Source organism: Akebia trifoliata, chromosome 10 (genome assembly GCF_017979445.1).
Source record: "Akebia trifoliata isolate Shusen 1 chromosome 10, ASM1797944v1, whole genome shotgun sequence".
NCBI lineage: Eukaryota > Viridiplantae > Streptophyta > Magnoliopsida > Ranunculales > Lardizabalaceae > Akebia > Akebia trifoliata.
In genome coordinates, this window is record NC_141384.1 from 27,823,384 (window position 1) to 27,946,651 (window position 123,268).

Genomic DNA, 123,268 nt, shown 5'->3' on the forward strand with positions numbered 1-123,268 from the left:
AGATTAGATTTAGTGGATACAAGTTATCAAAAGATTATGATTTTCGGTACCTAGGTTCACCAAGGGATGGACTACATATCCATATGATCAATAAGTCCCCAACAATGTCATGTGGTATAAAATGTGGTGCTACCTAAACTTGGTTAGGAATCTTCCTCATCTCTATGCTCCCATGTGCACCGCCTCTCGAAAGGCATTAGAGTGAGTTAGCAGCCCGGACTTCCTTTCCTCTCTCGGCCACTGAAATTACATAAATAAAGAAAAGAGAGAGAGGGTCAATCTTTACTCATTTAAAAAAAAGGAAGTTGTGTGTTTCTCACTTTTTTGTCTTAATATTTATACTTGCAAAATTATAGTTGCTATATTTTTGCATGATATAAAAAGAGTGGGACCTACCATTATGTTTTATTATATAAATTATAGGGATTGAAATAGTAAAAGAAGAAAGATAATAAAGTTATAAGGGTATTATTGAAAAAAATGAGTAGAAGAGAAAATATGGTAAAGTTAGAGTATGGTTTTAAAATTCATTTTGACGTCTCGTCTCGTCCATGAATGAGTTCATGTCATCTCGAACAAATTTTCCGATTTATTCTCGTCAATTCATTCAACAATGACACAATGGACTGCTTTTGAGAATGATATCATGTTTGAGACGACTTGTCAATCTGTCTCGTTGGTGAACGATATCATGACAAATCAGATTAGTCGTCTCGTCCCAAATGAGATTTAAAATCATGAATTAGATGGATATTCTTGAAAGAAAAGAGAGAGAGAGAGAGAGAAGAAGAAATAAAATAAAATCTAAGGAAATGAAGAAGAAAGACAATAAAGTGAGATAATGTAGACTAGGGGTGCAACTTGGTTTGATTTAAAGGAAAATTAAAATCGAATCGATCAAGGTTGGTTCCACTATATGAGAACTAGAACCGAACCGATTTGGCCTAGAATCAAACAACCCAAACCGACCTTAATTCGATTTGGTTCGGTTCAATCTCATGGGTTGCCAAAAAAAAAAAGTTTTTTCACACAAATTTATCAATAAAATTATGGAAACACATGAGTTATGGCAAATTAAAAACCCATATCAAATAAAGATTATATTAATTAAAAAAAAATTGGATTTTCAGAAATCATCCAAAAAATTAATTTTTTTCCAAAACTACAAAACCCATCCCAAAACAAAATGGGTTTCCATTAATCTCTTTTACAACCAAATAAGTTTATAAAAATGAATCTAATTTGGGATATTCGAGAGATTGGGTTCACTTACAGGGGAGATTGGAAGTTTGTATGATCGGTTGGTTTCATTTTGGTCCTTAACAAAATCGCTAGAGTTGAGAGGCAGCCCGCAGTCGTGCCTCAGTTGCAAGAAAGTGAGAGAGAGAGAGATTGAATAATAAGAACATCTTCGTTACAAAATGCCCCAACCCACGATGCAATCGACAAATCCTAATCGTTGATTTCTTTGGAACTCAAATCATTACCACTATCACCTCCACTTCCATCCGTCAACAGAAGATGGATCAACACCACCATGTAGATAAACCGCTCTCCCAACCACCACCTCGTTGTCAGTGTCAGCGTCCAACGACGTTCAACCAGAACTAGTGATCCTGTCGACTTTGCAACTTTGCGTTGACCGCACGCCTTGCAAGTTGAGAGAGAGAGAGAGAGAGAGAGAAAGAGAGAGAGAGACCCTGACCGTCAGAGTTGAGAGGCAACCGTAACTCGCAGCTCGCACCCGCAACTTAGCTGCAAGAGACGACAGAGAGGGAATAGACGGAAAGATAAAGAACGAAAAACAATTTTAGGATTTTAAAAATGAAACATAAAATTATATTTTATTTAAAAATCTTTGTTGGTTTCATTTTTGATTTGGTTTGATTTTCTATCAAGTCTGAACTGAGAATCGAACCGAATTTATCGGTTCTTTATTTTTTAAAGCTGAAATCGAACCAAATCGATCCAAAATACATGGTTTGGTTTGGTTCTCGGTTTGAACTGAATTAACTTGCACCTCTAATGTAGACCCCACTCAACTGTAGTTTGAGTGTCATGTTTATACCCCCACGGCCTATGATTTAAAGTGGGACTCACCGTTATATAAAAGTGTTACACGTGGAAAGAAAAAAAAAATCTGCCTTAACAGGTAACAGGTTTTGCAGCGACGGCCCAGAAAACTCTTTTTTTTCACTTGATGAGTCCTACAGAAATTCAGGTTTTAGCTTGCACCCCGCCTTTCGAATTCTAATTTCGTTCTTCTCTGCAAAATCGGTTATCCGCATGTTTTCTCATCCTTCAACATTTTCGATTTCTAGGGTTGTTGAGATCTGAAATTCTTCAATGGGAGTCGTGATCGAGAGCGTAATTTGGGAACCCAATTCCCAATTATACCTCTTCATCTTCTTCTCATGTTTCTTCTCAATTTTCTTTCTCCCTTATTTCTCAAAGAACTCTAACAGAACCTCAGCTGTCTTCGATCTCGGCACGATCTCGACATCGAATCAAACTTCATTTCTTCGATTCCAGAGGAGTTTTCTACTAATCTACTCTCTGGCTTCAGGTCAGATTTTCTGCATTTTATTTGATCTTCTTTGAAATCTTTGGTTTGAGTTTTAGATGATTCTTTATAATCCTTTTTGTTTGTTGTTCATCAATATCAATTTGCCATTTTAATTGATTTTATGTACTTCTTCGTATTTGAGAATGGTTGGATTTAGAGTTTGGATCACTTTTTGATCTTCACATTTTCGTTTTTTTATTATTGATTATTCATGTTTTTACAGTAATTGAAGGTCTTGAATCGGTGTTCGGGGAGTTCGGAGATGCTTATTATGGTTTTACTAGGGATCAAATGTTGTTGTCTCTCTGTGTTGGATCTGCAGCTTCTCTTCTCATCGGTACTTTCTTGGGCATACTTTCTGATCTGATGTAAGTTTTATTTTTTTTATTTTTTTTTTATTTTAATATTCACTTCTAGCATACTGTTTTTGAGTGGCAATCAAAGAATTGAGTGAGTGTTTCTAGAAGAAAAACTTTATATGATATTTGGTATATTTAGATGCTTGTGCAGTTTTTTTAATCATAGTGACAAAATTCTCTGATTTTTTTTTTTTTTTTTTTTTGAAGTTTTGACTAATTCAAGATTCTTTCAATGGGTGATTTAATCCCAACTTATTCACAAAGCTTTGAAAAACTTATTTTTTATAGTATATTTTATACGAAGTTTTGTAATTAAAAAAAATAAAAATGAAATATACGTTTTTATATTATACATAAGTAATCTTATATATATATGTAGGGTCGGGTTCAACAGCCCAATTCCTAGCCGAAGTCCTAGACAAAGTTTTGTCTATTATGTGCTAAAAGTTTTGGAATGAGCTAAACTTCTAACCCTACGAAAAATGGTTACAAACTAATGGTTAAATATTGACGGTTCACGATTCTTCAACTTGTAAATTAGGGCTAGAAATTTGAGAATGGGCTGATTTTTTGTGAGGATGGTCTCCTCACCATATGTATCATCCTCACAAAAAATCAGCCAATTCCGAAACTTTTAGCTCATATAGGACAAAACACTTTAGCTAGGACTTTGGCAAAAGAATGCTACCCATATGTTCAGTTGCCAAAGTCCTGGCCAAAGTTTTGTCCTATATGGGCTAAAAGTTTCGGAATTGGCTGATTTTTTGTGAGGATGATACATATGGTGAGGAGATCATTGTCACGAAAAAAAAATCAGCCCATTCCGAACTTCTAACCCCATCAAAAGTGGTTTCAAATTAACCGTAAAAATTGACGGTCCACTATTCTTCAACTTATAAACTGGGGTTAGAAGTTTCTGAATGGGCTAATTTTTCCCCATCGAATTTTTCCGAATTTTCCCAAATTCTGACTTGTCACAATGCTTTTAATTAATGTTTCTTAAATCACCTCTAAAAATTATGTGAGTTCCTGCTACCAAGAATTCTTGTAATGGAATAAGAGTTTTTTGCAAGAGTTGTGATTTTTTAACGCCCTCAGACACGGCCCCTGACGTGGCATGGGCTAGAACCATAGATTTTTTCCTCGGAATACACAACTGTACATCCCTATAAATATGTGCAATTGTGTATTCCGAGGAAAATAATCTATGGTTCTAACACGTGCCACGTCAGGGGGTGTGTGTCAGATGGGGGGCATCAGAAAATCATTATTCTTTCTGCAATTCACTTTGTAAATGAAAAAAGATACCAAGTTTTGGGTGGCAACAATTATGTACCATAACTAAATTTTGCTAAATAACCATTATCAAAACTAATTTTGATGGAGAAACATTTTGTTTTATGGTCTTGAGTAAGCATTAAATTCAATTTCATACTTCTCAATGGTTGGCTAATTGCAGAGGTCAAAAGAAAGTTTGTGTGCTATTCTGCATCCTCCACCTTTTTGTTGGTATCTTGAAGACATTGACCATGCATTCAAGTGTTTGGATAACAAATATCTGTCTGGCTCTTGCATCTTCTGTATTCTCGTTCAGTTTCGAGACATGGATGGTAAAAGAACATGAGAAGGTTTGTGTTTATGTTAATAAGCATTGTTGTTTAGCTTTGCATAGTATAGACAGAAAATGTTCAGTGCTGGAACCTGCATTGTGTCAGTCTTGAGGTAAACTCTAGTTAGTAAAAAATAACTGATAATTAATTTGTGGAAGTTTATGAATGTTAATTGAATTATTGCAAAAAGTTCATAAATTGCAAAGATGTTAATTACTACAGCATTTTAGAAGGCATGAACTGATATTTCTGACATGATAAGTTAATCACTATGAAACAGTCATCATAATTCATCATATCACAAGAATTTGCCGTTTTTGAAATGCATGATCAATAACATCCTGTACATATTGACTCAGGGATTAAAAGACCAAGATTTTGAAATCCAGGAATACACCATTAATTACTCAAATTATGGCTCTTAGCAAATGCATGTGACAAAAGTTTCCTATGCCCTAAGAGGTAGTAGAATTCTATTTATTTATTTAAATATTTAATTAATATTTTAGAACATAATTTTTGTTAATTTAATTTCATAAAATATCACTTAATTATTAATAAGAATTGAACATATTGCATTAGTTTGTTGCTACCAAGATTAATATTTTTATCAATCAACAAATTAAAAAATTAAAAATAAAAAAAATCGAACTAATATTTAGATCAGGTGTAGCTACACAATTCATTGTTAAATTACAAAAACATAGATGTTGCATAAAAAAAAGGAGGCTTTTTTCCTTTCCTTTATTTTATTTTACTCAAAAAATTTAGCATAAAAAGCTTGTGTAAATGCATCTTATGTCCACAAATCTGATGCATTTACAGGCATGGGACCTAAATCTATAAAAATTGAAATGGAGAAAAATCAGATTTACTGAAATTTGGTGTAGAGAAGGCACTGAAGAGCTTCAAATTTCATTCATGGATGGTCCTACCGTTTTGAATGAGAAACTTGAAATGGACAGGTCAGTTCTTTAAAAATCTCCTGAACAGGTACTCAAGCACAAAGAACAAGCAAGAGTGATTTCTAAGTTCTAAAATGAGTGATTCGTTTGTTCTCTTTATGTTTGAAGCTCTCTTACTTTGTAATCCTACCTTATTTGTATATGACAAAGTTAGGGAGCTTGTTGTCCTAAATGCCAGTGTTTTTGCACTATGCAGGGATCTGTAGCTACTTTCATTTTTTTTAGTGTGTCTGGACAATGCGGGGATCCACACCACATTATTTGCATAAAATAACTGATCATGCTAATGTTGTTATGCCTATATTCTTTCTTTGCAGCAAGGCCATAGGCAGGATTTATTGAGCGAAACTTTTTGGTTAATGGGTTTCTTTGAGTCTGCATCTTTTATTGGAAGCCAAGTGCTCGCAAATTTTCTACTCGGTAGGAATGCCGAGAAAAGAATTGGTTTTCCTTCCACTGTAGTTGCATTCTTGTCATTGATGAGCATACTTTATATCACTAGAGAATGGAAAGAAAGTACACCAGCAACAGGAATCACAGACTATAAGATGTCCTTCTCCATATGCATTCTTGGTGGTAAGAATCTCATATATTTTTTTAATGTGCAAGTGATCAATGGTTGGTGATTTGTAGATGAAGGTAGCATAATCATCATTGCCTATCCCAAATATTGGAGTCAGCAACATGAATCCTATTTTACCATTCTAGTCTATTTCTCCATTCAACATGAATGCTATTTCACCATTCAACACATGGGATTGTGGTAGTGAGAGCAGATATGAACACCCTTGAATTAACAAGAGGCATGACTTTAGAATGGAATGGAGGAATAATTTTTTTCGGCCATCCCCAGATTTTTATGATAAGGTTTTGATGAATGCCGATGATCATATATTATAAGTTAGAGATATAAATTTTTTAATCAACCGCACCACCTGAAGATGTTAGAATTGAGATAGAAATTGTTCAGAAAAAAAAGAGAGGGGGGAATGTTAATTTTTTGTTGAAGATGCTAGTTATGTTATAGATAGGTTAGGAATGTTAATTTTTAGTATTTTAGTAGGATTACAAGTTGTTATGATGGAGTTATCTATATAAAGAGCTCCAAATCCGAAATTTCAAACAATCAATCAAAAATAAATTTAATTATCTTTTCTCTTTTAATTATGTTTTTAATCTTTATGCTTTATTTTCTTTCAAGCTATTGCTTGTTTATCAATGAATCTATTGATTCAAATAGATTTAGAGTGTTCCATTGAACACAACCTATCGAATCTATTGATTCACACACTTCTACTACGTCACTTAGTTAGTTTTCAAAATGTGAATGAAATATCCTAGAGATGAATTTAAGCAAGAACTAGTGAATTTGAGCCTTATTCCTGCTTATGCCTATCTTCAAAATCTAGGCTAAGGATGTGATGCATCTTTTACCTTACCGTTACGTGTTTCATGCACACTATTTAGGTGAATGGTGTTCATGATGATATAGTTGCCAGATTGGAAAGACAACATGACTTCTTTTTGTTGGCCCATTATGCGTCCATTTACTTGCCTCCTTCCAACCCAGAATGCTTGGGGTTCCATGCATTGGGAAAGCACTCTTATGTTTAAAACAAATAAATCCAAGGTACCTGTCTGGTAGATCGTATGGGTTGTCTACAAAAGACAGTTGTATTCATGTCATGCATGCAAGGGAGTGAGGTTCTACTTGGGAAATCTCTTATGTTGTTAAATTTCTCTTTCGGAGTTCATGATTATCATTTTATTTTTTGAGCAGTTTTTTAATTCTTGGCAGATAAAAGGATATGGCTTTTAGCTTGTGCTCAAGCATGCCTTCAGTTTTCCATTATAATCTTCTGGATTCTATGGGCACCAACTATGGTGGTATGTCTTTACTTGCAATTAGAAATCAATAGAATCCATAATAGCCTGTTATCTTTCATTTTTATGCATATCATGCCTTCTGTGTGAATGATTCCTTTATTCTTTGTCATATGGAAGTCACCAACTATGGTGGTATGTCTTTACTTGCAATTAGAAATCAATAAAATCCATAATATCCTGTTCTCTTTCACTTTTATGCATATCATACCTTCTCTGTAAATGATTCCTTTGTTCTATGTCATATGGAGGCAACTTTTAGAAGTAAGGAAACTGTTTGGCATCTGTGCTGTTTTGAAGTGTAGGAAATCAAGTTAGATCTTATGCTCTGCATAATCAGATAAACTATTTTGGAGGGTGAAAGCTTAGTTCATATTGATGCATTAAAAGATGTCAATGACCAATGTCGTTTTTGGAATTCAACCTTTTTTTTTCGATGGATTTTTTGGAATTCAAATTATCCAAAGCAATGATTTAAGTCTAACTTGTCTTGTTGTCATAATTTGGGCAGGAGAAGAGAATGTTCTCTTGAGTTACTAAAAATGTCAAGAGTTTGAGTTTGGGTTCGTGTTTTTAATATCTTTGACTATCAATAAATTCAGCATTTACATGTAAAGAATATTATTGAGTTGAGGATGCTAAGATGGATGAGTGGCAAAACTAGCAAAGGAAAACTTAGAATTGAGCGGTTTTGAGGCAACCTGGGCGTATCTTAGTCAATGCTTTTAAAGGTGGTGATGGTATGCACACCTTAGGGTGAGGCAAACCCAAGATGCCCTGGAGCAAAGGTGAAAGGCATACAAACATCCTGGTGAACTCCCTAGATCGAAAGGCATATGGTTCTGATGCATAAACATTAGATATTAAATAGAAAAGAAAATACAAAGTAAATAGATACATATTTGTTATTAATTCTTTTATTTTCTTCTAATTAAGCAATGTGTATATTGAACGAAATATAAAGGGAAAATCACTTATTTTACTAGTCTAATAATAGGCAAAGACAAAAGATCTCCTTTGAAAGACATTTTTACAGAATAAGGTAGATCCTCAAAGTTTGAGAAGCGAGAAGATGTTTTAGAGTCGACACCATGATTCGCTTAAGCATCCGCAACCAAATTGGCTTGTCTCCATACGTGCTGAATAATCTGTTGGCAATAAGCGAGCAACTCTCTTATTTGACATGTCCAAGAATCAAGAGGCCAAGTCGTATTACCATTTTTTATTTGTTCTTTCTTAATTATATTGAACAAAAAAGAAGAAAAGAAGAAAAAAGCTAACTATTGTTGGGCGACCAGCTGTGACGGTCAACCCTGGCTATCAAAAGGTACCTCTCCAGCGACATGTACTGCTGTTGTTTCTGTCTGGTTCACTAGGTGATTCCCCCAATAATTGGGCAAAATGCAAACTAGCTAATTATGAGCAGCATGAAAATACTGTCTGGTTCACTAGGTGGGCCAGATTCCCAATAAGATCTTAGTGGCAATCTCGCATAGTGGTCGCTAACTGATGTTGCCTTACCCCTTCATACACCACGTCTTGGTGTATGCTGATGCTTATTTTCGCTGAGTGCCCAGATACATAGGGGTTTACTTTGACATCTGCATTCACTAGTAAAGCTCCTACATGGAAATGCAGGAAAAAACATACTTTTCTGTTGAGCACAGAGGCTATCATATGATACTGCATTTAGATCAAGTGATTCTGGTTGGTGCTTATTGAATTTGGTGTTACTATTTTCCAATTCATCAGATAATACCAAAATTGTGGCCAACCTTATGTTTCTTGGGCTGACCAGCTCGTAGAGGTGGCCTAGGTGCATTGCCAATTGTTTATTGAAAGGCTCAAACTTCAGTGCAGTGTGCCTTTATGTGGTGATTATTTGAATTGGGACTGTTCTATATTGTTAAACTGAAGCTCACTGGCGTTTCTACGTCACTGTTAAGGAGGATGCATGTTAAAAAAAATTGTATTAATGTATTTTTCTCTTGAAATTACTTTTTCTCCTCTCTTTTCCTTAAATCTGTTTTTTTTTCCTTTATTTCTTCATTGCCAGAATGCCCAAAGTGATCATATTTTTAGCATTTGCATTACAAATGATTGTGTTTGGTGCATTGTTATGAATTTCTAATATTATTTGGATTCTTCTCCATCATCCAAAAACTGTTTGAAGGATAGAGGTACATGAATTTCTTCTGATTTTATTTGCAAATTTTTTCTCTGCTGCTGTGTGCGCTTTCCCATTGCATGAAAATAAAATATGGGAAGAAAAGGATTACCTGCATAGGGTTTACATTTTTTATGTTTCGCATCTGCACCTTACAACAATCCATAAACAACTATACTATCTAACATAATATATTTTGTTGTGGTTCCAGGCTGATGGACGAGAGGTTCATCTTGGGCTGATATATCCATGCTTACTGGGTGCAAGAATGCTAGGAAACACAGCAATCCCATGGTTCCTTAGTGGGCCATCACCTATTCGAACAGAGGATTGTTTAATACTTTCATTTGTTGGTGCAGGTCTAGTCTTGTCTATCGTAGCTTCTGATTATCAGGTATGGCTGCCATGAGTTATGGACAAGAAGTAAAAAAATAATCTATCTGATCTAATACTGGAGCTGGGTGTTCTCGACTTCACTCCTTGTGATTTTGATTTGCAGGAAATTGGATTTCTACTTGCACTCTTCTGCTTGTTTCATGTCTTTGTTGGCATAATTTCACCTTCACTTGCAAGATTGAGGACCATGTAAACTAAATTAGTCCTCACTTTTCCATTCTTCTAGAATTACACAATGCACAGTTCTTACTAGGAGTGGCATATTGTTCTTTCTAACGCTATCCATCCACACAGGTATGTGCCAAATGAGTTGCGTGGGGGGATGATTAGCCTCTCTCTTGCTCCTGCAAATGCTGCAGTTCTTTTTGTTCTGATCCAGGTGTGTGTGCCTTTCATCTAATGGAATGCTCAAGGATTGGAGGCAATGAAAAATTTACGCAATCAATAATTTGATTCATTTTCAAGTAGGCCTTGCTCTAGTCTGTTTAGGTGTTGGTAGCTCAACACATGTACTCTTTACCTCCTTATGCTCTTTCCTGTGCTTTGCCTGGCACAAATGGGACCCCACCCGTCTAGTATTTCTTGTATCCAACCAAATGTGTCCCATTCTTTTAGATTGTCAGAAATAATGCAACAAATGGTCTGGAAAAATTGCATGGTTAGGACCATTGTCTCTATTATACGATCATTTGTTATCTTGCTGAATATATGGTAAGGGAGGATGGTTCCTACCTGTACTTGGGTCCTGAGTGTTGATTGGTATCATGGTTCCATGTTTCATGCCATTTTGAAATGTCTCAGCCAAAACAAGATGAAACGTTGAACGTCTTGGATTAGTCTTGGAATGTTTCTCTTTTTCCTTTCTTTTTTGATGGGTAAGCTGGACTTGAACCCATGACCTCAAAGTTGTTTTGCAATGTGTCAAACCAGCTGAGCTACAGGTCTAAGCCCGATTGTCTTGGAATGTTTTGGTCAAGATCGTTCGGTTTTTTTTCTCATGACTGAAACATTGCCTTGAAACGAGGTTTTAAACCTTGTTCTTCCTGACCATAAAATTCAATCTTTGTCCACCATTGCAGCTGAACCTTGTTTCCATTTTTCCAGAAACTATTGGATGTACTAAGCTGGTCTTCTATTATTGTCACAGGGAGGCTACAATCGGAGTCTTGGAAATGCAACGATCATGGTTTTGGCTGCTTTAGGGATGTTCATAGCAGCCGGTTGCATGCACATGTTGAAACGTTGGGGGAAGCAACCTTACCAAAACTGGCATAAATTGTAAGTTAATGCCGAATTTCAGATCAAAACCCAGCTACAGGAATTGGCAAGGAATTCTGGGTTTTTCCTATTGATGGATTTATTCATCTCGACTCATGGAAAATAAAGGATGATGGGAAGAAAAGGAAAAAAAAAAAAATGGGAGTGAAAATCTCAAGATGGTATTTGTTGTTTGGGAAAGACCATTGATTGGCTCAAGAGCATCACCACATAGAAGGTGCATGAGAATGTAAAGAGGCCTGATGTAGCAGATGTTGTTGGAATGAGAATACAGAGCAGAGATCCTGTTTTTGTTGTTGTTGTGTTGGCATCCATCCATCATCAATATCTCTTGGACAAAACGGTTGAATGGAGAATGATATTTAATTTTGTAGTATAGAGAGGAAAAATGAGTGTTTTTCTTAGAAAGCAAGCGGCTTATGGGAGTAGTAGGTAAAGCGGAAAACTCTGAGAGTAACTTAACTTGGTCGCATTTGGAGAGATGTAATACTGAAGTCTGGAATTACACAATGAGTGTTTCTTTGTGCAACTTGCATCTGTCTTTGTGACTCACTAATGCTTTGACCTGTGTGGTATAACTAGTGCATGTGGGATCACACGACACAGACCGTTGGATGGTAATTCAATATTCACAATTACAAAAATCTCCATTCAATTTTTAACGTTGTTACCTGGTTCGTTTGTTTCCAATTCTGGTTCTCTCATTTGAGAATGATATGTCCATTTGGCAATCAAAAACATGTTTTTAAAATTTGGTTGTTGTAAGTGTCAAATGGCTTAGTTGGTAAAATCTTTGGGTGTGGGTTTTTTAAATTTGGTAGTCTAATGACTGTTTATATTTTTATGACGTTAACTAAATAAATAAGAATTTTTTATTTTATTTTATAAAATCTTAATCTAAATCATGAACCCTAAAAGATTGAGATGTTATCCGAGACTATTTGGTAGTCTCCATTGCCTAAATGCGGATCTTAATCCATGTTCCATGTAAACATTTATTTTTCTCTTAACACATGTTTATTGCTTTGTGTTAAGCCTCAAAAGTATAATCATTATAAGAAGGTGAAAATGTTCATTTGGTGACGAATTCAAGACGACGAAATATCATTTGAGTTCCCTGGTTGCCTTTAAAATTGGTATAAATCATTTTAAAAGAGAACTCTTATTGGTACCTGAACTTTTACTTATTACACCCCCAATTTATCAAATTATTTCACTCCTAAACAAAAGATTAAAATATACTTTTCAAACATTACAAAGGTTACTAAAACTCTAATCTCAACATTACAAAATTTATAACACTCATTTAAACAATATCAATAGTTGTTTACATTTATGATCAGGCTCGTATAAAAATCCTAAACCCAAAAAAATATAAAATCTAAGTATAAAATGAAAGAGATACTTTTGGCAACCCAACTTTTATTTATTCTCTATCATTTTCTTATTTTCTTTATTTTTATTGGAGGTGTAATAAGTAAAAGTTGGGGTGCCATAGCAGCTTTCTTTTAAAATCATGGTTTGAAAAGGAAGGGGTATCTAAATTATTTATAAAAAACATGGAGGAGTTGACTCTAAATAATTTATAATTATTAACAAAAGAAGTTTGTGGAATTCCACGAGAGTACGGAGCGAAGGCAACTTTGGGAAATGGTTGGTGCACCTCTGGCTCTGACGCCCGTGTCTGCATCAGAAAGTGGAGGAAAGAAAAACGGCTGAACGAGTCTCAGGATCAATCAAATGAAACATCGTTACATCTACATCGTCCACTCTGTCTCTGCTTCTGTTGCCTCACTCAGTCTAACATTTTCTCTCTCTAGGCTCTTCTTTTCTCTCTCTCTCTCTCTCTCTCTCTCTTCTCATCCCCACCCACGCAGAGAAGCAAGAATGAGCCGCATTTTCAGCCAAGTACAATCATTATGGTCTATTATTTAAACTGCAAAGGCGTGTTTGTTTGCACAAAATTTTGAATGTTACTATTACCACATCAATTTTTACTAATGCCACAGCAATTCCTATATAAATCATGTAAGTAATTGTGCACAGTTGGTGTGGCGTTAGTAAAAATTGATGTGGCAATAGTAGATCTCTAAAATTTTCATGTAATTCTCATTCAAATTAGATTTTTTATAATTTTTTTTTTTTTGACTTTTGAATTTTGTACTGATGTAACTTGGATTGTTATTCTACTCCAGGTCTGTCAATCAGCGACATCACCACTCCCTTTCAAATTAAAATAAAAGCAGTGCACATCACCATGTCTAGTTGTGTATCCAAAAAAAAAAAAAATCTACAATTCTTGCATATGCCACATGAGTGAGTTTTTGAGTTATTCTTTGAAAGTTGAGTTAAAAATCATTACACAAATAAAAACTAACATATTATTAGAGATTTTTAACAACATGAAATAATCAACTTTCATCATTTCTTTGAAAATCACAAAATTCTTCTTTACGGGTTTTAGGTTTTTTTTTTTTTTTTTGATATCATAAGGTATCCCCATACTCTTTGGGATGAGACTAGTCCTTACAACCGGATGTCCCTGAAAGTCAGGAGTTCACCTGAATTCAAATAGAGGGTGTAAGGTTGCGTTGTTAGTTTTTATTGTTGAGCCAACCAGTGGAGATTACATTTTTTATGGTACTAAGCTCTATTGATGATCATAATAATTTTTGGGCACAAGGCCTTCGGAAATAAATATATTAATGGATTGGGTCTAACTTGGGTTGTGTCAATTTGGGACCGATTTGATAATTATTGAATCATGTTCTTGTTGGATTGTTTCTATTTTTTTTTAATTGATTTCCTAACAGTAAATTTAATCCAATAACTATCAACTGGATCAAATCCAATTTATAAAATATAAAATAAAAGTTCATATATTTAAATAAAATTTCTCACATTTTATGGATTTGACGGGTCTATTGATAGATTATCAAATTTGATCCTTATTAGAACTCAAATTCTTGATCCAGATTTAGAGTTATCGGATTGAAATGGATTAGGTTTCAGATCTAACATGATCCATTGACAACCTATCAAAATGTGGTCCAATCATGGTTTCAAAACTCGTCCGAGACCGAGATGTATCATCCGAGTCGTCTAAGTATGAGGTATGAACAAGACGGACGCACAAGTCAATTTTTAGAACGATATTTAATACCCCACATTCAATTTTCAAAATTTTGGACAAGACGTCTCAAATATATCAGAAAATTCATCTGAGATGACTCGGTATCTGGCATGGACTAGACGAGATGTGAAACCGAGTTTTAAAATCATGGGTTCAATGCCACTTGGAAAAATGCCATGTGGCATTAAAGCAAGACAAGGAGTTAGATAACTAATTAACTCCTTGGAGAATAATATCCACTCTTACTTCTCATGTTCTCCTTTTATTCCTGTTTCTTCTATAGTTCCACACAGTAATGGTGGTTGGTTCTGACTTCTAATTCTATTATTGTTTTGGTTTAGGGTTTAAGGTTTTGGATTATTGGATTTCTAGGGTTTTACTTGCATGAGATGGGTGACAAAGCCAGAGAAGGAGAAGGAGATGGGTTTAAGAAGCAGCCAATCACCTCTCCAAAAAATCAACTTGATGAATCAAACGGTTCTCAACAACACCATCATATCAAGAGACCCAGATATGAGATGATCAACCAAGGCAAGCTTCTTCTCCTATCACCAACATCTCCTCATTTTCACCAAAAACATCAACAATGTATGTCTGTGACCAACAGCGAATCAAGCCCATCCCAACAAGCCCCAGCCCAAACACACACCACAATCCACTCATCTTCTTCTCCAACAACTTCATCACCCTCTCCTTCTCATCTTCCTTCATTTTCACACGTGTCAAGCCTTGACACGAACAAACCCAACAGAGAGCAATCTCAGCTTCGGAAGGGGAAGCATGTGAGCCCAGTTTGGAAACCCATTGAGATGCTTTGGTTGGCTAGAGCTTGGAGGGTTCAACATCAAAGAACATCATCAGGTGATGAGTTAGAGACTACTTAACTATAATAGGATGCATTGTATTAAAATGTGTTGTGAAGCATCAAATCATCTTCTCTTAGGACTATAATCGGTCTTCGTCAAACGTACGGCTGAGATGGAAGGAAAAAATCACAATGCCTCTTAGTTATCATTGATCCTTTTTTTTTTTGGAAATCCCTAAGGATATCCTCCAATCTCAGTCATCGATTGATGGAGAACCTCAAATAGCTAGTATTTTCGTTAGTTTTAACTTTTAGTTTTTAAATCAAAACGCCTCGACTCGGATCTGCAATTCTAAAAGTGTTTGAGACAACTCACCGAGTCAGATCGGAAAACTAATGCTTCAGGTATAGAAACTAAGAGAGACGTAATTAAATTTGCTGTTTTATATTACAAAGAGTTTGATACATTTACGTGAAGATTAAGAGGCTTTTATTTTTATTTTTTTTTTCAATTTTTTTTGTTTAATTGAAAAAAAAAAAAATTAAGGGTTTTCGGCTAGAGATTGATTACTAGGGAATTATAGTCATCTTTATTATTCTTTACTAATAGAATAAGAGAGATTTTTGACTTACAAAAAAGTCAATCCAGAAATTTTAACAAATCACAAAAGATCAAGGGTAATTTTGTAAATTAAAAATATATATATAATTGATTTATCTTAAATTCTATGAAATCCTGGACTAGCTTCACTTTAAAATAATATTTATTTAAATCCCAAATTTATTCTCAAACATATATATTATAGGGTAAATTACCATTCACATGAGTTGAATATGGCAAAATTCCAATTCCAACTAACGATTCGTTTTAATCCTAAAAATGTGAATAACGATATGGTAGGTTTTTCGAAGTTATTGATATTTATTTTCAAAGTGACACTCTCATTGATTATAAAAGTGAGGACCTCGCTAAAAAGTAATGAACTTGCAAGATCATCACTTTTATAATCAACGAGATTGTCACTTTGATTTATTTATTTTTAATTAATCTAGCCACCTTAGAGGTGCGATATCGTTGTTTATATTTTGGGAATTAAAATGAATAGTGAGTTGGAATCGGATTTTCTTCAAAAGTGGATCATGTTTTGAAAATTTTCTCTATATTATATGAAGTACAAACTCTATACTAATATTATTCTCTTATTTTAAAGATGCGGGCGATGGTGTTGGTGATGATAATCTGGTGATGCCTTCGTCGCGAGCGAAAACGAGAGCTCAGAAAGATTGTGAGGTGGCGGAGTTTCTAAATAGAAATGGAGTCGAAAGAGACGCGAAGACTGCTGGAACTAAGTGGGATAACATGTTGGGTGAGTTCAGGAAAGTTTATGAGTGGGAGAGAACAATTAGTGGTGGTGGTGATCATCATGAAAGAGATCAACAACAACAACAACAACAACAAGTGGGGAAGAGTTACTTTCGTCTTTCACCTTATGAGAGAAAGATTAATAGATTACCAGCTTCGTTTGATGAGGATGTTTATAATGAACTCTCTCAATTCATGGGGATTCGTGTGAGAGCATCTCATGCTCAGAGTAATAAAGGAGGAGAAATTTCAGTTGCTTGTGGTGATGATAGCAGAACCTCTCTCACTTCTCTAAAAGTTCTACCTCCTTCCCCTCCTCTACCACCTCTCAAAGAAGACAAGCTTTGTCTCTCTTCAGGTAATAAGAGTAAAATTCTTAAGTTATGTTCTCTCAGTGCTGGATCTGATAATATAACATCTCTTTTGGCGCACACCCACTAACGTGTTTGCTCACAGACCAATGGACGTTTGACATGTGGCGTGAATGACTTCAGGAATAGAGAGAAAGTTTCTCTCTTTCTTTGCCCACTTAGTTATAGTTATTTTTTAAGATTTCAAATCTTAAAAAGGATGGTGAGCCCACATTTATTATCACATTCACAATCCAACGATACAATCTTTTAGATTTTATAAAAATATTTATATTTAAAAATAAATATTATTTTTTAAACTTGATCCAATGTGTTGAAAATGAACATATACCGAACACTCAAATTTAAAAATAAATTTCAACAATGAAAAATAATTATTTTTTAAGTATATATATTTTTTAAGTTTATATAATTTTATCCTCTATAACCCCATTTCATCGGATCATGTTTTTGAATGTAGCAAACTGATCAGATTAGAAAATTTCAATTTTTTTCACCATGACTGAGAGAGAGAAAGAGGCGTGTTATAATATCAAAATTCATGTTCTATATTTGATGGATTGTAATAAGGTGTCTATAATACCATATAGTATTATATAATATTATTAGGGTCTTGTTAACGTGCACCCTAAGGGTACACGCTAAAGTGCAATAAACATACTTTGATAAAAAATAAAATTTTAATAGGCATTTTTGTTACAAAATCCAATTTCCAAAGTGTAGTTATTGCACTTTAACGTGTGCCACATTATTATATCACTATTAAATTTGCTCTCAATAAGTACATTTGAAACTCATGAGAGTTGAATCGGCTTGATTTAATTTAGGGGTGTCTAGGCTCTTAAACTCGATGGAACCAAGTCATCAAGTCAACTTGGCAAATCATCAATTCAACTTGGTTAAGGGTACTTCCAACTTAGAATTACATTTTCTTTGTTTTTAATTGGGGTGCAATAAGTAAAAATTGGGATGCCATTAGCAATTCTCTAAAACTAAAGAAAATAGGGTGAATCTCCATTTCGGGTGCTGAATATGACGAAATTCCAAGTCTGGTACATTGTTCATTTTTAATTCCCAAAACATGCATTTGTCGTTCTTATAACCTATGAACTCGTGAGTTTGTCACTTATAATATCTATGAATTCGTAGATATACTAGCAAATTCATTGATTTTAAAAGTGATGAATTCACTAGTAATACATATATGTTTTGGGAATTAAAATGAATAGTATATTGAAATTGGAATTAGGATAAAAGTTGTGCATGTTTTGGGAAAAGTTCCTACAGAAAATAAGTAAATGATTGAGAATAAGTAAAGTTGGGATGCCGATAGAAATTTTTTTTTTCTAGATTCAATTTTTTGGATTTAGGATTTTATATGAGCCTAATCATAATTGTAAACAACTATTGAAATTATTTCAATGAGTGTTATATTAATGTTTTTTAATGTTGAGATTATAGAATAATTTCTATATCTATCACTCCAAATAATATCCCATTATTTCTTTACCTTAACTATTTTGTTTCTTGAAGTAGAGTTTGTTGATAATTGTAGGGAAAGCTAAACAAGGCATGGAGGGTGGAGGGAGTTTGTTTAGTGAATTTGAGTCTTCAGCTGTTGTTGTAGTTCCATCGTCTTCGTCGTCAAGGGAACTTCGTCGAATAGGGAGGATAAGAATGACATGGGAGGAGTCTTTAAGCTTATGGTCTGAAGGAAGAGGAGGAGAGTATCACAAAGGAAGAGTTAAGGTTCAAGGCTTAAGCTTCTTGAATGCAGATGAGCTCACTTTCTTAGATGATTGCATGTCTGCTTGCACCTTAGAAGCCTTTGAAGATGGACCACTTAAAGGTTTCTCCATTGACAGCTTTGACTCTGGTCAACAAGTCAAAGTCTTCGGTCGAAGAAAGTCTTCTTCAAATGCTTCATCTTCTTCATCTCGAGGTATTCTTTTATATCTTTAGATTAATTTCTACTAAACCAATATCTTTGTGTGTGGTTTGGTTAACAGAAAGAATAGTTTTTCTAGTGATCCGTCTTGTTGAATCCTTAAGAATATTCTTTAATCTCAGCCGTTCGTTTGATGCTTCAATTCAAACAAAGTTTGAGGCTAGAAAGGTCCTACTACACTATGATCATAGATCATAAACTTCAATCTTTCATAGATCCATTAACTTCAAGGAACCCATCAACTAAGTGATCATGATCACTAACTAAGTTGTGAAATCCCAAAGATGGTCAAAAGTCAACCCTTCCATCGAAGGTCTTGACGATTAATCGATTGGCGGTTAAAACTTAAATATGATCAAGAGTCAATTCGGTCTCCCCAATCAGTCCAACAATTGAATAATTGTACATGTAACGAAGGTAATATAAAATTATATGTGTATATTTAGGGATTAATAGGTGGAATTATAATTTAATTTCGTATCATTTTATAATGTTAAACATTTTAATTTCAGCTAGGCCTTCTTAACTTGACTTGGTGGACATTGGAGTCGATCTTTCAACTTTGAAAATTATGCTATACGTATTATGGGTTGGGATCCGTTGACTCTTAAGAATGACTCATGAAAAAAACACGAACCAATCCTTTAAACACAAATCCAAATGGTTGAGATTTATAAATATCTTGACAACACAAATCTCAAAGATACATACCCGAGGATAAATCTCAACTGTTGGATTTTGCATTTAAAGGGTTGAGATTATGTGTTTTTTCATGAGTCATTCTTAGGAGTCGAGGGATCCTGACCCATATTATATACTTCTCTTTTCTACATAAAATCATACATATATACATGTGAATTGTCTTCGTTGATGTAGCAATTTCTCCATGTGATTACCAAGATCCAAGTGATTACTATGTGGGGTGTTTAAGGGTTCCATCCACAACATTACCAACCTTGTTTGAGCTCTCATGGCATCTACAACAACCACCACCCGAAGATCTTCGCTTCCCTCTTCGTAAAGATGTTTACCGAGACCTACCTCAAGGAAAGGACCTCTTTTTCACTACTTCAGCTGCACTATTAGACTGTCGAACCATCACTTACGATATTGTAAGCCCTATCGTTCGTTCAAACCCTATCAGCAGCTCAACTTCAACCTGCCGAGACTCGTTCATCGGCCTATGGGATGATTGCATCAATCGGGTCATCTCCAAATTTTGCTCTCTCGATTTGGTTATCGTTCGAAAACCATCATCATCATCAATGATATCGGAGAATGTTACGTTGCAAGATCAATGGCCGAACGTAACAGGGTTTGTTAGAAATTTATGTTTGTGGAGAGGAGAGGAAACTGATCAAGTTAGAGAAGGTTACTTAGATCCATCTTCTTCTATAGTAGAGAAGACTCTATGGACGTTCATGGACATTCCTTACATACTTGGTTACTACGCAGTAGGATACTCGGTTACATTCTGTGCATTGAGTCGATCACAAGACCGAGTCATCCGAACTGATCTCTACTCAGTAGATCTCTCAACACCAACGGAAAGATTAAAAGCTCTGATACCATGTTGGAGAATTGCAGGTCTTTTGCCTCTATTAGTGGACCGTTGCAACAAAATTTTGCATCAAAGCGACTTCGAAAGACTTGACATAGGTGGTGGTGATAGATAATATTCAAGTATTAAGATGGGATGTTAGAACTATATATGAATTGTAATAATGTGTAAAAGATGAATTGTACAATTGTTATTGTTCATCTCATAACATATTTTTAAGATTTCTATTTGTATCAATTTGATATATTAGATTAGAAAGATTGATTATCTCTCTATGTTGGCTGACTCTTTTGATTTAATATAAGCTCAGTAGGTTTATAGGAATTCTCATACAGAACTTCAATAAAGTTCACTTTTTTCTATGGTTTTAAAACCCTGTATATCCTTTTGTCTTGCCTCCATAGATACCGGGTTGATTTTTTGGTTGGTACCAAGTTGATTTGTGTAAATCAGTTTAAAATCATTTATTAATATACATTTTAAATATTTATATACATATATATTCTTGTTTTTGGGTGGATTGGTAGATTTCATAATATTTTTTTAATATAATTAACATATATTTAAATCATTTAATTTTTTAAATTTAATGGAAGAGCAACGTTGAACTCAAATCAAAAGCTAACCTAACCAGGTCTTCGTGTGTGTAATGTGCACAATAAAATTTTCTAATGGATTACTTTAAAACACAATGAACTACAGTCTCATGATACTTTTGACCTTTGCATATGTGCGAGACGTACTCTGTTTCTCAATCACAATCGAACAAGATGAAGAGTGGAAGACTTTAAAAATTCAACTCCACTTTATTTATTTAAATTTTTTTTAATGTAGGACTAAAGTTTTTAAAAATTATTTGTAAGACACAAATGCTAAAGGTAGCTAAAAGGAGGTAAAAAATTACTTTTTAAAAGATAACTGAAAAGAGGATGAATCTACCATGAGAGAAGAAGTTTAAAACTCTCATGAATTTTTTATTTTTACTTTAAGAGTATTTATGTCGTTTAATGAGAGGGTTAATAAATCCCTTGTTTTAAATAGATAGGATCCAACACTTATCTTCCTCTCTAAGTTTCCTCCCATAAGACTTTAAAAAAAAAAAACCCCCTTGAATGGAGATGGTGTTCCTTTATTTTTATGTGAGGTGCCATAAATCATAATTTCATAAATATGTGTGTATAGCTAATAGGATGAATCTCCAAATCGGGCAAAAATTTAGATTTCTGTACATTGTTCATTTTAATTCCCAAAACATGCAAGTAGTATAGTGTTCACTTTTTACGCATTTATGAGCTCGTAAGTTCATCACCTTTAAACTTATGAGTTCATAGATACGTAAAAGTGAATAATGTACCATGTGCATAAAATGAATGATTTATCAAAATTGTAATTAAAACAAAAGTCGTCCATATTTTCTTAAATATCTCCAGATAAAAATTAAGAATTGCTAGTGACACACCAACTTTTACTAATATCACACAAATTCCTATGTAAGTCACCAAAAAATTGCATGCAGTTGGTGTGGTAATAGTAGCCCTCTAAAAATTTAGTGAAATAATCAATAAGACATGATGTAGATACAAAATCCAATGGTTGAAAATTATCCTTGAGATAAGTATATTGAAAAATAATATTATATTGACTTAAAAATATATGGTTTTGTGCACATTCCACATCAATTTAGTGAATCTAGGGTTAAGATTATGCTCATATAAAATACCAGATGTTAAAAAATAGAAATCTTGATAGAAAGAGACAAAGAGTTTCTATTGCCACGCCCAACTTTTATTTAATTTCAGTCAACAAATAAAAATTGGGGTTCCAATAGTGGCTCTCTTATTGAAATGTGTACTATTGAAATCCTTTATTTTTTGAGCCAACCTAATCCTATGAACTACAAAATTACATAAATATTGCAAGTTCTTTTTCAAGAAACTCCCGACTCCTAAGCACTCTCACTTAAAAGCGCTTCTACCAAGGTCCATCAAAGCGCATTAATGCATTCAAACACACCCTAGTGAGGATGTATTTAATCCAATAATTTACAACTAATTTTGATCACTAATATCGATCAAGAAACAACAATCAATTGATCCCATCCATCCAACCCCACTATAATTCTTTGATTGCATTGAATCCAATGGTTAAAATTCTAATCCTCAAAGTGGGACACACTAATTCTAGTCCCTCACTTAATCTCTTATTCGATTGTCACATCAACTTTTACTACTGCCACACCAATGCTCATGTTATAAATCAGCAGAGAAATTGCACCAGTTGGTGTGGCGTTAGCAAAAGTTCGTGTGTTAATAGTAAATCTCTAAAAGAAATAGATTTTAATAAGGAAATAAAGATAACGAGAGTGTAGTGTAAAATAGTAGAAGAAAGAGATATTTACGGGCTTGGTAGCGAGTGCAACTGTGGAAGTGAAGAAAAGAAATCTCAAATATCGAGAAGAATCGTTTCTGTTTGGGACTTTTGGGATTTCTGCAACAAATCTCCCAAAAATTTCCACCATGAATGGCGGAGAAGGAGAGTCATCTCCACCTTCTCCAACCTCTGGTGGAAAATTTCTTCTTCAATTACTCCAAAAACCTCCCCAAAATCAATCACCATCATCAACAACAACAAGCATCAATTCTTCAAATCTTCATCCACACCAAGATCCAGCTGTTGCAGGTCTTGGATCATCAACCTTAATCCCTTTCCCGCCATGGCAGACAAACACCCCCCATGATTCTCCTCATCTTCCCTCCAATAATCCCTTTTTCTCTAATTTCTTACTTCCTTTCTACCCTCCAAACCCTTGGGGTTTATCAACTCCAACACCTAATTCACACTTCCCTGGAAATCCTCAAATCTTTTCTGATGATCTTCAGAGATTAGGGTTTTTGGGTAGTGTTGGTGTTAATGGAGAATCCGTACATCTGAATCAGAATCAGAATCAGAAGCAGGAGAGTATGTTAATGTTTGGTTCTCTGCCATTCGATTTCCGGAAACATGAGGGTTTAATTAATGGGAATTTGTCAGAAAACCGTAGCCAAGAAGCCAATCGAGTGAATTTGGAGATGCAATTTGGTGTTCACAAGGTGGGTGAAGCAGTGGAGTTGAGTGGTGGTTCCAATGGTTCTGAAATTGGGAGTAATTCTAGTCAGAATTGGGAATTCGATCGCGGCATGAATTTGAATGGTCCCCACCAATGGAACCATGTTGTTCCTCGTGAACAAGGAGGAGTGAGAGGAGGTGAGTCGTCGACACGGCAACAAAAAGTTACTTTTCAGAGGTCTCCGATGCCAGAACCGAGGAGTGTTCCCCCCGGTTTTCTGCAGAAATCGAAGGGTGTAGATCAGTGGGGTTCTGCCAATAGAAGACAAGAATTGGGATATAATGTGGGTAAGGAAGAGAATCACCGGACTAAAGATGTGGGGATAAGAAGAGAGGAACCCAAATTTCTTCGAATTCAAGGTGATGGGTCCTCGAGATTAGAGCTCAGCAGACATATTGATCGTCCGGGTCTACCTATTGGAAGTAACCTACATTCTGCTCCAGCATTAGATATCGAAGAATCTCTAGCGAATTTGCATGGTCAGGCTGTTAATGAAGGTGGTCAGGCTGAGTTAGCTAGACAAGGGAAACGGAATAGTGATGGGGTAAGTGGTCCAACCAATAGAAGAGGTGGTCACCTAGAACACAATGATTTGGCTGAGCAATTTATTGACTCTTTGAGGGTTAGGGATGGATTCGAGAAAAAGAATGATGTAAGGCAGTATAATGGTTCTCGTGATGGGGTAAACTCTTCTCCTTGCTTTCCTTGTTTTTTGTTGGAACATAGTTGTTTGTTGTTGACTTATAATTTATTGAAGATATTGGCTTGAACTTGTCAGAAACTATAGTGGAAAAACATAGATTCTTTTGTGTTCTACACATTTATCTCCCCTTCGTGACACTTTTCCATCATCACCTGTAGGGTAATATTTCAATGTAGATGTGTCCACCACTTATGTTTTCCATTAGTATTTGTTGTACATGCCATGGCTCAACCGATTTTCCTTCATTGTATCTCCTATTGGGACTATCCATGGATTTCCTAGAACTACTAATTTCTGATTTATTCTTCTCTAGTCCTACCATGAAATCTCAAAATCCTCGTCTTTTGCTGCATTCACTCTATGGTTGTGATTTTTGATTGCCAACATTTGGCTTCATAATGCTTAGCTGGTATCATTGTTGTATTGAGAATTTTCCCTTTAGGGTATGTTTGATTGCACATGGAAAATAAGGTGGAAAATGACATTTTTCATGTGTTTGATTGCATTTTTCCATGGAAATTGATTTTCCACCCATATGTAGGTGGGAAAGTGAAATCAATCAATATTTTCCATCCCCAAAATATCATCTTCTTCTTCCCTACCACCACCACCATAGCCACTATCACACTAACCTTGTTGTTGTCACCATCGCTGTTGTCGTCATCACCATCTCCGGCCACCCTTTCTCTCTCTCTCTCTTCGTCTTATTCTTCTTCTCCTTCCCTCACCTCCGCTACCACCACTACCACGTTCTCCCCTCTTCTTTCTCACTTACCTCCGCCACCGCCACCGCCACCACCACGTCCTTCCCTTCTCCCTTTTATCATTTTTCAAGCCTCTTCTTCTCCGCCCCAAGCCTCTCCCTCTCCTCTCATCTTCTTTCTCCTCTTCCTTCTCTCCTTCTTCATCTTCCTCAAATATTTTTTTCATGATTTTATCCAAGTAAAATCAAACAATGGTATTTGATTTTCCAACCCTACCTATTTTCCACCATTATTTTTCCATGGATTTCAAATTCCATGGAAAGTCACTTTCCATGCAATCAAACACACCCTTAGTTTAATTAGTATCCATTGGTACATGATATTCTAAAAGCATGTCTCCATTTTAGCAATCCATCACTAATTCTGAGTTAATTCACCAACTCAGTCTTTAAGGGTACTTAAAACTTAAATAATGAAAGTCGTCTATGTGTGGATTTTCTTGCCTATCAATATTGGCTAGTGTCTCATAGCCTCATCCCTACAAGTGTCCTTTCTAACATTGCTTTGCACCTATATAATCTTAGTTATTTTAAAACGTTAAAAAGTGGTTCTATATATTATTGAACCCTTAGGTTCTAAGATATTTAACCAATGAGCATTGGGTGCAGTGGCCAAGGCATTCCTTCGAAAAGGGAGAGGTCTTGAGTTCAAGCCCCCTTGTTGGCCACCTATAGTGATTTTTCTCTACTTACCTGGTATGTGTGGTTTGTGAGGTATTGCATGTACCCAGGGGATTTGGGAGAGATATGGTGCTTTAAGAGGTAAGTTGCCTCGTCCCTACTAGTCGGGCCAATAGGTCCGAAACCCCCCTTATAAAAAAAAAAATTCTTAGGTATTTCTCTTTAGTTCTAGTTTTGAATTGTTTATTTAGTTTTATCCACTAAAAATTGTATCATTTACAAATATATCATATACCTAGAGTTGCCACTCCATTCATAATTGGTGTAAAAAGAACTCTGTTACCAACCCACTGTAGCTACCATCTCTATTATCTTAACATTGGTTGTTCTCAAACTAGTTACTTAATCAAAATAAATATTCTTAATAATGTCAATATGCACTCACTTGAGTTCCCCCCACCCCCTTAATACTTGCCCAATTAATTGTAACAGACTTCATTATATGTTTTTTATGTCGTCAAAAACATGTGTAGATTCTTCCTCTTTCCTTGTATCCTCCTCAATAATTCTTGAAGAGGATTGTGTTAATGGTTACTTAACCTCCTGACATGAAGCAAAATTGATTATTTGTTATTGTTGGTTCTTGTATCTCCTCCAATAAGTAATGTAATGCATGGCACACATCCATGTAGCTTGATAGGTGGTCCGTTTCACATATTCGTTAAGTGTTGTCTATGATACGTGTATGTATGGAGATAAACAAAAGTATATGTATGTCGGTTTCATTATGAACTTTAAATGTGAAATTTGGGCAATTAAATTACAACATCCAAGCGATCATTCCCGGGGTCCATTATTTGGTCTAACTCAGTTCTTTCTAAAATCTCTTTTTTGTTTGGTTGGTTTTCCTTGGGAAAATTCTTACGATGGACAATTTGATTGCTCGGGGTTGGATCACACCTAATTGTTGTCCCCTTTGTTTGAAGGATGGGGAGTCTGTTGACCATATTTTAATTCATTGCTCATTTTCTCATCATATTTGGTCAACTTTCCTTGGTCTATTCAATATTCAATGGATCTTTCCTCGTAAGTTTTCCTCATTGGTAGAAGGCTGGGCCAGTAATGCTTTCTCGTCCATAATTTTTTTTTTTTTGGGCTATTCTTCCCTTGGGCTATTGCTTGGGGGGTGTGGAGTGAGAGAAATAACAGAGTGTTCAATAGTAAGATGAGAAGCACTAACGGCGGCTTTTTGGAGATCTTGGGCTTGTTGTACCTTTGGTCGAAACAGAATATAGAGTTCAAGGGGACTATTTTTGATGACTTTGTTTTTAGATGGAACTCTCTATGTAATCATTGATGCTTTAGCTTTTCTTTGTTTTGTTGGTCTTTGAGAGGCTTCCTTGGCCTCCTTGTACTTTGTTTTCTCTCTTTTTTCAATATATTATACTTATCAAAAAAAATTACAACATCCAAAAGGAAAATAAAATGAGCTATTGTGTGTCATCCTACCCCCTATAATCATTCATGAAGTAATTACATGAAAGGTGTCGAATTTGACGATGTTGAGGTATGGAAATTGGATGAGTTGGACACCTGGACCATTTGGTTAATTCAAGCAGACGGTTGAGTTTCAAGGAGGAAGTAGTTTTAAGCTTTTTCATTACTGATGGGCTGGTTTATTGTAAGGACAGGCAGTAGAGTTGTGGTGGAGGGTAGACATTTATGGAAGGCAAGAAGCCATGTGATGGGAAAATGAAAAACTATGAATAGATCTTTTCGATGTTTGGGAACAATAGGTAGTAGTTTAATTAAAGTTGTTTGGTGACAGGGTTCCCTTAAACAAGCCGATAACAAGGAGATCACATTTTATTTAAAAAGTAGCAGTAAAAAAGATTACTTATCTATTGATTGATTTCGTAATCTATTGACTTTAGATATTCATTTGGGCTACATAGTCAGGTTAGATTTTGATTAAATTGTATTGTGGTAGATTGGGAGTTCTTCATCAAACAATAAATATTTAGCAAATCAAAGATGCAACCCAATCAAGACATATGTTGTATGGCACCATGCAGAATAAGTGCCTTGATTTAGGTGCTAAGGGTCTCAACTGTGCAAAGCACTTTTCCAAGAGAAGCTTTTACTTCAGCAATTGCTAGTCAAGCTTAGTCAATTCATACTTGAGCCAAGATGGATTCCCAAACATGTTTAAATGAAGGAGACTAATGAAACACTTGGATCAAGAAATCCTCCACAATGCAAGTGCCGACTAGCTTAACTGGTAAAATCTGTGGGAAACCTGGGTTTGATATCCTGCCAGCACCAAGTTATTAATGTCATTAAAAACAAGCTTATCGAACAAGAAAAAGAAAAAACAGAAATCCTCCACAAACTTTTTCCATTTGACCCAGATTATAATCACATCTATACAGATGTAAACCTTCTGAACATGATATAGATTTCAACTTAACCTTAACAGTCTCTCATTAACCAGAAACTAAGACCATAAGGGTGTTCCTAAGAGAGAAGACATTGTAAAAGAACCCAATAAGAAAATGTTGCAGGTTTAGTAGACATATTCAGATACTTATTGCTAATTGGGCAACAACAAAGCCTTATCCCAAAGATTTTAGGTTGGGTAAACGAATCTTATTCTTCCATTCCACTCTGTCTAGGGCCTTGTTAGCAATCTCCCACGAAAAATTCACGAATTTTTCGATTTTTCAAAGAAAGTATTATTCGTCTGGATTATTGAATTATTAAAAAAAAAATGTTATTGTAGGGTGTTGTATGTTGTAAAGTGTAAACTTGTAAGTTGTAACATGTAACACAAGTCCGACCCTTGTTAGTAATTCGGAATACAACAAACATTTGATACGTGAACAATTCTTGTTCTATTCGATTTTGGGTTGCAAAAATCCGATTAGAACATTGATAAACGAAAAACAAGCTGTATATGATTTATAAATGTATTATATGCCCAACTTCAAAATTCGAAAATCAAAATTTTTGGGTAATATGATGGTGAAGGTGTTGATATAGTGGTGATGGCAATATTGATGGTGGTGATGATGGTCATGGTAATGAGGGCGTTGAGGTTATTTTTTGTTGGTTTATAAAAGAAAACCAAAGTCAATGGGCAAATCATTAGTTTGGAAAATTAAGGTGGTATCTCAAATAAATGTAAAAAGGCATGTCATTATTTTTTAAAAGATGAAAGGGATGTGTCAATGAAAAGGTGGGATCCTCCAAAATTTTGAAGCGTGACCGCTTCAAAGTCGGACTTGTGTTACATGTTATAACTTAGAAGTTTACACCTTACAACATACAACACTTTATAATAGCGTTTTTTTCGACCGAATTTAGTAAAAATTCGTATTTTAAAATACGTTTATTTAATTTTACTAAAAATACGCAAATTATTATGAATAATTCAATAATCCAGATGAATAATACTTCATTTGAAGAAAAATGAGAAATTTCTGAATTTTTCACGAATTAAACAGGAGTTGCTAACAAGGAGTTCGACTTTGAAGCGGTCATGCTTCAAAATTTTGGAGGAACCCACCCATTTAGGTGACACGTGCCCCTTTCATCTTTAAAAAAATACTGACATGCACTTCTACATTTATTTGAGATGCCACCTTAATTTTTCAAACTAATGATTTGTTTCTTGACTTTGGTCTTCTTTTATAAACCAATGAAAAATAACCTCAATGCCCTCATTATCATGACCACCATTACCACCATCACCATCATATTATTGAATTTTTGAAGTTGGGCGTATAATACACGTATAAAGCATATACGTGTATATGCTTATTACGACATTAAGGAATTAGAAGGTATTTCGTTCTAGAAAGGGAGGGGCTCTTAGTTAGATTGTCCTTTGGGTGCTTTGTTTGGAGAGGCATTTTTCATGTTGTTTCTTAGTTTGGGAGGCGTGTCAGTTTCAAAGTGGGAAGAGGAGTTCATATTCGTTTTTGGGAGGATTGTTGTTACAGTGAGATCCCTCTTTAGGAGCTTTTTCACGGGTTGTATTTGCTTTCAACAAGGAAACGGAAGCCAATTTCTGCCTTCTTGATTTTTGGTGACACAAAGTTCTCTTGAGATTTGGGGTTTAAAAGAAGACTAAATGATTGAGAGATTCTTGAGGTAGCCTCTCTTCTCCATATGTTGTTCTCTGCGGATGGTTTGGAAGATCGCAAGATTTGGAAAGGCAAACGTGACGGTATGTTCTTTATTTGCACTTTTTATTCCCTTTTGGTTGACAACATGAGCCCCAATCTTCTTTTTATTCCCTTTTTCTTGTGGTTAGTTGCCTGAATAGACTTATTACAATTGATTTTCTTAGATTGAGGGGTCAGTACCTTGTCGACTTTTGTTGCCTTTGTAAGGTGAGAGGGGAGTCAATAGATCATATCCTCGTCCATTGTAACTCTGCCTTTGTAGTGTGGTTTCATTTCTTATCTTTGTTTAACCTTTCTTGGTGCCAACCTCTTTAGGTGTCGTCCTTGTTAAATTGTTGGTTGACCCTAACTGTTTTGGAAGAGAAAGGATTTTGCGTAAGATTACTCCCTTTGCCATTTGTTGGGGCCTTTGCAAAGAAAGGAATGGGCTTACCTTCGAAGGAAAGGATTCGATGTTTCATGAGTTGATCTTGAGCATTCATGCCTTGTTATTTTACTGGTGTAAGCAGTTTAAGGGTTTTAGGGGTTTGTTTTCAGAGGATTTTGTTTTTAGTCGGGATTTTGTTTGTTATGAGTAAGTGTTGTCGGTTTCAGTTGTATCTTTCGGAGGACTTCTTGCCCTCCTTTTAATTAAACTTTCACTTATAATAATAATAATAAAGCACATGCCACATATTTTCCGTTTATTGAATTTTTGACTGGATTTTGGCAACCCAAAATTGAATAAATCTCGAATTTTTGCCGTATTCTGAATTGCTAACAAGGGTCTAGAGCCAAGTCTTTTGGTGTTGAAAATAAGCTCACATATGCTTTCTTATCTCCATTTGAATGTTCCTCTTGCTCTTTTCAACCATCAACTTGAATATTTCTTTTAAAGGTGACCTTCATTGAACATGGCCAAACCATCTTAATTGAGTTTCTCTTCATTTATAACTAATTGGAGCTACTCCTACATTTACTCAACTGCATTTGTGTCTAATTGTATTTTTCCTAGTTTGTCCACTTGTCGATTTCAAGATCCTCATCTATGTTTCACTCAAGTTATTGGCATGTTTCTTGGCCTCTCAACATCAGCTCCATCCACAAACTTGGCTGTTCTTACTACTGTCTTATAGAATTTTCCTCTAAATTTGTTAAGTATGTGTTTGTCACATAGTACTCCAGAAGCACACCTCCAATTTAACCTTCGAACTTTGATTCTACGGGAAACATCTTCTTCAATCTCTCCATTCTTATGTATAATTTATGCTTGCACCATATGTTTTTTGGTCGTGTTTTATACTTTTGTATTATTTTGATCTTTCGTATCATTCTTATTATACTTCTCTAACTTGTTATTTCTGTTATCAGGACTTCAGATCAGATAAAGTCAGACTATGGTCACCCGGTCAACGGATGAGAAACCATAGAAGAGAGGTGATATGTCGAGGTGACATAAGTAGTCTGACTGCTCCTCTTCTTGCAATTTATGAATCTCTAGTACCAGCAGAGGAAGAGAAGGCAAAGCAGAAGCAGCTGTTGACTTTATTGGAGAAACTGGTCAACAAAGAATGGCCACACGCCCGGTTGTATCTTTATGGATCATGTGCTAATTCATTTGGAGTTTCCAATAGTGACATTGATGTTTGCCTTGCGATCGATGATGCTGACATTAACAAGTCTGAGCTTTTGTTGAAGTTGGCAGATATTTTGCAATCGGATAATCTACAGAATGTCCAGGTGATTGTTGACTATTAAATGCTTTGTATGTTTCATCGATCACTATTTTTGAAGTGCTTTTATCAATGATCTTATCTAGTGTTCCTCTCTATTGATTAATGTTTCAGATCAAACTAGTTTGATCCTTGCCACATCGATCTAAGTCGGTCGTGGAAGTAAAACTGTCCTATCTTGACAAAGATTTTAGGATTAGTTTATTTGACTTTGTGGATATTCAGTTTATGTAATGTCATCTGCTCATAGTTCTATTGTTAGAAAATGGCTAGGCCTGGCATTAACAAAACTCATGGCTTCGCTGCTGGATCTAAGGTTCATGGGCCTGGTGCAGCACGAGCAGGAGTTTTTGTTGGTTTTTTTCGATTACATAAAATTTCTTGAGTTGGTTGTTAGTCACAAGTCTTTCAGAACAGATAAATCCTCATATATTCTTGACAATTATGGTCATTAATCTATATGTCATGAACAAGAATGCTCCTTACATCATGGTCTCAAATCTCGCCTGAGACCGAGATGACGCGCCTGTGTCATCTTGGTGTCGTTCTTAAATGATACGGATATTCTATGTGAATCATCTCACATGTTGTCTCGTTTGACAACCGAGATGACTCGGATGATATTGTTGAAAATTTTGGTCTAGTTAGTTAAACTTGGCCAAGTCAACTAGAATTTTGAATTTTTATAATTTAAATATTGATTAGAAATAAATATGCGATCTTGTGATTAAGCTCTTCTAATCAATCTTAGCTTATAAAAAATTATAATTATTTTGTTGGTGATTCATCCAACATGTCCTGTAGGATTTTTACCTTCTGGAAAACCGTATCAAGCATATATACACTAATGGATTGGGGAGAAGTGGAAGTCAGGTGATATTAAAGTGAATAATATAGAGGCGATTTTTATTCTAAGTAGAATGTATATCCCAACATTATTAACATGCTCCAAGGCTAGGGATAACCCATCTCATTATGGACAAGTCCCTTTGCCCCCCCTTGGAAATAATAATAATACTTATAATTAAACAAAATGAATGAGACAATCTAAATGGTTTATCTTGTCGGAGATGAGATGACTCACTCTAGACAACTTGATCTCGTCCATGAATGAGACAAAATGTCAAGCTGGGATTTGAAACCATGTCGTACATTCTCTTCTTAACTTTTTTTTTCTTGAAAAGCTGAAGTTGTTTTAGATGCCTATTAAGTAAATGTTTCTTTTAACCAAAAACCATAACTTGACTATGGTCACACCCATGAGATTTTCACTCCTTTGCCTCGTGGGTGTTGACATCAATTTGGCCACTGTCATCCATTCTTTTTTATCTGCATATTCCATCACCTTTTCAATAGGAATTTTAGCAACCTAAATCTTGTTGACTACTTGACAGCATCATCGTGAATAACAAGATTCTAAAACTATAATTCCAGAATTTGCTAAAAATAATAAATAGGATTTTATTATAAGTAATAAGTTTGTGATTTACTATAAATAGTATCATTAGTACATCTAGTAAATGCAATTTACTACTAATAATAAAATATAATATGATGGAATTGCCTTCCTGGTACTTTTCTACTTCCCCTCTTCAGTGTTCAAACAGCACAAAAAACCTCCAAATTTTGTCTTCATGGGCTATTTAGAATTGGTAATTTTGAAATTTCCTTTCTGAATTATATAAATTTGGATTGTTTTGGATATTATCTCTAGGTCCTCATTTAAGTTTTGTTCTCAATGGCAGGCATTGACTCGTGCTAGAGTACCTATCGTGAAGCTTATGGATCCCGTAACTGGAATCTCCTGTGATATATGCGTAAACAATGTTCTGGCTGTTGTTAATACGAAGCTCCTTCGAGATTATGCACAGATAGATGTTAGACTACGACAGTTGGCTTTTATTGTGAAACATTGGGCCAAGTCCCGAGGAGTCAATGAAACATATCAAGGAACACTATCTAGTTACGCGTGAGTAACGTTTTTAGCTTCGGGCTTTATAATGGTGCACCTTTCTCTGTAAAGATCTCGATTCTGGTTAGCTAACAATTTTGTTTTCTTTTCAGGTATGTTTTAATGTGCATTCACTTCTTACAGCAGCGTAAACCCGCTATTCTCCCATGCTTACAGGTATGCAATGTTACGTTCCATTCCATCTTTTTATTGACAATGGCCAGTGTGAGAGCACTAGAGGAAGAAAACGACTTTTTCCTATATTTACGAAAGAACTTAAAAGAAGCAGAAGTGAGTAAAAATTTCACCAAGTGGGTGTCCATTACTGCTTTCCACATGGCCCAATAGGAGTCTGCGAGGAACTAGCTATATGTCCCCTGTGGGTGACCTATTATCTACTCTTTCTGTAATGGTCAAAGAACCAACAATTTTAGATTCATGAACCTAAAAAATCAATCTTCAAGGACAATGATTCGATTGAAGCAACAATATTTTAAATACGTCATCAATATACTTTTTTTTTTGATAAATCAATATACTCAAAAAAGTTGTCAATATATCTTAGACTTGTCTGTCGACCACTTGAGGGACAATATCACATTGAATGGGGGAACATGATTATATATGTATTCACACGCGTGTGTGTGTGTGCGCGCGGCGTGCGCGTGCGTGCGTGTGGGTGTGTGTGTGATACACAAGCAAGTAATAAAAACCTTCAAGATAAAAACAATTATATTTTTGCTATATGAACATCAAATAATAGTTATGGCTACTTCGTGAGAAGTGCTTTTTATGGTAAATCATAAAAGGGAAAACCTCCTTTTTTTTTGTCCTTATTTAATCATGTATTTATTTATTTATTTATGAATTCATGACATGCTTTTAAGAAAAGATTGAGGCTTACCCCCTCATACCATTTCAAGCCCTATTCTTCATCTCACAGAGACTAGGGTTTTTTTGTGTGTGTGTGTGTGTGTTGGGGGGGTGGGTTGGGGGGAGATGTTTCCAAATTTCTGGGCTTTTTAATGGTGACTGAACAGAGTGTTCATGTGTTGAACTAGGTTCATTGGCATATTAAAAAAACCTGCGTTTTTTGTTTTTTGTTTTTTTGTAATATATTTAAAGTTTCAAGTATTTCTATGCATCATTCTAAACTACAGCTTTGAAAGATTACAATCCCATTTGACACTTGGTAATTCTGTTTTTTTTTTTCACTGTTATGGATGCGGCCTTCTTTCATGGAAGTGATTGGTGTATTGCAGTGTAGTTAAGGGAGAATGGTGCAAACGCCTCCTAGCATGCCTGAGTAAAATAAGGCACAATAAAATTATAAAAATAAATGGTGAAAGGTGGGTTCGAGATATTTTAAACTTGTAACATGTATAAATATGAGTTTTTACAAACAATTTAAAGTATTTAACACTTCAAGAAGAAGAATGATCAATAGTAAAAGAAAAGGAGAATAAAAAAAGGGGAGGAAAAAAAAAGTAAAAGTAGAAATAGAAGTAAAAGTAGGCCAACAAAATGTGTTGTTGCTGCTACGGCAAAACAACAACTATGGCTATCAATGGGTGGGTTCTGGTTAGGCTTGGTTGAGCACTAACCAAACTCTAAAAAGGCGGGTTCAACCTTAGACTAGCCTGATTCCCTTACCCGGCCTAAGTCAACTAAGTCCTAATGGGCTTAGGCTGAGTAAAAATCACCAAATGTAAAATTCAATAGTTTTAATGGTAAACAATTGAACTTTTCAAATAAATTTTATTTTGTATGTAAAATGTATACAATCAAATCTGAATTAGTGTCTTAATTAAATAAATTTATTCATTTTTAGTTAGGCGCACACCTGGTGCGCTGCCTTGACTGAGGGGTAGTTGAGGCACGTTCCTTGGTGCGCCTCACTTAAACTGCCTTGCCTCACATGTATTAAGGCACCTTCGGTCCGCCCCACCTTGCCTTAAGGTGTGCCTGAGGGATGCTAAGGTGCTCTCCTTGACATTGTTACTTGCTTTGATTAGCAAAGAAAAGAAATATATTGTTACTTACCTAATTCATGCAGTTATTCTATGCCAGGGAATGGAGGCATCTTATGCTGTAACTGTAGATGATATTAAATGTGCTTACTTCGATCAAGTTGAGAAGCTTCGTGAGTTTGGAGCTCAAAACAAGGAAAGTATTGCCCAACTGGTGTGGGCATTCTTCGATTATTGGGCATATGGTCATGATTATGCAAATACGGTTATATCTGTTCGTACTGGAAGTATAATCAGGTGAGAGGTGTACAGTTTTATGTTTCTTGTGAACTGATTATACTTTGCAATCCTGCATCCTTCTGTATACAAACTTTGGCTGGATAACATCATGTTGTTCTTTAGTATCATGATGTCCTATAGCATGTTTCAGTGGTTCGGAGCTGCTGAAACTCCTATATTTTCATATTCTATACTATATGGTTGACATGATAATTGTTAATGATCATTATTAAGCTACAGGTTCCTATTTCAATGAATCTCATTGAATAATTGAAATTAAATTTTCACTTGTTAATTTACTGTCTAGAAAGAGAAGCTCTTTGATGCAGGAGCTGTATTGAGAAGCCCAACACTGAAATCCAGACCTTGTTAGGCCATTTGAACTGTTGAGTGTATATTCTCCTCCATGCTCAGGTGTGTCATACCCCAGTTAAGCCCCGTGACCCTCTTATATGCATAGTTCTCACCCTCTTCAACAGATCAGTCTTTTGGAGTAGTTGGTTGGTTAACGTGGTATTAGAGCCCTAGGTTTGTATAAGTCACAGGTTCAATTCTTTCCACCCTTATGGGTGAGGGGGAGTGTTGAGTGTATATTTCCATCCACTCTTGGGTGCGTCATACTCCAGTCAAGCATCGTGACCCTCTTATATTAATAATTCTCCCCCTCTCCAACAGATTGGTCTTTTGGAGTAGTTGGTTGGTTAACATGGACCACATGAGCAAGCACATGGTTCATATGAATCTGGGTTTTTAAGTCCATGGTCCAGTTTTTTGGAATCTTTTGCTGTGGTTCATAGTTCCTACAAAATATTGTGTTTTTTTTTGTTTTGAAAAGTAAAAAATATTGTGTTGGCTGAACACTATAAGGTGGTGTATTTTGTTTTGGTAGAAAAAGTCACCAGTGTATTGCATATTCTATGGTTTGGTAATTGTAGTCTTGTTAGTATATTCTTTTCATATGTGAGTCCTGCTAGTATGTGTTTCTATATATATATTTTTCGGGGTGGGGGGTGGTGCAGGGGGTGCGGTACTAATAATGAGTTTCTATGTTTGGTTAAGCCTATTCGACACAGTTGGGCTATCAATTTGCTCTCAAATTATCCACTAAGTTACTGTTTTTGTGTTGCTTTCTGTCCCAAGTTCGGAACTTAATATAGACTATTTTGCAGTTGACAACCGCATTTGAGTACAGTTCCAAACTGTTGTAGATCCCTTTTCCTAGTTTAGTAACCCACTTTAAACCTAGACTTAGACCTTTTACTTATTTCCAGCCCATATATCTCCAGAACCTTTGATTGACTGGAATAAAAAACTCAAAAATCCTTGAATTTGGTTACTTCAAATTGAAAACACTGTTGCAATGGATCAATTTTGGTTCTAGAGCTTCTGTTCTACATCAATTTTGGTAGTATTCCCATACCACATCTTGCTTCATGCTACTACTCTCCTTGTTCTTGATTTCTAGCAATGTTCTTTATCATTTAGGGCTATTTGGTTGTGCTTATGTCTGATATGTTATCTTATATTTCTAAAATACTACCGAAAGCAATTTAAAATCCTTTATTTCTGATAACTACTTAATAAAAATTGAAATATTTATTATTCAGACTCCCACTACTATTTCACATTACTAGAAGATTTACCGAAAATAACTCTGAATCTTTTCTTATATCTATGACTGCTAATCTCACGATGGTTCTGTTCATTCATACAGCAAGCGTGCAAAGGAATGGACAAGGCGAATCGGGAATGATCGTCATTTGATATGCATAGAGGATCCTTTTGAGACATCACACGATCTTGGTCGAGTTGTCGACAAGTACAGCATAAATATTTTGAGGGAGGAATTTGAACGAGCAGCCAATATTATGCAATTCGATCCTGATCCTTGTGTAACTCTCTTTGAGCCCTTTGTTCCCAGTTGATTCATAGCTTAGAATTTAAAGCTGTAATTATGTTTTAACCAGCTTGTAAAGTTTACTCTTTGGTTTTTTGTTCATAAAACTTGATTAATTGTGGTTGGTAGGTTTCCCTTTACGTCACTCTGTAAAGAAAGCAACAATGTTCTTGCACAATTGTTATGTTACGAGGTTTTCTTTTTATGGGGAAATTGCTATAAAGGAAGAGGTTTGTGTCATTGTATCAACGGAAATTTCTCTGTTTTATCTTTAAACCAACTGTATTGAAATGAATTGGCTGAATTATTCACTCACACAACATTTTCAATTTATTGGCTTCTCATCTTTTGATTTCTGTCTGCATTTTTTACTTTATAATATATGGAGCGTTAAGACAAGTGCTGTCAACGTAATCTCACGAGAGAGAAAATCCCGATTATTCGAGTTATTCATAAATTTCATGAATGCAATATTTATTTCTAGAATAATGCTGAAGTGACCTCAAGCTGGAACCTCACATTGCACTTCTTGACGGGAAAGTGGATGGAAACCATAGATGGTTTCCATCGAGATTGATCCGAGTGAAAAAGCATCTATGGTTCCTATCCACTTTCATGTCAAGAAGTGCGAGATGAGGTTCCAGTCTGAGGTCACTTCAGCACAACTCTTATTTCTAATGTAGAACTAGTCGACCACGATGATGATTTTTTGACGATTAGGTCAACCAAGAAAAGTAAAAAATGAGCTCAAAATCAAAATTGTATTCCTTCAAAATGTCTTCAGCAATACTCCTTTAGTCCAAAAATCACTGAAATTTTGAAGCTAGTTACCAGACCCATTACCAGTAATTCCTTCTTTTTCTTCTTCTTGGGTTGTTTTACATTGAACCCATTTGGAGAAGGTGTCTAGGGTGTTGATGTCAGCTCTACAGTGTTTCATAGTAAATTCAAGGAAAGAAGACCAAGTGAAGTCCGGGTACCGCCTCGGACGATCTACCAACTCGGGTGGAGGGATCACCAATTTATCTTTCTGTGGACTGAGGAAGAAAGCTAGAGATGTCCTCCGCGTCTCGCTGTTAACCACTGCTCTGTGATAGCAACTCTTGTATTTACCATTTGATAGAACCTGAAATCACCATCACAACAGCCAAAATAATTACTTATTCCCCGTAAATTAGTTTAAAACTAACATAGCTGACTCCAAACTTTGTCGACTTAACTTGACAGTACACCTTTACATATGGAATCAGACCAAGATGACTTGGGCAAATCCTCTTGGTATCGTTTCTAGACGAGTGGGATTTGCAATGTGAATCATTCTTCACATTGACTCATCCTATGTTTTGAAAATATTGATCGAGTCAATAAAACTTGTTGAAGTCAAATAAATTATTTTTCTCTTTTTTATATACTAAAAAAAAACTAAGTTTTTTGTAATTTAAAATTTTATTATCTAAATAAAAATAGGATGTTTTGACTAATTATATCAATCCACTTTATTTTATAAAAAAATTAGCACGAGCATCCTCTTTAGGGTTAAAGGGATAAAAGAGAACAAGATAATAGATATAGAAAGGTATTATTGAAAAGAGGGGAGGAGAGAAAAATCAATAAAGTGGGATTAGATAAATTACTTTCTTTTATCTCAATCTTTATACTCCACAAAACTATAATAAGAGTGAGTTGTATTTTATTATATAAATTATAATTATTATAAAATAGATATATTAATTAATAATTAATAATCATCTTAAATGATTTATCTCATCTTAGAAGAGATTACTCAGTGTACGGGAGACTAGAAATGATGGCTACTAATTATTAATTAACATATATATATATGGGGATGGCTCGAGGGACGTGTTAGAAACCGATTGAGAAACCCATGTTTCTCCTTTGTTGGATTTAGGAAACCGACGGTTCAGAACGCGGGAGACGTCAATCCCAACCGGCTAAGAAAGAATTCATCTATTTTTATTAAACTCCCACGTTTTTTATTTATTTTTTAAACTAAATCCAACCCAACGAAGATGTTTAAGGAAATAACTCTCCGTTTCCCTCTCACTCGACTGAAATCCAGGTCTCTTCTCCCTCGATGACTGGAAGGACTTCAATATTTCCATTCAATAAGTGAAAAACATGGATTGGAACACCGTTGATGATTATGCTTGTGTTGTGTGATTGACTTACTGAGCCGATCTGGCCGATTTAAGGAAGCTCAGAATATTATTGATAGAATGCCAACCGAGCCTGATAGGTTCATATGGGCTTCCTTGCTTGGTGGTTGCAGAATTCATGGAAATCTTAAACTGGCGAAAAGAGCTGCAATGCGGCGACCTATGTTACATTGACCAACATGTATGCTGCTGCTGGGTTGTGGAACGAAGTAGCTATGGTTAGAAAGACTATGGATGATCAAGGAGCGGAGAAAAAGCCAGGTTCAAGTTGGATTGAGGTCAAGAGACAAGTCCATGTGTTCTTGGTGGGAGATAATTCCCACCCCAAAACCAAGGAAATTCATGACTTCTTGGATAAGCTGTCAACAAGGATGAAGGAAGAGGGGTATGTTCCCAAAACAGATTTTGTGCTACATGATGTGGAGGAGAAACAGAAGGAGCAGAATCTGTCTCACCATAGTGAGAAGCTTGCAATTGCTTTTGGTATAATTGCTACTCCACCCGGAACATAGTGAGAAACTTGAACTCGTTCTTTTTATAGGGGGCCATCGATCAAGAGAGAAAGATCTCGATACAGACAGGTAGAGAGAGAGAGAGAGAGATATTCGTTCTATTCCCTGTGATTTTAGTCGATCCAGAGAGAAGAGACTTGGGTTTTCAGTCGATAGAGACAGAACAGACTTGAATTTTATTTGAGTGAGAGGGAAACAGAGAGTTGTTTCCTTTAACATCTTCGTTGGATTGGATTTATTTTAAAAAAAAAAAAAGAAAACAAAAAACGAGGGAGTTTTATAAAAATAGATAAACTCTTTATCAGCCAGTTGGAATTGACGTCTACTGCGTTCTCAGCCGTCCATTTCCCTAAATCCAACGAAGGAGAAACATGGGTTTCCCAATCAGTTTCTCACCCGTCTCTCGAATTGTCCCTCATATATATATATATAGGGGGCCCTATCCGTGGCCAACAGTTTGGCAAATTTGGACTCAAAACTGGGTTAGAGGTCTTGAATGGGCTGATTTTTGGTGAGGATGATCTCTACGGTGAGGAGATCATCCTCACCAAATCAGCTCATTCCAAACTTCTAGCCCCATTTTACAAGTTGAAAAATCGTGAACCGTCCATTTTTTGTAAACCATTTTTGATGAGGTTAGAAGTTTTGGAATGAGCTGATTTTTGGTGAGGATGATCTCCTCACCGTAGAGATCATCCTCACCAAAAATCAGCCCATTCCAAGACCTCTAACCCATGTTTTGAAAAATGTGTTTGCCAAAATGTTTGCCAAACTGTTGGCCATGGATCGCTACCCTATATATATATATAGGGGGCGGTTCGTGGGACGTCTTGCAAAACGGTTGAGAAACCGATGCAATACAACTGTTAGATCAGAAGTGGTTGATGGCTGAGATTTAATTTTTAAATCAAAATTGCTTTACAACTGTAAAAAATTTCAACATAAATTCTCAGGTTTTTACGAAGACCTCCTCCACAAAATATTTTTTTATTTCTTTAAAAAGACTTCTTTCTCTATAAAAAGTAAAAACTGATTGGACATATGAAAAGTTTATTTTATTTTTTTTATCATTCTTTTTTTCTCTCTCTCTCTTTCTCTCCCCCCATGGGTTTCTACGGAGAACCAAACCATCTCTCTCTCTCTCTCCATCGGCTTCTACAAAGAACCAGACTATTTCTCTATTGGCTTCTACATACATCAAGATCATGGATAAATATAACTGAAAAAATATATATGGATAACTTGAATTTTTTTCATTTAAGTATGTTGGCTAGCATCTGACACATGGTTACAACACAATGTTGGACTCGACAATTTGTAGAAAATGGAGTGCTCTTAATACTACTGGATCAATGGGCCCAATCTAGATCAATGGGCATGTTTACCATATGTATTATAGAAACCATTTTGTATTATAATATGATGGCATGGCTGTATTCTATGATAATTTTTCAATCATTCTTTTAAACTTCATAAGTTCCCTGCTTTTGTAGGAGTTGAAATATACTGTGCACCAATGGCGGATGCCAAAGATGTATGGCGGACGTCCATGACTCACATTACCATTGAAGGTGAATGCTTTGTTCTTTCTGCAAATCAGTTTTGCCAAAGGAAAGACTACCCATTACCACCAGAATGTGTAGCCATAGATGCAGATAAAGATCTTTCTCCGAATTCGATTGTGTGCTCCGGAGGCAGTGATGATCTGGTTTTCTGTAGAAGCCGAGAGAGAGAGAGAGATGGTCTGATTGTCCATGGAAGTCGATGGAGAAAGAAAGAAGAATGATAAAATAAAAAAATAAAAAAACTTTTCAACTGTCCAATCAGTTTTTATTTTTTATGGAAAATGAAATCTTTAAAAAAAATATTTTATTGAGGAGGTCTTCGTAAAAACCTGAGAAGTTATGTTAAAATCCTTTACAGCTATAAAGCAATTTTCGAGTTAAAAGTTAAATCTCAACCGTCAAGCACTCCAGATCTAATGGTTGAGTTGCATAGGTTTTCTAACCGTTTTCCAAGACGTCCCACGAACCGCCCCCATATATATATGTTCTCGTTCAATGACTAACTTTTTGGCAAAATATTGTTCAAAACATGAGTTAGAAGTTTTGGAATGGGCTAATTTTTGGTGACGATGATCTCTACGGTGAGTAGATCATCATCACCAAAATCAGCCCCATTCCAAAACTTCTAACCCCATCAAAATAGTTTACAAAAAATGGATGGTCCACATTTTTCAATTTGTAAACATGGGTTAGAAGTTTTGGAATAGACTGATTTTTGGTGAGGATGATCTCCTCACCGTAGAGATCATCCTCACAAAAAATCAGCCCATTCCAAACTTCTAACTCATGTTTTGAAAAATGTTTTGCCAAAAATTAGCCATTGAACACTACCCATATATATATATATATATATATATAGGGGGGCGTTCAAGGACCAACTTTTTAGCAAACTTTTTGGCAAAACATTTTTCAAAACATAGGTTAGGTTTGGAATGGGCTGATTTTTGGTGAGGATGATCTCTACGGTGAGGAGATCATCATCACCAAAATCAGCCCATTCAAAACTTCTAACCCCATCAAAACAGTTTTATACAAAATGGACGGTCCACGATTTTTCAACTTGTAAACATGGGTTAGAAGTTTTGGAATGGGCTGATTTTTTGTGAGATGATCTCCTCACCGTAGAGATCATCCTCACCAAAAATCAGCCCATTCCAAAACCTCTAACCCATGTTTGAAAAATGTTTTGCCAAAAAGTTTGCTAAAAAGTTTGCCCTTGAACACTACCCTATATATATATATATATATATATATATATATATATATATATATATATATATATATATATATATATATATATATGGGTGGCGTTCAAGGGCCAACTTTTTAGCAAATTTTTATGGCAAAACATTTTTCAAAACATGGGTTAGAGGTTTTGGAATGGGCTGATTTTTGTGAGGATGATCTCTACGGTGAGTAGATCATCCTCACCAAAAATCAGTCCATTCCAAAACTTCTAACCCATGTTTACCAGCTGAAAAATGGTGGACCGTCCATTTTTTGTAAACTGTTTTTGATGGGGTTAGAAGTTTTGGAATGGGCTGATTTTTGGTGATGATGATCTCCTCGATCAGCCCATTCCAAAACCTCTAACTCATGTTTTGAAAAATGTTTTGCCAAAAGTTTGCTAAAAGTTGGCCATTGAACGCCCCCCATAATATATATATATATAGATATATATATATATATATATATATATATATATATATATATATATATATATATTCACCAAAACCTAGAGGGATGGATCCCTAAGAATTACCCTAACAAAAAATTTACCACAAAAGTTTTGCCAATGTCAACAACAAATGTTTGAGAATTGGGGATGATGGAATGCCATTTGTTGTCCACGAAGACTTGTAGACCGACTTCGTGGTCACCATGAACTTCTTGAATGATGACTATGGTAAACTATATATATATATATATATATATACATGGGTAGCGTTCAATGGCAAACTTTTTAGCAAACTTTTTGGCAAAACATGAGTTAGAGGTTTTGGAATGGGCTGATTTTTGGTGAGGATGATCTCTACGGTGAGGAGATCATCCTCACAAAAAATCAGCTCATTCCAAAACTTCTAACCCATGTTTACAAGCTGAAAAATCGTGGACCGTCCATTTTTTGTAAACTGTTTTTGATGGGGTTAAAAGTTTTGGAATGGGCTGATTTTTGGTGATGTTGATCTCCTCACCATAGAGATCATCCTCACCAAAAATCAGCCAATTCCAAAACCTCTAACTCATGTTTTGAAAAATGTTTTGCCAAAAAGTTGGCCATTGAACGCCACCCTATGTATATATATATATATATATTCACCAAAACCTAGAGGGATGGATCCCTAAGAATTACCCTAATAAAAATTTTACCACAAAAGTTTTGCCAATGTCAACAACAAATGTTTGACAAATGGAATGCCATTTGTTGTCCATGAAGACTTGTAGACCGACTTCATGGTAACCATGAACTTCTTGAATGATGACTATGGTGTGAACTGTCCAGGAGTAAGTTTAGGAACATTCTGAGATGTAACAGTGACAACCATATTGGGAGATTGTAGGTGCATAGTGGACCGTCGAGTCTCTTCAGACATAAGTTCTATTACAGCAGCTTGTAATGTGGGAAGAGGAATGCAGTGTAAGAGAGTGGCTTGGGTGGATTCAAAATCCGCACGAAGAGCCATCATGAAATGCATAAACTTTCGACGATCCCGATACTTCGCAAATATTTCAACATCTTCAAGATATTTCAATTGAGGATTTGCGGCAGATAATTGCTCCCAAAGACTATTAATTTGAGAATAAAACAACAATAGACTGGCCTGGCTCTTGACATGTCTGATAGAGTTTAGTTTCAATCTGAAACTCTAGTGAGGCATCATAAGTGCTATTGTATCGTTTTGCCAAGAACTCCTAGGCAGCCTTTGCATTTCCAAGCTTTGGGAGCAGACTGTGAATGGAAGGAACTGAAGTGTTGATAAACCAAGAAATAATCCGATAATTTGCACTATCCCAATCATCAAATTGACTGGCAAATTTGTCGGCCGATTCACCTTCTCTTTGTGTGGGTGCAACAGTTTCTCCATTAACATAATGCCACAATCTTCTCCCTCTAAAAAACAAACTTCCATATTTTGAGACCACAACATATAATTGGAACCATCTAAAATATTGTCAATGGGACGGACAATATTATTAAGATTGGTAGACATTTTTGAGCGACAAAAACCTCTACAATTTCAGTTACATACAAAACTACCGCAACAAGGGTTTGGTGTGTTGTTGAGACAAAAAAGAACGCTTAAACGGAAAAAAAGAAAATAGTATGGACGGGAAATGGAGGCTTAAAAGAGGCACCAAGACAATGGTGGCTTTGATACCAAGAAGAAAAAGACAACAGAAAAAACTGTAAAGAAAGAATTTTGTATTTCTGATCTATGTCCAATTCTACAATATAATGGCCTATTTATAGTTGAATGAGGCCCTAAAAGAATGGAAATACAGTAATTACAAATCACATAAATCGGCATATTTACAATAATGAATATGGTATCAAATATTTCCGTAATATATTGAGAATATTACAGGAATATAATATTATGGAAATGTAATCGTCTAACAGATCTTCTATCATCCATGATAGTAGATCCAAAACTGATACTCAATTTTGGATAAATTATTAGGGTAATCGATTATTTAGGTTCCCATTGATATCATCTCAATTGATTTTCTCTTAGCTTATCATCTATCAGAGTTAATTAATAAATTTTCATGAATGCATTATTCATATCAAATGTAAAATTAGTCGACCACGATGATTTTTTTTACTGAGTAGGACAACCAAGAAAACTAAAAAAGAATTCAAATTAACTCAAACTTTTATTCCTTCAGTATGTCTTCAACAACAATAGTCCTTTATTCCGAATCACTGAAATTTTAAAGCTACTTACCAGACCCATTACAAGTAATTTGTTCTTTTTATTCTTCTTGGGTAGTTTTATATTGAACCCATTTGGAGAAGGCGTCAAGGGTGTTGGTTTCAGCTCTATAGTGTTTCATAGTAAATTCGAAAAGAGAAGACCAAGTGAAGTCACTGCCTCTGCTGATCCACCAACTCGGCTGGAGGGCTCACCAACTTATCTTTCTGTGGACTGAGGAAGAAAGCTCGAGATCTCCTCGGCATCTCGCTGTTAACCACTGCTCTGTGGCAGCAACTCTTGTATTTACCATTTGATAGAGCCTGACATCGCCATCACAACAGCCAATTAGTTACTTACTCCCATAAATTAATTTAAAACCATTGTTTCAAAACTCGCATAGATGACTTAAAATTTGGTCAAGTCAATTTTGCACTGCGCTTTTAAATATGGAATGAGACCAAGGTGAGTCATCTCGATATCGTTCTTGAATGAGTGGAATTTGCAAGGTGAATAGTCCTTCACATTGACTCATCCCATGTTTTGAAAATAATGATCGATTCAAATGAACTTGACCAAGTCAAGAGTTTTTTTTTTTGGTATAAAAATTAAAAGTATTTTTGTAATAAAAAATTTACTATCTAAATAAAAATAGGATCTTTTGACTAATTATATCAGTCTATCTTATTCTATAATAATAATAAAAAAGTAGAGCTTGCCCATGTGATAGGCATCCTCTTTGGGGTTAAGGGGATAAAAGAGAAAAATATAATAAAGATAAATGGGTATTATTGAAAAGAATAATGATGAAGTGACCTCAGGTTGGAATCTCATATCGTGCTTTTTAACGTGAAAGTGTATGGGAACCATATATGCCTTTCATTGAGATACTAGTGAAAAAGCATCTATGGTTCCTATCCACTTTTAGGTTAAGAAGTGCATTATGAGGTTCTAGTTTGAGATGACTCCAACACAACTCTACTGAAAAAGGGGAGAAGAGGAAAGATAATAAAATTGAGGAGGGGTGAAAATGAAAGACAATAAAATGAGATTGTGTGGAGCCTACTCTTTTATCTCAATCTTTATACCTCCCAAAATTATTATATGACTGGGACCTACTATTGTATTTTATTTTATAGATTATAATTATACGAAAATAAATATATTAATTAATAATTAGTAACCAACTTAAACAATTTATCTCGTACTAGACGAGATAAATTGCCGTTATGCAAGATGAAATATAGAGTATTAAAATCGTGTTTGACATACACTTCCAAGCTTTGGTGAATATTTGAAGACACGAGCATTTAAGTAATCTTTGTTACTCACTCAAACAAAAGTGAGATCAAGGGATATGTCATTAGTTTATTTTCACCAAAACCTAGAGGGATGGATCCCTTAGAATTACCCTAATAAAAAATTTACCACGAAAGTTTCGCCAATGTTGACAACAAATGCTTGAGAACTGGGAGTGATGGAATGCCATTTGTTGTTCACGAACACTTGTAGACCCTCTTCATGCTAGCCCTGAAGGATGGTTAATGAGTTGGGGTCGTAGTGAGGACCAATTCCTAGAACAAGATCAGGCTTTTGGCACGGAGGGTATTGGTTAATCCTCATAATGGAGTAGTGTCCTTGAAAGAAGTCCTTGAAATGTTCTCTCCCTACTCCCAAGCTCATTCCCAAGAGCTCCATGATCCCCAGTGATAGATTGCTCATCACCTTGCAATACTCTTGATATACCTTACTTAACACAACAAACATCTTGATTTAGAAAAAAAGAGGTTATATAGTGGTACCAACTTTTATTTATAAATGATCAATTATAAAAGAGAAACACTAGCATCCAAGGCTTTACTAGGAACTTGCTTTCTTCACAACTTTCATTTTTCAAAAATATCTTTGATTTATTGTTGATATTGTTATTTACTATACAAAATAAAGATATTTTAATATTTGGGCATTACAAAAATATATTATTATAATAAATAGCAGTTATCTAATAAAATGTAATAAATACATTTAAGAAAAATGAAAACAATAGCCTCAACCCAAGGTTGTTGAGGCTCCCAACTATCACAAGAAAATTTTGTCCTTCCATAATAGGCAAACATTAATCTAGACGAAGTTTGTGTTTTTCCTCTTATCTCAATCGTCTGTTTAATGGATAAACTAAATCATTGATTGAGATTAGAAAAAATTATCAAAAAGGATTATTGAGATTTTTCACATTTACATAAGTGTCTTTATACAAATACCAGTACAACCTCAAGATGTTTTTGAAAATGAAGGTGGTTGGAGATGGCAGAGGACTTCCCATAACACATACTGGTTCCCTCTCTCTTCACACTTCCAATGCTCAATTTTCCTTAACCAATGTTCTCTGTGTACCTAGCATGAAAAAAAATTTGATTTCAATTTCCAAACTTTGTATCTCCAACAATGTTTCAATTGAATTCTTACCGTCTTCTTTTCTTGTAAAGGATATTCGCACAGGAGTAACGCTTTTGAAGGGTAAAACTAAGGATGGTGTATATGAGTGGCCGATATCATCACCTCTACTTGCCTTTTGCAGTGTCAAAACCAGCTCATCAGAATGGCATCACAGATTGGGACACCCTGCATTTCCTATTTTAAAGCATGTCATCTCGACAAATAATCTAGATTTATCTTCTTCCAGTCTTTTAAAATTTTCTTGTAACGCATGTCATTGTAATAAGAGTCACAAACTCTCATTTTTCAATTCTACCATTACTTCTAATCGTCTTCTTCAAATAATCTATTCAAATGTATGGACTTCACCATTATTTCTTATGATGGCTTTAAGTATTATGTATATCTCATCTTACTACTCTACCTCACACACCAGAACACAATGGATTCTCTGAGCAGCGTCATCTTCACATTGTTGAAACAAGTCTCACCCTTCTCTCTCATGCTTCTATTCCTTTGACTCATTGGTCTAATGCCTTTGCCACAACCGTCTACTTGATCTATAGAATGCCAACTCCAACATTAAATCTCTTCTCTCCTTACGAAATTTCTTTTGGTACTCCTCCCAATTACTCAAAGCTCAAAGTCTTTGGTTGTCTATGCTATCCTTGGCTTCGCCCCTATACTAGCCATAAACTTAACTCTCGTTCCAAGCCATGTATCTTTCTCGGGTACTTTCTAACTCAAAGTGCCTATTTCTGTTATGATCCCTCCACATCAAATTTTTTGTTTCTAGGCATGTTAGATTTGTTGAATCAATTTTTTCCTTTTAAATCCTCTCTTACACAAGCTCCATGACCTGAATCAGCCTCTATTTCTACTTAGATACCACCGGTACTCAACATTAACACCACTACTTCAGTACTCATACCACCATCTGCAGTTCATCCTCAACAGCAACTCCAATGTGAAGCTTCTGCACCCGTTACTTCTCATCTCAACCTAGCCAACACCCAAAACCAGCCACATCAAATGACCTCGACAAATCCCTTGCCAACCACCACTCAACCGGACCACCACACCACAAACTCAAACCATTCCATGCAAACTAGAGCCAAAAACAACATTCACAAACCTATTCAAAAACTCAATCTTCACACCCAATTATCCAAACCTCTTGATCTTGAACCCACCACACCAACCCAAGCTCTTAAATATCCAAAATGGCGTAAGGCTATGTCTGAGGAATATGATGCTCTTGTTCAGAATGAGACATGGGAATTAGTGCCTTCAAATCCTAATCAAAATGTTGTGGGTTGTAAATGGATTTTTCGTACTAAACATAATTTTGATGGCTCTATTGACAGGTTCAAGGCTCATTTGGATGCAAAAGGTTTTCATCAACGCCCAGGCATTGATTATTATGATATCTTCAATCAAGTAGTTAAGTCTACCACCATTAGACTTATCCTCAGTGTTGCAGTCAGTTGTGGTTGGATACTTCGTCAGCTTGATGTTAATAACGCCTTCCTGCAAGGTACTCTCATTGAGAATGTGTATATGAATCAGCCACCAGGTTTCATTAATCAAGACTCCTCATTACATGTTTGTAAGCTACAGAAAGCTATTTATGGCCTAAAGCAAGCTCCTCGAGCATGGTATTAAGAACTCAGATCTTTTCTTCTTCAATCAGGATTCAAAAACTCCCATGCTAATACATCACACGTTGTCCTTAAATCCGGTGGACATCTTGTTTATTTATTGGTCTATGTTGACGATCTTATTATTACTAGGGATAATGAACACTTGGTGAATCGATTTATTCATCTGTTAGCCAACAGGTTCTCTCTTAAGGATCTTGGCAAACTTTCTTATTTTCTTGGAGTTGAAATTGTTCCCAATCCGCAAGGCTTCCTGTTTTCTCAACGTCAATACTTACTTGATCTTCTTGTTCGAATTCACATGTTTGAGGCTAAACCAGTTCAAACTCCTCTTCCATCAGGTACAACACTCTCGCTGCATTCAGGGGATAAATTATCTGATCTTACAGAGTTTAGAGCAGCTGTTGGAAGTTTCCAATATCTACTTCTCACAAGACTTGACATAGCATTTGCTGTCAACAAGCTATCTCAGTTTATGCACACGCCCACAACTAAGCGATGGACACTTGTCAAGTGTCTACTTCGTTATCTTTGTGGTACTCTTGATCATGGCCTTCAGCGTTACTGTGATTCTCCTCTATCCTTACATGTATTTTCTGATGCCTTGCACGCCTACTCTGATGTTGATTGGGCAGGCGACCCAGATCACTTCTCCTCCATAGGTGATTATATTGTTTATCTTGGTCGCAATCCTATATCTTAGAGCTCCAAAAAGTAGAAAACCATTGCCCGTTCATTTACAGAAGTTGAATATCGGTCTGTTGCAGATACAGCTGCTGAACTAAATTGGGTGTCCTCCTTGCTGTGTGATCTTGGTATTCAGCTACTTACTTGCCCAGTCATTTACTGTGATAATGTCGGGGCAACTCAGTTGTGTTCTAATCTTATTTTTCACTCCAGAATGAAACATATTGCTATAGACTTCTACTTCATTCGTAATCAGGTCCAGAATGGAAATCTCAGAGTTGCTCATGTATCCTCCACTGATCAACTTGCTGATCTTCTCACCAAGCCGCTTCCCAGAGCTCGATTTCTATTTCTTCGAGACAAGATTGGCCTCTCATGTTGAGCTCCATCTTGAGGGGGTATAACAATCACGTCCTCAACTGAAGACTTGTTCTATACAATTATTGTACAGTTGTCATACCAAACTCTGTATATTCTGTTTTCCAGCTTTCTATTTCCATTTATATAGGCTTGAGACTAGGCAATTATGTTATGCTCTTGGCTGTATCTATTTGATCGATTCCTTCAATAATAACATAGAAAAATATCTGAATTTCCATTCTCTTATTCTGTCAGGGAAGAGTTGGCTAGCATTCCCCTTCATCAAATTATATAATCACATAAAAAATGTCAATCAAACTGGGTCGAAACATCGGATCTGATTCGATCCATGTGACAACCCTACTCTTTATATAAAAGTTGGTAACAAAAATAGAAGAGTTGTGATAATCTCACTACTGCATGTGGAAAACTCAATTGACTACCTTGACATGACAAGTTCGAAAATCATAATTTGCTCTCCTTGGGATACACGGTTGCGTTTCCCCATTAAAAAAATGTATCTCGAGGGAACCGTGTATCCTAAGGAGCACGGATCTATGGTTCAGAACTTGTCCCACAGGTAGTCGATTGAGTATGACACTTGGGTAGTCGGATTATCACGACTCAAAATAGAATAAATGAGTAAGAGAAGTAAGCTAGTTATAAAAATTAAAATATATATATTAAAAAAATGCTTCTTACGCGTATTTTTGCAGATTTTCATCCATCTTATTAAGGAAGAAGTCTTGGACAAGGTTGAATTGTTCTTCCTCCTCAGAATATGAGAATGAAAGGGTCTCTTTCCATGGTAACTTAGAGGTGTACTTATCAACATAACTACTTGTATACCCATACTTCTCACCAAGCTTCCTCTAAGCTTTTAGCTTCTCCAGAAGCGGCTTCTCATGGAAGTCGTACACAAAGTGATAAGCTTTACTGATGAGAAGAGGATCGACGCTATGGTTAACAACAAGAAACACCCCATGCTTCTCTCAAGCTTCCTTGACAAGTCTAAAAGCTTCCATGGAAGCTTCTGGATCTCCTAAGAGGAATTTTCTTATGTCGATGAGGGGTACCGAGAGCTCGGGTACACGTAAGGAAGGCTTCTCGTGATCGGTCCAAATGAACTGGTTGGGTATGTTTGATTGGTGTTGAAGTATAGATGGATAAAAAACTAGTCATTGGTGTGTTAGAGAATTAGATGCAACATATTATGATACATGAGATACTTTGTATCGTATCAATGTATCTCATCTCAAAAGGAAGGGAATGTTGGAGAATAATATACGCAACAATATCAATTAGGATATTCTATATTAGGAGGTTTTAATAAATTAGATTATTTATGTTAGGCTAGTTGCTTATACCATGTAAAAACTGATTTATTGAGTATTCTTGGATGAATATTACATGAATCTTGATAGGATATTTATAAGGATTACATCAACTAAGATAAGGAAACTGACATAACATAAATATTCTAATTTATTAAAATTTCCTAAATTAGAATATCCTAATTGATGATGCTTCATATATTATTCTCTAACATTGCCTTCCTTTTGAGATGAGATACATTGATATGATACAAATTATCTCATGTATCATAATATGTTGCATCTGATTCTCTAACATGGTGATCATCAATAGCCATTGTTATGTCTCAGTCCCCATAGATTTTCCTCATATTTATAATTAATTTTCTAATTGTCAATATGATAATCCATGTGGGCCCCACAATCCTTTTTAAAATTTGAAATCTTAAAATTAAAATTTGTGGGTAGAACATGTGGGGGGTAGGAGAGAAAATTTTTCATTTATAGCTTATGTCATCTGCGCATTCGGGTATTGGGCTGTGAGCAAAAAAATCACTCCATATATGTATTTCCAAGAGAATTATGCTAGAGTGACCTCAATTCAAACTATGTTGATGTGGGTGTGTGTATGAAATGATCTCGATTTCAATGTTACTCGAGCACGGGTTGCTTGGAAAATGCTGCAGTAACATTGAAATTTACATCGTTTCACACGTTGTTGACGTGGATGTGTATATGGAACCACAAATGCTTTTCATCGATATACAAGTGAAAAGCATCTAAGGTTCTGTGTGCACCTCCACATCAGCAATGTGTGAAACAATGTAATTTTAAAGTCACTGCTGCACAACTCTGAATGCTTTTCAATCGATGAAAAACATCTATGATTCCATTCCATACAAATCTCAACATCAGCAAAGCGTAAATTGAGATCGGTCTTAAGGTTACTACAAGACCTCAATAGGAATTTTATTGACTACTCCAAGATCCTTTTTTATCTGCATATTCCATCACCTTTTCAATAGGAATTTTAGAAACCGAAATCTTGTAGACTACTCGACAGCATCGTGAATAACACGATTCTAAAACTATAATTCCAGAATTTGCTAAAAATAATAAATTGGATTTTATTATAAATAATAAGTTTGTGATTTACTATAAATAATTTCATTAGTATACCTAGTAAATGCAATTTACTAATAATAGTAAAAGTTAGTAACAAAAATAGAATAAATGAATAAGAGAAGTAATCTAATTTTAAAAATAAAAATAAAAATTGTTTCTTACCCATATTTTTGTAGATTTTTATCCATCATATTAAGGAAGAAGTCTTGGACAAGGTTGAATTGTTCTTCCTCCCCAGAATATGGGAATGAGATGGTCTTTTTCAATGGTAACTTAGAGGTGTACCTACCAACATAACTACTTGTATACCCATACCTCTCATCAGTCTTCCTCTCAGCTTTTAGCTTCTCCAAAAGAGGTTTCTCATAGAAGTCGTATGCAAAGTGATAAGCTTCACTAATGAGAAGAGGTTCGACACTATGGTTAACAACAAGAAACACTCCATGCTTCTCTCAAGCTTCCTTGACAAGTCTAGAAGTTTCTAGATCTCCTGAGAGGAACTTTCCTATGTTGATGAGGGGTACCAAGAGTTCGGGTACACCTAAGGAAGGATTCTCTTGATTGGTCCAAATGAATTAGTTGGGTGTGTTTGATTGGTGTTGAAGCACAGATGGATAAAAAACTAGTGATTGATAATCATCAACAACCATTGTTGTCTTTTGCTGCTGCTGCTGCTCTCTCTCTCTCTCTCTCTCTCTCTCTCTCTCTCTCTCTCTCTCTCTCTTTTTGTGCGTGTATCTCTCCAGTTCCCATAGATTTTCCTCATATTTATAATTAATTATCTAATTGTCGATATGATAATCCATGTGGGCACTACAACCCTTTTTAAAATTTGAAATCTTAAAATTAAAATTCGTGGGTAGAATATGTGAGGGTAGGAGAGGGAAAAGTTCCCTATATAGTTTACAACATCTATGTCATTCAGGTGTTGGGCATTGAGTAAAAAAATCACTCCATGTATGTATGTCCAAGAGAATTATGCTAGAGTGACCTCAATTCACACTTTATTAATGTGGAGGTGTCTATGGAACCATAGATGCTTGGAAAGGGAAATGTTGAAGTAACATTGAAATTGACATTTGTAGACACTCAATTAGCATGAAGCCATTAGAAAAATTCAAATTTTTTCAAGTTGATTTCAATTAAGAGCTAAAAGCCTTCAACAAGCTCACATTGCCACTTAGCACTTTATTTCATGGTATACATGCACATATTTATCATCTCATATGGTTTTGCATGTTCAAATCTTGTTCCTAATTTAATCTAATTTCATATCAACTTCCATAACCCAATCAAAATTTATATTCACTCTTCATTAACCAATCTATTATTCATACCATAACCTAATACCAAGTCCATTTTCAAACCTAATCCAAACCCAATACCAAGCCCATTTTCAAACCTAGTCCAAATATTCAAACTCAAGTCCATGTCAAGTCCATTATCTTAAAGATGACACATGTTGGTATCTCATAAGCCCCCAATGCCCAATGCTCTAACATAATTGGAAGGTCAATTTTCTTGAGAAATCCCAAGAATGTCCTCCTAAAAAAGTGTGGTCAAACCAAAAAAACATTTTGGTATTTGGTAAAAATTCCTAAAGTTAGGAAAACTTTCAATCCTACCATCAAAAAGTGAGAATTTTCAAGTAAATACATAGAATTCTCCCATTAGTTCATTTAAAAAATATACATGTATCCTTATTTTATGAGTTATTTACAAATAAACCAATGTCCAATTTTTACCTACCACTTCATCTTTACACATGTCACTCCCTACTCATCCTCCCAAAAGTACTTTTGTTCTCTCACATCTATTTACTAAAAAATTAAAGATTAAAAATGCTTTTAGGGTTTGTTCTCATAAATTCCATTCTTACCCTTATAAAAATGAAATATCCAAAAAAATAACCTGAATCTTATGTCTATTTTCTTTATTTTTAAGGTTTGACCACTTTATCCTAAAAAATTATTCAAAAATTCTATAAATAGTCATATTTCCTATGAGCAATTCATGCTCTCAAGTCCCCATCTCTCAACCTAAAACTCTAGCAAAATCCCTACTTCATTTCTGTAACTCTTTCAAACCAACCTTCAACTCAAAAACTCCCACCCATTTCTCAACCTTCAACCAACAACTCCCATCTTCTCTAGTCATCTACTCTCAACTAAAGCACTCAACCCTTATGTTCATCTCTTAAGACTTAAGCTCATTCAAAAACATCAAGAGACAATGTGGGTTAGATTAAGTTTTCATTTTCAAGTACTTGCATCTTCTACTTCGAACCCTCTATTTATTTTATGTTTCAGAAATCCTTTAAGATGTAATACATATATTTTTCCATCTCCAATAGATTGAAATTAGATTCGATCAAAAGAGTAAGGGTTGAAGTCTTCTTTTCCTTATTATATATCTCATGCATCATATTGTACACTATGTACTCACTCACATATGTTTGATGATGATGAAGAAATGTGTCACCCTCTTGTTAAGGTGAAACACAAAGTTTATAGTTTTGTATACATGAATTAAAGTTGTGGCATTAAGGGAATTCCATTATGGAGTTTTTCTAAAAAACCTCAAACCAACATTCATATTCATAAAAAATAATGTAGGTTACATGTGTCATCATTTTCTATACGATATCCCTAATGTCTCACATAAACATCAAATCTTTTTTTCTAAGGAAACATTTTCACATATTACACACCACTTTTAAACATGTATTTTTTATTTTCTTAACTTTTTCAAAAGATTGGCAAAATTTCAAGATAACCATTTTTGATGAAAAAGATGAGGTGCCTAACACATTTCCCAACCTCTAATTAGACTTCCCTACTTAGATCCTAGGAAGACCATGCATTTTCCAATAAACGAGAGTCACTATAATGCCATAAAAAATGATTTTTCTAAAAAATTTATTCGAGTGCCCATTCACACTCATTTCCAAAAAATAATGATAGAACTCCAACAACATAACATTGAGATTCTATAACGAACATCTCATGTCTATAACATTGTTTCACACATTGTTGATGTGAATGTTTGTACAGAACCATAAATGCTTTTCATCAAGATATGAGGGAGAAGCATCTATGGTTTTGTGTACATCAATGTGTGAAACGATGTCGATATCAATGTTACTCGAGCACAGGTCGCTTGGAAAATTTTGAAGTAACATTGAAATTTACAACGTTTCACACATTGTTATCGTGGATGTGTGTATGGAACCACAAATGTTTTTCATCGATATACGAGTGAAAAGCATCTATGATTCTATGTGCACCTCCACGCCAACAGTGTGTGAAACAATGTAATTTTAAAGTCAATCCAACACAACTCTAAATGCTTTTCACTTGATGAAATGCATCTATAATTCCATTCCATACACATCTCAACGTCAGCAAACTGTGAATTGAGGTCCATCTTGAGGTCACTCCAACACGACTTGTTTAAAAATATTAATTCCAACAATTTTGTATTTGCATTAGATCATTTATCTTATCATAATATTGAAGATTAGAAAAAGGGTTGGAATCTGTTGAGTATCCTAGTCATTTAGATACAATATCCAACAATTGAGATTTATATGAATTTTGATAATACATATATTGGGGATACTTCTTTTGAGGATAAATCTCAACTATTGGACATGGGCGGATTTACAATGAGGGTACTTGCCCCGACAATAATTTTCAACTGTGTATGAGTATTATGAGTAATTGCAACAAATAAATAATAATAATAATAACTACCGTTATTTCCTCATAAAAAAAATCCAGCATTTATTGCTCCCACAAAAAATAATTTCCAAACTTAGTCGCTCCCACGAGAGAAAAAATCCTAGCTCCAACCATGTTATTGAATATTGTATCTAAACGGTTGGGATCATGTGTTTATTCCATGAATAATTCTTCATAGGTCAAAGGATTCTGACCCAAAAAAATATTTTGTAATTTCAATAAATTAACTAATGTGATTGCAAGAATGATATGTATGTAATTTTATTAGTTTTAATATCATTTGACATGTTGGACTCAATGGATTATAGATATTCAATTCGACGTGGAAGTATGAAATAATCTATGGATGCTTATCCTAACGAGAAGAGAGAAATATCTTAAGTTGTAACATAGTGATGCATCATATTTCAAAGACGCTGATAAGTAGTTGAAAGTGAGGAGTTGTACGAAATAGACCAAAATGACCTTAATAATGAGTTAAGCTTAACTATATTATGGGGGCGTTTGGGAAAAATATTTTTAAATACTTTAAAATAAATTTTACAAGTAAAACAAATCTAATTAGATAGATACCTAGAATCAAACTGAATAATCATCGGGACCATGATAGTAGATCCAAAACTGATAATCAATTTTGGATAATTATTAGGGTAATCAATTATTTAGGTTCCCATTCATATCATCTCAATCGATGTTCTCTTAGCTTATCATCTGTTAGAGTTAATTAATATATTTTCATGAATGCATTATTCATATCAAATGTAGAACTAGTTGACCACGATGATTTTTTTTACTGAGTAGGACAACCAAGAAAACTAAAAAAGAATTCAAATTAACACAAATTTTTATTCCTTCAATATGTCTTCAACGACAATAGTCCTTTATTCTGAATAACTGAAATCTTAAAGCTACTTACCAGACCCATTACAAGTAATTTGTTCTTTTTATTCTTCTTGGGTTGTCTTATATTGAACCCATTTGGAGAAGGCGTCAAGGGTGTTGGTGTCAGCTCTATAGTGTTTCATAGTAAATTCAAAGAGAGAAGACCAAGTGAAGTCCGGGTACTGCCTCTGGCGATCCACCAACTCGGGTGGAGGGATCACCAACTTATCTTTCTGTGGATTGAGGAAGAAAGCTAGAGATGTCCTCGGCGTTTCGCTGTTAACCACTGCTCTGTGGTAGCAACTCTTGTATTTACCATTTGATAGAGCCTGAAATCACCATCACAACAGCAAATTAATTCCTTACTCCCATAAATTAATTTAAAACCATGTTTTAAAACTCAAATAGCTGACTTAAAATTTGGTCAAGTCAATTTCACACTGCACTTTCAAATATGAAATGAGACCAAGGTGAGTCACCTCGGTATCGTTCTTGAATGAATTTGCCAGGTGAATAGTCCTTCACATTGACTCATCCCATGTTTTGAAAATATTGATCGAGTCAACAAAACAAGTGTTTTTTTTTTTCGGTATAAAAATAAATAGTATTTTTGTAATTAAAATTTTATTATCTAAATAAAAATACGATCTTTTGACTAATTATATCAATCTATCTTATTCTATAATAATAATAATAACTAGAGTTTGCCCATGCAGACGGCATCCTCTTTGGGGTTAAGGGGATGAAAGATTAAAAGATAGTAAGGATAAAGGGGTATTATTCAGAAGAATAATGATGAAGTGACCTCAGGCTGGAAACTCAAATTATGCTTCTTAACGTGAAAGTGTATGGGAACCATAGATGCCTTTCATCAAGATAGAAGTGAAAAAGTATTTATGGCTCATATCCACTTTCAAGACAAGAAGTGCGTTATGAGGTTCTAGCTTGAGTTGACTCATGCATGACTCTATTGAAAAAGGGAGAGGAGAGGAAAGACGATAAAGTTGAGGAGGGGAGAAATGAAAAGTCAATAAAGTGGGGTTATGTGGATCCTACTCTTTCGTCTCAATCTTTATACCTCCCAAAATCATTATATGACTAGGACCCACCATTGTATTTTATCATAGTTATAATTATTTGAAAATAAATATATTAATTAATATTTAGTAAGCAACTTAAACAATTTATCTCATACTAGATGAGATAAATTGTTGTTATGTGAGATGAAATACCGAGTATTAAAATCATGTTTGGCATACACCTCCAACCTTTGGTGAATATTTGAAGACACGAGCATTTAGGTAATCTTTGTAAGTCTCTCAAACAAGAGTGAGGTCAAGGGATATGTCATTAGTTTATTTTCACCAAAACCTAGAGGGATGGATCCCTTAGAATTACCCTAATAAAAAATTTACCACGAAAGTTTCGCCAATGTTGACAACAAATGCTTGAGAATTAGGAGTGATGGAATGCCATTTGTTGTTCACGAAGACTTGTAGGCCCTCTTCATGATCGCCCTGAAGGATGGTTAATGAGGTGGGGTCGTAGTGAGGACCAGTTCCTAAAACGAGATCAGGCTTTTGGCATGGAGGGTATTGGTTAATCCTCATCATGGAGTTGTGTCCTTGAAAGAAGTCCTTGAAATATGCCCGCCCTACTCCCAAGCTCATCCCCAAGAGCTCCATGATTCCCAATGATAGATTGCTCATCACCTCGCAATACTCTTGATATACCTTACTAAACACAACAAACATCTTGGTTTAGAAAAAGAGAGGTTATATTTTCACACCAACTTCTATTTATAAATGATCAATTATGAAAGAGAAATACAAGCATCCAGGGCTTTACTAGGAACTTAGCTTTTTTTCACAATTTTGATTTTTCAAAAATATCTTTTATTTATAGTCAATATTGTTATTTACTATACAAAAATAAAGATATTTTAATATTTGGGCATTAAAAAAGAATTTTAAAAAAAAATACTATTATAATAAGTAGTTATCTAATAAATATTATAAATACATTTTAAAAAAAATGAAAACAATAGCCTCAACCGAGGCTCTCAACTATCACAAGAAAAATATGTACTTCCATAGAAGGCCAACATTAATCTATACAAAGTTCGTGTTTTTCCTCTTATCTCAATCGTTTGCTTAACGGAGAAACTAAATCATTGATTGAGAATAGAAAATTTTATAAAAAAGGATTATTGAGATTTTTGACATTTACAAAAGTGCTACAAATACCAGTATAAACTCAAGATGTTTTTGAAAAATGAAGGTGGGGGGAGGGGGAGGGGGGATGTTGGTTAGCATTCCCGTTCATTAGATTATATAATCACACTGAAAATGTCAATCTAACTGGGTTGAAACATCAGATCTGATCCAATCCATGTGACAACCCTACTCTTTATATATCAGCTCAATCCGAAACTTTTAGTCACATAGGACAAAACACGTTGTAGATATATGAGTACAAGGCACCTGACCACATATATATATATATTAAAAAATGTTTCTTACCAATATTTTTGCAGATTTTCATCCATCTTATTAAGGAAGAATTCTTGGACAAGGTTGGATTGTTCTTCCTCCCCAGAGTATGGAAATGTGAGGGTCTCTTTCCATGGTAACTTAGAGGTGTACCTACCAACATAACTACTTGTATACCCATACTTCTCACCAGGCTTCCTCTCAGCTTTCAGCTTCTCCAAAAGTGGCTTCTCATAGAAGTCGTACGCAAAGCGATAAGCTTCACTGATGAGAAGAGGATCGACACCATGGTTAACAATAAGAAACACTCCATGCTTCTCACAAGCTTCCTTGACAAGTCTAGAAGCTTCCATGGAAGCTTCAGGATCTCCTGAGAGGAACTTTCCTATGTCGATGACGGGTACCGAGAGCTCGGGTAAATCAAAGGAAGGCTTCTCATGATCAGGCCAAATGAACTGGTTGGGTATGTTTGATTGGTGTTGAAGCACAGATGGATCAAAAACTAATGATTGGTAATCACCAACAGCCATTTTGATACTCTCTTTCTTTCTCTCTCTATGTGCAGTCTCCATGGATTTCATTTACACTCATATTTATAACTGATTTTCAACTTGGATTCAATGAATTTGGATACTATGACTAAGCGTGCGCCCGAATGGGAGAAATTCAGATTTATTTGGAATTTTTTTTTTCAACTGCAACAACCACCTAAGAAGAATAACGATGAATGCACACCATCTGAATACGTGGCTGACGTGGCAAAGTGTAGAACCGCACATCTTTCTCCCGTGCATCCCGATGAAAACAATCTACCATTCTGTGCCCTTACCACATCAGCCACGTACAAGACCACGTGCATTCATCATGACTTAAAAATAAAATACTTGCCTTAAACATTCAGCTGTGAGTTGTTGGCGGGGCTCTAAGGATAGAGAAGTCCTAGGAGCTACCGATATATTGGATAGAGTTGCAATCTAATATCTTACTAAGTTTGTAAGGAATAATGGTAGGGTAGGTGTGGGATGTGCAAATGCAATGTATTAAAAAATATTGATATGGAAGATTTTGAATTTGCATTAAACCCTACATTATAATATGAGTCGTGATAATATGATCGACTCTCCCACGTGGCATGTGTTAGAACAGTAACTTTTATGCCTCAGGATACACATTTGCACATCCCCATAAATATGTGTAATTATGTATCCCAAGAAAGAAAGATCTATGGTTCTAGCACATGTCACATCTAGACAGTATTTTGAGTATGCCACGTGGTGGAGTCAGAAAATCATTATTCTTATAATATATATTGAATGGATAATTTTTAATATTAACTAACGTGGGTATCCATTTAAAAATGGAGCTGTGAAAATAACGTACAGATGAGGAAAGAAAAGTGTCATGATTTATATCATTTAGTGTGATGCAGTGTATTAGAAGTGATATCTTCACGTGATATCTTGAAAGATATATCTTTCTTCTTTAAGAATCTTCCCTGAATAGGATACAACTAACTAGGAAACTATTGTAATTTAGGAATCTTCTATATGTTTCTTTCTAATATTTTCTTTATTGTAAATATATACTCGATTGATACTTTTTAATTGTGTACCTTGTTAGCAATCTCCCGTTTAATTCTTGAAAAATTCATGAAATTTTCGTTGTTTTCAATGAAAGTATCATTCTCCGGATTATTGAACTATTTTGAATAATTCACGGATTTTAAGTTTGAAAAGAATAAAATGCATTTTTTTATAAATTTTTATAAAACTCGGTGAAAAAAAATGCTACCGTAACTTCTTGTATTTTGCAAAGTGTAAACTCGTAAGTTGTGACGTGTAACATAAGTCGACTTTGAAGCATGAAGCGGCCATGCTTCAAAATTTTAGAGGAATCGTCATTTTTACGTGACAAATGTGCCTTTTATCTTTAAAACACTAATGACATGGCCCTCTACATTTATTTGAGATTACACCTTAATTTTCTAAATTGATGATTTGTCCCTTGATTTTGGTCTTCTTTTATAAATCAATGAAACAAGAACCTCAATGCCTTCATTATCACCACCATCATTATTATCATCACCAACATATCATCACCTTTACCATTACTAATTTCATCATCATCACCATCACTATCATATTATTGAATTTCTTAAATATAACGGATAATACACGTATGAAGCATATGTCATATATTTTTCATTTATCGAATTTTAGATCGGATTTTTGCAATCCAAAATCGAATAGAACTCGAATTTTTTCCATATTCCGAATTGCTAACAAGGATTGTGTATATAAAGAATGGATTACTATCAATAATATTTTTACTTTTCTCTTCTATCAATTTATTATGGTATTAGAGCTACAATCTGCTCCAACACTTTTCTGTGCAAACCACTAATTTTCCTCATCAAGCAATCATTCTTTGCTATCAAAAATCTTGCTAGACATCAGTTCATCTCCAAGGTTAAGTTTTTCATTTTGTTCTTTTTCTGAAATTCAAACCTTCCTCTGATCTTCTCTGATATGGCATCTTCTTCGAATAAGAACGATGAAACCGTAAACCATTTTTACTTGCACCCATATGATAATCCTGGTACTGGTTTGGTGTCTTCACCATTGATTGGTGAAAACTACACGACTTGGAGTCAAGCAATGATTAAAGCCTTGAGTGGTAAGAATAAAGTCGATTTCGTAGATGGGACCATACCTAAATCTTCACACGCTGATCCAACTTATGATCAATGGAGATGGTACGATGATATGGTATCATCTTGGATCATGAATGCCCTATCCAAGGAGCTCGCTGGCGGTACTATTTATGCTGAAACCGCAATAGAACTTTGGGTTGATTTGAAATACCATTTTTTTTTCAAGTCAACCGACCATGTGTAGATACCCCAATTTTAACGGGCAAAACTCAAAAAGTGCTAAAAAAAAGTTTATTTTATTTCAAATAATAACCTATGGTCTCTTTGCTTGGCCTATGGGCTAAAAATGGACTACCTTCCACAATAAACCTACACCCCTCACCACTTTTCTTCTCAACCAAACACAATCTTACCCTAATCAAATTCAACCCAACCCTTTAAGCCCCATTGGACCTAGACCACCTCACCTCTCTACCGAATCCAAAATCACTACTCTATCCTAAACCCAAATCTCAACCCAAGCTCAATGATCACCATCAATCACCATAGAAATCAAAGATCATCAAAATTGGACACATGTCACCACCACAACCTAGCTCAATAATCCGTCTACCTACCCCATCACCTTTCTCTAAAATGATAACATACTCGCTTCTCAACCCACACCTATGTTATAAACTACCCACATCATTCTTTCTAAATCCCTCATCACAAGCCACCCCCACAACCATACCCATTCTCCCTAATCAATTCACCTAATACACACCCTATACCTTTGGGACACATGTTACCATCCTCTCTACTCTCCCAAAAATATCAACAGTCAACCTCTTACATCACTATTCTTCTAACTAAAACTCATTCCCCTTAACCCTACCTAACACCCAACCCAAATGGGTTGAGAGATCTAATCCATTTGGATCAAAATCTACCCATCTACATTTTTTTTCATAAATACTCTTCTTCCAACCATAAATTTCACACACCTTATTCATAAACCTCGTACCATTCTACACCTTTCCACCATCGCACCTCATTCTACCCATAAAAAGTCACCTTCAAAGTCCTATAAAACTCCTCCATTTTCAACACAATTTTCCCCCAAGACTTGAAACCTTCTATCAAGCTTCTACATTCATTACTCAATTCTTTCATCACTAAACCCTCAATTTTAAAGTACCCTCAACTCCCTCATCAGTCAACTCTCAACTCTCAACTCATCACCTCAACCCTCAAGATTTACAACTCAAGCCACTCAAGAAAAAGATAAGACATACTTCTAGAAAACTAAGAAGGAAATTTAAAGAAAAACAAGGTAGGGTCAGGACGACTAAAAAAAAAGAATAACATCCTCCTTTTCTCCCATCCATATCTTTCCCCTTTCTTTTATTTTTATTTTCATTTCTAGATCAACCCTAAGATGTAATATGTACCCTCCCATATCTCTGGTAGATTGGACTTTAGTTCGGTCGAAAGAATAGGGGTTGAAGACATTTTTCAAAATAATATTTCTAAAAAATCCATACACCTTAGCACCTATCACAAAAAAAAAATGTTTTGAGACTAAGACTTTGGGTACTTTTCTTATGAAAATGGTTCATTGACCGATAAGTCCACAATTTTCAAAATGTGGCCAAAGGCATGAATCATAATAGAGCCCCCTCCTCAATAAGGAGGCTCTCATTGGTTTGAGCCAAAATCGAAGCCCCTTTCACTTAAAGGCACAAAATTGGTTTTTCGACTTTTTATTCATTTTCCAAAAATCGATCAAATCCAAAATTACCACCAATGGTGAAGGGAATAGGGTGCTTAACACCTTTCCCATTCCCTAACATGGACCTCTTACCTAGATCTTAGGTGGACCAATAGCCTTATCCGTACGAGAGTCACTACAAACAAGACAATTTTTTCAAACTATTTTCTGAGTATCCATTCACACAATTTTTTAAAAAAGAATGGTAGCAACTCCAAACCCAAGTAATAGAGATCTTCAAACTCAAAAATCTCATGTCAAACCACATATCTACCAAATTCAAAAAGCCATTATTTCTATTACTCAAAGTCAAGATCCAGTATCAAGCTACTTCACAGAACTAAAGGCATTGTGGGATGAGTTGAATCTCTACAACCCTCTCCCCATGTGCTCTTATGGAGCTATGAAGACTTTAGAAGCATATCAACAACGAGACCGAACCATCCAATTTCTTATGGGTCTCAATGATAGTTATACTTCTATTCGAGGCCAAATCCTTCTTATGGATCCCATTCTTGTTGTTAAGAAGGCTTTCTCTCTTGTCTTACAAGAAGAAAGACAATGATCCATTGTAGCTCCACCACCATTATCCGATGTTGCAACCCTTCTAGTGAAAGGGAGAATGAACTCAAGTCAAGACAATCAATCTAAGAAAGCCTAAAATTATAAGGTGCAACCTACATGCAAGCACTGTAGATGGGTTGGACATATCAAGGAAAATGTGATAAGTTACATGGATATCCACCAGGACATCAACTTCACAAAGATAGATCAGATCAATCAAAACCTGTCATTTCCAATCAAGCCTCTTCCACTGGTCAACAATGTCAATAGCTTCTTGCATTGTTTAACCATTCTCAGCCTATGCCACATCTTGAAGGTAATTCTTCATCAAGTTTGACCCTCTCAGGTATTGTATTCAATGCAAAATCCTCCCATGATTCTATTTGATGGATCATTGACATGGGGGCTACATACCATATGGTCAGTTCCATTTCATTCTTAACTCATGTAACATCATTGGCATTTACTTAATGTTGCTCGTGCATTGCGTTTTCAAGCTTGCCTACCCATTCAATTTTGGGTGGAGTGTGTTTTAACTGCTACCTACCTCATATATCGCACTCCTACACCTTTCCTTTCAAGGAAAACACCTTATGAAATGTTGTTCCAATCCCCATCTTCATTTTCCCATTTAAGGATATTTGGTTGCTTGTCTTATGCGACCAATACCAGTGCTTCCAAATCTAAATTTGATGCAAGGGCAAGTCATGTTTTTCTTAGTTATCCTTATACTCAAAAGGGTTATAAACTCTATGATTTAGATACCAAACAACTTTTTGTTTCAAGGGATGTGCAATTATATGAGGACATATTTCGTTTCACCAAGGCTACAAGTCCTTCAGAATGTGTTGATATACCCAACCCCATTTCTGATCAACCATCTTTCGATGATCACGTGGATGTCACTCCTCTCACGGTTTTGGATGCCTCACTCACCATCACCTTCACCTTCATCTTCACCCTCGACCCAACCAGAATGTTCCATGTCAAATCGTTATTTACAACCATCTCACCTGCCATCTTATCTTACAAATAATCATTGCAAGATAGTTGTTCACACTGATCATCTTCTCCTCATGTGTCTTCTGTAAGCACTTCTCACCCTTTATGTAATTAATTGTCCTATGATAATTTGTCTGCCTCACATTGTGCTTTTCTAGTTTCTATTTCCCCTAGTTTTGAGCCAAAATCTTTCAAACATGTCGTTCTTGATCCTAATCGAGACATGCCATGACTGAGGAGATTAAAGCTTTAGAAGCTAATCATCCTCGGGACCCTTACCACCCTTCCTGCTAACAAAGAGGCGATTGGATGTAAATGGTTTACAAAGTTAAATATAAATCTAATGGAAGCATTTAACTTTATAAAGTCCAGCTAGTCGCTACAGGCTATAACCAGAAATAAGGGCTTGACTATAAGGAGACCTTTGCTCCAGTAGCCAAACTTGTCACCTTTCAATGTCTCCTAGCCGTTGCTGCAATTCAGAATTGGCATTTACATCAACTTGATGTCAATAATGCATTCTTCCATAGTGATTTAGATGAAGAAGTGTACATGCAACTTCCACCATGTTTCTCTCAACAGGGGGAGAAAAATCTTGTTTGTGGACTCTGTAAATCTTTATACAGCCTCAAGCACACTTCTCGCCAATGGTTTGCAAAGCTTTCTTCAGCTTTATTTGCTGCTAGTTATTCTCAGTCCAAGGTTGACTATACTTTGTTTACCAAAGCCACAACCCGCTCATTTACCATTGTCCTTGTCTACGTCGATGACATCATTGTAGCTGGGAATGATCTTGGTGAGATTAATGCCATAAAGGAATTTCTTCATTGCAAATTCAACATCAAAGACCTTGGTCTTCTCAAATATTTTCTTGGTATTGAAGTGGTGTGCTCAAAGAAGGGAATTTTTCTATGTCAACACAAATATGCTCTTGAGATTCTTGATGAATCCAGTCTTCTTGGATCCTGGCCTTCTCCATTTCCTATGGAACCACATTTAAAGTTGAATAAATTTGATGGTGAACTACTTTCTGACCCATCGTGTTATCGATGCTTAGTTGGACGTTTAATTATCTCACCATCACTCGTTCAGATCTGATTTATTCTGTTGTTGTGCTCAGCCAATTTCTTGATAAGCTTCGCCAGCCTCATCTCGATGCTGCTAGTCGCATTCTTCATTATCTCAAGCGAACTCCAGGAAAAAGAATTCTTTTTTTCTTCTTTAAGTGCTTTATAAGTACATGCATTTTCTGACGCTGATTGGGATAGTTGTGTTGATTCACGCCGTTCTATTATTGGCTATTGTATTCTTCTCAGTGCTTCCCCGATTTCTTAGAAGTCCAAGAAACAAACCACGGTTTCACGCTCTTTGGCTGAAGCAAAATATCGTGTCATGGCTCGTACTTGTTGTGAGATTACTTGGTCATTGTATCTACTCAAAGATCTTGGTGTTCGCCACAATCAGCCCGTTATACTTTACTGCGACAATAAGGCAGCCCTTCATATTTCCGTTAATCCCATTTTCCATGAACATACCAAACACATTGAGCTTGATTGGCATCTTGTTCGTGAAAAACTTCAAGCTGGTCTCATTCGTACTGCTTTTTTGCCTTGAAAACAGCAGTTGGCCGATGTTTTTACAAAATCGCTTGGTGCATCTCAGTTTCGCACTTTAATTTTCAAGTTGGGTGTTCCTAACATTCACACGCCAACTTGAGAGGGAGTTTTAGAAGTGATACCTTCACGTGATATCTCCAAAGATCTTTCTTCTTTAAGAATCCACACTAGATAGGAAGCCCACAACAACTAGGAAACTATTGTAATTTAGGAATCTTCTATATGTTTCTTTCTAATCTTTTCTTTATTGTAAATAGCCGATTGATGCTTTGTAATTGTGTATATAACGACTGGATTACTATCAATAATATTTTTACTTTTCTCTTCTATCAATTTATTACAGTGTGTCAATGGGTACCCATTTACCCGGAACCAAATTGGAACCGAAATCAAAAACCCCGATTCTGATTCCCTTTTTATTGGAACTGATTAAAGTCGGGTCTAATAAGGTACCGAACTGATAGGAACCAGGACTATTGGGTTCTATCTGATGGGTACCCGGAACCAGTTTATTTTGACATTATACATGATTGAAGATTTTTCTATGTTTTAAAATTAACATATATCATATAAAATTCTTCAAATTTCATATAAACTAAATATTGGAGCTTAAAATGGATAATTTCTTCCTAAATTTATTGCTTGCTAAAGTGATGAATTTTATTGAAAATAAAATTCATTAAATCATCTATTTAGTGGAATAAATTATTATTAATTTGATACTTTGCAAATAAATTGTTAAGTTTTAGAAGGAAATTTTTTTTATAATGATTTTAAAATGTTTATTTCCATTCGATTCTTGAGAATCAAAACCGACGGGTACCCGTGATTTTTGACAGTTCCGGTTCCACTTATTTTAAAACCGAAACCAACAAGAACCGGAACCAAAAAAATATAGTGGTTATGATTCTAATTTTCATAGGAACTGAATCAAAACCGCCCCATTGGCACCCCTAGATGCATTGTATTTTCAAGGCCTTGACAAATAATTGGAAATGGGTTACAATAATAACAATAATAATAACTTACTAATTAAAAGGTTTAAATATATTGTCGGAGTATTTTGAAAAGAAATTTTGGTGTCAGCAACCCCAACCCAACTGCATTCGTAATTTTTGTTCGTCAGGATATGGTTGGAAGTTTGTGGTACTTCCATATCTCCTACGTGATAACGTCGTAAATACTGAGACATCGCCATCGTGGACATCGGGATAAATAAACTCTGGTGGCTGGGAGCCTACTACTTGTGATTTTGGTGGTTGCTTCTCAGGAACAAGCTCACGATCAGTATCATCATCATCCAATGCTCTGGATAGTCCAATAAACGAACACGTACCAAGAGTAGTTGAACTAGCCATAAACTCTCCAATAGCATAGGTCCAACCATATAATACATCTTACTCTGCAACATGTTCCAATCCCGAGCTACACCAATGTGCGTCATTTTTGTTGTTCAACAAAGTTTCAAAAAGAACAAAAAAAAAAGTATAAGTCAATAGTAAGAGTGTAATCCAATTTGGTAATCTAAATCCAAACAAATTACCTCTATCTAAGTGTTCCACTACTCAATTGTCCACCAACATCTTATTGGTCAGAGCATCGTAATCTACACCACTATCTACTTTTAGTTTAATCCATCGAACCCAAACACCTTTAATTTTATCTCAATGATTCTTATATTGATTTTTATTGTAACAAAGACCAGTCTTTGCATGGAATTACTATTTTATAAATGAATACCCAGATATATTTAGTGTAGTACCAGGCCTTTTTACCTTCTTAACTAATTTCACTGCAGTATCAACCCATATCTTGTGTAGATGGGGTGCCCATTTTGCTACAACGTACATTTTTTGGCTTGGATTCTTTGTGCGGTTTACTCACCATCTGGTAAGAACAATTTCATAAGGTAACAAACACATTTATCTTGCACAAATACTAGAAAACATTCAACTCACAAACAATACTAGTAAATAATTTCATAATAACAAACAAATTCGTTCACTCAAAAATAGTCTTAAATCATGTTCATCACAATTCACCTAAAATTCCTAATACATACACCTATAATCAACACAAGAATATTCATAAACCATGATCATCTCAATTCACCTAAAATTCCTAATACATACATCTAAAATCAACAAATGAATATACCTAAACCATGATCATCTCAAATTATCGAGAAGAACAATTCTAAAATTACATAAACCTAAAATCAACCCATATTTCAATTTGCACGATTTCCATCATACTAGAAATTTAAAAAACAATTGATAGATCTTATAGTAAATCAACAACCCATATTTCAATTTAGACGGGTTCTACGGTAAAAATAGCAGATCTGATAGAAAATCAACTAAAAAAACACGACAAATCAGATATTAAGAACTAAGAATACAACATTCTTCTACATATATCTTATCAGAAATCAGAGATAATGGTTGATGATCAATATGTTTCGATATTTTGGATTTAATTTTATAAAGGTTGATGATGGATCCGTAAAAAAAAGCTTGTTTTATTCATCTGGATTTAATTTTATACCGATATTTTGACTGAAAAACAGTGTTTTTTTTTATCTGGGTGCCATGGCTGACAGCGAAAAGGGTATCTAAAAAAATAAAATTTGAAACGTCAAGGTTTGGTTGATCAAGCTCTAGATCATGATCTAACAACGTTGAGATGTACATGATCAATCTATTTTTTTTCTTCGATTTAACAAAAATTCACTTAAGAGAGAAGCAAATCTTACCTATGTTTGATGAAGAGAAGTCGCAATGCCGTAGCCCAAAGCTCTGTGAAGACGATAATGGAAGTCGTGATTATGGTTTCAAAACTCGTCCAAGACCGAGACGTATCACCCGAGTTGTCTCGGTATCAGGCATAGACAAGATGGACGAACAAGGCAAATTTTTGGACGAGATATAGAACCCCACGTTCATTTTTCATTTTTTTGAACGAGACGTCTCAAATGTATTGGAAACCTCGTCCGAGACGACTCGGTATCTAGCATGGACAAGACGAGACGGGAAACTGAGTTTTAAAACCATGGTCGTGATCCCTTCATAGTTTAAAACTCGTTCGAAACCGAGACGTATCACCCGAGTCATCTCAATATCAAGCATGGACGAGATGGACGGACAAGTCAAATTTTCGGAAGAGATATAGAACCTCGCGTTCATCTTTCATTTTTTTTTTATAACGAGACATCTCAAACGTATCGAAAAACTCGTCCGAGATGACTTGATATTTGGCATGGTCGAGACGAGACGCGAGACCAAGTTTTAAAACCATGGATGCCTTGGACCCAAGTGAAGAACATATAACTCTTTAGTTTTTCTTTTTTCAAAATCTTTTTAAGTTGCTGGAATTTCGTTTTAAAGATGGAGGGTTTTTCGGTCTATTGAAGTGGAGCCAATTTACAGTGATTTGGTTCGAGCAAAGCACCCAAATGAAGAGCCTAAAACACTGCTTCAAATTGTCGTTGGTTCGGGCCTTTTTTAAATTTAATTAAGCCGTGAAAGCCCAAACGAACGGAACTCAAGTAGCTTCTCGCACTTAAAAGCGGTAAAAGCCACGAAAGAAACCCAAACGAACAACCTCTTTAAACACTCCCTAGACATGGATTCTCTCCCACACTTAGAGAGCATCTCCAATAGCCTCTCAAATTGGGATGGCAAATTCAAATTTTGACATACCCTCTCGTGAGTGTGTTCCAATGCATGTCTCAAATGGTCTCTCAAATATAATATATGCTAAAATTGATACTATATTTAACAATAATTTTAGCATATCTCATAATTTGCTAAAGTGACTTTTAAGTTATAAATGGTGTCTTTAAAATAAAATAAAAAAAACTGACCAAATTGCCATCCAAACAAATAAAAAAAAGTTTTTTGATTTTTTTTTTTTTTTTATAACTAAATTATCATCCAAAACATACCAATGACATTTTTGGATACGAAGCATTTAAGAGGTATGTGTCAAATATGACACTTTTGCACTTTCTTATCTCAAAAAATAGAATTGTTAAAGACATTTTACAGTAGCATTACAACATCTACTCTCTCAAAAATCTCAACAAAGATTTTCTAAACAAAAACACTTTCCTACCAAACTTAATAAGGAAAAAAAAAAGTCCTACTAGTTAAGGCTCATCCGTAGGAGAAATAAATCCTCATGATTTGTTATAGATCTTAAGGTTTTGCTTTTGACGGTGGATGAGCCTTAGTAAGGTCTCTTTTTCCTTACTAAGTTAGTTAGGCTAGCTTTACTCTTTTCAAAATATTGGGTGAATCACCTTAAATCTTCGATGAGTCGATGTGATGAGTGATTTACATTGACTTCCTCACTCGAAAGCTTCGAAATCAAGAGGACTCACCCCAGCCATCCTTGTCAACCAGTTTTAAGACCTTGATTTTCTTTCATCCTTCTCTTTGACAAATCCTAGGACTCTCAATTTAGAAGAGGTCGACCGGTCATGCACTCATACACGTTTTTAAAATATTTATTTACTTTTGTCAAATATTAGAATGGGTAATTTAGTAAAATCCCTTGTAAAATAGGTGATGTTAGTGCTACCCCCAGTGAAATGCAAGATCAGGTCTACCCCCCTTGACTTTTCTTGACTCGGTCAAATCATTAATAAAAACGATTGTCAATTAACAAAGATAGTAAAATGTCCAAAATACCCTTATGTGTTGAATTACGAAAATATCCTTAGCGTAGAACAACTCAACTATGTTCAATCTAATCTTCCTAAACACAATAACAGAAAGAACCCCAATTGTTTTCAACGCAATTTCTCATCAATTTAAATGTAAATATTGTAGTTTTAAAGCTTAATTTCATCATTTTCAACTTAATTTCATATTTGTCAACCTAAAATTATTGTGTTCATCTCAATCTCATCCTAAAGACATTATTTTATCTAGTGCTTAGATTTTCCTCACGGAAAACAGTGAAAAAAAAAATAAAAATCGAGAGAAAATACGAAACAATGAAGAAAGTGAAATTAGTAAAATACCTTCTCCTGTAAATATTAATATCAGTTCTATCTCCGCCGCCTCCCACCCCTGAAAATAAAACACAAACTTTTTTTTTCTTAATTTTTTCCACATAAACTTAAGCCTTGAGATCAAATTTGTTAAGAGAGCTCATATGAGAATTTAAAACTCCACCCAATCCACGAAATATGAGATTTTTAACTTGATTAACCAAAATCTAACCCAAAATTGAAATCGGATTCAAATATGTTAATTGTAGTGTTTCAAAGTAATGGATTTCAAGAATAAGAAATGGAACCTAACACTCTCGAGAACACTTGAATAAGTGAGATAATTGTAAAACCCTAATTTCATATTCTTTCTTTTTATCCAATGGTGTAAAATATTTCAATCCAATATTTGAGATTAGATTAAATTTTTTTTATTTTTTTCAATTAAAACAATGGCAATTTAATAATTTAAATACTTATAAGGGTAATTTCGATGTTCCAAAATTGGACGATTAAATGAATTTGATAAATGTTTGGCCAGGTCAACAAAAGTCCAGGGGGTAAACCTTATCTTGCATTTCGCAAGAGAAAGCACTAATATCACCCATTTCAAGGGGGTGTTACTAAAATACCCTATTAGAATCCACTTGTTCTTAAATTCTTGGAGAGATCAAACCCTAATCTTAAAATGAACGTACCTTGTACGGCAAAGCTGATAAATTCATTTTGGGTATTTTAGGAATATCTATCCAATGATTAACTCAGTACTCACCACTTTTCCCCAGTGACGAGCTTGTCGCTATATTTGATAAATATTTTAAAACCAAGGCTGGGCCAACCATTTTGGCAAATTACATGATCTTTTTTGTACTTCTCTTTATAAATTAACTTTGTATGAGTTAGAATGTAACTACAGTTTACATAACACATAAATACATTTGAGGATTTTTTATTTCTTTTATTTATGGTTAACCATTTAAGGCACTTATAAGATGATGAAAATGATGGGTTCGATTACCTTGAATCTTGGAGTTAAATTTGGGGAGTTGGGAACCAAATGAACAATAATTATAGAAGAAAAAAAAGATGACCCACTTCAGGAAGTTTAGTTTCTTAGCATCTAGAACTCTCTTTTATTTGTACATATATGCATTTTCTTGAACATTGAGACTCAAGCGTTTTAACTCCAACTTAGGTTCAGCTCTCAACCAGTAAGGGACGGTAGAGAGGTAGAATCCCAAATGTCGCCGAGAAATGGACATTTATTGACTGGTGAGGATACCAACAAAATTGAACGAAAGAATATGTCAAAAAGTGCTAGAGAAAGGTGGGGATGCTTGAAATTTACATTAACTTATTTAAGGGCCAAAGGAGCTTTAAGTGATGACTGTTGGCTTCTCCCTTCCTGTGAACTCCTTCAGCTTTGAAACCGATAACGCCAAATCTAAACATGAACAATCAAACAATTAATGATGATCTGATATAATAATTAGTTAACGGAGAAAACAGTGAACTAACCTATCAATGGTTTCAGTGCTGTTTGGGCATCCATGTCGTGTTTAGAGACATCTGGCTCAAACTGTTCAATATAAATTCGAACAGTTGCACCAGCTGATCCGGTTCCCTGTAAATTGTGGACAAGTGAACATTTATGATCCGAAAGTACTAAGGTGCATTAAACAATCTATTGTATCGGACACTTACTGATAAACGAAATATAATCCTTGATCCATCTGTGAAAACAAACCGAATGCCTTGCTTGGATGCTACACTGCCATCTACCTGGAAAATTGAAAATGATATGAGCAACAACCGGTGCATAATTATGGCCTATAGCAGATTAAGAAGGCTTTCAGCTCTCTAAAGATAAGGTGTAGACTTACAGGATCAGTGTAGGTGAAATCATCCGCAAATTGAAGAACGTAGCTTCCTATTCAAGGGAGGAATTCTTTTAGTGAAGAAATTTTGTTAAGGGTAAAATTTTGGATGGATGTAGATAAAAGAGAAGCAAACTTACCATACTTGTCACCTGCCTTGCTCTTAGAAATCAAATCCCTAAGATATCCAATCATCTTATTGGCTCCTTCAGATTCACATTCCTGAACGATGACTTCAAAATTTAGTCCAGTTCCATCAAGATAATCGGATCATCCATTTATAATCATAACTAACCAAAAGCAAGAGTCCAGTGGCTCAGAGTAAAACAATTTGATTTATTCTAGGTATACGTATCTCAGTATTACAATAACGAAGCTGGTGAAGCACCCAAATTTTATTTTTTTGAGTAAAATACCCCCTGATAAATTGGTGATATTAGGTTTACCCCTTTGCAAAATGCAAGATTAGGTTTACCCCCTTGAACGTAAGTCAATGTTGCATTTTCTTGAAATGATGGTGAAATTTAGATTTCTTTCAAATGATCTTCAAACTTCAAATACTTAAATCATTATATCAAAATTTGGAAAAACAAAAACAAAGCAAAATTTCAATGTTAAATCATCAAGTAAAAACAACATTGACTTAGAGTCACGGGGGTAAACCTAATCTTGCATTTTGCAAGGGTAAAACCTAATATCACCAATTTAACAGGGGGTGTTACTAAAATACCTCTCGCTTTTGCTAAACAAGCAAGGTGGTTGGCAGTCAACATGAAAATGGGTTCAATAGGATTTGAACCTAGGTCATGAGATCAACACTCCACACACCTTTACCAACTTATAAGCTAAGATGGCACCTTCAAGAACCCAAATGCATGTTGAATTATAGATTAAATCATTGGATGGTAATAATTACCTCATAGTCATATCTTGAAAAGAAGTTCCTTCCATATGTTGCCCAATGCTCCTTAACAACATCGGAAACAGAAACCAGTTTCTCCCCGACTTTGTCCTTGTTGCGGTACGCAATGATTGAAAGCCAAGCCAACACAGCCCTGTGAATTGGAAAAAAAATATCTCCTCATTGTGTTATAAATCAGCTAATGATTACAAAAGACGAAGGATAGAAATATGTTATCCTGGTGATCAAGGATATTAATCATTTTTAAGCCTTTTGAATGTCTAACACAGCCAAGTCTCCAAAAGTAGTAACTTGCAACAGCCAGGTTTATCCTAACCTAATATTGGTCTTTCCCAATACTTCTTGCTTCAGTTGGCAGTCCAGAGATTTTAGATATAAAAAAAATGATTCTCTGGAGCTTGATCCCCTTTGTTGTTTATTAGGGAAAGTCGAGTTTGCCAAGGAAAGGAGTGATCCCTTCAGAAGGTCATTATTTGCATCTTGGGTCTAATCTTCTATCTGTGCAGTGTGTTGTGGACTATGAGGATTTGCTAATTAAGTCGGATTGTGTATTAAAAGAATATGTAAGCTTATTGTTTTGTTTGCTAAATTTGTTTTGGTTTTTTTTTTTGTTTCTTTGTGGCGGGTTATCTCAACCTCATTTGTTCCTCTTCAATATAATCGTATACCTTTCGAAAGAGATAAAAATATAAAAATAAAAATAAAAGGATTATGGAACCATATGCACATATTAAAAACTTCGGCCACGTTTCTGCCCAAATTGTCACTCAACTGGACCTGATAATGCTTCTTCCATTTAATGAAGAATTTTCGCATTAAAATTAATTATCAATAGTTACTACAACCAAGAAAAAGAGACGAATTTCATGTTTAGAGGTGAGTTTTTACCATATACCATCCTTCTCACGAATGTGATCAGAACCGGTTCCAAAACTTTCTTCACCACAGATAGACAACTTCTCAGCATCCATGAGATTCCCAAAGAATTTCCAACCTGTAGGGACCTAAATCCAGGAAGTCTCGAATAAGTAGTAATTTTTCCAAAGAAATTAATATTCTATAAGTATGTTTGATTCTGCAGTACAAGATATCGAATTCAGAAATCAATTGAAAAATGCATGGTGAAGTAGTCCGCCAGTTGTCAAACCTCAAAGAAAGGAAGTTTCAGTTTCTGAGCAACACGATCAAGAGCACCACTTGTTGGCATGGATCGAGCTAGACCCTAGAACAAACAAATGTAGAAATACATAAATAAATTCTCTAGGTAGCTCGAGAAAAAACTTGAGAGGAAAAGTTGTGCCTACTTATCCTACCTTGGGGCCAGACTTAAAATAAGGAATGGCCTGAGCATTAGCTGCAATAATAGCAACAGAATCTGAAGGAGTAACAAAAAATCCTCCACCAAGAATCATGTTTCGATCACCATCTCCTGGAGAACAGTAAGAGATTTTCAACATTAAAACACTGTGGTTCAACATATTTTTGTCCTAAACCACGCTTCTGACTAGCGGGCCAACCCAGAAACCCATAAGAGGAACTGAGGGAAAAGTTCCAAATAATGACAATGATTTATCACACCGATAATTATTATTATTCTTTTTTTCAAAAAAAGTCACCGATAATATAAACGATCGTGGATTTACTGATAGTGATACCGATAACAAGAAAGAACTACATGATATTGAGGGAATAGAAAGGACAAACACTTTTGTCTTTCTATATTATACAATATAAGCTACAAAAACAAAAGACGAAAATGCCAACACAAAGTATCAAGGGTCATGAATTGTATATATGCTACAGTTTGCGCATGCCGTATTGAAAAAGGGCAGTAGAGGAAAGAAAATAAAGTTGGAGGGATATACTTGGAAGTGGAGGAAGAAGAGGAAAGATAGTAGGAAGGGCATAAGGGATTATTTAGGAAAAACAATATAAGTTGGAGGGGTATTCTTGGAAAGGGAGGTAGAAGAGGAAAGACAATATAGTCGGAAGGGCATTCTTGGAAAGGTAGAGAATAGGAAAGACAATAAAGTTAAAGTTATACTCGAGATTTGTAAGGAAATTAAATCTCAATCCCTCTTTATGTGGAGGATAAAGGGAGTGAGGGGCTACCATTGTGTTTTATTATATAGATAAAAATGAGATAACAACTCCATCAATAAATCTAGACTCTAATACTTTCTTAACCCTTTATTTTTTAGGATAATACTTTCTTAATCTGGTACATTTATAAGACCATATGTTGATCTCTCCAGATAACTAACATAAACAGAAACAGAGAAAAATATTGCACACAAACGAAAAACTTGAAACACTGTCAAAAAGATTATAGGATCTTACAGAGAAATTGGAAAATTAAGAAAAACGTCATATTCAAATTTCACCTCATCTAATCATTTTACATACCATCACTTGCTGCACCAAAATTGGGTCCACTCTCTCCATACATTATGTCAACCAAATCCTTGGCGTACCTGTTCAAAATATAAACCAAAATTAACCATATTGTAATGATGATAAACCAACTTTAATGCAATAGTTTTGGCTTTCTTACGTAAGATTAGGGTCTGGATGACCATGCCCAAAATCTTCCAATGGCACTCCATTTGCAATTGAGTCCTACATGATGTACCTAACAGCTATGGTCAACTTCACCGATAGCATCAGTATAATAATTTGATAAATATCAGATGATACAAAAACATACTGGATTGGCTCCTAAGCTATCCACAAAAATAGGTTTTGCATAAGCACCAGTGACTGCATGCATAGCGTCAAATATAAACCTGAAAATTTACACCAATTATTAGATAATTCGAAAACATGAAATTCATTTACCATTAGCAGAAGAAAGTAAACAAAAAAATATTGCACTGAAGAATGGTTAAAGTTAGAAAAGATGGTACAATGATTTGAATGACAATTGAAGTGAAAATTACAACTTTGTCCTATTACTAAAACAAACCAACAATTAGCACTAAAGAGAAACTTAACTCCCTCCCTGTGTGTGTGTGTGTGTGTGAAATAGGACTTCGAATTCATGTGAATGTGAATGTAGAATGGAAAATAGCAACTGGGTCGATGGTTCCAAGTAGAAAGGGCAAGGCTACCCCCTATATGAGGCAGGGAGCGATGTGTAAGCTCATAGTTTTATTAATCAACGACTTCTCTTTGGAATGATGAGCAATTAAATTCATCTTGCAAGCAATTTGGAAGGGCATTAAAGTTACTACGCTAAGTATAATAAACAGGCTATTATTAGTTTCAGAATGTGAAACAAGGACAAAGACGAGTACAACAGCGTCTAAAATTGTATGAAGTGTCAGACAGCTGTACCCAAACACAAAAATGTTGTCTCGTCCATACAGTTTTTTATTATTTTGATAGGCAAACAGGTGAAGGCAGGGTTTTGATCCCAGGTCTGTAGTATTGCCACTCACAGACTTTTACCACCTCACCAAGGCACCAACTTCATCCATATGGTTCATTCCCTATGTTCAAAGATGTATTTTTGAAAATACCAACCCCATGTCAATTATACAATATAGAGATATTATGTGAAAGATAAGTGGTTTACAATAAATTTTGTACAAAAAAAAATATGTGAACCATACCTGGAAACAAATATTTGAATAATTTAAAAAGATTTTAGGTCAAGTGTGCATGCACCACTGACACACAAGTACGATAAAGGGTCCAACATGGAAAATTCTACGAAAGGGGAGTGTTACTTAGGCTTCAGATGAGAAGACTATGTTCTCATAATATAAGCTTGTAGTTTGCAAAGTCGTTAATCTGGCATGCCCACATCTATCATAAACAAAACAAGACATAGAAAAACATACTGACGGAAAATTTCTGAACAATCCAATATTAGCTACATCATAATTTTTTAGGATATCCATACCTGAAATCTGATCGAGAGAGAAGATTTCTAATAAGCTGGAAGTCAAATACACTCTGCAAATATAGAATTCAATGCAACCTTTAAGCACAAAAAATGAAATGGGACACCATTATAAATTCAGAAGGATATGTGACTCACAAATTACCTCCATCAGCTCCAAGTAATCAGAAACAGGGTCTATCACTTCCACACTGAAGTTCCCATATTCTGTAACTCCTATACGAGCGAGATCAACATCTGCAATGTCCGCCATCTTGATTTCAGAAATCTGCACATATGATTCTGCCATTAAATTTCAAATGTACAAAAAGCCCAGAGTAATGCCTTCTAAACCAAATAGAAGACAATCAAAGGTGAAGAGTCATATTCAGGCCGGGAACCTTTTGACCTGACTATAGAACTGTGTTGTTGGGTTACATCCCACAACATGAACATTTCGTCATGATTAGAGTCAATCACTGAATTCAAACTTTCTATGATTGAAAAACCAAAGAATAGAGAGCAAGGCCAGATGTTCTTTGATTCAATCCCAGGTGACAGGCCTTCCAAACCAAGAACCGAAGATTGAACAAGCACTTGATCAGTTTGGAAGCCAATAATCAAGGTTCAAATAAAGCCGCGACAAAGAAAATAAACATTGAAAGAGAGTACATGATAGTTACGTAAGCAGATGACTTGCTTTAACTACTAAACAAATAAAAACTAAAAATGAGAATGTCATAGTGAAAAGTATTCAAAAGATGCATAATTACAAAAATAAAAGCATACACAAGGATAGGTACATACAGAAAGAGTGTTTCCGTAGATCTTGTCAGTGATTGATTCAGGTGCAGGTTGCCCACTGTTATAGTTAAACTAAAGACACAAAATAAGGAAGAAAAAGCCAGTTTCAGTAATAAGAAGAAAAACAATACTTGAAGCAGAAAAAGACATCCTCAAAGCATTTAATGCCATATTGAGCACAACAATGCTGTGAATTGAAATCATAATATGCGTGCAACAAACATTTTGTGCTAAAAGATTAAAATGACTCCGCTTCCAAATAGGCTGCATTAAAAAATATCAGTAATAACAATGGGATTTTTTTTGCCAAAAAGATCTGTGTAAAGCAAGATATTTTGAAAATTAAGAAAAGGTAGAAATATTGGAATGGGATTTTCTTACTCAGCTTTTCTGCGATATAGGATTTTAAAAAAAAGGTAAGATTTTTATTGAATTATTATGGTCCAGAAAAGTAAATGGAGCCTTTTGGGTGTGATAGCATGAGCATTGACTAGCAGTTCACCTTGATACCCCAATCATATTCAGGCCCACCAGGATTATGGCTTGCACTCATTATAAAACCACCATTGGCCTGTCAGAAGAAACTGAGTTTAAAAATGGGAATGAGAGGCATTGATGTCAGATGCTAAAAGCATAGAGAAAATGAAAAACATATCTTGCCTTCCACTTCCGAATAACAGCAGAAACAGCTGGTGTTGACATAATACCATCCCTGCCAAAAATTACATGTTATCTTCAGTTTCCATCACAGATCTTTATCCCAGGGTCAAGAATTCTAAACCAACATGAAGATAAAAATCCAAACTGAAGGTAGAAAACAAAGTACCAGTGCAGAAGAAAAGGGAATTATGATGTTTTCTAGTGCACACATCTCTAAACCAGCTTTAATAGTTATCATAGATGATCACAAACTCCAATGATTTCATAGACTACACATGCTCTTCGACTTGGATAACCATAAAGCTTTTAAATTAGTCACAATGCCTACGAAACTAGGTATAAGGGATGTCCTAAGTGAAAAAGAATGTCCAATTGCTTATTTTATCTAAAAGTTGAAAGATGCAAAGACCGTGATAACAGACGTGGAACTTTATGCCATAGTTTAGATGTTACAGCCTTGATGTATATAGTCGGACAGCAGGTACACGAAGTTGTCATTCTTCTCTCACAGGATTTTTGGTGCATGAAATAACCAGGTTTGAATTATTAAGTGACAGTGTGAAGATGATTCCTATTCCATGACCTCACATGCATAAAATAGCTGGGTTTGAATTTATTAAGCGGCAGTGTGAAGATGAATCCTATTCCATGACCTCACATGCGAGGCAAGCATCTCATCGCCTTCGTGACCATCACAAAGCCTTGTCATGAAAATTTGGGATCGTTACATGTGACCAAACCATCTCAATTGACTTTTCACAAATGCGTTCAAATCATGTGAGGCAAGCTTGTACAGAAGGCTAATTCTATGTCCAAATTTATGGCTAATTGGGAAGTTGTTGGTGAGAGCAATGGCCAAGGGTGAACTATCCAATTCTTCAATAGGGAAGAAAGGCCCATTGATATCCCATCTCCAGTTTGTGAGATGATATTTTGATTTTCTTGGATGCTTCCGACTCCTAAACTACATGAGTTGTGCCTCAGTTGGAAGCCTTGGCGGGATCACTTGGATGTTATCCTAGTTCCCTTAGTACTTCCTTCTATCATTTCCTAGCGAATAGGAGTCCCTTTCACAAGAGCGATGGGGAATCTATATATATTCTTCTTCTTCTTCATTTTTCAACTTTCCCACAAAATTTGGGCTTTCTTTCTTTCTTTCTTTCTTTCTTTCTTTCTTTCTTTCTTTCTTTCTTTAATATTTTCTCTTGTTTCTCTCTATCCATCTCTGCTTTATGCACCAAAAAATGATTTTTTGGGTGATAATATATTATCATATATAATATGGTCTTCCTTCAAGGCTAAAAAACACTCAATTCAATATATTATCATATATAATATGGTCTTCCTTCATTTTTGGAGCAAAGTTTACAAGGTGTTTAAAGGAATCTCTTTCAAAGATTTCCTCTTTAAATGGGATTTAGTTTGCAACATTAGAGATTCCTAGCTAGTGTTGGGTTTCCTATTCCCTTAGTCTGGTTAGTGTTTCTTTGTTTTATTTTGCTTTGCACTTTCTGTCTTATTCTCCAGGTGGTCATCTCAACCCTTGTTCTTTGAGAGATTTTTTGCTCACAGAAACGTTAATCTGGGATTTCTCAAAATCCCGGATGACCAATCACATGAAGCCTAGCGAGGTACTTTTGTAATTTGGGGATGCCCAAAATACACATGGGTACTTGTGATTGGCCGTTCCGGGATCTTGTAAAATACCGAATTTACTTTTTTCCTGTTATTTTGGTAAAAACAATATTTGACTTATCAATAGTAACAATACTAATACTTAATAGAGTACTCATTTTCTGACTCGAAAATTTTCCCTCAGTCTGTAAGCGGCTGACATGGCAAAGGCACAGAACAATATATCTTTTTCTTCAAGATACACAAGGAAAAGGATCAACGATTTTGTGCCCTTGCAACGTCCGCCGAGTACAGACTGAGTGAAAATTTTCGAGTCAAAAAATCATTAGCGTAATTAATAAATAAATAAAATTTACCAAAAAAAAAAAGTAATAGCTAAAAGAAGGGGTCAAATGAATTACTTACCTGCCAACAATAATTTTTCCAACACCATTCCCCGCAGCAATTTTGATAATAATCTGAATTTGTGTATCCAAACACCCAAAGAACAAAAAAACAAAAACAAAAACAAGTAAATAAAAGAAATTGAAAAAAGTAGTTCAGAAAAGAAGATAAACAGTAGAAAACAACAAAAAAGGTTAGTTGGACCTGTGAAGCCTCTTTGTTGAAGTACCGACCATCACCTCCTAACACAAGCAATCCATTCTTGAAATCCTCCGGAGGCAGCGAATTAAACAATGCCTGCATATATTCCCCACAAAACATCATTTATTCCAAAAACACAATTTGATTATAAATAAATAAATAAAACTCAGAAATATACAAATCCGAACGTCGAAAACAACATACTTGGATCCAGTTTGCAAGGTAATTCTCTTGCATGAACACTTTAACCTAGAATATAAAAAAAAAAAAAACAAGAGAATTTCCAATTCAAAATTTCAAATTCAATCCAAGAAAATAAACCAATAAAAAAAAAAAGTAAAATCACCTTCTTGCGCAGACCGCTTGTTCCGGTTTTTTGTCCTTCAATCGGTTTTGTTGGTACTGAATTAATCTAAAACAACACGGAAACCCTAGATGTTACAAAGAGAATCAAAAATCGAAGAAATTCAGAGCTAGAGAGAGAGATAGAGACCTTGATGCCTTCAGGTTGAGCTACAGCAGTTGAAGAAGGAGGAGAAGATGAAGACGCCATGACAATAACAGAGGAAGTTCTGCTTCTGCTTCGCAGAGGAGCTTTTGATTTTGATTTTGATTTTGGGAGGAGAGGAGAAGAGAAGGGTAGGAAAGAAAGATGAGAGAGATCAGGATTTGTTAATGAAAGTCTATTAAACGAGAAGATGTTCTCTAGTTTCAGAGCTGTAGTCATGGTTTCTTAGGTGAAGATGAGGAGGGGTTGACAGTGTGAGATCCGAAATTATTTGCTGACTCTGTTGGGTTTAAGATTCATGGCTGCCACACGTCGAGGATCCGTGAAAATCTCCTTTATCTCATTTATATTTTTTATTTTTCAAGGTGAAAGCGACAGACACTGCTACAGATCTAAGAAAACGACCAGTTTGGCAGTTTGGGAGATGGGATGGACCAATGGCAGAGTGATATAGAGTTTGTGATTTGGATCAACCCGGTCCGGATTGTATGACCGGAAGGCTTCAAGTCTAACCAATTGAAATCCAAGTGAGTTAGAGTGTTTAAAAAAACCTGAAACTAGAAACGGATCTAACTCAAACTAGACTTTTAACCCAGAAATTGGAACCGATTTATTATCCGGATTGTGACCAATCCGATGATTATAGGTTTGATCTTGAGTTAGATGTCTGAAACTAGATCGAAATCGATTTGTTACCCAAACCGTGATCAACCTAATAGTTATAGGTTAAGTTAGGTGTCTGAAATCGGATCGAACGCAAAACTAGACCAATTTTTACTTGCAAATCAAGAATTAAACCTATGAACCCAATTTTTTACCCACATTACAAAAAACTACGTACAGTACATTGCTACTAGAGGTGCAACTTGGTCCGGTTCAAATCGAAAATCAATAGCTTTGTGGTGATTTGGTTCAATTTAGAATAAGCTGCGATTCAATTTCAGGTTACGAAAATGGATAACTAATCAATTTGGTTCGGTTTTCGAATCAAGTTTGTATAGAACTGAACCGTTATATATATATAGGTTTGGTTCCAATGGGATTTGATTCGGTTCTAGTTCTTATTTAGTGGAATCAACTTATGTTGATTTGGTTACAATTTGACCTCAAACCAAACCAAGTTGTACCCCTAGTTGCTACAGCTCAGTGTGTTGTTGGGTCATGACTCTCAACTGACTCAAGTATTTTTTTCAAAACATAAAAAAGGAGGCAATTTTATAACATTTCATCGAAATCAAGTCAAAACCCGAATCAATTTGAACCTAAAAAATGGGTTCAGGTGGGGTTTGATTTAAGGCTTAGGTGATCGATCCGGGTTGAACTTGGAACCAATCAAATCAATTCAAGTCTCGGTTCAACCCTAAACTGGACCAAAACTCAAATTTCTAATTTCGATTCAGATTACCTAGTTGAACACCTTTAAAGGGAGTCGATCGATAATTCGATATGGATAAATAGTAGTGTAATTGAATCCATTGATCCACTAACCCTATCTAGATCAATAAAGAAGGGTTAGTGCCTTATTTTCAACCCATTAAATCCAATATGGGCTATGACCTTACAAATGATGATGTATAATTTTCTTACAAAAGATATAACTAAAACATATCATAAATAAAGTCTTTGTTATCATCTCTTATCATTTTTCAATTAAGATAGAGATTAAGCCTTATTTTATTTTTATTTTATTTTACTTAAATAAATAAACTAATATCAAACAACTCCAAATGTCTTTAAAAAATACATAAATTTATTTTTAAAGAATAAGAAAATCAACTTGAACAACTAAGCATAACCCATTGGGGTCAAGTTCAACATCATCAATTTAGGTGTGATGGGAATATAGAACTTGTCTAAGTATATAGACGAGTTAGGATTCGACTAAGCCAACTTGCCCATTAACAATCCTAATAACAACCAAATATAACATATGAAAATGAGGAAAAATTACTAGAAGTAGCTAGGCATTTTTTATTATCTAGTATATAGTGGTTGTACAAATAATTTGATGGATCTACCTTTATATATGCCCTTGAGTTAATAATTTATTTATACCACCATAAAATATTATTTAAAAATTGTCTTACTAAATAATAAACTGTGCAAGAAAAAAAAAATCAATTTCTATGTTGACATCATGCAAGACTCTAAAATTAATTTTGGGACTGACTAGTTGCACACCAATCTTAAAAAATTCTCTATTTATCTATTTATTTATTTGTATTTTTATAACCTCTATTTTAACTTACTACTTGGACTCTGGCAAATCTTTTGGCCCTGTTTGGTCACGATAAAAATTGTTTTACATATCCTGAATTGGATTTTCTCCGACCCTGTGATGGTAAATCCTATGCCAGATTAGCTTTTATGTTGTTTATTTGAAACTAATCCTGATGTGGGTTTAGAATTCATATTGTTTGTTTGACACTGGTACGAGTCTATTTGGTGTACTAAAATTTTTAATTTCAAATTTAATATTAACTATTAACATCAAAATAAGTATCACAAAGTAAAATCTTAAAACAAAAAAATAATATTCTAACTAAAAGTAAGAAATATTTCATCATCATGCTTTTTGAAAATCACTCTACATTGCCTCTGCAATTTATCTTCAAAAACTCTCAAGATCTTGTCATTGTCTCCTTCAAAACTTTTGGACCTTGAGTTTGAGCTTGATGAGTTTCTACTTCAATTTTTTGTTGTCTTTCCAATCCTTCCATTTCAAAAAAATAAATCATTGCTCTTTTCCCTTTGTATATGATTATGTAGGATACAACAAACTATAACTATTTTCATTTGTGTTTCAAATGGGTATGATGGTATTTTTTTCAAAATAGAAAAACACCTTTTTACTATCCCAATGATACGTGCGACAGTATTTCATAATGATAAATGTCGAAGATTGAATATTTCTTTAAAATTTTCAGGAAGAAGACCACCAAATTCTTTCAAGTAATAAGAGTGCCATGATAGGGAGCAATAAATTCCGACATGTTAATATAACCTATATCTACAATATAGTATTTCCCTATATCACAAAAAATATATTACTAGTATGTATAATAAGAAAGTTTTTTATTTAAATAAGAAAAATGTGATTTACTATTTTAAATTTTTTGTCATTTAGTTATTTTTGTCTTTTAGTGTTTGAGCTTTAATGTAGAATGTGATTAAATTAGAGTGTAAAGTATATACATTACTATCCTATACCTACAAATATTATTACAAGAGTATTATTAGAATAAGTCATTTTTTGTGATATAGGTTAGATAGTTAATGCTACAAGGTGATGATGATGAAAGTAGAACGACCATGGTTCTTCTCTCTTGAGAGAATAGAAGAATCTCATCTCTTTTTATAATAAGAAAGTTTATTTATTTAAATAAGAAAAATGTGATTTACTATTTTAAATTTTTTGTTATCTAGTTATTTTTGTCTTTTAATGCTGAAACTTTAATGAAAAATGTGAAGTTACTTGTTTCTTCTAAATCTCACATTGATTAATGTGGATTTTTGGTACATGAGTTGGCCCCAAGTTTTTAAGTCCTTGGAACCTTAATTATATTTGTCTTTTACATGAGTTGGCCCCCTAGAATATGTGATTGCTTCTAACTTGTCGTCTCCTTTTAATTTCTGATTTGATTTCATTAATCTCTTTTTCTAACGATGATTCATGGGTCTTATATTTTTTTATAAGCAATCTATTTTATCTACTTTAATTAGCTTTATTAGTCCTCTATTAATCATGATTGATTTGTTTCTTCTTTATGTATTAGTGGCGATGATGACGTGTAATACATGATCATAGATGTTAAATTATTGCAAGTGGTTGATATTTTTTTATTAGTTTTTTTCTAAACATAAAAAATGAATAAAGATTTTTCTAATAGCCAAATCCCTATCAATATATCAACAATCAATGACTAACTGGACACCACCGATGAATCGATATTTTATAAATCTCATAGTAGATCAAGTGCATGATGGACAACTACTTGATGGTCAATTTAGTACAAATACTTGAAAGAAGATAGTAAAAAATTTTAACCTGAAATTTGGACTTTATTATAATAGGAAAGTTTTGAAATATTATAACAAGACTTTAAAGAAGAATTATAATGCTATAAAGAATTTACTCAATCAAAGTGGATTTGGGTGGGATGATACAAAAAAAATGGTGACAGTAGATGATAGAGTTTGGAATGATTATATCAAGATACACATCTTATTTACTCAAAGAATATAGAACTTTCATAAAAAAAATTCATATTATGTAAGTAGTTGATCTCTATTATATGGAGGTACACCCAGAAATGAGAACTAAGAGCATGACTTGCTACAATGAGTTATGCATAATATTTGGTGATGGTGGTGCTACTGAAAAATATAATAGAGCACCCCAAGATATAAACATCAACAACGATGATGCAATAGTAAATAACGGTGAGAGTTTGGGATGGAGTAATATTCAAATCTAATTCATGAAAATGAATATGCAATTGATGATATACAAAATACTATAATTTTGGATGAAGATATTGATCGATCAAATCAACGTAAAAAGTGTCGATTGACAACACCATCAAGTTCTCGTGCAACAAAGTAGCCACGAAGGAGTACTAGAGAGAGTAGGATAGATGTCATTAATGAGATGGTTATTTCTGTTACTTTACTAGTGAATAAGAAAGGCAAAAATCAAAAAAATTCAACAGAAAAAATAAGTAATTGCTACACTTGAAACTGTGCCAGATATTGATCGAGTTACATTCTTAGAAGCTTTGAACTTTTAGAAAAAATAAATAAAATAAAATAAATAAATAAAAACTAAAATTTTTAGTGAGTTGAAAGCTGAAAAGAAAATGGAATGATTAATTTGAAAACTCCATAAATCAATTGAATGAATGTGTTGCATAGAACACCTTTTGGTGGTCTATTTTAGAATAGGCTTATTACTAAATGGATTTGTATATCCATTGCATAACTTTTCTAATATTTATTTTATTTTATTTACATGTGACTACTCTTTTGAAAATAAATAAATAATGTTTAATAACTCTTTTGATGGAAAATTAATGTTTGGTTATTTAATTTGATGGGATTTTTTGTATTTAAAAATTAATATGTTATGATTTTCTATTTATTCTGATGTTTTTTTTTTTTTTTTGCATATGAAGTTGGTGAAAAAAGCCTTCAACTATCATGGCCGTATCTGATGATGAAGATGTTATAGTATTAGCTACAACTGTTACTACAACTTTAACTGTTATTTATTACCACAATTACATAGTTAAAACATCTTGTCGTGATTTAAAACTTACTGGTGCAATGTATGTAAATGAAGTGTTTAATGGTCATGATATACGTTGTCAAGAAACTTTTCGTATGAAAAAACGCGTATTTTTAAAACTATGTGATATTCTAGAAATGAAAGACTTACTTCGTCATACTAATGGAGTAAAGATAGAGGAACAACTAACAATGTTCATACTTGTAGTTGGTCATAATCAACGATGTTGAATACTTCCAGAAAAATTTCAACATTCAGGTGAAACGATAAGTTGACATGTTAATAATGTGTTGAATGCAATTGTGGTACTAGTTAGAGATTATTTTAAGATTCCAGGATCTAATACTCTCGAAGAGATTTTAGAAGATTCGAAATTCTATCAATATTTTAAGGTATGCATTTTTTTTTATCAGATTTTATTATAATTACTATTATACATTTTTACAAGTATTTGGTTACTAGATTGTGTTGGAGCAATAGATGGAATACATATTCCAACATTGATTCATATTGACGAACAAATTCCTTTTCGTAATAAAAAATCAATGATTACCCAAAATGTTTTAGTAGCATGCTCATTTGACTTACAGTTTCAATATATTATTGATGGTTGGGATAGTTCTACTACAAATTCATAATATATTATTGATGGTTGGGATAGTTCTACTACAAATTCATGTGTATTAAATTCAACACTTACAAGGCCCACCAACAAACTTCATGTACTCGAAGGTATAGTATACTTTTATTTAAACTATTAGATTCTTTATATCACTAATATGTTTTTTGTGATATAGGCAAATACTATCTTGTAGATGCAGGTTATGCTAACATGCTGGGGTTTATTGTTCCTTATCATGGCACTCGTTATCACTTGAAAAAATTTGGTGGTTTTCGTTTCGAAAATTTTAAAGAAATATTCAATCTTCGACATTTATCATTACAAAATACTGTTGAACGTATTATTTGGATATTAAAAATGTATTTTTCTATTTTGAAAATAGCACCACCATACCCATTTGAAGCACAAGTGAAAATAATTATAGCTTGTTGTATCTTACACAATCATATACGAAGAGAGAAGAGCAATGATTTATTTTTTGAAATGGAAGGATTAGAAAGATAACCAGAAATTAGCCTAGAAACTTATCAAACTCAAACTTAATGTCCAGAAGTTCTTAGTAGAAGGGGACAATGACAAGATGCTGAGAGTTTTCAAAAATCGATTGCAGAGACAATATGGAATGATTTTCAAAAAGCATGATGATGAAATATTTATTACTTTTAGTTAGAAGATTATTTTTTTTTGTTTTAAGATTTTATTTTGTAATATTTATTTTGATGTTAATAGTTAATATTAAATTTGAGTTTAAAAAATTTAGTATACCAAAATAGATTCGTACCAATGTCAAACAAACAATATGAATTCTAAATCCATATTAGGATTAGATTCAAACAAACAACATAAAAACTAATCTGGCACAAGACTTACCACCACAAGGTTAGAGAAAACCTAATTCAGGATATGTAAAATAATTTTTGTCGCGACCAAACAGGGCTTTTAGGGTTTAAGCTTTATTTTAACTTGTCCTTTTCTATTATTTGCTTGTACTCTATTTTGATCGTGTTTTGTGATTGATTTTGTTCGTGTTCTCTTTGAATCCAACTTAATTAAGACAATGATTTTCTAATCATTGTTTAGAATTTAATTTGAGCCTAAATATTTCAAGATAAACTTGATTCTAAAACAAAAAAAATATTTTCTACAAAAATTACTGAACTAGCAATAATTTCTTTAGGCATGGTTGAGAAAGAAGAGAAAAAAAAAAAAAAAAAAAGAGTGCAACTTTTTTAAAGTATTTTTAGAATGTAATAATCCAAATGGAGTGTAAAGGGGACTTTCTAAGTGATAGGGTGCAATTGGAATGGGTGATGTGCAGCTAGTCAATCCCTTAATTTAGTAATTTATTTTGAGAACTCATATTACCACACCAACTTTTACTAATGCCACACCAATTTCTAATCACCAAAGCATGGCACGCAGTTAAATGTGGCGTTAGTAAAAATTGATGCGGCAGTAGTAACTCTCTTTATTTAAAAAAAAAAAAAATGTACTTTCTGTTGCAAATCTTCCATTTTGTCCACCAAAATGAATGCTTAGTGATGCTTCCAGTATTTAATCCTATAACAGACGGTGGGGCCCATCATTAAGTATATCCCATATTCTCAATCTACGACCTGATCGAATGATCACAGCCATTCAATTTGGTCTTTTTTGAGATTGATATTTTGAAGATGGGACAGAGAACATGAGCAATAAAATTTCCCTCCACACATTATAGCTGACTTATCTTCCCATATATTTCCCTCCACAAATTAAAACCCTCTTAAACTTCACAACCTCTCAACTCAACTCAACTCAACTCAACAGCTTCTCTAACTCCTCCAAATCAACAAAAATGGTGAGCAAATTAGGGTTTCCTCTCACTTCTCCTCGATCACTCTCTGCCCCTCTAACCAGACCTTTCATCTCTGTTTCTTCTTCTCCATCTTCTTCTTTAAGAACTCACTTAAAATCCAATCCTTCTGTACGATTTATCCGTCATAAGTTATGCACTCGGCGCCAAATTGTCTTAATTTCCCCTAAAGCAACCGAACAACAAGGTTAGCTTCTGATCTCTATCGCAATCGTTAAATCTTAGAAATGTGTGTTTATCTATTTGGATTTATCTTTTGATCGAACTAATTATTGATTTATAATTCAGCAAAATCGGTCTAATTTTATGTAATGGAGATGTATTTATTGCTAACCGATTAATTGTTTAATAGTTGAATTGGTTGTTTTTGTGCATCATAAAGGCTACATATAGAATCTGTAGTGTGTTAATTGCAATTCTTGTATCATTTTTGAAGATAAATTTATCAGAATTTGATGAACAACAGAGGATATAGCTTTAGATCGAGTTGATTCATGTTGCAGAACCTAATATTTTGGATAAGGTGTAGACAATGATGTTGATGATGATGACGACTATTCTACGAACATTAGAGATTAATATGGATCGAAGATGTTGTGCAGAAGCATAACAAGAGTACAAATGACTGAAAGAAAACAAACCAAAACTAAAATAGGATTTGGAAAAATCGCCCACGTCCATGGGCATTGATGAAAGATTCTTATTGAAGTCACAAAAATATGGTTTTCCAGAGAACAGATATATTATAGCATCCTAGGGTTTCCAACGTATTTTCCAGTACCAAAAATATGCCCTCCCCCTAACCCCTGGCACTCTGTGACAAACCCGTGTCCTGCATACCTCCACAGAAGTAACCTGGGATTAGTTACATAAATAACTAAAGAAAATTGAGGGGAAAATCCGAGTTAGATGGCCCGGGTCTAACATTGAAACATAATAGTTGTTCCCACATCCTAGGTTCAAACCCCTCTTGAACCCAAGCTAACCACTAATCATTTACTTAATCAAACAAAAACAAAAAATATGAAACAATTATACATTGGAGTGGCCGATCGATCCGTTGAGACTCTATTGGAAGTGTGCGATGGAAGCTTATCATCTTCAGCTACAAGTGTCGTGGTAGAACAATCGAAAATAATTAAGTTCTTGGTACTAAATTTCATTGTCGTTTCTATATTTTGTATTAATTCAATTATTAGACTTCCAAAATTTGCTACTGCACTTTTGACCAAAACCTTTCTCATGTTCTTTGTTTTATCAGTGATGCAGATTCTAATGCAGCATTTCTTCTATTATTTTATTATTTATTCATTGTCGATCTTACCAGGACATTTAGAGGTTTTTGTGCCTCATTTTCTCTCCAAAGCATGTTAATTGATGTGTTTTATGGGAGGTATTTTGACTACAATGTTATTTTTCAGGCCAGGTTCAAGAAGATGAGGTGGTTGATGGTAAAATCTTGCCGTATTGTAACTTAAACAAAAAAGAGAAGAAGTCATTAGGGGAGCTTGAGCAAGAGTTTCTTCAAGCATTGCAAGTATTAAAGCAGATATACTCTTCACTCTTCCCATAATAGTTGGCAAAACTATATAGAAGAAAAGAAGATACAAATACTGCAGAAAATTGTTCCTGTTTATAATTTTGTTAAATTCACACCACTTTTTGCCATTGATTTTGGCTAACTCACTACTGCTCTTGAGCATTGTCACAAAATTCTCCGAATAAGAGACCATCCAATTAAATTGATGAATCAAAGATGTGTCCTCCCCCTCTTCAATGTCAAGATACTAACTTTTTCAACCCTCAAATATCAAGAACATGATAGGGTTATCGGGGAGGTTGAAGACGATGGGTTTTTGGGAAGAAACCCAAAAATATCATTTATAGTACCACAAATTTTCTAATTTTTTCATTCTGAAACTTTTCTGGATTTATCTGAATTAAACTAATTGCCGAATCCGAACTTGGTTACTATTCTCACGAGCATTTTTTGTTTGTAATACATTTGCATCTAAGGCCCTGCTTGGTATGAAGCAAATCATTTGCAAATGCAAATGATTTGTTGGAGTCTAATTTACAGATGCTTGGTTACCTTATGAATTTTTTTTGCAATACAAATCAACCTCTTAAGCCCTTCTCAAATTTCAGCAAATAGTTTGCAGTTTAAAAAGTGCTGCAAATCATTTGCATTTGCAAATGATTTGCATGATACCAAGCAGGGCCTAAAAGATCTTTGTTTGATTTCTATCTTTATGATCAATAATGGATTTATTTCGTTTTTCATTCTAGTCGTTCTACTATGAGGGGAAGGCTATCATGTCAAATGAAGAATTTGATAATCTCAAGGAAGAATTGATGTGGGAAGGAAGCAGCGTTGTCATGCTAAGTATGTACATATTATTTTATATCAAGTCCTTAAGTCACTCTCTTAGCTAAAACTATTTTATTTATTTTTGCATCATTTATCGAAAATTTCAGTAAGATGTTATTCAAATGACTTCATTAGTTTGTTTTCAAATGCAGGTTCAGATGAACAAAGGTTTTTGGAAGCTTCAATGGCTTATGTTGCTGGGAAACCTTTATTGAGCGATGAGGAATTTGACAAGTTGAAAATGAAACTAAAGGTTTGCACCCATTACATCCTTTTTCAACAGCAACAAGGGAATTTTGTTGAATTTAAAATAAAATTAACTGAAGAGGAGCAACATTAACCAAATTTCAAGAAAATACCAATCAGATAGAATTGTAAGGGAGTGTCGGCTTGTGTATTGTCAATTTCATTTCCTTAGGTATGTCATATGCAAATTGATTCTTATCTAGATGATTGTCATCAAAGATTTTCCATTGGCATAATTTACCTTCCTTGGAATTTCCTGCTTTATTTAAAAAATTGATGGTGTTGGAGCCAGTTGACTCATATTGAAGCTACCAAAGATGAATCTAAGACAATAAAAGGATATTTTATGCTACGGCTTACATTATTTTCATATTTTTCGGGTAAGGAACACTAAGGTGAAAAAAATTAGCCATCTAAATGTTGAATCTATGCTTTTTATTGTAATAAATTTCACTTGTTCAAAATGGCAAAAGTCAGACGAAGGTAAATAATTATTAGATAGAATAGAGGAGTTATAAGTTCCTAAACAACCCAAGTCCTTGCATGGGCTTGTCTATCATTGATTGCATGGTCCAAATTCAATCTAGATAACAATTTCCCAATGCAGATGTCACAGTGTCACAAATCTTTATTTCGCTCAAATTTTTCATAATTAGATATTAGATCATTCAGATCTCATTTGTCTCAAATGATATTTTTTTTTGTATTTCTTATATGCATGATCATATTCCAGACGGATGGGAGCGATATTGTAGTAGAGGGTCCACGATGCAGTCTTCGTACCAAAAAGGTATGTGCCGCTAAATCAACTCTTATTGCTTACACTTTGTTTGGCAATGGCTTTTACATGTTTATGCTTACTTTCTTCTATTTGTTACTCATCTCATCGTTGACAAGCTAATTAATTTAAATCTATTTCTAGTCCAATGATTTATAGACATGGAAATTTTAAATCTAGCTTGGAGGAGCACAAAAATTCTTGAGATAGTTGAAGCCTGCCATTTGTGCAAGCCATTAAAGGAGCACTATCCTCGAGATTCAAACAATCCTAGACCCAATCCAATTTCCCACCATGCTTGTACTACATGGTGGAGACACCGTACTAGACCACTTCGCTTAATACCTAGGGAAACACCCGTAAAGGAAACTTTAAATTACCTTGAACTAATTTCTCTATAAAACAACTTAATTTCATGCAGCTTAAAATAATGAAATAATATATATATATATATATGGGAAATGTTCGGCACCCTATATATATATAAAAGACTTGAGAAGATAAATTCTTGCCATACATTGATGATAAATTATCACTTCATTGTTCAACTATTATAGAGATAATTCACTGCCTTACTTGATTACCTGTCACTATATATGAAAAATCTAATTTATTTGTTACATTTATCATCATTTGAGTTCTCCATTCTGGTTCTACAATTATCATCTGGGTTTTCAGCTCAGGCTTCTCAGAATCATTTGAATTATAGCTCAAGATTGTAATTAGTCCCTAAAAATAATGATCACTTTATGAAATCATAATAATTACACTTTTTTAACCTTTTCAGATCTTGAACAAATTTGTAGTGCATTTGTGCTATTATACATATAACTCAGTGAAGTATATGGGTTTGTGTCATTAATGCTTTGATTTTCTTCCTATAGGTGTACAGTGACCTGTCCGTTGACTATGTGAAGATGTTCTTATTGAATGTCCCAGCTGCAGTCGTTGCACTGACATTGTGAGTAGCATTGTTATATCCGCATTAAAATAGGTGGATCTATCATAATGTTCATTTAAAGCTTAGTACATATTTTCATTTGTTTGTACATTTTCTCAAGTCATTTACACAATTTGACTCTATATAGTCACTAAGTAAATTGACAAGTTCACTGCCATCATATTAATTTCATGTTGGTCTAACTTCATATATTTTTGGTGGGTAAGCTGGACTTGAACCAAAACAACAACAAAGCCTATCTTAAAGATTTATGGTCGGTTAAATGAATCTTATTCCTCCATTCCACTTTGTCTAGAGTCAATTCTCTTGTTATTGAAACAAGTTCATATTTGCTTTTACTATCTCTATTCATGTTCTTTTAGGTCTTCGTCTCGCTCCTTTAGGACCTTCAACTTGAATATATCTTCTAACTCACTGTGGTTGTAGTCAGCCTTCGTTGAACATGCCCAAACCATAATTAGTGTATCACTTATACTCCTACATTTTCCGGAATGCTTTTGTTTCTAACTTGTATTGAAATATGTCGATCAACTGAGCTATGGCTCCAAGCCTGCCTAACTTCATAATTATTAACAACTTGCGATAACAATAAGCTTTTCTTATTCTACTTGAAAGAAGAGTTCTTTTCATCTGTTCGTAGGAAGTCAAGCCTCACTCTCAAGTGATCAGGATGTCAAAGAACTCTTCATTCATCGGCTTCCAATCCAACTCTGTGAAAAGTTAATGATCTCATTAGCATTTCTTACTTTTGATGATAACAGGTTTTTTTTCCTGGATGACATAACTGGATTTGAAATCACGTATCTCTTGGAGGTTAGTGTTGCTCTCTCTCTCTCTCTCTCACACACACACACACATTTTGACTCAATGGTTGCAATGCAGCTCCCAGAACCATTCAGTTTTATTTTCACATGGTTTGCCGCTTTGCCGCTCATATTTTGGCTTGCCCAATCAATCACAAATGCCATCGTGAAAGATTTTCTAATCCTAAAGGTAAAAGTTCAATTCTCCATCCTCAAAATGTAAAATTTGAAATTATATACAATGATGATTTGATACACATCATATTTAACAAGAATTTCAATTCTAGGGCCTCTGTCCAAACTGTGGAACAGAAAATGTTTCTTTCTTTGGGACTATACTATCAATCTCTAGTGGTGGTTCTACCAATACTATTAAATGCTCAAAGTAAGTCTTCATATACTTCGTTACTAATGCACTTTGTTGTGTTAAAAAAAATCCGGGACTTATTTCAATGTTCTTGGTATTATACAGAGAGGTGTTTTCTTCTTTATATTCATAACTATGATCCATACTTTGTTTTTCTCAGTTGCAGCACCGCATTGGTGTATGATTCAGGGACACGTTTGATTACATTGCCAGAACCAACAAAGGCTTGAGTGGAGGTATTCGTTCTATCCACTTAATAATATTTTTACCATACAAGACAAGCATCAAGAATGTCTTTCTTTATGTTCATCATCATCATCATCAAAACCTTATCTCGAAGATTTGGGGTTGGCTAAACCAATCCTTTGTTATTGAAAGAGTATTCATAACTGCTTTCACCATCTCCATTCACATTCTTTTAGGTCTTCCTCTCACTCTTTTAAAACCTTCATCGTGAATATTTCTTGTAACTGGGGCGCTGAATTGGCCTTCGTTGAACATTTTTTTTGTGTGTGCTTATCGTGAGTATCCCCTCTCTTCGGGTGCGACTAATCCCACATTTACATGCACTGCCCCCTCGGAAAGTCTTACGTGCAACTGGTTGAGTCGAGCATCAATCGGACCCTGGAGGTGCCCCAAGGAATTCATTGCTTCATGGGGTTTCAAACACTTGACCAACCCTTCCTAAGGAGCTTATCAAGGCTCAGCTTGCCACTGGACCAATCCCTTGGGGTTACCTTCGTTGAACATATCCAAACCATCTCAATTGACTCTCTTATCATCTGTTAGAGCTACTCCTACATCTTCTCAAATCTAGTTGTTTCTAATTTTATTTATCTTAGTCTTTCTACTCACCCATTTGGTTACAGAAAGAGTGGACCTTTCCTTTTCATCCTCAAAATTTTATAATATTTAATCTGGCCATATTGATGGAAGTCATGTATCTATGCAACAATCTTGATGATTTTTCGACAATTTTTAGTCCATTAAACACTAGCATTACGTGGGTTCATTGTGTAGGACGGATTCTATGTGAACAAAGAAAACTACTTAAGTTGGTTCAGGCATTGTAGCACTTAAATTCTGGGTCGTCAGTATCTCCTGTTGGGCAGAAATTGTTAATATCTAGAAAACATTGACGTGTATGTATTTGTATGTCTGTTAATATATATATTTGATACCAGATTTTCCAGTTGGAGAAGCTTTTTTTTTTCCCCGTACTTCTAGTTACTAAGTTCGGCAACTTATTGAAAAAGTTGCATTGATTTTTTTTTTATAATGATTTGAAATACTTTTTTTTTTCTTATTCAATTCTTGAGAACTAGAACCAACAAATGGAATAAAAAAAATTACAATTAAAATTAAAAATAGAGAGCTGCTATTGGCATCCCCAACTTTTACTTATTACATCTCAATTTCTTAAATTATTTTTCTCACCCCAATTAAAGGTTAAAACACTTGCAAAGATTTGGCTCAAATTATAATCTCAACATTACAAATCATCATAACACTAGTCCAAACAATTTCAATAATTGTTTAGGTTTATGATTAGGCTCATAAAATCCTACACCAAAAAATAGCAATTTTGCTTTTAAAAAAATGAGAGCTTCTATTGGCATCCCCAACTTTTATGTATTTTTAACTGTTCACTTATTTTCTTTATTTTTAATTGAGGTGTAATAGATAAAGTTGGGGTGCCAATAGCAGCTCTCCAAAAACAGAAACAAAATCTTTACTGCTTTCTTTGTACCTACAAATAATGAAGAATATTATGTTTGAGAAAAAATCTTGAGAAAATCAATTTACTTTATATAAAAAATAATAATAATAATAATAATAGAGAAGATTTTTCTGAGAAATGTTTGTCATTATAAACTACTATCTGGTGGGAATTATTGTCCATCCATAAGAAAGTTTTTCCTTTGAAATGTAGACAAATCATTTTCCATGCGGCAAATTACATTTACATTTTCTAGGGTAAAACATTTTTCCACTTACACATACAATCATAGACCCTAACCCTAAATGTACAGTTGAGATGGGAGGATATTTCTAGGTGTTTTATTGAGAATGTATCTCTACGAAACCTTTACTGATCTCTATGGACCTGGCATTTTTCCTTCCATCTCATCCATACATTTGACTGTATACACAAAACATTGTTTGAGGTTAGAAAAGTCAATAATAATAATAATATGCACTGGTTTTGCAAGCTAGAACGAAGATGATACAAAAAAAAAAGGAAAAAGAGACGGATCTTTTTCTCAAGATAGGAGTGGTGTACACTCGAGGAGAATCAATGGTTCCCTGCTCACAGTGCTACGTCTGAGTGTTATTTCGAGTCAATGTGGCAGGGCCTTTCAGAGAATATTCTTACCAATGAGACATGCTGCCAGTGCCAGCAGTTAAACTAATTTCTATGTCCACAAGCTATGCCCAAGGTGGTAATTTCACAAGGACCAATGAAATTCAGTGTTTTTCAAGCTCAATCTAAAGCACACTCATAAAGAGCCAAGCAGTCCAAAATTTCTTTAGAAAGTGAACAAAATGTAATCCCTAACAACATCCATTAACAAGTTGTAGAGTTCACACTAGAAGATTCGCAAGTCACGGATTATAACATTTAAACATACATAGAAAATGGCATTGACCAAGTAGAAAATTATAACTGATTCACATCAACCGTTGTGATAGAAGATAGTCATGACAAGCAACCTAATCGGAACATCAACATCACTTTTATACGCGAACTTCTCTATTCTATAGGATCGCGACATCCAAGTAATCTCCAATCTTCAGAAATGGAAAGAAAACAAGTTAGTAGTACCCCAGTTAAATCCAAAGCACGATACACTATTATTTATTTATTTTTATTGTTTTCAAATGTTATGGCTTTTAGGTAGAGTCGTGCAGGAGTGACCTCAAGATTGAAACTCATATCGCACATCTTGACACAAACGTGTGTAGGAACCATAGATGTTTTTTGACTCGTATCTCGAAGACAATCATCTATGGTTCCTACACACTTTCACATAAGGATGTGTGATATGAGGTACAATCTTGAGGTCCCTTCAGCATTGTTCTTTTAGGTATTAGGAGAACCCAAGTTTGGTTTATTAAACAATAACAAAAAATGCTCTTAGTAGGGTTTAAAAGATATGCAACTAATATTGCATATATATTTACCTGGAAACTCATTTCTGCCAATGCTTTGCTGTCATCCAGCCGTCTTCCGTTCCCATAAGAATGGGTCATTCCCACCTTCACCATACCATGGAAAATACCAAAAACATAGAGCAATAGTTAATAGATGTCCAAGTGTACGCAAGTGCATCTCAATTGATATATGTCAATTTGCTTATGACATTTGAGTAAATTCTATCAAAAAGATGGATTCTTCTGCTGCTTCTTTTTTGGCATGCAAGGGATCAACACTGTGTTATCATGGGTGATAATATGATTGTGAGATTTCTAACAATGTAACCTTATGGTGACATAAGCAGGATTTTAGAGATTTTAAAAGCCTTGAAAGCTTTTAGAGCATCAACCAGTCTGTTCCCTTCATGGGCACTTAGACCCCCATTTATGTAGGTTGGGAGATTACTCAGGGTATGAAGCAAAAGGACATTACTAAAATTAATCATATCAAGTGAAACACAAAAATGAATACTCGAGACGTGTCTTTTTGTATTTGCATTGACACATACAGATAAATTAGTGTTTCAACAAGGAGAAAAGGTGTGTCACTTACCGGTCTCACCACATACCGACCATTTTTATCGGGATAAACAAACGCAAATGACAGCTTTGCATCCCTTCTCCTTGCCTCAGGAGCAACCTCTTTGACCTAAGAAAGAACTATAATAAACTAATAGCACAAAGAAGAAACACTTGTTCAAGAAAAAAAGGGGGGGGGGGGGGGGGGGGGGAAATGCCAACATACCAGATCGGTCAACTCACGGAGAGTTGCATCCTTCCATGTGTAAATTTGGACCTCCTCCTTGGGCTCCTTGCCTCTTACTGCAAAGTCTTCCTTAGTATGATGACTTCCAATCTGTGGGAGAATTGATAAACGCATCACAGTTTAGAGTACACAATTTTATCAATTACAGAAAGAAAACATGCATACAACAATGGAATCAGAGGACTGCAGTATATATGGTTCCATATCAAACAAATGATGACATGCCATAACATGATTCATCAAACCAGACAACAAATTTGCACTTAGAAATGCTTTAAACTGCCAGTTTAAAGTGCTTGTTACCATGTCGGAATTACAAGAAAACCCTTTTTATAGTAAGTAATTACCATAACAACATGATACCAATGTTTTCAAGATAAACCACACACATCTTTTTTGGGATAGGTAAAGATAAATTCATTAAGAAAACAGGGGTTGAAGTGATCACCCAAAAGAGTTTGAAAGAGAGAGAGAGAAACCTATAAATAAATAAATAAAACGATAAATAACAAGGGGAGGTAGTGACAATAAATAACAATACCAGGTTCTTCGAATCTGGTAATTGGAATGAGTATAAACCGCACACATTTGAGAAGACTAAACTTCATCCTTAACCCAACAATTTCAGTTTTCACTTATAATTGTGGGACAAAAAATTGTTATTGCATCATAATACTAGATGTGTCGTTTTAAGATCGTATTCAAGTGATCTCCAGATACCCACTTGGCATGAGAGAACAAATATACTGACTCAGGTCTCACAAACTAAGGCTCTGCTTGTTTGCCCTGCAAAAAGCCGCAAACGGAAACTTTTACAATGATTTGCCGAATGCGGTTGCTTGGATGTAAACATTTTTGTGGGCCCCACCATAAATAATTGTGACATTTCACAAAAAATCATTCCAAAACACCGTAAAATTTTGTGGAGCAAAAACCTCCACAAAACTTTATGTTTTTATCTCCCTCTTTTCCACACGATCTAAGAACAATTCAAGCTCATCTCTCTCTTTCTCTCTCTATATATATATACTTCCCCAACATGATTGTTCACGTTTTGATAATTAAAAAAAAAGTGGTTGAAATCGTAAATAACTCATTTTTAGCTCATGAAATAGTAATGCACCCAATATTTTTGTTTTGCTTTGGCAGGCCGCACATATCAACCACCCTAGCACGTGTTAGCAGTTAAATATAGTCATTTTTTAAGTTGCGAGGCCTATAGAGATTCAAAGGTGTGACTTGGGAGCATACCTAATCTCGCCCTTACCATCTCAACTAACCCCTGATGGTATGATTCACCCTATATGAATAGCTTAGTTAGTTGACAATGAAGGTGCCACTTAGCTAAGTGGTAAGGCTTGAAGAGAGTTGATCCCATGACCTAAGGTTCAAATCCCCATTAACCAATAATACCTTACTTGTTAGCTGAAAAAAAAAAAACTTAGTTAGTTGACACATTACATATCAACCCACTAATATGAATTATGTTAAATATATGCTCATGTTAAAAGTCTATTTGTATTTGATTTCTACTAATGACGATGGTAGGTTTGAGATTTATTTTATTTATTAATTTAGCTTTTTGGTTGGTTCAAATTAGAAGATCTTTCAAATGTTGGTTCAAATGGGTAATCATCTTTTAAATGCTAATCCCTTATGGAAATGAATATTGGTTTGTAGTTTTTCAATTTATTTAAAAATGATGAAGCCAAATGTCAATTTCTTTAAATTTTAAATTAGGTTTTATAAGAAAAATATGATTTTTCAAAGAAAACATAAATTACATTTTTTTTTTTTTTTTTTGTGTTTCCGAAATAACCAAGCAAGCACAAAATTCTGCATTGGACACAACCAAGCACTCTCATTGCAAAATTACGTAAAATCTAGTAAATGTAAAATTCTATAACCACAAAATTTTGCACTTACAATGGTTTGCGATACAAACAAGTAGGGCCTAAGATAAATTATTCAGCCAACTTCTTAGAAACAACTACCAATACTCTTAGGACACAAGAACTAGAAGTATTGCACATATTTCTCAGACTGGCAAAGTCAATGGCTACAATCAAGGCCCTCCAGACACAAGAAGTCGGATCTCTTACCCATACTTTCTCGGCCATGATAAGTTGGATATCTAATAAAACTTGCCTATTAAGAACAAGGAAGAACGTATCACTATTCAAATTTAGACAATAAAAGGTAAATTCAATTTGGAAGACCTCTATGTAAAAGATTAATGATACCTAGAGGGAAAATTCAATCTTATTGGGAGCTTGTTTCATATTGTATATTATCAATTCACTTTAATCTTCTTGTTTATCTCTTTCTTCTTCAATCCATTTTTTCTACATCATTTTTTGGTTTATTTGTGAGAAAACAACCCATCCAAACCTTTCTTGATGCTTTTTTTTTTACTTATAAAAAAAACGAAACCTCAAATCCTTCCCAAACCATAAACACCTATACCCATTAATCTCTTCTCTAAACCTACCATATACTCTTTTACCTAATCCTAAACCAGATTCCCTAACCCCCTAAATTTCATCTTCTTCCCTCTTTTTATCTCTTTCTTCTTTAATCCATTTTTTCTACATCATTTTTTGGTTTATTTGTGAGAAAACAACCCATCCAAACCTTTCTTGATGCTTTTTTTTTTTACTAATAAAAAATAGAAACCTCAAATCCTTCCCAAACCATAAACACCTATACCCATTAATCTCTTCTCTAAACCGACCATATACTCTTTTACCCAATCCTAAACCAAATTCCCTAACCCCCTAAATTTCATCTTCTTCCCTCTTTGTACTGCATCAGTAAGTGGTCTATCAGCCTCACTTTGTATAACAGAACACTGCCTTAAGGCCTGGTTGGAAAGATGGGTTGTTCCCAAATGAATCAGAAATTGATTTTATGAACAAAGGCCAACAATAGTTTTCATGTCAAGGACACAATTCTCACACTATTGACAAGCATCAAGAGTTTAAGTGTGTACTTCATAGATATTTACTTCAGTCAACAAATGTGGTAACACTGAGAAACTGAAGTGTCTAAGATTGTGAACAAATCATGCTTCTATAAATTAGCAAAATCAAAATACTCAAACCAAATCAAGTTCTTCTGACAACAACTTCTAACCTTCTATAGGACATCACATTATACAAATTTTAAGGAAGCTAAGTTTGCCAATTTCCACAAAACTATAACTTTTCACAATGAAACTATAAGAAATTTAGCTCATTATGTATATAAAAAAAAAAGGCTTATGGAAGAGATGGATGTGTGTACCTTTGTGAAAACTCGAAGCAATAAAGGGCAAGTCTGCATTTGTATTTAAAAAAAGAAAGTGAGAATCAATGCAAATCACAGTAGAAATAGTGAAACAAAAATGTCTTTAAAAATTTCAATAAAAAACCAGAAATTGTGTGTCGTCTGCTAGTCTCTCATAAACCCTAATTATCTTTCTGTATGAAGTATAAAGGGTTTTTTTTAAGATCAAACCCTAGAGACCATGCAAATGAGAATCAATGAAAATCACAGTAGAAAGAGTGAAACAAAAATGTCTTTAAAAATTTCAATAAAAAACCAGAAATTGTGTGTTGTTTGCTAGTTTGTCATAAACCCTAACTATCTTTCTGTATGAAGTATAAAGGATTATTATTTTTAGATCAAACCCTAGAGATCATGCAAGAAGGGAGAAAAAACCCACAATGGAATACGTATTAATCTATCAAGAAAAATAAAATTAGATGAATTAAAAATCTAAGAAAAATTGAATAATCTAGGGTTTTAATCGAGATTGTAAAACGATAGAGAGACAGAGAGAGAGAGAGGTGGACCTTCTCACGATCGACAGGTTCGAAGCGAGGACGAGAGGGAGGTGGAGGACCCCTTGTTTGAGGAGGGGGTAGATGTCTTGCTGATCTGTTTTGCGCTTCTGCTACTCCCGCCATCTTTTTCTCTGCAATTTTTTTTTTTGTTGAGCTTTCTTTTGAGTTTCCAGCAGGGTTTAAGTATGGGTAATTATAAGAGCACCCCAAAAATTAATGAAGGCAACCCACACCTTAGTTATATGGGTTAAAAGTTTCGAAATCATCTGATTTTTTTTAGGATAGTTTCGCTGACGAGGAGATCACTCTCACCAAAAATCAGCCTAATCCAAAACTTTTAATCCCATCAAAACAAGTTTAAGAAACCTAAATTGTTTATTTTTTTTGTAAACGTGTAAGTTTGGGAATGAGCTTATTTTTGGTGAGGACCACAATGATCATCCTCACCTAAAATAAGATCACTCTGAAATTTTTAGCCCATATAAGACAAGAAAATTGGCTAAGGTGTGGGTTGTTCTTATTAATCCGTGGGGTGCTTCTATAATTGTCTTATCAGTATTGGGGAAATTTTATGGAAAAATTACTTAAAGGACCTTAGAGGAGGGTTTTTTTTTTCTAAATAGTCCCTACGTTTTGGGTGGTCTCTTAATAGTTCATTTAGCAAACTTTTCTTTTATTAATCGTCATAGACCTCATTTCCCACATTTCTCATTGTTGACTGTCCTAACCGTTCGAACTCGTCGTTTTCATACTTTTTTTTTTTTTTTACATCTCAATCGAGTTTTGAAGACTATTCCATTGGAAAATATTTAAAAAAGAAGAAGAAATTATTTTTAAGGATTTTTTTCAAACATTTTGAAGATGTATGTAAAAAAAAAATTAGAGTTTTTTTACTCTCTTTTTTTTCTTAGTTTTTGGATGAAAATCGACGAAGAATTGTCTTTTCGAGATTATAATGACAAATTGTAAGTTTTGTAATTTTAAAAGAAGCACAATTCTTGAAAACCAATGGTTCATTTTTCAACAAACTAAATTGATATCCATAAAAATTTTGGTCGAACTTGGTTCAGTTTTTAGAACACTAGTAGAATGTCACACTACATCACTTGGTTTGCTAGGTTTGAATTCTGATTCGTGGTTGACAGTTCGATGCTTTAAAATGAATCCTGAAAGTAAATTTGATTATTTTTGAGTTCGACAATTAATATAGTCGAGTTTGAGAGTATTAATATAAATAAAACCATTGAGATTGATAATTATAATATCAAAAAATTGTTGAGTTCGATGGTAATTAAAACAATTGTAGAACTCAACAATCATTATTAAAATATTATTGAGCTCAGAAAAGATTGTATATAAAAAATCATCAAGCTCGACATTGTAAATCAAGTTTTGCAACTTTTTGGGTTTTCGCGAAAATGTGATGCAAGCTTCTTTTTTTTTTTTTGTTGCTCCTAATGACAAATATGAACCATAAGATCTTTGTTAAATGCTAGAAAATAATAAGACCTAACTAGATTATTTAAATCCTAACAAATAAATAAAAAAGGTAAATCATCGAATAATTACGTACTTGAATACGCATTGCACTCAAAGAGGAGGAAAACTCGTGAAAATTAACGGATTTGGAGTGAATAAGTGTTTTCCCTATAATCTTGCTGGAAGAGTGCCAAAAGAGCGCAACAAGAGCTCTAAATAACAAAATGGTAGTTCACTATTGAACAATGGAGAGAAATGAGTTTGATGGATTGTTTAGAAAAAGGTATTTACTAAATGGACCATTTAGCTAACCCACAAATGTCAAAGACTAAATTGAAAGAAAAGTTACCGTTAGGGACCATTACGTAATTTTCCCTTAAATTTGAGGTTTTTTTTACTTTACTAATCTAAATCCTTGTTTAAGGTTTTCCATCAAACATGCGGTTGAGATGAATGAAAAAAAAAATTCATATTTCCTATAGATTCATTTTAATGGCACCTCTAAAAGTATCATCTTGTCTAAGTGATTTAGATCCTCAAACCCCGACATGAGGATATTATTTCCCCTTTTTTTTTTAGAATTGTTATTGGCACCCCAATTTTACTTATTACACCCTAAGGTCATAAATTATTTATCACATCCCAATTAGAGATTAAAAATCACTCTTTGAACATTACTAAGGTGTGACTCAAATTATAATCTCAACATAATAACAATTTCATTAGTTGTTTACTATTGATAACAAATTTGTGATCTACTCCTCGAGATATGAAAAATAAGATGACAAATGATTTAAGTAATTTTTTATGACAATGATGATGAGACAATTCTCAGTACACTTGTTAGATGAAGCGATCTCCTCTGAATAACAGTTGAATCTTTGAAGATGATAATATGTGATTTTCTTTTCTTTGAACTCTATATTTTACCCCTTGAGTAGGTGACTTTATCTTTGGAAAAGAGCTTTGTGTTTGATTTTATCTAAATGTTGATGTTCAAGTGTTGTAAAACTTTGCTATTTTTCTAGAGGAGGGTTTGTGAGTTTATTTTTCTCTAGAGAGGAAACTTTTCTTTTGAGAGAAAATAATCTACTTCTCTTCTTTGTGGGCAAGTGATCTAGGTTTTATTCATTAAAAAAAATGATCTAGGCATTTTCTAAATGTCTAAGCTTTAATATTTATAGAATCAGATAAGAGTAATTTTTCAATTTTGCTCTCAACTTATAAGATTTTAGTAAATTGGTCTAAAGGTAAAAATTGCATCTTTCCGATTTAGGTAGTTCTAAAGACTTCTTAATAGCTTTAGCCCATTTTTTTATACTTGAAGGGCAAAAAATCAAGCTGCTTAGTGGTTTGACTGACCCATTTGATGGGTTTTGATGGCTTGATCATAAATTAACCTAACTTATGGTTGTGTGGGCTCATGATTTAATATCTATTCCTTGGACACAATAGAGCATTTGATTTTATCACAAAAAATCCAAGTCCAAGCCAAAGAAAGTCTTTTTAGCAAATAAGTCTGAATGTAAAGGTGTAAGGCCCATTAGTAGTCATAGGGACCCTTTTATTCTTATGAAGAATAAAAGGGTTATTTGTAAATTTGAGAAAATTTAGGGATTAATGAAAAATTTGTGTTCCTTACATTTACATTATGATTAGGTTTATATAAAATCCTAAACCCGAAAATTGGAAATTTAACAAACAAAAATGATAGATCTTCAATTGACACACAAACTTTTACTTATTCTCAACCATTAATCCCAAAATGAGTACAACTTATGTCCGAATTCTAGTTTTGGTACATTATTCATTTTAATTCTCAAAACATGTTTTTTTTTTTTTTTTTTTTTTGTTCCAGTGAAATTGTCACTTTTATTGCTCATATATTTACCAATGAATTCCTATATTATAAAAGCGACGAATTGAATGTAAAAGCATATTTTGGAAATTAAAATAAGAATAATGATTTTCTGAAGCCCCCCCATATGTGCTAAAACCATCGATTTTTCCTCAAGATACACAATTGCATATGTTTACGAGGATGCACAATTGGGTATCTCGAAGAAACGATCTATGGTTCTAGCCCATGCCACATCAGAGAGCGTATGTCAAAGGGGTGTTAGAAAATCATGACTCCTGAAATAAACAGTGCCCCAAAATTGAAATTTCAACATATTCAACACACAAAATTGAGATTCCCCCGTTATTTATTGAGTTGTGATGAAGAACGCGGATGACATGGCAAAGAAACAAAACCATTGATCGTTTTCAACGGGATACACAATAAAAGATGTACGGTTCTATGCCCTTGACACATCTGCCGCATGCCATGCATGCATTATTACTTTAATTTATTTTCTTTATTTTTAATTGGAGTGTAATAAGTAAAAGTAGGGGTGCCAATATCAGCTTTTTTTTTTTTTTTTTTTTTTTTTTTTTTTTTTTTTTTACGTGTCACTATGACGAGGAAACTTGCTATATAAAAAAAAAATTCCCGGGAAAATAACGGTTTCTTAATTCTCAAAGCGGTAAAAACAGGAGAGCTTCTCTCAGTCTCTCACATCAACTCTAGGGTTTCTCTCTCTCTTTCTCTCATCTTCTTACTCCTCGATCAATCAATTTGAAGATCAAAATCCCAAATTTTCTCAGAAAAAACCCTAATTATGGACGATCCCTCAACTCCTTCGATCGAAAATCGATCAGAGACGAGAAGCCCCTCTTCTACATTTTCATCTCATTTGAATCTCCCACCAAACATGTCAAGAACCTCTCTATCGATTGAAACCTCGTCATCTTCTACTCACGTAGATCGCATGGTGTGCGCAGGTTACCATCCCTCACCTTCTAGAACAATCTACAGTGATAGATTCATCCCTAGTAGATCTGGTTCAAATTTCGCCCTCTTTGACATGTCGCCTTCGTCGAATTCTTCGCCCGAGGGACGGGACGATGGGTCTAGTGGTTACTCAAAGCGGTTGAGAACAGTTCTCTTTGGGCCGGATTCTGGGGTTGTTTCGCCGGTGACACCAGAGAAGCAATCTACATTGGATGGAAAGAGTTCTAGTAATGGAAATATCTTTAGATATAAGACGGAGACAAGGCGCTCAATGTATTCTCTTTCTCCATTTGGTTTTGATGATGCATTGGAAGGGGTTATCCCTAGCCCGTCTAAGAGACCGCGCAAGGTTCCTCAATCGCCTTACAAGGTGCATTTTTGTCCAATTAATGTTCTAGTTTTTATTTTTTGAGTTTTTTAAGTTTATTTTTAATGTGGGTGTATTCCCTATCACCTTACAAGGTGAATTTTTTGTTGAATTTAGTGTTTTAGTTTGTAATTTTTTTTTGAGTTATTCTATTTTATTTTTAATGTGGGTATGTTCCTCAATCGCCTTACAAGGTGAATTATTGGCGAATTTAGTGTTTTAGTTTGTATTTTTTTTTGGACTTTTCTACTTTATTTTTAATGTTGGTGTGTATCGGAATTGCCTTACAAGATGACTTTTTGTCTAATTTAGTGTTTTAGTTTGTATTTTTGTGTGTGTGTGTGTGGAGTTTTTCTACTTTATTTTTAACGTGGGTGTGTTCTGCAATCACCTTACAAGGTGAATTTATGTCGAATTTAGTCTTGTAGTTCGTATTTTTTGACTTTTTCTACTTTATTTTTAATGTGGGTGTGTTCCACAATCTCCTTACAAGGTGAATTTTTGTAGAATTTAGTGTTTTATTTTTTATTTTTTGAGTTTTTTTCTGATTTAATTTTAATGTGGGGGTGTTATTATAGGTGTTGGATGCACCTGCCTTGCAAGATGACTTCTATCTGAATCTTGTGGATTGGTCTTCGCATAATGTCTTGGCGGTGGGGTTGGGTAACTGTGTTTATTTATGGAATGCTTGCAACAGTAAGGTAAGCTGTTTTTTTTTTTTTTTCCCATTCCAATCTCGTGTTCGTGGTAAAAGGTTTGATTAGTTTGAGAGTTTACAAAGTCGTTCTTTCTTGGGTATAGAACACATACTCTTGGCATTTACTTCCATTGGTGGTTTGTGGAAAGAGAGAATAATTGAGTTTCCAAAGGGAAATGTCAATCACCACTGAATCGGGTTATACTATTACGGGATTTGTGTTTTTTGGTGTAAGCAGTTTGAGGCGTTCAAGGGTGTTTTCTTTGAGTATTTATTATCTTTGTGGGATTCAGTTTGTAAGCTAGAGGGCTAACTAGTTTTTATTTTATTTTATTATAATAATAATTATTATTATGATTATTATATCTTTTTATGCTTTTGTAAATTTACTATCGATTAATCTTGTAGTTTTCAAAATAAAGTTATGTTCTCAAGTTCTTTCGGCCTTGTAGCCTAATCTTATACACTTTGGCTCTCCATTTTTTTAATAATGTTTTTAGCACCATTTTTTATTTTAAATATTTCAAGATGGTTGAATTTCTTTACCTTTTCCCCTGTTTTTTTTTTCTTCCTGAATTCACATGATGATAGATTTCTGTCTTGGCATTACATGTAGGTATCAAAATTATGTGACTTAGGAATGGATGACAGTGTTTGTTCAGTGGGATGGGCGCAACGTGGCACGCAGCTGGCCGTTGGAACTAATAATGGCGAAGTTCAGGTAAAAGATCTTTGTTTAATGTGTAGAACTTTTATATCAAAACAAAAAAGGAAACACTCCAATATACAAAATCTCTAGGCAACATGTTCTAGTGAGAGGAGTCACTCAATATTTCACTAAAAGCTACACAAAATCAGCTGCTTTTGGTGTCTCCAAGAATAATGACATCCCAATTTTAAATGGAACTACCAGAAGTCGTTTCTCTAAATATACAAGGGTAGAGCTCCAATGAAATAATGTGGTCATGATCTTTCCTTAACCTGATCAAGGGAGCTGAACTTGTAAAAAAAAAAATATTTTGTTCATGTCTTCCCAAATATTCCAAATAATAGCAAAGGGGAACAGTCTGCAAAGAGTATGACCAACATCAATTGAGCCTGTAAACCATGCATAAATTAGCTCTAAGAAACTTTGAACATGACCGAGGATCACATTTTTAGAAATCTAACTTCGTAACTTTTGGGGAAAGACTTAGACTCTAGTCAAACACACTATTTATTGAAGATCATTTACTTAAAAGCTAAACAGATTTCCTAAAGTCATCCACAATTCATAAAGTCAACGTTTTTTGTCAAGCTTCTGATGTGTCCTTGCTAGAGAACAAGTACAATGCCCACCATTGGTTGTTAGAGCCTTGATAGGTTATATCTATATAGGGAGCTGTTCGGCATTAGCTGAAATAACAGACGTTTTTGCAAACGTCTTGGGGCCATTGGATAAGACGCAGATTGACGGTGCAGATCTATTTTACGTTAAGTAAAAAATTATCATACTTTTTACAGCGCCATCATTTAATTTTGATATATTTAGTGCTACCTCACTCACAACTTAAATCCCAAAAGAACAGAGAGTTCTGTTCTCTCTTCTCCTTCTCCCTGCTCGACCCTCTTACTCTCGTTTGCTAAAACGTCCCTCTTTATCTATCTCTGCGCTGCAACTCGCTCTCTCTCTTGCGCTGCAACTCCCTCTCTCTTGCTGCAACTATCTCTCTCGCACCCCCTCCCCCCTCCCCCTTCAACTATATTTTTAAGAAAAAAAAATATAAAAACTAAGATGTATATAAGATTCATGTTGAGCAGCAATTGAAAATAATGTCGTTGCTCAGTCCACCGGAAACCAAAAACTCCTTCCCAAGCCTAAAATCTGACGGCACAGATTATCATCTCTTCCTTTTCTACTTTGCCGGAATCTGACACTATTCTGACCTTTTTCTTGCATTGTTGGCTGCAGCTTTTTCCTCTCTTCTTCGATTTATAATGTACTACTCAGAGATATATACATCCATATTTCTGCAAATTTTCACAAAAAATATGCAAATATTTGTATTCTTTGTGCGTGTATCGTGCAAAGTGGAATCTATTGAGTGGAATTTATAGAGAGTGGAGAGGTGGTTGAAATACTGATATTCTGTGGGCTTCAGTCCCACTTTTTACCAAACAGGGGTAATGTTTGCTTAAAATTTACTGAAACAGCCATTGGTTTTGAAACCTTTTTTACTCGATTCTTGACTCATCTATCTGACGGTCTGAAATGGTTAAAAGTTTGGACTTTTTTTAACTCCTCCGTACGATGTTTGAAAATGAAAGCATGTTTCCATTGTCGAGCTCTTATGACTTCGTCTACTACAGTCTACAGTTGAGGGGGGAGGGGGTGCGAGAGAGATAGTTGCAGCGCGAGAGAGATAGGGAGTTGCAACGAGAGAGAGAGAGAGAGAGTCGATTTGCAGCGAGAGAGAGAGCGAGTTGCAGCGAGAGATAGAGAAAGAGAGGACGTTTTAGCAAATGAGAGAGAGAGAGTCAAGCAGGGAGAAGGAGAAGAGAGAACATAACTCTCTGTTCTTTTGGGATTTAAGTTGTGAGGGAGGTAGCACTAAATATATCAAAATTAAAGGATGGCACTGTAAAAAGTGTGATAATTTTCTTAACGTAAAATAGATCTACGTCGTCGATCTACATCTTATCCAACGGCCTCAAGACGTTTGCTAAAACGTTTGTTATTTCAGTTGATGCCGAACGGCTCCTATATATATATGGAAAATTGGGCTTAGGCTCATAGCTTAGTTGTTTGACACATTGCAAAACCACTTTGAGGTTATGGGTTCAAGTCCAGGTTACCCATAAAAAAATGGAAAATGGTTATAGAGGAAAATGATTCATTCAGCCAATCCCGACCATTTTTGGGCTAAGGCTTTGATGATGATGGAAAAAACTTATAGAGGTATTCCTTGGAGTCTAAGGTGACATCAAGACAATACATGGAGGATAACTTTGGCAGGGATATGTGTAGGGATTGGGGCATGGTCAACATTGATTGCTGGGACTTACCCCAAAGGGAATATTTATATTTTATCAGTTGATTAGCCGCTTAGCCGCAAGGAGACAGTTTTTGTGGTGTTGCGTATAGAATTAGAATTGGGTGGTTGAAGTTCAGATTTCCATCTGGAGTATTATGACTAATGTATATCAATCATTCGAAAGGTTAAAGTTCTAATAAGACAACTATAACATCGAGTCACTAACCATTCTTTAAGGACAAGAATGTTTGCAACCAAGAAGCAATGTGTATTTATATAATTGATGTTAATTTGATAAGGATTTATGACCATAAGATATTGTCTGTTTTATTTATGTTCTACAATCGAATTTATGCATGGCTAAGACTTTAGTTGAATGTATTTCATTTTTCTGATGCTAAGTTGTATTAGTTAGCTGATGGCTTTGAAATCCTTGTTTAGATTTGGGATGCATCTCTTTCTAAGAGAATAAGGACTATGAACGGTCATCGGCTACGGGTTGGGGCTCTTGCTTGGAGTTCATCCATGTTGTCTTCAGGTAGCAGGGACAAGACTATTCTTCAACATGATATTCGTGCTCAGGAAGATTTTGTTAGCAAACTCACTGGTCACAAGTCAGAGGTTGGACCTTCATCCATCTAAGAGTTTTTCAATCCTCAAATATTGTTAAACAGTTTAATTTTCAATTCTGTTTGCTTCTCTTATTTTATTTTGGTTTTTAAATTTAGTAATATGAGTGCAGTGCCTTATTTATATTTGAAGTCCAACAGTGGTCCTTACGTTTATTTTTAAAATCCGCATCGACTGCTACTTATTTAATAATCAATTGGCTCCTATTTAGGTTTGTGGACTGAAGTGGTCTTATGATAACCGTGAACTTGCATCAGGGGGAAATGATAATAGAGTAAGTTGGTTTCATTCTTTTCCTTGCTTTACGGGATGTTCATTGGCATCAATTCATGTATTACTTTGCAATTCTTGGCTCTTTATATTTACTTTTTTACTATCTAAAAATTTCTTTTCTATGCAGCTTTTTGTTTGGAATAAACATTCAACGCAACCTCTTCTTCGATACCGTGAGCATACAGCAGCTGTAAAAGCAATCGCATGGTCTCCACATTTGTATGGGCTTCTTGCATCTGGCGGTGGTTCTACAGACCGATGCATTCGTTTCTGGAATACAACCACTAATTCACATCTTAGCTGTGTGGACACTGGAAGTCAGGTGATGTATTTGTCATTTATAAGGCTTTTGAATTTTGATTTGTTACCCATTTAAGTAGAAAGAATGTGCTACTACCATCTCTAGTATTCCATTAGGGTAATGTTATTATAACCTTAGACACTAACAAGAACTAAAATATGCGCTACGCTTTACCATTCTGTCAGTCTCAGCTTGCTTTAGGCCTTAAAGAATATAGTTTCTTGGTAACTAGTTGATTTTGTCTGATGATTGACATGATAACAATCCCAGATTTTACCTTCTTTATCATGGAATGAGAATCCATTTGATATGTAATGTGAATGGTCTGGAGCTTAGAATGTTGTACAAATTCTCACTTGGATGTAGTTAAAAATCAATTTCTTCAAGGCTACTTGAGCACATAAATTTACACAGAGTTAATGGCATGGACAGTATTGTGGTGAGGGTGGAAGGACCTCCTGCAATTTGGGTCTTGAAAGGAGTATGATTAGGAGATCGATGCCATCACCATTCGCTACTCCCTCTAAGGTGACCTTTCTTTGTTTCGATGGGAATGCGTTATAAGATACTGATAGTAGACCATTTGATTAGCTGGAAAGTTTCCTATTGAGGTGGGGAGATAATGTTCCAGCTTTTGGGCACGTGTTAGACATTTCTTGGCGGACATTTGGTGTGGAGGCTGTCTGCCATTTGTTTGGAAGGATTGAATGTTGACATTAATTTGGTTGTGATGAGGACCGATGCTTTCATGTTCTATTGGTCATCCATTTCTAGAGAGTGTAGAGGCTTAATTTTGAGGATTTTGTATTCAAATGGGAGGTTAATGTAAATTGTCTTGTTATAGACTATATTAGTGGGGAGCCACCCTGGCTCCGTCATTTATCTTCCTTTTTTCCTAGCATCAGATCTTTATCTTCGTCGTTCACATATTTAGCAATCAAGCAGTGATTTACTTTTAACTTGGATCAGTTAGAGAACCAATTATGTAGAGGTCGATTGTAATGGTCTGTTGTAAGGTGAAAAGCAAAGAAATAAAAGCCATGTTCATCAAATCTGAGGAGTAGCTAATCTTTTGCATTTGGAGTAGTATGTTACAAGATATTTTGAAGACATGTACTCCATGGTTTTTCATCTATGCTTTACTTGAGTGGGAGTGTTAGTAAGATTGTATATAATAGATAGAGTTTACTGTGACATTCTCTTCTTAAATACTACTGGTCGTTTATGTGCGTTATGAGATACTAATCTCCCCTATAATGTATAATGCAGGTATGCAGTCTTGTGTGGTCTAAGAATGTCAATGAACTTGTCAGCACCCATGGCTACTCCAAAAATCAAATAGTTGTTTGGAGATATCCTACCATGTCAAAGGTACATAAGTTGGAATTTTACTGAAACCCTGTCTTCACCCTTATACCTATCAAAAAGATAAAAATAAAAAATAAAATAAAAAACATATTAAAACCTCTAATTCATTTTTATAATTTTGTTTGCTGTTGCAGTTAGCAACACTTACTGGCCATACATACAGAGTTCTTTATCTTGCCATCTCACCTAATGGACAGGTAGTTTCACGTCCTTCCATTCCATTTTCCTCCCTTTTGTGGGGTTAATAAACAAGGGTCCGTTCTATTTGCACTCACCATTTTTGCCCGGTGCACTGACTGTCCTCTATAAATCTCACCCAAAGTGCGCTTTTAGTGGATGCAATGAAGCACGAATGGTGGGTGCAAATAGCCCGGCCCATAAACAAGCTGTGAGCTTCTTTTTTCTTTCTTTCTTAAAGTTCAATTGTCTTTTCCCAGGCAATTGTCACAGGAGCAGGAGATGAAACACTTCGGTTTTGGAATGTGTTCCCTTCTCCAAAATCTCAGGTAATGCATCATCTCCTTGGCACCAGGAGCGGAGGCTGGATTTTGTCCTCATGGTGACTATAAGAGCCAAAAAAAAAGGTTTTGTCGGGAGCAACCAGGAGCATAATAATATATATATATATATATATTTTTGGGAGGGGGAGGGCAATAGCTCATAAATTCTAATAGAATTTGTAAATTCTTGTGGAGGCAAGTGCCCCCATTTCCCCCACTGTAAATCGGCCTCTGTTTGGCGCCATGGCTACAAAACGACCATAAACTTGATTTAGGCAGAGCTCAGGATTATTCTATTCTGAATCATCACGTAACCATAACATGAGCAAGACTTGTATCCTATGTCCTAAAAAAGAACCAAATGTCTCATTCTTCGGGGCTCGTAGAAAAACCATTGTTTAGCCTTATCTTGGAAAACCATTTTTTTTTTATAGTTCTCTTATTTGTTTGTCTCCACCTTTATGATTATTAGTAGAAGAGAAATATCAACTTATATGTTATGATGGATCTGTTAATGGCAGAACTCTGACAGCGACATTGGAGCGTCGTCTCTTGGGAGAAGTCAAATCCGGTGACCTAAAACTTACGCAGATTTGGGCCTCGTCTTGCTAAAGCACATCATATCTGTTTGCTTAAAATGAACCAATACCTTTTGGGAAATTCATGTAATCCAAAGGAAGATACGACGATGAATCATCAAGGGTTAAGACATCTCTTTTGAATGATTTTGAATTTTTCCTCTCTTTTTTTTTTTTTTTCACTCAATAGAGAAATAGATGTATAGTGGGAGATGTTGTCTGCTCCCTTGCATAGTTGTATAATAACAGTGGTGTCAGTCATCTTAAAGAGGCATAAACATACTGAGATATAAATGAACATCTTGATGTAACATATTTCCATGGTTTTGTAAATAAAATATCTTTTTTCTTTCATCTTCATTTTTTGTTTGTTTCTTGTAGAAACCCTAGATTCCCCCCCCCCCCCCCAAAAAAAAAAAAAAAAAAAAAAAAACAGTCTCTGTTTGTGATTTTCTATTAGGCTCTGTATGATGGCAGGGAATCTGGTTTCTAATGAATGGGCTCTCATGGGCCCACCTAGGGTGGACAATCACTTTGGGCCGAAAAAAGAATTCAAAGTTAACTGGGAAATCGTATTTACAAGAAAAATCATTTTCCCAGCTATTCTTTACCAGCATTCATACATACCCTTCAATGCAGTCTTCTTTGAGTGAATTACCGAAAATGACTGGAATGTCCTTGTTTTCAATTTCTCTCTAAAATTATCTTTGTTCAGTTTAGTTCTTTGGGGCTATTTTCCTTACATGGTCAATGATGCTTGGCGGCTATGATGTGTAAAAAAGTATTTATTTTTCCTATACAGTGGTTGAATACTGAGGTCACTTGATGCCTTTGGACCTTTAAGCCCATGAGGCCCGCTGATTGGGCCGAAGTGTTTCCGGTAGACAAGGTTGCATAGGTGAGGTTAAGAATAATTTACCCTAGAGTTTCAAGAGCTTGAAGATGATAGAAAATCTAGGGTTTTTGATTAGAGGTGAAAAAAATGAGGGTATTTGGGACATTTTTATTAGTCTTTGATTGTAGACCAAGGTCAAGGGATGTATGCCATCTAAACACTACGGTGGTATCTCAAATGTTCAGCAAAACATAGAGGAGCAAGTCTAAATAACCCTGGAAATAATTGGGTTTGACTTGGGCCCACAATGTTAGGCACATAAGGTGCCATGATGGACATGGGCTTGTATTGTAAAACCCAATACTTGAGGCAAAGGCTAGACTTTTACTTCAGCCGGGTAATACTAAGCCCATTATTAAGGCTCTATATTATGATCCAAATCCTATCCAATAACAATTGGATCACGCCTGGATCAGATCAAATTCAATTGATAAGCAAAAGAATAATGATTTTTCGACGCCCCCCTCTGACACACACTTCAATACGCCCTCTGACGTTGCATGTGCTAGAACCATATATTCTTTTACTTGGGATACACAACTGCAAATATTTATGGAGATGTACAGTTGTGTATCCCTAGGGAAAAATCCATGGTTGCCACTCTAGGGGGCTTAAGAAAATCACGACTCTTAACACAAAATATACATGCTTTCTCACATTTTATCACATTTGGACATGGTTGATCTAGAAATGATATGATAGGTTATTAAATTAGATCCTTATTGGAACCCAAATCCAGTTTGAAATTCATCCATTTAGAATGTATCAAATTTTACTTCTCATCCTATCCATAGAAAACCCTAGTAGTTATCCAATTTTTTTTGACAATAGGATTTCTTGACATTTATTTTATTAAAACTCTACTAAGAATAAAAGAGGTTGGCCTAGTGGCAAGCCGAGTTTTGATAAGCTCCTCAACAATGGTAGGTCAAGTGTTCAAAACCTCACAAAGCTATGAATTCCTTGGGGCCACTCTCGAGGGTCCGCTTGACCCTCGATTCAACCAGTTGTGCACGTAGGACTTTTTGAGGGAGATGGGGTATGTGACCGTGGGATTAGTCTCACCCGAAGCAAAAAAACAAAAACAAAAAAAATATGTAAAAGGGGAATTAGAGTATCCATTTGAGAACCACATAAAACAATAAATAGAGATATTTATCGGGTAAACCTATCTATTGCAATTTTATTACAAAAAAAACTCCCTGACTTTATCAACTTTGTTATTAACACCTTACTTTATGAATCAAACTAGCATGACTAACATAGTAATATTTGAAATATTACTAAGGGTCGTTGGGCCACATGTATTATTAAATTGGCATTTAAACATAACAGTTTTCTAGATTTCATGGAAAAACTCATATTCAAAATAAATGAAAATTCAAAAATCCTTTTTGAGCTTGATCAAAATTGTTGAAAATAGGGCTTAAAATGGTACAGGTTTTATCTAAAATTTGAATGATCTAAATCCGAATTTAGTGGGTTTGATTTCATTAAGTATATTTGAATTAAAAAATGGTTCAGATATGAGTTAGTGGGTTTGATTTCATTAAGTATATCCAAATTAAAATATGATTTGCAAGTTATATTATTATATTTTTTAAGTCATCTTTCATCAACCAACAATAGTTGAGTTTAATGATCTAAGCCCGAATCTGACCCATTTTAAGCTCTAGCTGAAAATGAATGGATACCAAACTTCCAAATTTAAAAACTAAATTCAACATGAAAATTATCTTTTTTTATTTATAAATTATTTGTTTTTCAAAGTTCTTAGAATTTTGTCCTTTACAACCCTGAGGCATCAAATCAAGTTTCGGATTCTACAAATTGATGCGATTGGGTAAATAACTTGATTGTTATGAGATGGATCACTCTAAGATTTGTTGGGTAACTAACTTGATAAATTAAGATTTGGTGGGTAACAAACTCCATAAACTAAGGCTCCCTTAGGAGTTCTACTCCAAAGAAAATTTTTTTTTTTTATACTAAAAATGCAACAGTTGGACCTGCCAGTAAGTTGTACCAAAATTCAAGTGGTGGTGGTGGGCCCACAAATAAAAGTAACCATTGATTGGGGAAGCTGAAATTCCTTTCCTTTCACATGATAAGCCAACAACCACTCTTACTTTTCTCCATTCTCTTACCACTATTACTTAACTAAGGATTAACTAAGGACTATAGGGGAATACAGGACCAAAATAGACTTACCAAACTGACCCCACCCATTTTCATAAATTACCTCGAAAGGCCATCGTACTTAACTCTCAAGACCCATTTTGGGGAAAATGACAAAATTGCCTGGATTCTTCTCAAATTGGAAAGAAAGGGATGTGAACCTAAAACTGCAATGCACATCGCTATAACCAGGCTCAGTTATTAATGCTTTTGAAAACGAATTGTTTTATTTTTTTTTCACGTACCCCTCCATGTTTTGATGAATATTAGAGATATCCCTTATGTTTTGAAATTGATGATATGCACCCCTTGACCTTTGTCTTCTCCTATAGAGTGATGAAGAACGACCTAAATGCCCTCATCTTCAATTGTAACTCAAAAACCTTTGATTTTTTTTTTTTTTTGCCCATAATCAACCATTTTCAATTTCTTTGAATCTCATCATCAATTCATCGTTTTCAACATCACCTTAATCCTTTTTTAGAATTAACATGTTGAAGATGACTGATTTTAGGAAGAAAAATCAAAGGGTTTTTATTATAAGACATGGGCATTGATGTCATTTTCATTAGATTATATGGAAGACTGAGGTCAAGAGGGGTATGTCATCAGTTTGAAAACACGTGAGGTAACTCAACTTCTACATATTTTTTTGACTCTTTAAGCCAATCATAAAAAATGATCGGACAACACTGGCCATCTGATTTTTAGCAGTTTTTCCAAAAGATCAGAAATAGTATGGTTAGTGAAGCACGGGAAAAAGTTCTATGGTCAGTTGATCAGGTATCAATCATTTCAGCTTTGGCATTTGAGAATGATGATGCCATCAAAAGGTGTATCATACTATTAAGGTCACACATCATATTATCATGCATCATGAGTACAGTATCACTTTTCATGGATGAAAAATCTCTTAAATGGGACCATCAAGAGTTCTAAAACCTTGCATGTGAAATAAGTGTACCATATAGTTCACAAGTACATAGTCCTTTAGCCCAACTTGGTGGGCTTCCTTAAAAATCTGTATTATAAGGGAGAAATTAATGGGATAAAAATTTGTTATTTAAAAAAGATTATGAAAATTCTACTAATATGTATCTTGTGTTCATTTATTTATTTTTATGACAGGCATGTCTGAACTTACGTTCGACTAGAGGGATAGAAATAGCCAGGGTCGGAGCTAAGGCATATAGGTCCCTCCCCGGGACACGTCGGACCAGAAGAGCCAAGGCATATGATCCCTCCCTCGGGTTCAAGGAAATACTGCACATAACACGTACTGGGTTGGGCTGGAGCTAAGGCATATAAGTCCCTCCCTGGGGCACGTCGGATCAAAAGACCCAAGGCATATGATCCTTCCCTCGGGTTCAAGGAAATACTGCACATAACACGTACTGGGTTCAAGGAAATACTGCTCATACTGGGGTATTGGACTCACAACCTATGGACTCTCACCACTTATTAGATCCAAAATTGCCATTGAGCCACCCCCTTGAGGTTGTATCACGTATTCATTAGTAATATTATTCAATCTATGATGTAATTGAATCAAATATAAAAGAAAGAAAAAAAATATTCAATTTAACTTTAGAATAAAACTTTGAACTCATAATTTTTTTTAAAATATATGATCAGATATGTATTTGAAATTTTACAATGGGTTAAATAAGTCCAAATGGACAACTAATTTGACTCCACTTCTACAATAATCAGATTTACCAAAAATAGTAAAACTTCTCAAAAATAATAAGGAAAGTTAAAATGGTCTCAAACATATAGTTAAACCCAAAATATAAACCCAAAATATAGACCCAAAAATAGTAAAGCTTAACTTGAATCTAGTTTGTTATTTTACAACATTAATAGTGGGCATTTGACACAAATAAACTTTCAAATGTGAGTCAATGTCCTTTGATTAGGTAGGGAGATTCATAAAACCTTTAAATTATTAAGGAGATGTTAATGGAAGCTTCGGATGTTTTGAAACGAATGTATTTTTTTTTTTTTTGTAAAAAAATTTAGAGAACTTTTATTGCACACCAAATTTTGCTAATGTCACTTCAATTTCAACTACGGATAAATGCTACATACTATAATTTCCCAATTTTTTCTCAAAAAACTTATTTGGTAAGAGAATTCATTATTAATCTTAACTCTCAAACGAGGAATTACAAGTCAGACTTTTTTACATTAAAAATAATTATCTATTTATTGTGTATTCATCTTTTTTTCTCTCTCATAAAAATTTGTTTCCCTCAATGGCTACCCGATCGGTATTGGGTATTAATTTATAGGGTCGACTTTGGTTCCAAGGATCTCATACTCAGAACTAAATTAAACCAATAAGAACTAGAACTGAAGTTTTATCTAGGTTTCGATTCTGGGTAAATGAGGAAACGAACCAAAATCGATTCGTTGAAAATGAATTCCTTTATGGGAAAATTGACTTATCATCAAATTAATCTAAATCATACTTTGATACCAAATTGTTAGAATCGAAGTCCAGTAGACCCATCATTTATACCAACATCATGTCTCTAAAGAAGATGTATTCTCTCTAAGTAAAACCTTGTTCTAAAACACCAACACAATGATTTGAACCCCCAAGGGTCAGTGACACAGCCAGGACCATGCCTCAAAAAGTGGAGGTCTTGAGTTCGATTCCCCCTTTGGGATTTATCCCAGAAATTACCTGGTTCATAATTAGGGGAGGGGATTGCACATGCCCCAAGAATTAGTCAGGTGTTCTAAGAGGCTCGAAAACCTCGGTTTAAAAAACCCCAATGGTTCGAATAATAAGAGAGGACCATAATCCTATAATATTTTTACCATTATGCCATCCATTTTAATTTGTTCAAACCATGATTACAACTTATTCATATTCATCATCATTTTATTTATCATTTGGGTGGGATCTTAGAAACAAGAAGCTTTTGTTAGACTATCGATCCCACAAGAAAATCTTAATTTTATAATTTGGTACCCATCTTTTTGCAAATTTGCTCCCGAGTTATTTGAACTCTATTTTTTATTATTTATCACTAAGCCTATTTATAATGAGTTAAATAACTAAGTGCTAGATGATTTGAACCCCGGTCTCTAGTATCATCGCCCAAAGACTTATATTACCAACTAAGCT

At 34.7% G+C, this 123,268-nt stretch overlaps 8 protein-coding genes, 1 long non-coding RNA gene and 1 pseudogene across 10 annotated transcripts; 5 read left to right on the forward strand and 5 right to left on the reverse strand.

Annotated features, from left to right (window-relative positions):
- The first annotated feature begins 2,174 nt into the window (after positions 1 to 2,174).
- On the forward strand, positions 2,175 to 11,846 carry LOC147393567 (Major facilitator superfamily protein). Its single transcript, XM_086455820.1, has 9 exons — positions 2,175 to 2,566; positions 2,790 to 2,934; positions 4,385 to 4,553; positions 5,818 to 6,076; positions 7,299 to 7,387; positions 9,763 to 9,945; positions 10,051 to 10,136; positions 10,242 to 10,326; positions 11,095 to 11,846. Exons 1-9 carry the CDS (start codon positions 2,347 to 2,349, stop codon positions 11,227 to 11,229), a joined length of 1,371 nt encoding a protein of 456 aa, XP_086311946.1. The 5' UTR covers positions 2,175 to 2,346; the 3' UTR covers positions 11,230 to 11,846.
- A 2,831-nt stretch (positions 11,847 to 14,677) lies between these two features.
- Positions 14,678 to 20,521, forward strand: LOC147393568 (Protein kinase superfamily protein). Its single transcript, XM_086455127.1, has 4 exons — positions 14,678 to 15,219; positions 16,375 to 16,884; positions 18,453 to 18,839; positions 19,722 to 20,521. Exons 1-4 carry the CDS (start codon positions 14,748 to 14,750, stop codon positions 20,519 to 20,521), a joined length of 2,169 nt encoding a protein of 722 aa, XP_086311253.1. The 5' UTR covers positions 14,678 to 14,747.
- Positions 20,522 to 22,774: 2,253 nt separating this feature from the next.
- LOC147393569 (Nucleotidyltransferase family protein) lies at positions 22,775 to 37,838 on the forward strand. Of its 2 annotated transcripts, XM_086455035.1 has the most exons (6): positions 22,775 to 24,194; positions 31,140 to 31,508; positions 33,247 to 33,470; positions 33,566 to 33,629; positions 35,523 to 35,719; positions 37,416 to 37,838. In XM_086455035.1, exons 1-6 carry the CDS (start codon positions 22,923 to 22,925, stop codon positions 37,624 to 37,626), a joined length of 2,337 nt encoding a protein of 778 aa, XP_086311161.1. In that variant the 5' UTR covers positions 22,775 to 22,922; the 3' UTR covers positions 37,627 to 37,838. The 2 variants fall into 2 exon arrangements, with proteins under 2 accessions (XP_086311161.1, XP_086311162.1); XM_086455036.1 differs by lacking the exon at positions 37,416 to 37,838 and having other exon boundaries at positions 35,509 to 35,694.
- Positions 37,839 to 38,421: 583 nt separating this feature from the next.
- Positions 38,422 to 55,508, reverse strand: LOC147393570 (gibberellin 20 oxidase 1-like; annotated as a pseudogene).
- Positions 55,509 to 57,954: 2,446 nt separating this feature from the next.
- Positions 57,955 to 61,010, reverse strand: LOC147393571 (gibberellin 20 oxidase 1-like). Its single transcript, XM_086456201.1, has 3 exons — positions 60,499 to 61,010; positions 59,392 to 59,713; positions 57,955 to 58,305 (listed from the first exon to the last, which is right to left on the reverse strand). The coding sequence occupies exons 1-3, from the start codon at positions 60,996 to 60,998 to the stop codon at positions 58,039 to 58,041; spliced, it is 1,089 nt and encodes a 362-aa protein (XP_086312327.1). The 5' UTR covers positions 60,999 to 61,010; the 3' UTR covers positions 57,955 to 58,038.
- Positions 61,011 to 68,982: 7,972 nt separating this feature from the next.
- LOC147393572 (uncharacterized) lies at positions 68,983 to 73,342 on the reverse strand. Its single transcript, XR_015182308.1, has 2 exons — positions 73,086 to 73,342; positions 68,983 to 69,943 (listed from the first exon to the last, which is right to left on the reverse strand). It is a non-coding gene; the product is annotated as an uncharacterized LOC147393572 (long non-coding RNA).
- Positions 73,343 to 74,101: 759 nt separating this feature from the next.
- Positions 74,102 to 84,254, reverse strand: PGM (phosphoglucomutase). The gene is made up of 22 exons (XM_086455716.1): positions 83,918 to 84,254; positions 83,771 to 83,836; positions 83,629 to 83,673; positions 83,428 to 83,520; positions 83,245 to 83,297; positions 81,205 to 81,256; positions 81,047 to 81,115; positions 80,548 to 80,616; positions 79,907 to 80,029; positions 79,762 to 79,814; positions 78,562 to 78,640; positions 78,409 to 78,473; positions 78,261 to 78,328; positions 77,168 to 77,283; positions 77,002 to 77,076; positions 76,743 to 76,858; positions 75,849 to 75,987; positions 75,073 to 75,154; positions 74,939 to 74,985; positions 74,760 to 74,837; positions 74,574 to 74,679; positions 74,102 to 74,499 (listed from the first exon to the last, which is right to left on the reverse strand). The coding sequence occupies exons 1-22, from the start codon at positions 84,149 to 84,151 to the stop codon at positions 74,432 to 74,434; spliced, it is 1,896 nt and encodes a 631-aa protein (XP_086311842.1). The 5' UTR covers positions 84,152 to 84,254; the 3' UTR covers positions 74,102 to 74,431.
- A 7,350-nt stretch (positions 84,255 to 91,604) lies between these two features.
- On the forward strand, positions 91,605 to 98,414 carry LOC147393574 (PGR5-like protein 1A, chloroplastic). The gene is made up of 11 exons (XM_086456401.1): positions 91,605 to 91,883; positions 93,118 to 93,233; positions 93,986 to 94,082; positions 94,220 to 94,320; positions 95,047 to 95,103; positions 95,976 to 96,052; positions 96,814 to 96,865; positions 96,935 to 97,045; positions 97,143 to 97,240; positions 97,383 to 97,458; positions 98,243 to 98,414. Exons 1-10 carry the CDS (start codon positions 91,679 to 91,681, stop codon positions 97,450 to 97,452), a joined length of 984 nt encoding a protein of 327 aa, XP_086312527.1. The 5' UTR covers positions 91,605 to 91,678; the 3' UTR covers positions 97,453 to 97,458; positions 98,243 to 98,414.
- A 1,314-nt stretch (positions 98,415 to 99,728) lies between these two features.
- SAP18 (SIN3 associated polypeptide P18) lies at positions 99,729 to 105,181 on the reverse strand. Its single transcript, XM_086456778.1, has 6 exons — positions 105,023 to 105,181; positions 104,472 to 104,504; positions 101,166 to 101,276; positions 100,974 to 101,069; positions 100,409 to 100,483; positions 99,729 to 100,015 (listed from the first exon to the last, which is right to left on the reverse strand). The coding sequence occupies exons 1-6, from the start codon at positions 105,134 to 105,136 to the stop codon at positions 99,983 to 99,985; spliced, it is 462 nt and encodes a 153-aa protein (XP_086312904.1). The 5' UTR covers positions 105,137 to 105,181; the 3' UTR covers positions 99,729 to 99,982.
- A 3,822-nt stretch (positions 105,182 to 109,003) lies between these two features.
- LOC147393576 (B-type cell cycle switch protein ccs52A-like) lies at positions 109,004 to 117,410 on the forward strand. Its single transcript, XM_086456191.1, has 10 exons — positions 109,004 to 109,698; positions 110,274 to 110,396; positions 111,009 to 111,113; positions 113,848 to 114,027; positions 114,248 to 114,310; positions 114,437 to 114,631; positions 115,880 to 115,981; positions 116,113 to 116,175; positions 116,416 to 116,484; positions 117,000 to 117,410. The coding sequence occupies exons 1-10, from the start codon at positions 109,156 to 109,158 to the stop codon at positions 117,051 to 117,053; spliced, it is 1,497 nt and encodes a 498-aa protein (XP_086312317.1). The 5' UTR covers positions 109,004 to 109,155; the 3' UTR covers positions 117,054 to 117,410.
- The last annotated feature ends 5,858 nt before the right edge of the window (positions 117,411 to 123,268 follow it).

Coding starts and splice junctions, on each gene's coding strand:
- SAP18 (XM_086456778.1), bottom strand. CDS start 105,136: ATGGCGGGAGTAGCAGAAGCGCAAAACAGATCAGCAAGACATCTACCC. Junction 101,070..101,165: donor TCCGTGAGTTGACCGATCTG/GTATGTTGGCAT, acceptor GTTCTTTCTTAG/GTCAAAGAGGTTGCTCCTGA. Junction 100,484..100,973: donor GTCGGTATGTGGTGAGACCG/GTAAGTGACACA, acceptor GGTATGGTGAAG/GTGGGAATGACCCATTCTTA.
- LOC147393571 (XM_086456201.1), bottom strand. CDS start 60,998: ATGGCTGTTGGTGATTACCAATCATTAGTTTTTGATCCATCTGTGCTT. Junction 59,714..60,498: donor GAAAATCTGCAAAAATATTG/GTAAGAAACATT, acceptor TGTTGTGTTTAG/TAAGGTATATCAAGAGTATT. Junction 58,306..59,391: donor ACATTGGCGAAACTTTCGTG/GTAAATTTTTTA, acceptor TGGTGATTTCAG/GCTCTATCAAATGGTAAATA.
- PGM (XM_086455716.1), bottom strand. CDS start 84,151: ATGACTACAGCTCTGAAACTAGAGAACATCTTCTCGTTTAATAGACTT. Junction 77,284..78,260: donor TTTTGGTGCAGCAAGTGATG/GTATGTAAAATG, acceptor ACTGTTCTCCAG/GAGATGGTGATCGAAACATG. Junction 74,680..74,759: donor GGATTATATTTCGTTTATCA/GTAAGTGTCCGA, acceptor CACAATTTACAG/GGAACCGGATCAGCTGGTGC.
- LOC147393574 (XM_086456401.1), top strand. CDS start 91,679: ATGGTGAGCAAATTAGGGTTTCCTCTCACTTCTCCTCGATCACTCTCT. Junction 97,046..97,142: donor AAGATTTTCTAATCCTAAAG/GTAAAAGTTCAA, acceptor TTTCAATTCTAG/GGCCTCTGTCCAAACTGTGG. Junction 97,241..97,382: donor AATACTATTAAATGCTCAAA/GTAAGTCTTCAT, acceptor TGTTTTTCTCAG/TTGCAGCACCGCATTGGTGT.
- LOC147393576 (XM_086456191.1), top strand. CDS start 109,156: ATGGACGATCCCTCAACTCCTTCGATCGAAAATCGATCAGAGACGAGA. Junction 111,114..113,847: donor CTAATAATGGCGAAGTTCAG/GTAAAAGATCTT, acceptor ATCCTTGTTTAG/ATTTGGGATGCATCTCTTTC. Junction 116,485..116,999: donor TCCCTTCTCCAAAATCTCAG/GTAATGCATCAT, acceptor TGTTAATGGCAG/AACTCTGACAGCGACATTGG.
- LOC147393567 (XM_086455820.1), top strand. CDS start 2,347: ATGGGAGTCGTGATCGAGAGCGTAATTTGGGAACCCAATTCCCAATTA. Junction 6,077..7,298: donor CTCCATATGCATTCTTGGTG/GTAAGAATCTCA, acceptor AATTCTTGGCAG/ATAAAAGGATATGGCTTTTA. Junction 10,327..11,094: donor TTCTTTTTGTTCTGATCCAG/GTGTGTGTGCCT, acceptor TTATTGTCACAG/GGAGGCTACAATCGGAGTCT.
- LOC147393568 (XM_086455127.1), top strand. CDS start 14,748: ATGGGTGACAAAGCCAGAGAAGGAGAAGGAGATGGGTTTAAGAAGCAG. Junction 16,885..18,452: donor CAAGCTTTGTCTCTCTTCAG/GTAATAAGAGTA, acceptor TGATAATTGTAG/GGAAAGCTAAACAAGGCATG. Junction 18,840..19,721: donor TTCATCTTCTTCATCTCGAG/GTATTCTTTTAT, acceptor TCGTTGATGTAG/CAATTTCTCCATGTGATTAC.
- LOC147393569 (XM_086455035.1), top strand. CDS start 22,923: ATGAATGGCGGAGAAGGAGAGTCATCTCCACCTTCTCCAACCTCTGGT. Junction 24,195..31,139: donor ATAATGGTTCTCGTGATGGG/GTAAACTCTTCT, acceptor TTCTGTTATCAG/GACTTCAGATCAGATAAAGT. Junction 35,720..37,415: donor CGTACTGGAAGTATAATCAG/GTGAGAGGTGTA, acceptor TCATTCATACAG/CAAGCGTGCAAAGGAATGGA.